Here is a 144179-nt window from a genome sequence, read left to right as displayed (position 1 = left end):
GCCCTGAATGTATCCTCAGTAAAACATACCTTGATAGAAATGTAACATATATATTAAAAATATCTTCTAAGAACAATAACTATTTGCAATAAATAACGTCTGTAAATCTTGTTGCTTAAGCACATACACCAAAATATTATCTGTCAAAGAAGTCCACAATACAAAGATTTACCTTTCCATGAAGCCAAATGGTAATTTTTAAATCCTTTTTAAGTGAAATATCCAATGTTAATCGTATAAAATCGAAATAATGGTTTCTTCAGATGCTGCAATTTGTATCTAAAATTTTGGTTTTAAAAAAATTAAGTAACAATTTGGTAATTCTGCAGGCAAACGTTGCTTGAAAATCAATTCAGAATCATTACAAAGTGTCCAGCCTTTTTCACATTTTAGATAAGCTGTGTAATGACCAGAAGTTATAGAAGGTCCATCATGAAAAACTTATTGCAACTGCAACAAAAGTTTTTCCTGATATTGATAATTGATTTCCTACAAACTTCTTTATTAAAGTGTCCATTTTTGTTCCATCAGCTCTACAACATTGTATCATTAAAATTAAATACTGTCCATATTTCTTTAAAAATAACGTTGATAACATTTCTGATTTACATTGAGAACATTCCATGTTGTGATTTGCATCTTTAACTAATTTACTAAAAGTCACTAATTTACTCTCTGGTAATGTTAAATATATGAACCTTTCAGAATCAACATTAGTGCTGCATGTGTTCAAACAATTTTCACAACAATGTTCCCATTTATAAGAGAGACCAAATACTTTTTCTATTTCTACCCCTTCATCTTCCAGTACCATAAGCATATACATTAAGAATTCCTGTGCATCTTGCTGGACATTTTCTGTAAACTGTATACATCCAGAACATACATCTAAAATATTTCTAACATCAGAAGCACTTTCTATTTTAGTTTTATCATTACTCAGCTTCTCATAAAGGAAACTCAGCAGAGAACAGAATCTTTTTTCATGATTTAGTAATATCTGCTCTTTCAAACTTTCAAGATAAAATACAACATTCAGCACTACATTAGCGTAGCAGTTGACACCAGAGCTATTTTCAAAATGACAACCAACAACCTCTTCAACATTGTCCTTTTTCTTTTTTCTTGCAATCACGTCAGTCTCTATTTGTTTACTCTTCTTTACATCCTCATTACAGATATTCTCAATTCTCCTTTTCCGACAAACAAAACGTTTTTCAAACACAGGATACTGACCTAAATGAGGAGCATAGCTTCTTCTTAATCTATTATACTCCTTTACACAGTTTGCATCAGCACTAACTTTTGACTCATCAAAGTCTATCATAAATAAACCAGATATTTTTTTCACGCGTGACAAAGCAACATATGCCATACCTTCTTTAAACACACTAGATCCAATGTTTACAAAAGAACTATCTACAGTTAATCCTTGAGATTTGTGAATAGTTACAGCATATGCTAGAGAAAACGGAAACTGCTTCCTACGTACATATAAGTCTTTCACAAGCAAAAAACGAACTGAACAACGACTAATGTCTTTAACCTCTTCAATCTGATCAAATTTTATTTTTAAAAATTCAATTCCATCTTTTTTCTGGTAATTAACAAAACCCACAACTTTACCCATAGCTCCATTCACTAAACCTTTTTCTACATCCAAATTACGTCTTAAAATTACTCAACAGTTCATACATACATAAAGATTATTTTCTAAACCAGCTGTTTTCGATATGTTTTTCTCTAGATTTAGTTGTCAATTTGCTTGTCAATATAATAGTTATTCCTTCATGCTGTATTTTATCCACAGCTTCCAGTTTTATAATCTCTTCATTTTCCAATTTCAAAAGTTCTTGATTGAATATAGAGCATTCATGCAGTGTTGGCATTAAGCAGATTACAGTATTTTTTCCTGCAATTTTCTTGTATATTTTCTCTGGAACTATTTGTTCTGTTGGAAACAAATTACATGGCAATCGACTCTGTAAAGCTTTTCTGCCATGTTCTGTGAGTAGTCCAATTCTGATATCTTTGAGAATACTTGCATAATCATCATCATTTGCTTGCCGAATATTGGTAATGAGTTCTTTGTACTCAAAGTATGTCCAAATATTCACATTATCTATACTTCCTAACGACTTTTTCGTGTCTTCATGTGTAAGAGTATGAAATACTGGTTTTCCTTTAACTGGAGTGAGCTGCAGTAGATCCCCAAAAACTATAACATGTTTTCCTCCAAATAACACGTCATAGTCTGTCTTTAGAATTTGCTGCGTTCTTAAATGCACAAAGGCAAGCATTAAGTTTGATACAATGCTTACCTCATCAATAATGAGAACTTTCATTTTCTTCAATACTCTTGAAACTTCAAAACATGCTTCTCCTGTTAGCTTGTGGTATTGTATTTTGTTCTCATGCTCTACTGGTAACATTAGCAAACGATGTAAGGTAATTCCTTTTATGTTATATGCTCCTAACCCAGTTGGAGCAGTAACAACACAAGACAAAGTTGAATCAGTTTTTTTCTGTAGGTAGCATCTAATTACTTTAATTAAGAAACTTTTTCCAGTTCCAGCTTGTCCACTCACATACATTCTGATTGGTTCAAATGATGTGCATGAGCACTCTTTATTTTCATTTAGTAATCCATGATCAATTTGTTTTTTGACTTCCTCATAAATTTGTTGTTGTTCATCATTCAGTTGTTGTTCCAAATTTGGTAAGTTTATTAAATCTTCCTGAGCTTGATTCATAGCTGTTTCCACTTCAGTCATGGCTATTGCAGCTTCATTTTCTACAATTGGTTGTCCTAGAGGATCTTGACTGAGCGTCCCAGAACTTTGACTGTCTTGAGAACTGTCTCTAGCTGCAATTGTTGCTTCTTGTTCAATTTCTTCATTTAACATTTGTACATAAGTTGTGAAAGTACTGCATTCTTTGCATGCATTAAAGGAATCTTCATAGCTCTGAAAATCTCCAAGTAATTCATCCTCTGAACGCCATGGTTTAAACAACTGTAAAAGTGCTAAGTAGTAAAATTCCTTCTTGTCAGTAGTGTCGCAACTCAGCTTTCTGTGATTAATCAAACTTCTTTTTGTTTGTTTCACCAAACATCCTTCCTCACCTATGACTTTATATTTTCCATTGTTGATGTCTTCTGTGGCATTCCATTTAAAAATGTAGTTCTGCAGCACTTCATAGAGACACATATTCTCAAGATGATGACTTCTGTTTGGGTAATATGTGTCCAACATGTTTGTTCTTAAAATGTCTGTACTTTCTGGTTCGTACTCTGCTAAATATTCAATTTCTCGAATAGATTTCAATACCCGATTTCACATTCCTGCAAGGCCTAAACTTACCCAAATTATTCTTCTGGATTTGGAGTACAGACTTGCAGATGATAACCTATCTGAGCATTCGTATGACCCAATTTCTCGATGCGATAACATCTTTAAACTGAAACTGTATAGCTTTTTACTGACAGTCTTCTCGTGAGAAATCTCTTCCCACATTTCTTTCAATTCCGTTTTCTCATATTTAGTGATGTAAGATGTGACATACCGAGCAACAGCAATAGAATTGTCAGCTACATACTGAATATCCATGTTAGCATTCCACATGGATAAAATGACTGGGTTGTAGTCATTTATATATTTTGACTCTTCTTTTCTTCTTAGGTTGTAGGTATTTTTAGGCGATTTTCTTGTAATAGTATGTCACACAGCTGACATAAAACTGTTTACTCTTCCTTTTGAAAGAACAGGTCGTGGAAATCCAAATCGACATTTTGTGTAGAATTTATCTTTACTCTTGTACTTTCGTCGACAGTATTTTCCACACCGATGACTTTGGAAACGTAAAACTTGCTCTTTGAAGTTTTTTTCTTCTGTGCTTTTAGGTATAGCACATGTTGCATATTCTTCAATGAAAGATAAAACTGCATCGTCAGAATCTGTTCCAAATTTTGGGGCATCCTTGATCCACAACAGCATATGAATATGAGGAGCACCTCTTGCTTGGTACTCTTTTCTCCAAAAGAAATCCACAACTTCTCCAAGAGGTGGATTTTTTTTATTTCAGATGAAGGACATCATAGCCTCAAACCTATGATTGAAATATCTGTAAACATTAACCGGATCCAATGAGCACAATTCTCCTGCTGTCTTGTATTGGATGTTTTCAATATTTGAATTTGCCTCTCAAAGAAAATCCAGTAAATCATCCCAAGCGTACTCAGCACAGCTTAGGGTAAGGAACCATGTAGGAGTTCCTAAATTCCGTAACATACATTTCAATTCTCCATGGCGTCGGTACCAATATTCATTAGTCCCACGCTGACAAGCCATCAGATTAATCAATTGAGATTCCAAATGATCATCTCGCTGTTGCACTTTGTTCAGAAAATCCTTTGCAGACACATTATGTAGATGTACTCCAGTTTTTAAAATGTGATTCACTGCATAAGATAGTGCAGACAAGTCACTTTCAAATAAAAGATGGAACAAATAAGGAATACTTTGACGCAATCTTGGATCTTCTGCATATAATTTTGTAGTCTGATACTCAGAAGCAGGAATCTGTACTGGACATTCATCATATCGTCCACCTTTTCCTGTAGGAAACAGCTGGGGAAAACAACGAGCTTCCAAGCTCTCCTCCCATACACTCACAGGAGTTCCTTTTGCTTTTTTCATCTGAAACAAATCAATAGTGTTTCCCATAACTTCTTTAGAATGAAGAGGATGTATGCTGAAATGTTCATAAATTTCTTCTTCTTCTGACTTATCCACTTTTTCAATTTGCCCAGTTGGTATTCCTGTGTCTGCTAGTAAAACTTCTTCATCTTCATCCATATAAATTGATTCATACCATTTATTCTTTCTTTTCAAATATAAATTTGCTCTTTGTACTTTTCGTGCATCTACCAGCTCCTGCCTAATTTTCTTATTCTTTGTAGGTACACCATTAACCAGAATAACTAATGGTTCAGTTTCCAAACTATCTTCATCAATTGTTTCAATATTTGATTTCAAATCTAATGGCAAATAGACAACTCCTCCTTTTAAACCTCTTTGTAAATCTGAAGGAGGTAATTTACCTGTTTTGGGCTCCATACGAACTATAGTCTGAAACGGATGGACACATTGAATGAGTATAGACTCATACGTATTTAAATCAGAAAGTTCTGCAGGAATATCAACCAATTCTAAATCATTATGTACAGCTATAGCTGGCATTTTATTTTCTTCTAACTTGTTATAATAGTATTTACAAATACGCTGACCTTCACCCAAATCAAAACAATTTTCCAGAAATAAATATGTAGCAAAATCCTTCCACTCATAATTATTTTCTTTTTCACTTTTTTTATACAGATCAACATTCCTTGTTTGAGTTTTATAATGGCTTCTCCGGCAACAAATACAAGTAATATTTGGTCTTTCAATAGAGATGATAGTAAATTTTGTCATTTGATCTTCAAATTTTTTACTAACAGTGGGTTCTACATTCTCTTCCACATTTTCTTCAATAACTGTCTCATTTCCTGCACTTTCTTGCTCTGGACCAAAGTAACAAACCTCAATATCCTCACAAACCTTCTTCACATCTGATACAGATCCACGGAACAGAGCACTATTCAACTCATTTAACTTTAGTGCTGGACTTTTAGCAAAATACAATCTTCTCACAAACATTCTCATTTCAGTATGATGAACTGCCAGCATCCTTAAATGGTGAAAAACACTTTGACAAACTTTCCTAGAAAGACAAGCCAGAGAATGTCCTTGCAAACCAATATTCTCTCTCACTCTGCATGGATCTTGTCTTTGAAGCACCTTAATCTTCTATTTAACACTTTTTTTTACTATATTCTCTTAGAAAGTCACGTAATTTATCAATAGACTCTTGTCGTACAGTACAAATACTACTACAATTCCAAGTGTACACTGGGGCTTTAGGACGTTTCCCCATAACCTCATCAGCTAACAATTCTTCCTCATTTCTTGGATTCATTTTCTCCTTTTCCATTACACAACCATCCTTAACTTCATAAGCTCGACCACTGGTGTCAACTGCATGCAGCAAACTATTACTTTGAAGATAACTCTCTTCATTAAAAAATGGTTCAGTACTTGAACTATGCTTCCATTCTCCTAAGAACACTTTACAAAAGTTATTTTTTGTGGAAGTTAGTCAGAAGATTGTATTAAGCAAAAAGTCCAGCAATAATTTTAAATGAGTTAAACAGTGCTCTTTTGCATGGGTCAGTATCAGATGTAATTTGTAATTTGTAATTTGTAAGTTTATTTATATAACGCGTGTATACCGACAGGTCTCTTAGCGCTTGACAGAAAAGAGGTTGCATTCAAGCCGGTGCGGACAGTCCTGGTGGTGAATGAGGTTAAAATGTGTCTTTAAATAGCAGAGTTTTTAGCAACTTCCGGAAAGGGAGCAGACCCGGTTCCTTTCGTAAGGTATCCGGCAGTTGGTTCCAAAGTCGTGGCAGAGTAACTGAGATAGCTCGTCCACCCTTGGTGACCAAGTTGCTCCGAGGGCAGACTAGCTGAAAGGCATCTGCGGAGCGAAGTACTCGCCCTGGCACATATTTAACTAGACGTTCCCTTATGTAGCTAGGGGCGTGACCATAAAGGGTTTTGTGAGCAATACACAGGCCTTTGAATTTTGCGCGCTGTCTGACAGGCAACCAGTGTAGCTTGCGCAGCAGGGGTGAAGCATGGGTCCTCCTAGGAAGGCTAAAAATCAGCCTAGCAGCGTCATTCTGTACAACCTGGAGTCGATTCGTGAGTTTCAGAGGGAGTCCTAGATAGAGCGCATTCCCATAGTCAAGGCGCGATAAGATAGTAGCCGAGACTATGGATTTCATAGAAGAAACTGATAAAAGGGGGACCAGCTTCCTCAGTTGTCTCAGGAGGCCGGTGCAGATGCCCACCACTGAGTAGACCTGGTGACTCAAAGAGAGTTCTGAATCGATCTTGATTCCCAGACTTTTCACGACTGGTGACGGGCATGGAGGGGCCCCGAGTTCTTTGGGCCAGAACAGGCCACTCCAGGAGTTGTTAATTGCTGGAATGACGAGAACCTCCATTTTGTCAGGGTTAATTTTCAAGGAATTAGCCGTCATCCAGTTAGTGGTAAATCTTAGAATGTTTTGAACTGTGTCTTGAGCATGGGCCGAGTTGTCGATCCTCAGGATAAGCTGAGTGTGATCTGCATAATTAAAAACTCGGCAATCCAGTTTGGACAGTGCAGTCACTAAGGGCTGCAAGTATATATTGAAAAGCAGAGGGGATAATGCAGAGCCCTGGGGCACGCCACAGGGGATATCACCCCTATTTGAAATATAATCGCCGAGTTGAACCCTTTGCGAGCGTCCAGATAAAAAGGACTTTAACCAATTGTAGACAGGACCCCTAAATCCCGAATCCGCCAGTCGAGTCAGTAGAATAGAGTGACTGACCGTGTTGAATGCTGCGGAGAGATCTAAGAGTACTAGGGCGCTCGGCTCTCTGTTATCAGCCTTTAATCTGAGATCGTCAAGAACGGATAACATAACTAGCTCCGTACTGTGGTGGGCTCTGAAGCCGGCCTGACGTGGATGGAGGAGCTCAGATTTTTCAAGAAAACCGGATAATACTTTCAAGACATGCTGCTCCATGACCTTAGCTAAGAAAGGGAGTTGCGAGATAGGCCTATAGTTTTTCAGCTCAGCCTTGTCAGCTCCTGGCTTTTTCAATAAGGGGATAACTCTAGCCTCCTTCAAATTGGATGGTAACTGGCCAGTGGCCAGGGAGTTATTGAGAAGTGTGAGGATCTGACAATCCAAGACTGGGAGAGCCATCTGGAAGATCCTAGGTGGACATGGATCGGCCGGTGAACCGGATTTGGTTTTGTTTATCAATGATGCCAGAGCTTCTGAGTCCAGAAGGGGAAAGTCTGTAAGGAATTGAGCTGGTGAAGTGAAAGGCAGCGCCAGTTCCTGGGTGCTCAGAGCGATAGGAGATCTGTCGATCTCACGAAGAATATCTATCACTTTCTGAAGAAAGAAAGTCTGCAAGGTATTGACGTCGAAAGGTATTAAAGTTGATTTGGCGTCAACCTTTTTGCTGAGTTCCTTTAAGATCTTGAAAGTTTCCTTCTGTTTATTAGGGGCATCTGTAATCCGAGCCTCATAGTATTCAGCTTTCCTAGAGGTGATAGATTTCTTATATAGGGCCAGAGCAGCTTTATAAAGGATCAGATTAGTGGCGTTATAGGCTTTCCTCCACTGTCTCTCCACTTTACGCAAGCTCTGTCTATTTACCCGCAAAGCTTCATTGAACCAGGGAGCCCCCTTACGTTTGGGCTTTGTTCTTTCCCTGCGTTCTGGAGCTAAATGGTCAATAGCTGATTGGAGGGTGTTACTAAGGGATTGGCTGGCTATGTCAATGTTGGTGTAGCCCCCCTCCGGCCTACATAAGGGTAGTCTCTGAAGGATGTCTGTGAGATTATCCATCTGAATCTTATGCCAGCTTCGCACTCTCCTCCATTCCGAAAGAGATTGGGTGGGGGAGCTATCCAGAGGGACCCAGTAGGAGATTAGGGAATAGTCCGACCAAGCACATGGGAGACTGCTTAGGAGCCTGTCTTGCAGGTTAGATGACCAAACCAGATCAAGGGTGTGCCCTTTGATGTGAGTGGGGCAGTTTACCAATTGCTGAAATCCTAAGTTCGACATTGTCATGTCAATTTGGTTAGCTTGTGGCTCTCGTGGGATTTTTTCCCAATGGAAATTAAAATCTCCTACGACCATAAGCTTTTGATAGCGTGTGCTAAGGTCCGATAGAGTTTCGCCAAAATAATCGCAGAAGCCAGGGGGACGATAAACTGTCAGAAATACGAAACAAGAAGAGTCAAAGGTAAACTTAACTCCTAAAATCTCAGAGTTGTCAGAGCTTTCTCATATTATCATGGTGTCATAAGACTAGATTTAAAAAGAGTCGCCCCCCCCCCCTCTTCTGTTATCTTGCCTATTGTGCCAAATGGCATAAAAATTCCCTGGCAGGGACGAAATAATATCGGGGGCTGATGCATTCCCCATCCAGGTTTCTGTCAGAGACAGAATATCAATATCCCCTTCCTGAAGGAGAGTAAAAATCTCTAGATGGTGTTTTTGCAGAGATCTTGTGTTCAGGACTGCCACTGTCAAACCCAGAGGGCTCCCTAGTCTGGGTGAAAGGTGAACTGAGGGCCCAACTAAAGGGTCAGAGGCTGTCCCAGGGTTAATTAGGAGGTTTTCGGCTTTCAATGTTGAGAAGATGGGGGGCTTTAGAGTATAATTGCTTGTGGCGAAAGACAGCAGTTCGTTTGCTGAGTACAGGATATTTGGGCCAGGATTTGTGGCCCCTGGTCCCGACAGGGCGCGGACGGGCACAGACGGGCTTGCCTTAGGCGTGCCTTCTGCGCGCCCGTGGCGCGCCCGCTGCACGCGTCCGCTGCACGCGTCCGCTGCACGCGTCCGCTGCGCGTCCGCTCCAGCGTCCCAATGAGGCAGTCCCCTTCTGCCCACCAACCAATCAGCTCTGCTGTGCAGCAGCTGACAACTCCCTCCCAGCACTAGACCGCGTTTCTTAAAGCGGAAGTGCAATTCAAGTTAGTTATTTGGGCAGAATGCCTACAGGAAGTGACTGACTTTGTGATTCAAACAGAGGATCAATTTAAAACATTTAAAACATTTAAAACAAGTACCGATTGCAATGCAGTTTTAGAGGTACACACACACGAACGACCGCCTGAGAGTCTTGGCGCGTCTCTCACTCTGTCCGCTGCGCGTCGGCTCCAGCGTCCTAATGAGGCAGTCCCCTTCCGCCCACCAACCAATCAGCTCTGCTGTGCAGCAGCTGACAATGTAAAAAAGGTTTGTGATGAAATAGAGTTTTGTTACTTTGGTCCTGAAGAAGAGAGTGGACAATGTGGGACATTGATAGAAGAAGGTGTTGAAGAAAATGTGGAAAATAGGAGTACAGTACAGAGACGTTTGAAGAACAAATTACAAAGTTTAAGGTAATTTTGTGTGAGATGCCAAATTATACTTGTATTTGTTGTCAACGAACTCACTTTAAAAATCAGACTAGGACTGTTGATCTGTATTTAAAAAGTAAAACAGAAAATAATGATAAGTGGAAGGAATTTGCAAATTATTTGTTGGTAGAGGATTGCTTTGATTTGGGTACTGATCAGCGTATTTGTAAATATTGTTATAACAAATTAGATGATAATAAAATGCCTGCTAGAGCTTTCCATAATAATCTAGAGTTGGTAACTATTCCTCCAGAACTGATAGATTTAAACACATATGAGTCTATTCTGATTCAATGTGTGCATCCATTTCAGACTATTGTTTGTATGGAGCCTAAAACAGGTAAATTGTCTCCTACAGATTTACAGGTGGATTAAAAGGTAGAGTTGTATATTTACCTCTAGATTTAAAGAAAAATATTGAAACTATTGGTGTAGAGAATGTAGAAAGTGAACCACTAGTTATTCTAGTTAATGGTGTTCCTACTAAGGGGCCGATTCCGATCCGGGTCGGAAGGGCTCCAGGCGCGATCCGGCCGGAAAAACTACGAGCAGTACGCGTGTTTTCCGGCCGACTCGTACAGCTGTACGAGCGAGCAAGTACGATGCGAGCTACGTGAGATTCACCGACCGAGTTGTTTCCGGGTCCGAACCGCTCTGTACATCTCGGTCAGAAGCTAACCGTGGCGTGCAATGGATGCAATTTACAACCGAGCCAGTAGAATGCACGCGTCGGACAGCCTGTGCAAGCTGCAGTGTCCGGCTCGCAAAAGCTCCCGGAGTCGGGCTTCGGGGGTCCACGTCGGACCCCCTGATACCCGCAACCCTACGACTCGGAGACAGGGGGAGACCTATGGGTCTCCCCAACACAGGCATGTACGGTGCAGATGGCACCGATGCGTACCCACTGTAGGGGGCGCACTTGTTCAAGACGTACCCATTCAGTCAATGGGAGCGCATGTACGCTTCGTACAACTGGCCCCCATTGACTTCTATGGGAGTCCGACCGAACCGAGTCCGACAGCATATGTGTGCATCGTACTCGCTCAGTCAGACTGTAGGGATCTGGCACGGTCGGAAAACACTCCGGAGTGCTTTCCGACCCGGATCGGAATCGGCCACTAAGAGTAAGACAATCTGGCAGGAATTAGTGGATGTTAGGAAAGTGCAAAAGGCAACATTGTATCTTAAAAAAAACAAGGAGTACTACAAAAATGTGTATGTGGAAGAAGAAAAAATTCTTTTAGGAGACGATAGTGAAACGTCAAGTGGTCAAATTGAGAGGGTGGACATGTCCAAAAGTGAAGAAATTTATGAACATTATAGTGTACATCTACTTCATTCAAAAGAAGTGATGGGGAATACTATTGAATTATTCCAAATGAAGAAAGCGAAAGGGACTCCCATGAGTGTTTGGGAAAAAGGTTTGGAAGCTCGTTTTCCGCAGCTGTTCCCAACTGGAAACGGTGGACGATATGACGAACGATCAGTACAGATTCCTGCATCAGAATATCAGACAACAAGGTTGTATGCAGAAGATGCAAGATTTCGACAATGTATCCCATATATATTTCATATTTTGTTTGAGAGTGACTTGTCTGGACTTTCATATGTAGTCAACCACATATTAAAAACAGGAGTACATCTTCAAAATGTTTCTGCAAAGGAATTTACGGATAAAGTACATCAGAGAGACGATCATTTAGAATCTCAACTGATTAATTTGATGGCATGTCAGCGCAGTACTAATGAATATTGTTATCGTCGTCATGGAGAACTTAAAAGCATGCTAAAGAACTTAGGAACTCCTGCGTGGTTTGTTACCCTAAGCTGTGCTGAATACGCTTAGGATGATTTACTTGAATTTCTTCAAGAGGCAAATTCAAATATTAAAAATATTGAACACATGACACCTGGAGAATTGTATTCTTTGGATCCTGTAAATGTATGCAGATATTTCAATCATAGATTTGAAGCTATAATGTCTTTTATTTGCAATAAAAATAATCCTCCTCTTGGACAAGTTATTGATTTCTTTTGGAGAAAGGAGTATCAAGCTAGAAGTGCTCCTCATATACATATTCTTTTATGGATCAAGGATGCACCCAAATTTGGAACTGATTCGGATGACACTGTTTTATCTTTGTTTGAAGATTTTGTCACATGTGCTACACCAAAAATATCAGAAGAAAACACCTTAAGGCAACAAGTGTTACGATTCCAAAGTCATCGATGTGGCAAATACTGTCGACGGAAAAACAAATCAAAGAAAAAGTTTTATACTAAATGTTGTTTTGGATTTCCACGTCCAGTAATATCCGAAGGAAGAGTAAATATTTTCATGTCAGCAGTGAGACATATCATCACTAGTAAATCACCCAAAAATACTTACGATTTGAAAAGAAGTGAAGAATCAAAGTATATCAATGATTATAATCCAGTTATTCTGTCAATGTGGAATGCTAATATGGATATCCAGTGTGTTGCAGATAATTTAATTGCTGTTGCTCGGTATGTAACATCATACATAACAACATCAGAAAAGACAGAGTTGAAAGATATGTGGGAAGAAATTTCTCACGAGAAGAGTCTTAGTAAGAAATTGTACAGTTTTAGTTTGAAGATGTTATCCCATCGAGAAATTGGAGCGTACGAATGCTCGGATCGGTTGTCTTCTTTATATTCAAAGTCAAGAGGGATCATTTGGGTGAGTCTAGGCCTTGCTGCAACTCGAAATCGAGTACTTAAATCTATATAAGAAATTGAATATTTAGCAGTAAATGAACCAGAAAGCACAGATATTGTGAAAACAAACATATTGGATACATACTATCCAAATAGAAGTCCTCATCTTGAAAACATATGTCTCTATGAAGTGCTGCAATATTACAGTTTTAAGAGAAATACTACAGAGAACATAAATGGAGAAAAATATGCAGTGATTGGTTCAGAAGGATGTTTGGTGAAACATAGTAAAGGAAATCTGATTAATCACAAGAAACTGAGTTGTGATACTCCTGACAAAAGAGAATGTGATACTCCTGACAAAAGAGAATTTTACTGTTTAGCACTTTTGCAACTCTTCAAGCCTTGGCGTACGTAACTGGAATTACTTGAAGATTTTCTGTGCTATGAAGATTTTTTCAATGCATGTAAAGATAGCATTAAATGCACAGTTTTTGCAAATTATCTCAAAATGTTGAATGAAGAAATTGATCAAGAAGCTACTATTGAAGCTGAGATTGCTAGAGACTGTTCTCAAGACAGTCAAAGTTCTGCTTCACTGAGTCAAGATCCACTAGGACAACAAGTTCTTGAAAATGAAGCAGCAATCGCTATGAGTGAAGAGGAAACAGGAATACATCAAGCTCAAGAAGATATTATGGACTTAGAAAACTTGGAAGAACAACTAAATATTGAACAGAAAGAAATATATCAGCAAGTTAGACAACAGATCGACCATGGTTTTCTTCATGAAAAGAAAGATTGCACATGCACATCATTTCAACCTATCCGAATGTATGTCAGTGGTCAAGTTGGTACAGGAAAAAGTTTCTTGATTAAAGTTTTGACCACTTATCTACGGAAAACAACTGACTCACATTTGTCTTGTGTTGTAACTGCTCCAACCGGGTTGGCAGCACACAACATTAAAGGAATTACATTACATCATTTACTAATGCTACCTGTAGAGCATGAAAATAAATTGGAATATCACAAGCTATTTGGAGAAGCTTTTTATGACGTTTCAAGAGTGCTAAAGAAAATGAAACTTCTGATTATTGATGGTCAAACTTAATGCTTGCCTTTGTGAATTTAAGAATGCAGCAAATTTTAAAAACAGAATACGATGTCTTATTTGGAGGAAAACATGTGATAGTTTTTGGTGATCTACTGCAACTTACTCCTGTAAAAGGGCAACCAGTATTTAAAACGCTTGTGCATGAAGACACCAGAGAGTCTTTGGGAAGTGTTGGAAACATTAACATTTGATCATATTTTGAATACAAAGAACTCATTAAAAATATGCGACAAGCAAGTGATGAAGATTATGGAACCATTCTTCAAGATATAAGAATTGGAATATTGACAGAACATGGCAAATAAGCTTTGCAAAGTCGGCTATTTACCAACTTGTTTCCAAATGAAAATATAGTTCCTGCAAAAATATACAAAAACATTTCAGAAAATAAATCTATAATCTGCCTAATGCCAACACTGTGAGAGTGTTGTACATTCAATGAAGAACTTTTAAAGCTGGAAAATGAACAAATAAGAAAAATGGAAGCCATTGATAAAATAGAGCATGAAGGAATTACTATTATTTTGATGGAAAAATTGAAAACAAAATTGGATTTTTTTGAAAAATCTATATCTGAACCTGCTGGTTTAGAAAAGAATGTATATGTATGTGTAAACTGTCGGGTTATTTTATGGCGTAATTTGGATGTGGACAAAGGTTTAGTAAATGGAGCAATGGGAAAAGTTGTTGATTTTGTTAATTAGCAAAAAAAAGAAGGAATTGAATGTTTGAAAATCAAATTTGATCAGATTGAAGAAGTAAAACAAATTGCTTGTTGTTCTGCTCGTTTTTTGCTTGTTAAAGATTTGTATGTTCGTAGAAAACAGTTTCCTCTTTCTTTGGCATATGCAGTGACTATTCATAAATCTCAAGGTTTAAGTGTAGACAGTGCTTTGGTAAACATTGGAAGTACCTATTTAAAGAGGGTATGGCATATGTTGTTTTGTCCCGAGTCAGAACTTTATCTGGATTGCATTTGATTGATTTTGATGAGAGAAAGATTAGTGAAGATGTAAATTGTGTAAGAGAGTATAATCGGTTAAGGAGACTGTATGCTCCCACTTTAGGTGAATATCCTGTATATGAAAAGCATGTAGTAGGTCGAAAAAGAAGGTATGAGAATATATGTAGGGAAGTTAAAGAGAAGAAAAAAATCAAGATAATGTTGAGATTCCAAGCAAAAAGAAAAAGGACACTATTGAAGAGATTGTCGAATATCAGTTAGAAAATAGTTCAGGTATCAACTGCTATGCTAATATAAGGATAACTGTTGTATTTTTTCTGTTCCTTGTTGCATTCTATATTTGAAAAATTGAGAACTGATAAAAGTTAAATCCAAAGTGTTTCTGATATTCAGAATATTCTGGATATATGTTCTGGTTCTACGCAATTTACACAGAATGTGCAACAAGATGCTCAGGTATTTCTAATGTATATGCTTGCAGTATTAGAAGATGAAGGAATACAAATTGAAAATCTATTTGGACTTCATTATAAATGGGAACATGAATGTGAAAACTGTAGGTTTACTTCTACCACTAACATAGATACTGAAAGATTCATATATCTAACAATACCAGGCTGCAAAACAGTTTCTTTCAACAATTTAGTTGAAGGCAAATCAAAACATGGAGTGTAGCCAATGCAAATCAGAAATTTTATCAACACTTATTTATACAAAAATTTGGACAATATATAATTTTAATGATACAACGTTGTACAGCTGATGAAAGAAAATTGAAAACTTTCATAATTTTTTTTGTAGCAAGTCAACTATCAATATCAGGAAGAACTTTTGTAGCAGTAGCAATTATTTTCCACGATGGTCCTTCTACACCATCTGGACATTACACTGTCTATTTAAAAAGTAATAAAGGATGGACATATTGTAATGATACTCATTTGGTTTTTAGATATCGTTTGGCGAACAAATTACCAAATTCATACCTAATATTTTTAAAGTCAAAGTTCTAAGAACATAATTCGGCCTATTGGGAATATGTTAAAATGTATTAATACGATTACTTTGGACAATTTCAGTATAAAGAATTTCAGGAATATCATTTGGCCTAGAGGAAAGATATTAATATGAATTAAGCACTTTTCTGGGATATTCGGACAACATATATTTTAAAGAACTTCATTTAGAGTATATGGAAATTATAAAGAATTGTTGATTGAATTATTGTTTTGGTTCTTTCATATTGTAGTAACAAAATTCTCTTACAAAGAAGCATTTTATATATATGTGATTTGTATTATATGCTATGTTATTGAGGATGTTATTTTTATGCAAGATGTAGAGATAGTTGACTATGTTGAAAATATTTTTGACACAGATTTGTTTTTTTTTAAAACAATCCTGTTGATTGTTTTTTTTTTGCCCGCTGTTATGTGATGAGTAACATTGAAATCACTATTTATAGTGAAATTCAATATATTCTGAGAACAGCAAAAAAGGCAAACAAAATAATGTATATTATGCTTAAATTATGTTGTGTTTATAAAATTATATTATATATTATAACTGTATTTTTTCTTCTCTTTCACAGATCCTAATTCTAAAGTTCAAAATAAAAAAAAAATGTAATTATAAAAAAACAACTGCAAAAAATGTTTAGAATATTTTGATATCTAGTACTGTAAAGGTAAGATTAAGTAATGCAGACACTATCCATGCACTACTACATTCAGCTGTGTACTATCTATAAAAACCTCTAACCAGCTACTTACTAAGGTACTACCCATGCAGTCTAGGAATCATCCTGTCTGTCCCATGCACTTCTCCAATCACACATCCAGGACTATCTATTTATCCTATCACACCACCAATACCTAAGCACTTATAAAATCACCAAGCAGTGTGTTTGCATCACTGTAATCTTTCCAATTACAAGTGATGTATTTATGGAATGTCCTAGACACTAAGAAAAGTATACATTCTACGCACTATGCATTCACATCTCTAACCACATACATACTATTGGAACAGTCTTGTAAATACTAAGGTACTACACATGCTCCATAGGAATCCTCCTGTCATTCCCATGCACTTCTCCAATCACCCATCCAGCACTATCTACTTAATCTATCACTTCGCCAATACCTAAGCACTTATAAATTCACCATGCACTCTGTTTGTACCACTGTAATCATTCAAGTTACTAGTCATGTACTTATGGAATGGCCTAGCCACTAACACAAGTACAGGTGCAATATTCTGTGCAGTATACATACAGAGCTGTAACCACATACATACTATTGATACACTCTTGCAAACACCCAGTTAGTACCCATGCAGCCTGGCAATCCACCTGTCAGTCCCATGCACTTCTCCAATCACCCATCCAGCACTATCTACTTATCCTGTCAATCCGCCAATATATAAGCACTAATAAATTCACCATGCACTCTGTTTACACCACTGTAATCATTCCAGTTACTACTCATGTGCTTATGGAATGACCGAGCCACTAACACAAGTACAGGTACAATATTCTGTGCAGTATACATACAAAGATGTAACCACATACATACTATTGATACACTCCTGCAAGCACCCAGTTAGTACCCATGCAGCCTGGCAATCCACCTGTCAGTCCCATGCACTTATCCAATCACCCATCCAGCACTATCTACTTATCCTATCACTCCGCCAATACCTAAGCACTTATAAATTCACCATGCACTCTGTTTACACCACTGTAATCATTCCAGTTACTACTCATGTACTTATGGAATGGCCTAGCCACTAACACAAGTACAGGTAAAATATTCTGTGCAGTATACATACAGACTTGTAACCACATACATACTATTGATACACTCTTGCAAACACCTAGTTAGTACCCATACAGGCTAGGAATCCTCCTGTCAGTCCCATGCACTACTCCAATCACCCATCCAGCACTATCTACTTATCCTATCACTTTCCTAATACCTAAGCACTTATAAATTCACTATGCACTCTGTTTGCACCACTGTAATCATTCCAGTTGCTACTCCTGTACTTATGGAATGGCCTAGCCACTAACACAAGTACAGGTACAATATTCTCTGCAGTATACATACAGAGCTGTAACCACATACATACTATTGATACACTCTTGCAAAAATCCAGTTAGTACCCATGCAGGCTAGGAATCCTCCTGTTAGTCCCATGCCCTTCTCCAATCACCCATCCAGCACTATCTACTTATCCTCTCACTCTGCCAATACCTAAGCACTTATAAATTAACCATGCACTCTGTTTGCACCACTGTAATCATTCCAGTTGCTACTCATGTACTTATGGAATGGCCGAGCCACTAACACAAGTACAGGTACAACATTCTTGCAGTATACATACAGAGCTGTAACCACATACATACCATTGATACACTCCTGCAAACACCCAGTTAGTACCCATGCAGGCTAGGAATCCTCCTGTCATTCCCATGCACTTCTCCAATCACCCATCCAGCACTATCTACTTATCCTACCATTTTGCCAATACCTAAGCAATTATAAATTCACCATGCACTCTGTTTGCACCACTGTAATCATTCTAGTTACTAGTCATGTACTTATGGAATGGCCTAGCTACTAACACAAGTACACCTACAATATTTTATGCACTATGCATGCAGACTTCTAACCACGTACATACTATTGATACACTATTGATACACTCTTGCAAACACCCACTTTCTACCCATGCAGCTTAGCAATCCACCTCCCATGCATTTTCTGAATCACCCATCCACCACTATGTTCTTATCCTACCACTCCGCCAACACCTAAGCACTTATGAATTCACCAAACACTACTAATGCATTCTTTCAGTCAATCATGCTCTACACATATATTCTACCAAACTTTCAACCATTACCATGCAATTATAGTTTTTTTTTTAACCAGATAAGGTAGTTCTAGTTTTCTTCTTTTTTTGTATTTTTTTTGTAGTTTTTGAACAATTTTGTACTTTTTTTTTGGTGTTTTTTAAAAATTGAACAAAAAAGGAACTAAGTAAAGAGTTAGCTTTTGGAATTAAACATCATTCCAAAACCAATAAAAACAAAAAGAAATTAGCATTTATGGTTCCGTTGTGCTGCACACACAGCATCCACTAACTGTTCGCCATAGCAGATGATGGTTTTGCACTTAGAGCAGTGCTGCTGAAGAAAAGCAAATTCTGGGCGAATGTCAATTGGAGGTGCAGATGTGGATGCTCCGGAGGTGCTAGCAATGCCTGGTGGTGGATTTTTTGCTGCACGTCTAATTTCTTCTCGTGCCAGATTCCGGGGTTGAATGGTGCTCAGATGTGTATACATACTCCCTGTTCCACAGGAATATTTCTTGTCACTGTCTCGCGACAGGACCCTGTCACACAGCATGCATGTGACTTTTCTTGCATTCACCTTCTTCTCTCCACCAAGAAAGGTGAAATATTTCCATACCATTGATTCAGACCTCTGCTTGGGTGAATCTTCCTCCAAGATATCTTCATCTGAAGAATGATGAGGAGCTTGTGAAGCAGATGCCATTGCTCCAATGCAATTTTTTAAAAACACCAAAAAAATTCCAAAACCAGCTTTGGAAGGAAACATATGTCTCTCATCAATTGCTCCAAGAATGATTAAAGTGGGGGGGGGGGGGGGGTCCTTCAACTGTTGCAATGGGAAACGTTAAGACCCAATCAATTCCTTTTTTTGAGGTCACATGGGAATCGCGCACCCTGCGATCATGTAGAATGCACCTGACGCAACTCCGCGAAAAGATATTTAAAAATAATATACGTTTATCAAAAGTAGAAATATATTATTTTTATGAATATCTTAGATAATCTCTTGCTCTAATATGTACATTAAAGACACATACATATCATTTTAGAATATAAAAACTTTTACGGGAGTCGTGCACCCAGCGTGCCCCGGCACGTATATGACATCACAAGGGGCCCACCACCGCGCAAATGTCATGTATCTTAATGCGCATGTGTCACGAATATGTGGGAGGAGTCACGCATCAGTCGCATACCTATCATGCATACCACGTGATATACGTATATGACATAACTGGAAGCCACACACCCGTCACAGACCGTACACGGATCCTTCGCGACTTTGCCAAAATGGCAGCTAGAACGTGTGCACCCGCCTTGTTAGGTGCGCTTTGGGTGCGCGACTCCCAAAAATGTTTTGAAAAAAAATGACATCATTTTAAAAAAAAGGATATTTTATAATTATATTAAAATAAAAAATTATACAATATAACACTTTTATAATTTTTTTTAAAACAAATTCAATTTCCAGAAAAGTATGTAATATTGTTTAATAAATATTATATTTACAAATAAACAGTTAAAAAACTCTAAAAATTCAGTAAAAAAACATAGGTAGAACGACTATTATACTTGAAAACTATCATTTAGAAAACCTTTGAAATTCACTGAAAAAACCATAGGTTTCAGGGACGTTATAGTTAGAAATTAGCATTTAAAAAACCTTTGAAATTCACTGAAAAAACCATAGGTTTCAGATACGCTATAGTTGGAAATTAGCATGTAAAAAACCTTAGAAATTCACAGGAAAAACCATAGGTCTCAGGGGCGTTATAGTTAGTTGGACATTAAACTCATACAAAACCATTGAAATTCCCCTGTTATAGTTAGTTCAGCTAACTATAACTTGCGCCCCCGCAATGCACTGCTGCTGACGTCACATATTACATCACTCATGACATGGTCAGTGACATCACTGATTACATCACTGATGACATCTAAAATGACATCACTGATGACACCTATGTTTTTTTCAGTGATTTCTAAGGTTTTTAAAATGCTCATTTCTAACTATAACGTATCTGAAACCTATGGTGTTTTCAGTGAATTTCGAAGGTTTTTTAAAAGCTAATTTCTAGCTATAACGTATCTGAAACCTATGGTTATTTTCAGTGAATTTCGAAGGTTTTTTAAATGCTAATTTCTAACTATAACGTATCTGAAACCTATGTTTTTTTTTACAGTGAATATATATATATGTATATATATATATTCACTTAAAAAACCATAGGTTTCACACATGTTATACTTAGGTGGACATTTCACTCGTAAAAAAACAATGAAATTCCGCCGTTATAGTTAGTTCAGATAACTATAACTCGCGCACCCGCAATCCAGTGCTCATGACGTCACATATTTCATCACTCATGACATGGTCAGTGGCATCACTGATGACATCACTGATGACATCATCCTTGTGAGTTATAGTTATCTGAACTAACTATAACGGTGGAATTTCATTGGTTTTTTACGAGTGAAATGTCCACCTAAGTATAACATGTGTGAAACCTATGATTTTTTAAATGGTAATTCCTAACTACAACGTGTGTGAAACCTATGGTTTTTTAAGTGAATTTGTACGGTTTTTTAAATGCGAATTTAAAAAAAAAAAAAAGTTTTTTTACCCTTTGGGGTCCTTTAGGGACCCCCTGACAAAGGCTAGGGGGTCAGGAACTCTCTACCCTGCCCCCTTTTCACGTTCGCCACCTCTCTTTTTCACTCTCGCACCCACAACAAACAAAATGGCGGCCGACACTTCCTGATTTTGACCGATTCGAACGTTAACTGACATGTAACGACCAATCAGAATTACGCTAGCGCACATTAGGGTGCGCGCACCATGCGCGCACGGTGCGCGGCTATAGATATTTATGTGCTTTAACTGCAATTGTCTCAGGAACTACTGAACAGATTGACTCCATATATGCAAAAGGCACTTCCCTGACCTGAGGACTACCTCTCTGCCAAATTTCAAGTAATTCTGTTCAGCTGTTCGGGCTGTACCTTCGACTAAAGGTCCTATGGGAAAATGCATGGGGAAAACGCGTTTTGGGACCCCCCTTTTTTCTCGGCCCCCGCTTGACGAATCACCCCGAGACTTTCAGGGTAGGAGCGCCCCATTAGTTTTGAAAATTTCGCGAGGATTCGTCAACCGGCGCCAAAGTTATTCAAAATAGAATTTTCAGATTTCCTATGGAAACACGGTCCTAACTATAACTATCTACTGGCGACCGCCAGTAGATAATGTATATATATGTATATATATTTATATATATGACTTGTTTTCCAATGAGATTCCGGATAATCAGGAAATCAAAAGTGGACACAGACCCGAAGTAGGTGCTTTATGAGATTTTTATTCTTCCAAATTCGTCGATACGTGTTTCAGCTCTGGCGAGCCTTGTTCACTCAATTTGGATACATTTTTTTGGTGAATTTAAAGTACCGTGCAAAATTATCTGACCCCACGTGATCGGTAATCATATAGACATAGACAACATACTACTAATGCATTTAGATTGAAAACTATATCAGATTTGATATTTTTTCCTCCTTAATTTTAAAATGGTTGTTCAATGGTTCTGGGTTCATTAGAAAACATCAGTATTAAAGAGTTTTTCAAAATGCCATTCGGTTGTAATAATTTGTCATTTTGTTTCGTATATGCATGGTATACACATAAATTGCTAATCGTAGATGCTATGTCACCATGGGGGAAGGTGCTAATATGTGCAAATAGCTAAAGTGCAAATAGTGAATATTCAGTTACAATATACTTGTTAAAATTCGAAACACAACAGGAGTACACATAAATGTGCAATGTTGCATCCAGAAACCATGTTCGAAATGTGGACTTCATTTGCCTTGGGCAACGCATTACAGCAATTGTCAATTGTTATATATTATATATATATATATATATATATATATATATATATATATATATATATATATATATCCAAACACAAAGCACCAGACTTCGGGTTATTTCGGCAAGGCAGCTCTGCACAGGTCCAGCATGCGCACTGAATTCATCAGCCAATATAATAGTCCTTACGCATTCCGAGCATCATACCCTCTTGATCACAGGTGTTTGGCCAAATGCGGAAGGCAGCATACCGCAACTCCTAAATAACAGTTCATATTTCCGCCCAACTGGGCATGTCTGCCAAGTGCATCCTGGTATCTGGAATTTTATACTTTCACCACTACGGCTGCCATTACCACAATGTAAAATTTCAAAATACCTCAGGAGGTTTCCGTGATGACTGATGGCTATGACAGAGCTGTATTTGTACCTTTACTTCAGAAACTGCAAAGTTCCATTTAGCAGTGTACAATGATACACTGGACACCACTCCATTTGAGAGGGGGCCTCTCCACGACCCTGGTCGGGCCGCAATTCAATTTCCGAACACAAAGCACCAGACTTCGGGAGGCACACCCCTTGTGTAATTTTTTATTTCAGCAAGGCAGCTCTGCACGGGTCTAGCATGCGCACAGAATTCATCAGCCAATATAATAGTCCTTACGCGTTTCGAGCGTCATACGCTCTTGATCACAGGTGTTTGGCCAAATGCAGAAGGCAGCATACCGCAACTCCTAAATAACAGTTCATATTTCCGCCCAACTGGGCATGTCTGCCAAGTGCATCCTGGTATCTGGAATTTTATACTTTCACCACTACGGCTGCCATTACCACAATGTAAAATTTCAAAATACCTCAGGAGGTTTCCGTGATGACTGATGGCTATGACAGAGCTGTATTTGTACCTTTACTTCAGAAACTGCAAAGTTCCATTTAGCAGTGTACAATGATACACTGGACACCACTCCATTTGAGGGGGGGCCTCTCCACGACCCTGGTCGGGCCGCAATTCAATTTCCGAACACAAAGCACCAGACTTCGGGAGGCACACCCCTTGTGTAATTTTTTATTTCAGCAAGGCAGCTCTGCACGGGTCTAGCATGCGCACAGAATTCATCAGCCAATATAATAGTCCTTACGCGTTTCGAGCGTCATACGCTCTTGATCACAGGTGTTTGGCCAAATGCAGAAGGCAGCATGCCGCAACTCCTAAATAACAGTTCATAAAGTCCGCCCACCAGGGCGTGTCTGCCAAGTGCATCCTGGTATCTGAAGTTTTATACTTTCACCACTACGGCTGCCATTACCACTTTGTAAAATTTCAAAATACCTCAGTAGGTTTCCGTGATGACTGCTGGCTAAGAAATTTTTAATGGGACTATGGCGGCCGCATTCACTAAAGGAACTGTAAATTTATTAACTCATTATACCAGCATGCACTATGCAGAGATACGCCCATTAGATGGAACTAAGGATGCTGGGTATAAGAGAAGCGGTATGCTACCTGTCTTCATTGCCAGCACCTGTGAACAAGGGTGCGAGGACGACTGAAACGCGCAAGGAACTGTTGGCGTGATCAATTCTGTGCACATGAAGGGTGGTTAGCAGGGCTGCCTTACAGAATAAAGAATGATACAACGTATGCAGGCTGTCCAAGTTGACTGCTTTTGTCTTTGGTATTAATTGCGGCCTACCCGGGTCATGGAGAGCCCTCCCACGGATGAGCGGGTCCGGGTGTAGTTCTTTTGATGGCGCAACATGGAACGTGCTGTCTTCTGTCACAGACATTACAAGTCTTGCAACAGCCCTCGTCTGTTACAGTAACCCATGGGGTAAGACATTTTTAATGGGGAATATAGAGGCCGCATTCACTAAAAGAACTGTAAATTTATGAACTCATTATACCAGCATGCACTATGCAGAGATAGACCCATTAGATGGAACTAAGGATGCTGGGTATCAGAGAAGTGGTATGCTGCCTGTCCTCATTGCCAACACCTGTGATCAAGGGTGCGAGGACGCCCAAAATGCATAAGGAACTGTTGGTGTGATGAATTCTGTGTGCATGAAGGCTGGTTAGAAGGGCTGCCTTACAGAATAAAGAATGACACAACGTATGCAGGCTCTCCAAGTTGGGTGCTTTTGTCTTTGATATGTATATATATATATATATATATATATATATATATATATTCACAGAAAAAACCATAGGTTTCACACACGTTATAGTTAGGAATTAGCATTTAAAAAACCTTGCAAATTCACTGAAAAAACCATAGGTTTCACACATGTTATAGTTAGCGGAAATTTTACTGATAAAAAACCAGTAAAATTCCCCCGTTATAGTTAGTGCAGGCAACTATAACTCACGCGACCGCAATCTTCTGCTGATGCTAATACTGTATTTAGACACTTATTTGCCCATGTCTTCTTCCATACCTTTTTAGCTATACATATATTACAAATATTTTTTTTTCATAAAGACACATATGTCATCAGCAGAAGATTGCGGTTGCGTGAGTTATAGTTGCCTGCACTAACTATAACGGGGGAATTTCACTGTTTTTTTATCAGTAAAATTTCCGCTAACTATAACATGTGTGAAACCTATGGTTTTTTCAGTGAATTTGCAAGGTTTTTTAAATGCTAATTCCTAACTATAACGTGTGTGAAACCTATGGTTTTTTCTGTGAATTTGTACGGTTTTTTAAATGCTAAGTTACTTTATGCCATTCGTGGCGTGCGCGCCCACTTAACGCAGTTCGTTCCGTGCGTGCACAGTAAGCACGCGGTGCTTACTGTGCTTACGGTGCTTATAAGCCATGCACAAATGGTGCGCTTCGGGCACCATTTGCACACGGGGTGGAGAGAGTGTGGATAATTTTTTCTTTGATTATTTTTGTTGAAAATATTGTGGTTTTTTACAGCTCTGATAAGCCCTGCACATTTGGTGGCCTAGGGCCACCAAAAGCACAGGGGGTGGGGAGAGTGTGGATAGTGTTTTTTTTAAAATATTTTTTACCGTACGCGTACGGTAAGCGTAATCGGCGAAATTAGCGAAAAAATAAAAATGGCTTTTTTGGCCTTGGGGGGTCTTGGGGGACTCCCTCATCATGGCTATGTGTGTGTGAGCTGTCAAAACAGCTCCTTTACATGTGTATTGGTTTTAATTAAACAACCTAACTCTCAGTGCGAGAGAGAAAATGGCGGCCGCCGCTTCCTGGTTTCGGCCGATTCGAATGTTTACTAAGATCTAAGAGCCAATCAGAATCGCGCTCGCGCACGCCACCGTACGCGTACGGTAAGCTTACGGTAAGCGTACCGTAAGCTGGCTCAGATATATATATTGATTTAAAGGCTATTTTCTCAGAATCTACTGAACAGATTTACACCAAACCTACAAAAGGCACTTCCTTGACCTAGGGACTACCTCTCTGCCAAATTTCTAGTAATTCTGTTCAGCCGTTCGGGCTGTAGCCCTGTCTAAAGGTCCTATGGAAAAATGCATGGGAAAAACGCGTTTTGGGACCCCCCTTTTATCTCAGCCCCCGCTTGACGAATCCCCCCGAGACGTTCAGGGTAGGAGCGGAGCGTAGCGCCCCACCTATTTTGAGAAATTCGCGAGGATTCGTCGACCGGCGCCAAAGTTATTCAAAATAGAATGTTGCGGATTTCCTATGGAAAAGGGGTCCTAACTATAACTACCTACTGGCGACCGCCAGTAGGTAATATATATATATATATATATATATATATACCAACAATTTTTCTCCCAGGTTGAAAGAAAAAGCAGGGTCGCACTCCAGCGAGTTGAATAATTCTTGATATTTTATTCAAAATTCATCCACAGGTTTCGAGATGCAAAAGAAAAACCAACGCGTTTCGTCAGCGTCCGCTGACTTGCTCACGGTTGGTCCAAGCCGCAAGGGTACCGCACCTTCAAACTGAGCGCCTTTAATCCGGAACCGTTGGACCCCTTTGGATAAATATATATATATATATATTATCTACTGGCGGTCGCCAGTAGATAGTTATAGTTACAACCTAGTTTCCATAGGAAATCTCAAAATTCTATTTTGAATAACTTTGGCGCCGGTTGACGAATCCTCGCGAAATTTTCAAAACTAATGGGGCGCTCCGTTCAGCTCCTACACTGAGAGTCTCGGGGTGATTCGTCAAGCGGGGGGTCCCAAAACGCGTTTTCCCCATGCATTTTTCCATAGGACCTTTAGACGCAGCTACAGCCCGAACAGCTGAACAGAATTACGTGAAATTTGGCAGAGAGGTAGCCATAAGGTCAAGGAAGTGCCTTTTGCAGGTCTGGTGTAAATCTGTTAAGTATTTCCTGAGAAAATAGCATTTAAAAGCATATCAATATCTATATGCGCGCAGGGTTGTTAGATGTCGGTAAACATTCGAATCGGTCGAAACCAGGAAGTGTCGGCCACCATTTTGTCTCTCGCAGTCTGAGGGGGTGAAAAAAAAGGTGGAGAACGTGAAAAGGGGGCAGAGTGGACAGTTACTGACCCCCTAGCCTTGATCAGGGGGTCACAGAAGGGCCCCCAAGGGTGAAAAAAACATTTATTCTTTTTTGTAAATTGCGAGGTGCGCGCACGTTGTGCGCACGGTGAAAAACCTGAAAAAAAAAAATAAATAAATACATAGTGCGCGCACGGTGAAAAACCTGAAAAAAAAAAAAAAATACATAACTTAGCATTTAAAAAACCGTACAAATTCACTGAAAAAACTATAGGTTTCACACACGTTATAGTTACAAATTAGCATTTAAAAAACCTTGCAAATTCACTTAAAAAACCATAGGTTTCACACATGTTATAGTTAGCTGGACATTTCACTCGTAAAAAACCAATGAAATTCCCCCGTTATAGTTAGTGCAGGCAACTATAACTCACGCGACCGCAATCCTCTGCTGATGACGTCAGATATTACATCACTGATGACATATGTGTCTTTATGAAAAATAAATATTTGTAATATATGTATAGCTAAAGATTAATGGAAGAAGACATGGGTAAATAAGTGTCTAAATACAGTGATGTAATATCTGACGTCATCAGCAGAGGATTGCGGTCGCGTGAGTTATAGTTGCCTGCACTAACTATACCGGGGGAATTTCATTGGTTTTTTACGAGTGAAATGTCCAGCTAACTATAACATGTGTGAAACCTATGGTTTTTTAAGTGAATATATATATATATATATATATATATATATATATATATATATATATATATATATATATGCACTCAAACACCTCTCAGCACCTCCTTTGTGGCGAACTGACAGAAACGGACCACCAGGACAAGTTAGTGGCAAATTATCTTCTTTTTATTTTCAAATCCTCATTTCATGACGCGTTTCGGGCATCAAGTGCCCTTGATCACATACAGAACTTATAGTACGTCGTCTTTATATATACATTGAATGGGAAAGAACACACCCCTATAGTACTAAACAGTGAAGAAACACTTTCTTGTTGCGGTTTATGTGCTCCAATGCTTACTTAGACATTCATGGAATTAGAAAACAGACTGTTGTATTTTAAATCACATATGTTGGTGATAACAACAATCATCATAGTGTGGATTATACATAAATAGTTAAAATGTATAAAACATACAAAGAAACATTACATTTTCAATAATAAATAAATATGTATAAATAATTAAAATATACACATTAATTCACCATGATGAAAGCATATTTTCAACAGTATTCTGTGCGAATGTCTGCCATTGGAAAAACCTATGACTGCCTAAATGCGTTTTATTTTCCAAACTGTATAGCATAGTGCTATTTTTCGCAGTACCTCTTTATGTTTCTGTAAAAGAAAGTGTCTTGTGCGAATTTAGTGCAAAATGTGCTCTTTAGATATAGGTTTACCAAATTCATAAAGTGCTTAATGCATAACATTCACAATTTTATGAATAAATAAATAACACATGATTGTGATAAAAATTTATATAAAATGTGGTTAAAAAGGCTACTATTTGGAGGTATTCCTATTGGGTGAACGAGAAGTGCTAGTGCTTAATAATTATAATATCAGATATCAAAAAGTACGAAAAAATATAAAAATGTCAGTGCGTTTATTCAAAGAGACTACCAACCATGAATAACATTAAGTATTGTTAGGGGTCCATTGGTTATTTACATCATTGTTTCTATAAATATACATTGCTACAAAGGCTGTTAAGAGATATGTATATTGAGTTCAGTTACAGAAACGTGTGTAAATCCTCTGTATTATTCAACCCATTGGGGAATTTACTATCGAGTTCTAAGATGATTTTAGTTTCGCATTGTCTTAACATCTTCTCTCGATTTCCTCCTCTACGTGGTGCTGGGATTGAATCAATTACAAAATAAGATAAACATTTTACATCGTTGTCATGTGCCTCCTTGAAGTGACGAGCAACCGGATAAGCCGGATCGTTATTGACGATTGCTCGTAAATGCTGCAATATTCTTACGTGCACCTGAAGCTTGGTGCTTCCCACGTACCTAAGCCCACAAGTGCACGTAAGAACGTAAACAGCAAATTCAGTACGACAGTTGTAACTACCCTTAATCTTTATCTCATTTTCTCTAAAGGGAGATTTGTACTGGGTTGTGTTCACTCCAAACTTGCATGCTCTGCATGATGTGCATTTAAAAAAGCCCTGTCTTGGTTTTAACCAAGATGCATTACTGGTCAATTCTGGGCTATTTTTAGACAACTTGGACCCCATAGATTGAGTTTTCCTAAAAGTGATTACTGGTTTGTTTGGCAGTCTTGAATTTAGGACATTATCAGTAAGAATAATGGGCCAATTTTTGTTCATGATCGATCTTATTTTCCTCTCTTGCCTGCTATATGCTATTATCAGTCTGGGTGTGTCATCGACTGTGTCTGCAGGAGCTGTATCATTCTCATCATTTTGTGGAAGCAATGATTCTCTTGTTCGACTATCAGCTTTGTTTACGGCTTCCACTAACGTTTTGTTATTGTAGCCTCTTTTTCTTAGTCGACTCAGAGTTTCTTCTCTACATTTGTCATAATTTTCTGGGGTACTGCAAATACGTTTGAGCCTCAACAGTTCCCCGTACGGAATACTGCTGATGAGGTGCTTGGGATGTGCACTGGTTGCGTGTAGAATTGTGTTACCAGCAGTTGGTTTTCTATAGGCAGTGGTGACAATTTGGCCTTCCTTGATGAACACATTCACATCTAAAAATTCCACTCTAGATTGACTTATGTGTGATGTGAAATGTAAGTTCATACAATTCGTATTGATCTTTTCAATAAATCTATTGACACTGTCAATGCTCCCATTCCATATTACAAACACATCGTCGATGTAACGCAACCAGTGATCAATGTTACTGTTAAAGGTCTCCAGATGCTGCTTCCTGAGGACCTGCTCCTCCCAATAGCCCACATGTAAACATGCGTAGCTAGGAGAGAAGCAGGCCCCCATGGCAACACCCTGTATCTGTTTGTAAACATCTTTACCAAACAAAAAATAATTGTTGTTCAAACACCAAGTAACAAAAGCTACTAACATTTTGTTATGTTGATAGTATTCACAGGCCCTCGACTCCAGAAAATGATTCAAAGCGATCAAACCATATATATATAAATATTACCTACTGGCAGTTGCCAGTAGGTAGTTATAGTTAGGACCGAGCTTGCATAGGAATGACATTTTTCGTTTTGCATATAACTTTGACGTCATTTGATTAATCTTCATTAAATTTTCCAAACTAATTCTTTATTGATATCAGCACCTATGTTGAAAGTTTGGGGGTGAATCGTCAAAGGGGGCCGAGAAAAAATATGTTTTCTCCATGCAATTTCTATAGGAAAGTTTAGAGAAGGCTACAGGTCGAACGCGTAAACGGAATTACCCCAAATTTGGCAGGGAGAAGGGTCTTGGTCTAGAAAGCACGCTTTTGTTTATTTGGTGTAAATCCATTCAGTAGTTTTGGAGAAATCTCGAAACTTACAGATATCGATATTTGGGAATTCTGCCATCTGATTGGCTGAGGCGTTACGAGCACAAGCTTGCTGCCTATTGGCTGCGAGCGGTGTGAGCGGTTGCAACTAGGAAGTGTTGGCAGCCATTTTGTGATTCTGTTGAAGTGAGTAAGGGGAAAAAAGGGAAAAAAGTAGAAAAGAGGAGGGTAGGAGTACTGTAACCTCTGTGGGGTGTTTAAGGTGTGCTATACAGGGGTGTGAAGCAAACTACTCATCCCTACTGGTCTGAAAGTGCTGGGCTATGGAAATTAAGTGAGGGACTCGGGGATTAAAGCGTGAGCCCAAACTGTGTGTCTTATGCTGTGAAGTTATGTGCTCTGGCTGCTGTGCCACATCTTTCCAAGTAGTTTTAGCATGTAGTTATACCCCACTCAGAGGAACTTTTGTTTCGAACATTGTAACTTGTGTGTGGTGCTTAGGGGGTGTTATACAGGGAGTGCAAAGGTAAATTTGCGCGTATCAAATCAATTAGGTATTTGTAAAGTGCAAACTACTCACTCGCATGAGTCTGATGGCACTGGGGGCGTAAGCTGAGCTGCTACCGGACTCTGGGATAAAGCTGCTAAACTACTGACCCCTACCGGTCTGAAAGTGCAGGGTACGGAAATTAAGTGAGGTATTGCCTAGAGTGTCATGCTGCTAAATTGAGCTGCTGCTGGACTCTGGGATGAAACCGTGAGCCCAAACTCTGTGTCCTATGCTGTGAAGTCATGTGCTCTGGGCGCTGTGCCACACCTGTCCAAGTAGTGTCAGCAATATTTTATACGTAGTAGGAGGAAGTTTTGTTCGGAACACGGCAACTTGTATATGGTGCTTAGGTGGTGTTCTACAGGGAGTGCGAAGGGAAATCAATATGGTATTTGTAAAGCACAAACTACTCACCCCTATGGGCCTGAAGGCCCTGGAGGCCGGCATGAAAATTATGTGAGCTTCAATTCAAAAAACTTTATTTCAATAAAATTTATATCATAAAAGCATTGGTGTACAGGCATATAAGGTGCAATATATCAGAAAGAGGGGCAAAACTTCTTGACGCCAAGGTACAGAATATAACAATTTACGGAATGTGTATTTAAAAATCAAGTTAAGATATATCATTAAAAAGTGGGAAATGTTACATTTCATAATAAAAAGACAATTTCGCTAAAACATTAGTGCAATGAAAACATATTAGAAAAGGATTCATTGTTGTGAGTGTAAACATTTAGCCCTAATATTCCAAGACCATCCGAAAATTTTTGCCACACCACAGACTAGCACTGGACTGGTATCAGAGCGTAATATTCTCAGTGCAACCCGATAGTGGGCGTGCCCAGCAATCGACATACAGGACCCAACCATCGACTTCTTGGTTTTTTGTAGGCTGGGCATTCAAACATGATGTGCACCGTATTTTCCACCAACCCTCTGCAGCTCGGGCAAGTGGGCGGGGTTTGATTGGGTGGCTTCCATTTGGTCATACGCTCGCGGGTTGGCAGTATGTTATGTGAGCTATTAAGTGAGGTATTGCCCAGAGTCACAATGCTGCTGAGCTGAGCTGCTTCCGGAGCAGGGGATTAAACCGTGAGCCCTGTGCTCTGAACTCATTTTTTCTGGGCGCTGCGGCACACCTGTCCAAGTAGTGTCAGCATGTGTGCTTACGTACTAGGAGGAACTTTTGTTTTAAACAGTGTGACGTCTATAGGGTGATTGGGGGGTGCTACGGAGGGAGTGTGAAGTTCAATTCTGCCGTTTCCAATCAATCCGGTATTTGTAAAGCGCAAACTACTCACTCGTACGGGTCTGCAGGCGGTGGGGGTCAGCGTGGAAATAAAGTGAGCTATTGCCCAGAGTCACATGGTGCTATCCTGAGCTGTCGCTAGAGTCGGTGATTAAAGCCAGAGTTCTCTGCCTCAAAGTCAGATGGTCTGGCCGCTGCGCCACAGCAGTGTGGAGAATACATTTTGGCAAGGGTCCGGGAGTTGCCGTTACCTGGCCCTAAAATAGCGGGCCTAAGTTGTCAGTTATAGGGTGGCTCTAAAAAGAGCCCTTGTGTTTATTAGTTGGAGCTACATATAAGTGCGGATGCACAGCTTCAGGTTATTCAGAAAAACTCAAGTGTACTCCATCACTTCTGTAGATATCAGCCATATCAAAACGTATGTTGTTGTTGTAGATCGACCCCATTTTATGGTCTCTGAGGTATGCAGACACAGCTTTGTTGACATTCTTCCTAGATTTTTCAATCTGAGGACAAAATTGGTTTGACCATTTCCACTTCTGTCTTTGGCATATATTAGAATATACAAAGACAGTTTGAGGCAAAAGCAACATCAATTGTCGAAAGGTGTCTTTCATTAGCATTTCCAAACCTACACCAGTCAATGTGCCTAGGTCGTTTCCACCACAGTGCACAATCATGAGGTCAGGGTTTTGGAGATGCAAACAGGTTTTAACCAAAGGCAACAATTGGTGCCACTTCAATCCTCTCTGTCCAAACCATTTAATGTCCACATTTTGTAAACCTAGGTCTAAGTCAATACATACCTCTTGCACCAGAAAACATAGCTATGTCCTACGATCCACAACAGGAATTTTGAAGGTATAGCTGGGAAGTATGGATAGATGTCTGTAGCTCATGCAGTTCGTTTGTAGAATAAGAGATATGTTTAAAGGTGGGGAACTACTTTTTTTTCTCATTCAAAACAATAACTGATTGGGAGATGAAAAGCATTGTTTTTTAAAAGTAGGGTGCACATTCGTTTTGTGGAAAAGCATCTTTGTGATTGGTTAAGAAAAAGCAGTTTAAACGTGGAGTACATATCATAGGATAAAATGTGGTCAACTCAACCACACCTGGAAGGCACTGTTCGAACTTAAAACAATCGTGAACTTTTAACCTGCACGTGCCGTTAAATGTTCGAGAAAATGTTGCAAAAAAATACCGTTAGGTTTGAAAAAATTGATGAACTTTTAACCTGCATGTGTTGTAGAATGTTCTAGAAAGTGTGTTGATAGAATACTTTGCACTTCTGACTTCTATGTGTCCTTGAATATTAAAAATACTTTTTATATGGAAAATTCAAAAATAACCAATAGAGAGAAGTTTTGCAATCTAAAAGTATCAAGGAACTATTCTAATTTGTTCTTTACATGTATTTATGTGTGTAGTAAAAAAATTACAGACACAACAGCACCAGGAAGAGGAACAAGCAGGGAGTGGGCGTCGAAGGGAGATGGGCACAATGGCACACATGCACAATTAAGTACAGCACAACTACAGACAAACCATGGACAAAATGAAACACACCAACAAGGAGCAGAAGTCACACAACCCACCAACATCACACAACTGAACAAGCTCAGAAGAGAAAACCACACTGCCTGAAAGGGAGAAGGGTGATCAAAACCTCACATGAAGGGACATCTCACACACAATGTAGCACACACACATAGGAAGCAGAGCACACCAACATCCAACACAATGTTGTCCAAACACAAACATTCGCACAATCGACACAGGACACAAATGCACTCGCCTGCGGCGGATAAACATCCAAAAGCATCAGTACGAAACAGGCACATGAGAACGCTTAAGTACATACCCACAGTCCGGCTAGGGTAGCAATTCACGTATAGCAGGCAGCCAGAGAGTCCTTGACACACACATTGGCATACAAATGAAGACACAACACATTTGGAGACAAATGAAAATATAGAAACCGTATAATAAAAGTGCGTGTCAGTACGGCCAAGAGTAGTGCCACGATATGCAGACAAATGCAGCAGCATGCCTGAATAAGGAACGTAGGAAAACGTCCATGTTCACCTTGGGGTAGTCCATCACCAACACATGTCAGTGTAAAGCAGCGTTGGTTGTCCGCCCCTCGGACATGAGTCGACGCCAATGCAGCCATGTCCACTGTCGTCTTGGGACATGTGATCAGATGCACAATGTGCAATGATGCGGTGGGACACGTGCAATGTGGAACATCGAGTCGTGGTTGAAGGTACCTTGTCACTCGTCCATGAACGCGAGTGCAGCTGCGTAAGCCACTATCTCTAATGAGTGATGGTTGGCCACAATATTTGACATGTCGTTGACGTAATCCATCAGCTGACCGGGACAGATGTGCTGACTCCAACCACTGTACCCAATGTGCACCAAAGCAGAATCGGGAAGTGGGTCAATTTGCTCACTGCATACTACGACACGTGCAATCTCCCAGGCACAGTTCCCAACATGCATGCCAAACATTAATGCATGCCACAAACGGGCATCACCATGACACTCCTGGTCGTGGGCCTACAGGGGGCACACACACTCGTCGTAATCCATGTCAGCTGCCCACACGTTGGAGAGGCACTCGTCCATGCACCACTCAGATAGGCACGCGCAACATTGCAATACAGGTTGAACGGTGATGACGTCCGCAATACGGAAGCTCAGCCGGTAAGTGATCCACAGCGGCAGTGCACCCAGGACATGCAGCAGATGTGCAAGGTATAGGTGGACGTGAATGGAGTCGACCATGTGTTTGGGATGCCCTGCTATGCGTCAGTGGCTCTGCTTGTAGCTGCACTGGCTTGCCGTGTGCCAGTCTTGTGGACGAAATGGCACAGCTTGGTGCAATGAGCCGGGTCTGTGTGCAATGGGTGCAGGGCAGGGTTGTGGTAAGAAAACGTGTGAAGGCCATTTCACTGATGCAAACTAAGACGAAGGACTTTTGAGAGTGGGATGTGCACTCGTTGTTCTCAAATCGGGCAGTGCGTAGTGTGGGAGACGGATGCATATATTATCGTATCTGTCAGGGGGGCTGGCCACTTGCAAGTTCCTTCTCGGAGCAGCAGATGTGTTAGCGCAAGATAGCTCAGACAAAGAACCTTTCATCCTTACAGTAACTTCTCCAGCTGCATTCATACAAGATGTGTACAAAGGCCAGTGGTGGGTGTTGTGGGATGAGATGCCCAGCACGTGGCACATGGGCGGGTTCACTATGTGTTACGTTGCTGCTCCTCCCTCCCACGAGTCCCCATACTTTTGTGTACTGCGCTGTTGTATCCCGTGCACTCCTACGGCACACCATTGTAATGCGTGTCCTGCGGCATTCCAATAACACTGTGACACTGCCATTTGGAGGTGTTGTATGCCACTTTACAACATCGACTGCTGCGGTCCTTGTGGTGGTCACACCAGAACACAGAGACACACTTAACGAACTTCTTGCACACAGACATGTGTGAGACACCCAGTTCCCTTTGCCGCTTGTGCATGCAGGAGGATGTGTGCGTAGCTACATCTCCAGGCTCACTGCCAACGCTGAGTTGACATGGTATTGTCTGCTGAAGACAGCACACTGTGATGTTGTAGGGCCCATGCCTATCGTGCAAACACGATGACCACACGGACGCACTTGCTCAGATGCTGGTTCGGGGGGCGTTGGCGGTCCTGGGGTTGTTGCCATGATTGTTATGGCCCTCATGGGTATCTGTGTATCATGCTCATTGACTCTATGGCACCTGTGGGTGTTCAGGTGTGGCTTCTGGCTATGTTCCCTTTCATGCTGCAAGTAGTCGTCCTGCTTAACACCTGCAGAAAGCAGGTGTAAAATCTCTGGTGCTAACGTGGCGTATTGCCGGAATTTGTTTCGCATCGCTGTTTTTGCCTTTCATTGTGAAAGTTGTTCTGTGGTTTTTTCGTGTACAGAAAAATAAATGAACTGGGCAGTGTATCCCATCAAGATCCAGCACCTGACCCACTATTCCCAATCAATATAAATACAATGAGATTTCTTCATTGATTTTGTGTGTACACTGTAAATGCACCCACTACAACAGTGCAATTCAATACAGGATTTTAGTATTTAGAATAAATCGCAAAGGTGAACCTCGTGTGTTTTTGCACGGGAACGCCTACTCTGCATCTCATTATCAGCACTTTAATGCAACTACAGTTGAGATAAATCTAACACACTTTTCAGAAGCTGGTGCAAACTGCAGACATCACCAGTATTCCCGCGATAACTGCCCCAAAATTTAACACCATGGTGGACTCCACCAAATAACAGTAATAAGAACGAGAAAGAGTCACACAACACTTAAGTAACAACCAAAAACGTTATTGATTTTTTTTTCCAAAGTTTATTTTTTTGTAAATGTATATATAAAGGATAAACTAAATTTAACAAAATGAACACGAAACAACAAGGCGGGCGACTCCTGTTGGGACCATGAAGTTCGACGGCACAGCCTGGAAAATAAAGCACAAAATAAGGACGTGTGTAATGCGCATATCAAAGGAGTGAGACACAGAGAAGGAAAGAAAAGCCAGAGAGAAAAAGAGAGGGAAGGAAAGAAAGGGAGTGAGAAAGGGAGAAGGGAGATTGAGAAAGAGAAGGAAATGAAGGAAGAGAGTGAGAGAGAGAGTGAAAGGGAAGTGAGAGAGAGAGAGAGAGAGAGATACTGCCGTCCCTGCGCATCCATGACCAAATAATTACCTGCTGCCACCAGAGTGTCTACCAGTGGGAAATCCACATGCCCATCAAAGCTCCAAGGCCCGGCAGATCTTACAGATGTCACAGATGTCACTGAGTCCTGAGTCATGAATGACGGGGACAACATCAGCTTCTCCGTGGCCCAGCAGATCACACACATGTCGCTGAGTCCTGAGTCATCAATGGCGGAGACCGCATCATCTTTTGGTGCCGCTAACCCTGTTAGTCAGTGCCATGTGGTGGTAGGCCGCTAACGGCCATACAACTTAGGGTGCGACTAACTCTGTGCAACTCAAGTCCATGCCAAGTGGTGGTAGGCCCCTGACGGCCATTTAGCTCAGGGTGCAGCTAACCCTCTGCGCAACTTTTCATGGGCTCTTTATGATTGAGACCCGTGGAGCGTCCGCCATCCAGTCACCACCGGCAATAAAGGATGTGACGTTGTCGATGCATTATATTTGCGTGGTCACATGGCCTGTGACGCTTTGCCAGATGGGTGTGGTGTGTGTGCAAACCTGCCCTCAGGGAGTGGCTGTGACATGTTGACAACTAGACCACTGACCTGCACACCAACAGCGAGTACTCCTGCGATAGGCAGCTATGTGGGGGTGTGAAAACGTGTTTTCTCAATGGATTTTCCATAGGAATCTTTAGACAAGGCTACAGTTGAAACTGCTGAATGGAATTACGCCAAATTTGGTAGGGAGAAAGGTCATGGTCCAGAAAGCGTGCTTTCTTGCATCGAGTGAAAATATAAAAGAAAGGTCCCGGGGGCAATTTAATATACCGGAGCTCTGTCGGTGTGAGATAACCCTATCATGCTCCCTCTTCCCAACATCAGCACTTTGCAGCTATTCCGTTAGAAGCCAGTCCGTCGGCTTGCAGCTCTCTACCTTTGCGAGCTAGTACGCTGCTCTGCCTGTACCTCTGCAAGCTACTACACTGCTGTTCCTTTGGGAGCGGACGGCTCGTAGTACTGCGTCTGTGAGTCGACCGGACGGGCCGCAGTTGTCCCTCTGCGAGCCTGGGTGCAAACTGTTCATAAGTCACACTACATAAGCATTGAAAAGCCATTTTGTGATTCAGTCCGTCAGCTGGCATCTGTCTGAGGAATTTCTGAAAACATACCGGAGTTCTTTCTGTCAGAGATACCCCTTTCACGCTGCCTCTCCCCACATCAGCAGGTAGCGCACGATCTTCCCACATTACCAACATACACCCAACAACCTTATTGGGCCCAGAATTGTCCCTGTGCGGTTGGACAAACAAGAATCTTAGTCATGTATATATAAAACATTTTATTTAAACAAAACAACAACAAATAAAACTGAAGGGAGTATGGTGCTGTGGCCGTTGTCAGTTGAGGTTACTGTCATTCAGGACTCAGGACACAGTTCCACATGTGGGATCGGCTTGTATTGAACAGGGTTAGTGGCACCACGTGTCGCGCCTTGTGTTGTACAGGGTTAGTGGCACCACATGTCGCCGACCTTGCATATGGAAATATGCCTGACTGATCAAAGGGAGTCTGGTGCTGTGGTCGCTGCCACAAAGTTGGGGTCACTGCCATTCAGGACTCAGGACACAGTTCCACATGTGGGATCGGCTTGGGTTGAACATGGTTAGTGGCACCACGTGTCGCGGCTTGAGTTGAACAGGGTTAGTGGCACCACGTGTCAAAAATTCGAATTGTGAGCTCTGTTGCCCGCAGTGTAGACTGTTATTGAGTGTTTGTTTGCACTTGAATATGAATTTGGTGATTGTACTAAAGCTATAACTGATATAAAAAAAGTTCTTGAAGAAAGGATACTAAAAGAATATTATGTAGGTTTTAAGCCTGTGATAGTTACTTGCCAAGTGGACTCTGTAATTAATGAATCAACATTTAATTTTAATTGTGAGCCCTACTGACCGCAGTGTGGACGTATCATGAAAAGATGAAATATTTATAGAATACACTGTCGAAGTGTATGAGCCTGTGATGCTGCTTGATGCGGACGGGCCACACTGTGAGCTATGTCTCTTGCCTACTGCGTCATCTGCAATCGCGACTGTATCTGAATTGTGAGCCCTGCTGACAGCAGTGTAGGCCAGAGGTAGCGGAGAGCAAGGGCCCACAGCCACATGCATAGATTGGTGGCCCCACCGGCCTGCGTAGTTTAGGTTCAGTGGCACCACGTGTCACCGGCCTTCCATATGCAAATACGCATCACTAATCGAAGGGAGTCTGGTGCTGTGATTGCTGCCACGAAGTTGGGGTCTCTGCCATTCAGGACTCAGGACACAGTTCCACATGTGAGATCGGCTTGTGTTGAACAGGGTTAGTGGCACCACATGTCGCGCCTTGTGTTGTACAGGGTTAGTGGCACCACGTGTCACCGGCCTTCCATATGCAAATACGTATCACTAATCGAAGGGAGTCTGGTGCTGTGATCGCTGCCACGAAGTTGGGGTCACTGCCATTCAGGACTCAGGACATAGTTCCACATGAGGGATCGTTTGGCTTGTGTTGAACAGGGTTAGTGGCACCACGTGTCGCCGGATTGTGTTGAACAGGGTTAGTGGCACCATGTGTTGCGGCTTGTGTTGAATTCTGCCTCAATAAGGCCACGTGGTGATGACTTGTGGTGCAGTGAGTTAGTATTACCTTTGGCACTGAGCGTGTACGTACCCTGCAATGATGCGTGGTCCGGGAGTGCCGCACTCGGACCAATGTCTTTTTTCTATTGAATTCTGCCTCAATAAGGCCACATGGCATTGACTTGTGGTGCACTGAGTTAGTGGCATCTGAAGCACTCAGCGTGTGTGCACCCTGCAATGATGTGTCGTCCGAGTGGGCTGCACTGGGAGAAATGTCTTTTCCCTACTCAATTCTGCCTTAAAAAGTCCACGTGGCGATGACTTGTGGTGCAATGAGTTAGTGGCACCTGAAGCACTCAGCGTGTGCACACCCTGCGATGATGTGTGGTCCGGGCGGGCCTCACTAGTAGCAATGTCTTTACATGCTTTGAAAGAATCTTCATAGTACCCAAAATCTCCAAGTAATTCCATTTCAGTCCTCCAAGGTTTGAAGAGTTGCAGAAGAGCTAAATAGAAATACTCTCTCTTAACTGGAGTATCAGAACTTAATTTCCTGTGATTAATCAAATTTCCTTCGCCATTCTTTAAGAAACATCCATTAGATCCAATTAAAACATATTTCCCTTTTTTCTGTAACATTTTTTCTAAAACTATAAGGTTGCAGTATTTCGTACGGACATATGTTTTCCAGGTATGGCCTTCTATTTGGATAGTATGCGAGGAACAGTAATTGAGTTATCTGCAACATATTGTATGTCCATATTTGCATTCCACATCTTCAAAATTACTGGATTGTAATCATTAATGTACTTCGATTCTTCTGTTCTTTTTATATTATAAGTATTTTTGGATGATTTTCGAGTGATAGTATGCCTCACTGCTGACATAAAACTGTTCACTCCTCCTTGCGATGACTTATGGTGCACTGAGTTAGTAGTACCTTTGGTGCTCAGCTTGTACGTACCCTGCGATGATGCGTGGTCTGGGGGGGCCACACTCGGTGCAAAGTCTTTTGTCTATTGAATTCTGCCTCAGTAAGGCCATGTGTCGATGACTTGTGGTGCACTGAGTTAGTGGTACCTTTGGCGCTCAGCGTGTGCGTACCCTGTCATGATGCGTGGTCTGAGAGGGCCACACTGGGAGCAATGTACTGGACTGCGTCATGTGCAATCGCTACTCCATGTGAATTGTGATGCCTGCTGTCCGCAGTGTAGATCGAAGGCAGTAGTCTGTACAGACATAAGTCTGCGTTGCTGTGCTGCCGGGTTTACAGGGGGCCTGTGTCGAGGAGACCCTTGGTCATGGTGGCAGCCTTGTGGCAGGGTGAGGCCCGCCGCTCTGGCACAGTCGTTGGTCTTCACAGTTCACAAGTGAACCACGCCCAGAGCCCCGGCCTATTTATTCACACTCCTACGCTGAAGTGGCGTACATCAGACCAGCCCACTCCGGTTACGCCTATGCTTACAGGAGGGGACGATACAACTACATGACTGAGATCATCCCTAGTGTTTGACGCAACATGGTTGGGTCCACTGTCCACATCACTACAAGCACCAGTAGTATTTGTGCACATGGAGAGGTGTGTGTTCTGCATACTGAGATGTGTCCAGCACATCGCCGCTACACTTTGCATTGTGTGCATTGTTATTCATGGGTGAAGTGCTTCCTTCACATATAGTTTGTTCACACCTGTCACAATATGCAGCTATTGTGTGGCTGAGGGGCCATGCCGTTTTCGTAAAGTTCGCTGTCTTGTTCTGCGCTGCCTTGGTGGTGAGGGGGTCCTGGGTGTGGTGGTGGGTGTTGTGGCATTATTGGGTGTCGGAGCTGCTTGATCAGTAGGTCTATGACATGTGTTGGTCTTCAGATGTGGCTATGGGCTGGGCTCCCTTTCATACTGTATTCAGTTGTTTAATATTTAAAAAACAAGAAGACATTAAATAATAAATAAAAAAATGCAAAAACAATTTTTAGGATATTAAAGTTACAAAATATAATTTTTTCCCAAATTACTGAGAAAAACATAGGTTTTATGAACATTATAATTAGGAATTATTATTTAAATAACCTTTGAAATTCACAAAGAAATAGGTCTCAGGAACATTAAAGTTAGAGCTTAGTATTTAATTTTTTTTTCAAATTTACTGAAAAAACGATTGCCACATTTCCCAACATTGAGCTATTATATGGCTAAGGGACCATGCCGTTTTTGGAGGGTTCGCTGTCCTGTTCTGCACTGCCTTGATGGTTGTAGGGAGAAGGGTTGTATGGGGTGGAGGTCCTGAGGGTTGTGGCAGTAGGTGTTGTGTCCTTCTTGGGTGTTGGAAAAAACTATAGGTTAAATGAACATTATTATTAGAAGTTAGCATTAAAAAAAATTGAAATTCACTGAAAAAAATAGTTTTCAGGCACGTTAGAGATAGAAATTAGCATTTAAAAAACCTTTGAAATTCAATGAAAAAACGATAGGTTTCAGGCACGTTATAGTTAGAAATTAGCATTTAAAAAACCTTTGAAATTCACAGAAAAAAACATAGGTTTCAGGCACGTTATAGTTAGAAATTAGCATTTAAAAAACCTTCGAAATTCACTGAAAAAACTATAGGTTTCAGGGACATTATAGTTACTTGGACATTTGACTTGTATAAAACCAGAGAAATTCATCCTTTATAGTTAGTTGAGCTAACTATAACTTGTGCGCCCGCAATGCACTGGTGATGACGTCACATATCACATCACTCATGACATGGTCAGTGACATCTCAAATGACATCACTGATGACATCACTGATGACATCATCCACGTGATAGTCTGACACACCTCCTCACACTCTAATATAACCTTTGATACACGTACTCTAAAATACAGACTACCATTTTCGAAACCATAGACACACCAATACCAGATACTAGATACCTATCTACTGGTTCTTATCTATAAATTGTGAGCTAGACATACACTCATAGAGTCACTCATACATGCTGTCACTCATCATTACATCAGTATAATATCCACTTTTACAACTATACATACATTCACACAGTGACACTGATCCATAGAGTTACTCACAAATCTACTCAGTCATGCTAAAAATCAATCACACACCCATGTACTCACCTATGCAGATATATACACACCACCTGACTTATTTATACACACACACCACCTCCCTTATTTATATAGATACTAACACATACTTACTCTCTTATACAATCACTAATACAAGTACACATCCATGTATGTAGACACTCTTGCAATCACTCTCTCTCATGTCTAGTCAATTATACACCCCAACACTCACATATACTGTCTAAAACATATATAGTTACTCACATATATACAACTGAGATATCAATTCACTAATCAACACACCTGTACACACAGTCAGCTACCCATACAGCCCTTCCAAGATCCACTTTTGAATCTATACAACCAGTAAATCAGCCATTCAGGCATGTATGCACAGAGTCAGACACCCCTCACCCAGCCACATAGACAGTCAGACACCCATACAGATACTCATACAATCAATCAATAACCCATATAGACACTGATGTAGCTACTCACCAACCCATGCACCTGCTTACACACCAACTGAGAGACTAATATAGACATTCACACAGTGTAGTCACTAACCCATGCATTCAGTAACATATGTTCAATCAGTGACTTATACAGTCAGTCATGCATCTACTAAATAATCCATTCAGGCACTTCTACATCCACTCATTCTTCAATAGACCTTGGCATAGATATACATGAAAAATATTTAAACTTTACAGAAACACACTTTCACAGGATGATGTCATCAGTGATGTCATCAGTGATGTCATTTGAGATGTCATCAGTGATGTCATGAGTGATGTCACTGACCATGTCATGAGTGATGTAATATGTGACGTCATCACCAGTGCATTGCGGGTGCGCTAGTTATAGTTAGCGGAACTAACTATAACGGGCGAATTTCTCTGGTTTTATATGAGTCAAATATCCAAGTAACTATAACGTCCCTGAAACCTATGGATTTTCAGTGAATATATATATATATATATGTATATATATATTTATATATATATGTCAAATATCCAAAATGACGTACGCTCTCAGGCTTCAAAACAACACTTCCAAGTGTAGATGCGACCAGGTTTATTTCACAACGCGTTTCAACTGCATCCGCAGCCTTGCTCACGTGAATACCGTGCAACCGTGCAGCAAAAACAAGCGAGCACCTATATACAACAGACACCACGTCATTGGCAACAAACATAGAGATAGGACATTATTCATAAAATTCGGCGGCCATGTTGTAGTTCTAAATTACCATCGCTTACTGTTATATAGGAAAGTTTTAAAGTCATTCTCATTTATATATCCCCATAATTCTGGTGCAAGCCAACTGAATAGCAAATCACATTGTATTGTAATATTCATAATCTAGGAATATTGGTGCTTACGAAAACGCTTTCGGATAGCGAGTTGTTAAAACAGTCTAAACATTGTCTTCAGTGCTATAGTAAATACAAATAACATTCATGAGTACGTACATAATCGTATAGAGCGTCTTAACTGTTCATAAGGTTCAGTAAGACCAAACATACCTTTGTCATTTAAAAGTGGTTAAATGTTCGACGCCAGCGAGTTCGACAACAGTGGCAGAAGAGGCAGAGGAAGGGGTCGCATGGGAAGCAACAAGACGCGCTCCAAAAGGGCATATTAATGGATCAGAATATGGTTAATAAGACTATCATTAATCTTTCTAAGAGACAACTAAGTGATGTGGAGAAATACTCGTAATGCTTAGGCTTATCATTCTGTCCCTCATCTAGATTCAACTATGTTGAAACTAGGATAGATCTTTTCAAATATGTGAGGAAATTGAAATTGAAAAAATGGCACATATTACGACGACAACGGTCCAGAGTAGAAATCAACACAGTAGAACAAGAAGAGCTAAGGAATGACCTTGCAATAGGGGATATAGATACACTCACTACCATGCTAGAGCTCCATAACGACACTGACAGTAACACCCGGGTGACAGAGGAATCAGAGATATTGGATGAAATGGGTATTATATACGACTCAGCAGCATCCACAGGCTTTAGACCACCCTCAACATTTCTACCCACTTTACCCCATGATGGGATAGACACTTTCCATGATAATGTCACTAAGGCCCTTATTGACCTAAGACATAAATCACACAACAAGAATAACATTAACAACAATTTGTCATACCGTCAAAGACAGATTTTAAGGTCATTAGCTGAGGACAAAGATATAGTCATCCGACCTGCAGACAAGGGCGGGAATATAGTCATCCAAGGTAGGGACCAATACATCGCTGAGGCCCAAAGGCAGTTAGGAGACACCATTTTTTACACGCAAATCACCAGAGACACATACAATGACAGTGTAATCACCATATGGGATAAACTCACCATCTGGAGAGATAAGGGTGTCCTCGAATGGGAGGAGTACTGCTATCTTAAAAGGGATTTCCCGAAGATACCGGTACTATACCTTCTACCCAAGGTCCATAAAGAACCTGTGACACCACCAGGACGTCTGATTGTGTCATCTATAGGCAGTGTGGCTGAAGACATATCTAAATATGTGGACCATTTCCTTAGGGAATACGTCATCAAACTCCCCAGTTATGTTAAAGACACTAAGGATTTCCTTAGCAAACTAGAAACAATCAAATGGAAGAGTGGTTTCCTCTTGATCATGTTAGATGTGCATTCTTTGTACATCATCATTGACCACCAACAAGGACTTGCCGCTTGCACACATTTCCTTAAACATAGACATATCAAATATTGGGAACACAACCATATGATCATAGAAATGACAGAATTCTGCCTTACCAACAATATTTTTATTTTTGATGGCACTATCTATAAACAGATGGTCGGAACCGCGATGGGTTCTTGTCTCACTTCAAGTTTTGCGAATTTGTTCATGGGCCTCTGGGAGGAAGAGATATTCTCTGGTAAGATCACCATCAAGAACCTGAGGAAGATAGAACTGTGGCTCAGGTATATTGATGACTTGTTCATTATATGGAAAGGCAGCTGTACAGAGGCCCAGGAACTTCTAGATGAACTGAACATGAATGATCGCAATATACACCTCACAGGTGACATCAGTGATAACAGGGTCGAATATCTGGATGTCAAAGTGGAGATCAGACAAAATCAAATACATACTTCCTTGTTTCGCAAGACTACTGCAGGAAACAGCATCCTGCATGCCCTCAGCAGTCATCCAGATACCCTTAAATGGAGTATTCCATATGGGGAACTGCTGAGGGCAAAAAGGAACTGCAGTAGTGCTGATGCATATGATAAAGAGAGTGCCGATATGATCGAAAGATTTAAGCTCAGAGGATATCCTACTTGGGTCCTTAAGAAAGCTATCAGTAGAGCAGAGGGTATTGATAGGAAAGACACTCTTAAGGAGAAAGTACCCAATACAGAAGAAACAGCAGATGTTGATACTAGGGTGATTATGATCTGCAATTCTGAATCAGACAGCATCAGGCGCATCCTGTTACGGAATTGGAACACACTTAAAAATTACAACAGTATAAGCCACACCCTCAAAGACAGACCTAACATCACCTACAGACGGGGCAGGAACCTGAGAGACATACTCGTACATAGCGACATTACACCAGTACAGGATAGAGGTATGCAAAACCTTAAATGATTTTTTCGTTGCGGACATTGTAAAGCGTGCTCTGCTAGCACTTTTCGTAAGGAATTTACACAAGTTTCAAGCTGTAGAGAAATCACCCAATTTCTAACCTGTAGCACTACTTTTGTGATATATGTGATAGAATGTCCATGTGGGTTATACTACATAGGGAGTACCACTCTTATGGCAAAAAAGAGAATGCTAGAACATAAATGTGCTATCACTAATAAAGACCCAAAATATCTGGTAGCACGACACTATCAGGAGAAACATTTTTCTAATTCATCTCTATTGAAATATTTTATTTTGGAACAGATCCGGATGGATCACAGAGGGGGAAACAGGACACTTAAACTTAGACAAAAAGAGTCCAAGTATATTGTGGATTTACAGACTAGGACTTTCAATACATCTCAAAAAGGAGTAGTTATAGTAGTTTCCCTACTGAGTTCCTCTAGTTTGTCTCGTCAATGATTTGCAGACTTCCTGAGTATGACATTTGACCCATTGTATGTTTTAATCTTGATGAGCTTTCGCCCCAGTAAAATAAGTGCATTAGAAACTGCTAGCTAATCTTAAACTTTTAATCTTGTTTATTTTGTTTCTTTTGCAGGAGAGAAGGAAGGTACCTATTCACTACACCGGTTGCCAAACCTTTTCTTCGACATCACTTTATTATCACTGAGACACTATTGGGCATTTTTATATGCAAACGGATGTCACTAGCACTAAGAATAGAGAACAACAGGATGGGATTGACCTCTTGTGTCTATTTGAAGACGTTATTTGTGGGTGAGATGACTGTTACCTCACTTTGTAGAATGAGACTTGAATTGTGGTAGATTATTGAGTGATTTGACATTCCAATTGAGCACTAAGCCAATATCGTCTTTTTCCAGCATGCCTAACTAGAGCACTTTTTTGCAAATCACATTATACTTACAGCATTTTTGTGGTGGTATTCGGGCTACTCTGCACCATACATGATTAGAGTAACTAATAAGAAAGAAGCAATATGCTATTTATTTATTTGCCTCTAACATGTTCTTAATTGCAGTGCTCCGATAGATATGCACTGTGCATTCTATAATATTCAGGCTCGAACATTTAACCACTTTTAAATGACAAAAGTATGTTTGGTCTTACTGAACCTTGTTCAAATGAACATATAAATATGAACTGTTAAGACGCTCTATACGATTATGTACGTACCCATGAATGTTATTTGTATTTACTATAGCACTGAAGACAATGTTTAGACTGTTTTAACAACTCGCTATCCGAAAGCGTTTTCGTAAGCACCAATATTCCTAGATTATGAATATTACAATACAATGTGATTTGCTATTCAGTTTGGCTTGCACCAGAATTTTGGGGATATATAAATGAGAATGACTTTAAAACTTTCCTATATATCAGCATGCGATGGTAATTTGGAACTACAACATGGCCGCCGAATTTTATGAATAATGTCCTATCTCTATGTTTGTTGCCAATGACGTGGTGTCTGTTGTATATAGGTGCTCGTTTGTTTTTGCTGCACGGTATTCACGTGAGCAAGGCTGTGGATGCAGTTGAAACGCGTTGTGAAATAAACCTGGTCGCATCTACACTTGGAAGTGTTGTTTTGAAGCCTGAGAGCTTATGTAATATTGGATATTTGACATTGGAGGCTGCCAGCATGCTCTGCTGGCTTGTACGCCACTTTCCACGGGTGCCAGCTGTCCAGAAGGGGCTCTGATGTGTGGAGATATATATATGTATATATACATATATATATATATATATATATCACTGAAAAAACCATAGGTTTCACACACGTTATAGTTAGGATTTAGCATTTAAAAAACCTTGCAAATTCAGTGAAAAAAACATAGGTTTCACACACGTTATAGTTCGCGGACATTTTAATCATAAAAAACCATTGAAATTCCCCCGTTATAGTTAGTTAAGCTAACTATAACTCGCGCACCCGCAATCCACTGCTGATGACGTAACATATTACATCACTCATGACATGGTCAGTGACATCACTCATGACATCACTGATGACATCTCAAATGACATCACTGATGACATCATCCTGTGAATGTGTGTTTAAATGAAAATTAAATATGTTTTATATATGTATATCTCAAGGTCGATGGAAAAATAAATGGGTATATAAGTGTCTAAAAGGATGATTTTTTTTTTTAAATTTGATTGTGTAACTGACTGATTAAGTGTATCTTAGTGAATACATGGCTTAATGAGTAATGTTTAAATATGTAATTTTCTGTATCAGTCTCTCACTTTGTGTATAAGTGTCTGCATGGGTTGGGGAGTAGCTATATGGGTGTTTATATTGGATTTTAGGTTGTTTTTTGAGTATCAGTCTGAGTGTCTGCATGGTTCAGTGGGGGGTTTAACGTAGTGCATAGGTGCATGAATGATTGTCTGTCTGGTTGTATGTTTTGAAGACAGCATGTGTGCATGACTGTATGGTTTGATGAGTGTGTGTATGGGTGTGTTAGTGAGTGAATGACTGTCTCAATAGTGTCTTTATGAGTTACTTAATATATTTTAAAGAAGTATATTTGACTATTGTTTTATATAAGTGAGTATATGTGAGAGTGAGAGATTGAAATAGTTCCTGTATAAATAAGTATGTGTTTTTATTAGTGATTATTTAAAAGAGTAAGTATGTTTAAGTTTCTGTAGAAGTACGTGTTGAGGTGTGTGTATAACTGAATATGCAAGTAAATGGATGTTTGATTCTTTATTAGCATGAGTGACTATGTGTGTGAGTAACTCTATGGATGAGTGGCAATGTGTAACAGGATGTATAGGTGTATGAGTACATATGATGAGTGAGTACATGTATGAGTGACTGTACAGGACTGTTGGTGAATGAGTGGATGTGTATGTGGATCTAAGAATTACTGAATAGGTTACTGTAACTGGTATTGGTATGTCCATTGTTTTGAAAATTGTAGTCTCTATATTTGAATGTGTGTATCAAAGGTTATATTAGGGTGAGAGGAGGTCTACCAATCTGTCACAAGGATGATGTCATCAGTGATGTCATTTGAGATGTCATCAGTGATGTCATGAGTGATGTCACTGACCATGTCATGAGTGATGTAATATGTTACGTCATCAGCAGTGGATTGCGGGTGCGCGAGTTATAGTTAGCTTAACTAACTATAACGGGGGAATTTCAATGGTTTTTTATGATTAAAATGTCCGCTAACTATAACGTGTGTGAAACCTATGGTTTTTTCACTGAATTTGCAAGGTTTTTTAAATGCTAAATCCTAACTATAACGTGTGTGAAACCTATGGTTTTTTCAGTGAATATATATATATATATATATATATATATATATATATATATATATATATATATATATATATATATGAAAAAGATTTTCTTTTATATATAAAAATGGAGTCGTGTACTAGGCGTGGTCCTGTGTTTTGTGCTCAAACCCATTTATATAATTACAAATATAAAAGATAGTGAAATTAATACTTTATGTATATCCTAAGGGTAATAATTTACAACTAGAGTAATAACAGGAATATGTAGTTATGCTAAAGGCAATTTGAATATGATTTTATGTATTTTGTGCATCGCAAAACCATTGCGCACACTACCGTGTCTTACTTCCGGGACTGCGCCTGCTTCAGCATGATTTCTAAAAGTGATATTTATGATAATGCACAATTTAGAATTGAATATTACTTTAATATTTTCATTTAATCTCCTTGTATCTTCTTGTTTGTTTCCAAGATGTGAGTGCTGAATCACGGTCCGGATGCAACCCTATGTTTTTTTAATTGTGATATTAATACATATATAAAGACAAAAATAAGCTTAAGTTCAAAGTTACAGTTTTGCTAAGATAGTAAAGAAACTTGTATATTAATAAGAAAACGTTATTAAAACTTTTTTTGATAATAATTTCAGGAGTCGCTGTACATCCACGTAGATCGAGTGTACTTCCAGATTTGCGTAGGGAACACAAATCAAAAGATTATTTCACAATAATATTATATATAGATATAGATTCATTAACTTTATTTTAAATGAAGAGGTTCAGTTATTTGTAAATCAAATATTATAAAATACAATCAAATATCGTTCAAATGTAAAATTAAAAGAAGTTGCTGAATTGCATTGGATACGCAGTGCCACCGCGTAGGGGTAGCGCACCCCATGTGACTAAAAAAGAAAGAGGTTTGGTTGGTTAAACAATCTGTCATCATTAACCTAGGCAGATCTCACCCTCCTTCTTCTACGTTAGGGTGTCGATGGCAACAGACAGACTCCTTCTTGAAGAATCTATTTTGCAGAAGGTTTGGTGTTTTTTTTGATTTTGGAAAGAAAATGTTAAATGGCAACTTCTGCTGATTTTCAAGAAGAGGAACAGAATCTTTTGGAGGAAGAAGAGGAGCCACCCAGAAAGAAGAAGGAAAGTGTGGTGTGGGAGTTCTTTTCTATTCCTGAGGGGCAGAAGAAGGTGAACGCCCAGATGGTCATTTGCAACATTTGCAAGAAGGTGCTTTCATGAGGATCCGATAAGAAATACTCAAGCGGAATATCTTCTATGTATAAGCACCTCAAGGCTATGCATGAGAACCAGCTTGCTCAGGCAGAACTCGCCAAGCTGCAGGAGAAGGAAGGTAGAGAAGATGCGTAGCCAGGAATATCACGGCAGGGGGAAGGGCTGCAGAACATTCCCCCCACACTGCCTGATTTTGCCAAGGCAGGACTTTTTTGCCCCAAATCTGCAACAGTTCTGAGTGTGGGGGAACAGGTTGTTTAAACCATGTTGGACACCATTAACAACCATCGTTGTTGATTTTTTTTTCCCCCAGTTAGGCACACTGTTTTGTCCTTGTGTCTTTGTTTAAATTTTTATATACACTTTTTTTAAACTACAAAAAAAACTACAAAAATTGAATAAAAATATGTAAAATAGTTAAAACAAAACGGTTCTTACGGAACCACTTATTGTTGTGTGAATGGATGAGTGCATAACTAGTCCCTGGGTGTGTAGTGAAGACAGGGTTTTATGTATACACATTGCTATGTTAGCATAAGCGTTTTAGAAGCTAAAGGCCATCTTGCCACTTTGCTGCTTTTGCACACGACACTACAGGTAGCTGTTATTACAAGTAAAACTGCTTGCTTACTTTTTCTTCACATGAGAACGGTCTGTTGTTCACATCCCTAGACATGCACCGCGACCTTAATCTGAACTTTGTGTGCAGAAGCTGTCAAGGTAAAATAATAATGTATGCTGTTGAATTCAGGTTGATCGGCCCACGCTCTAGACACAACACGCACACAGCTGCAAATATCTGAAACTCGGATGCCTTTAATATTGCATTTGCATGCATGATTCAGGCACTTGGAGAAAACCTTTCCAGACACGGAGAGCAGAGCTGATCCTTTGATGTGATTCACCTAAGCTGATCTTTGAGGTATGGGGTTCCCCATTCAAACCTAGAGACCTTCTATTAGTTTATAAAACTAGTTTACTAGCCAAAGGAGGGTGGTTCACAAAGTATTATAGGACTTGTTTTCCACTATCATTTTTAATATGATTTCCCCCTTCATTTTCTATGGTATTGTAACAATGCTGATGGTTTTGTTTTTAATCATTTGCCTGCTTATATTAGCCAAAGTACTGCATCTTAGAGCACGTAGTTAAAAAGAAACATTTTAAACTTTTCCGTGTCTCTGATTGCTCTTGTTGTGGACTGATATGGGAATAATAAAAAAAAGGTGTTTCTGATTCCCACCATTCCTGAGAGTACTCTAAGTCACTTGTTCTGGGTTGTCTAATCATTGGTAGCTTCCAGATGATAAGGAGAACGAATGAGAAACTGATGCTTGTCGGATAGGGGTTCTGGGTACTGAGGTGAGTTTTTTGGTACACCACAATTCACTGAGGTCCTGGTTTCCTCTGCATAGTTCTGTGCATGAGCAGAATCCCTGCAACATGGCGCACCTAACATTTTGGTCTTATGATTGAGACGCCTTAGTAGAGCTTATATTTGTCCACAACACCCTCTCTCTTGTTTCCGGTTGACGGGAGTGATGGTTTAAACCTACCTAAATAGTTAATATATAGGTTCTCTCAAGCTTGACAATTAAAAAGGTTTCATTTTAAATTCTACCCTTTTTTGTGCTACAGTTTAATATAGATTGTTTTTCCTCTCTGCGTCCTTATGGCTGAGGTTGTCAGCGCATAGTCGCGCACCTCTCCAGCGTCATTTGACGCAGTTCGGGGTGCCTGACGATGGGATGTCTATCATCTTTGTAGTGAGTGTAGATGCATCGTTTCCCTATGAGCTGTTTTACTCTTGGGTTACTTTGCCAGAGGTGAATGCGGATGATAAGACGTTTCACACATGCACTCCTACGGCGGTCCCAGCTAATTACACGCCGTATAGGATGCAGGAGATTCTCATTTCTGCTTGGCAGCATCGTATTTGGTTCAATGCGCCCTCCCCCACACCGTCACACTGGTTCGTTTGGGTCTCTTGTGCATTCCGGGGGCCACTTGGCCAGTCTTGGCCGGGTTTACACCACATCCACGTTATTTGTAAGCCCCGCTGGATGACGTACGTCAGCTCCATACCGCCTTGATTATGGTACATAGGGCTTTAGTGCAATACGTCTCTCCCAATGTCAAGGTGGGGGCACCTGGAGTTGCGGCGCAACCAGCTGGCCTGGCCGGGATTACTATTAGTCCCGTCATGGTTAATTCGGTAATGGGCAAGTACCCCCAGAACAAGGACGATATGCCTTATTGGCTTGCTGAGACATTTAACCAGCTGGAAGCAGTATTTCCAAATTCTACTCCTGTGGAAAAATACAGGATCCTTACCATTAGTTTGCAGAAAGACTTGGTCCCAGAGGTAAATGATTGTCAGAACTGGGGCAGCAGTCTACTCGAAGTGCTTCGGCACACCGTCTATGACTGTACTGCCCTCCGTGATCAAGCGTGTTTAGGATCAACATGGTCCTGAGGCGGCGGTCGAGTTAGGAATGAGGCTTGTCGGTGTGTTCGACGTAGTTGCTGGTCTCATCCTTGCTAACGTCAAGGGAGATGCGGTTAACTTTCAAGTGTCGAATGAACTACGCCTCGTCGCCGACGTCGATAAACCCCGACAGTTGCCGAAAATAATTGCAGAGGGTTATAAGAACATTCGCCGCAATAGTTTAGGGTTTAAGCCTTTTGCTAAAACAACAGCGCAACCGCAAACTCAGACGGTTACATCTACTAAAGACGACCATCCAGCTTTTCCTAAACAAAATTGGAAAACTAAGAAACAGGGGTCTCAGCCCGCATCACCAGTCAAAGTGACTACTGAATGCACATATAAATTGCGCTATTGCACTAGAATTTGGTCTCCTGATATATTTCAGGTTCCTGAACAACGTTATCCACCTTCTTCACAGGAAACATCGGTCTCACAGTCCGGTGGAGGAGAACGTGGCAAAGGTCGGGGTGCCCAACAAAGACGTGAGCATTCCCGCCCGGCCGACGGTAAAGGCAAGCAGGAAGAGTTGGCACGTCAGCGACCCCCATTTCAGAAAAAGAAAGTTGCTGCACTAACAGCGAGGTATGCCACAGATAGTAAGAATGCAGCTTCGGAACCTGACATGGGCACTAACGCTGCTAGACAGCGCAGCGGAGGTTACAATAGTGCGGTAAGCACTGCGTCCATATCTGAAGGCGACAGCAACTGACACATTTATTACTGTAGAAACTGCTGACACTAGAGTGGCTCCATCTGATAGACTATATGACATAGTACTTTTAATAGAAGGTGACATACAACGTACCATAAAAGGGATTTTTTGGGAAAAGCTGACCTCTACTTATGATATTCTGTTAGCGGAGGCGTACTGGCCCCCAGCTTTCGTTTTGGCAGCTCCCAGGGGGGAGGAAGTAATCCTCCCATCTTTCACGCACACTGTGCCGAAGGAGCAGGCTCAGAACTTTGCAGAAGAGTGGGCACAGGTGCTTGCTCTGGCATTGTACCGTACTCAGGTTGGGTGGGACAAATTGTCGCCAAGCCATGAGATTCCATTATGGTCTATGCCCTAGCCACAACCCCAATATCCCATGCGCCGCAAAGCTAAATCTCATGTCGCAGAAATCCTTGAACAGTTGGAATATCAAGGTGTAATTGAAACATGTGTGTCACCCATGAATAATCCTCTTTTCACTGTAACCAAACCTGATGGGTCATACTGCCTGGTTTTGGATTATCGGCATTTGAACTCTCATTGTCGGACCTGCACGGTCCAAAACACCCACAGTTCTGCCCTCGTTGATAGTCTTGTGAGAAAAAGGTTTAAGACCACACTTGACATCTCCAATGGCTTTTATAGCCATAACCTGTCATCTATTAGTAGTCAATGGACAGCCTTTACATCCGGCGGCAAACAGGAACAGTTTAAAAGATTAGCCATGGGCTACAGAAACAGTCCAGGTGTCTTTGCCGTACGTGTAGGCTCTCTGTTAGAGAGCATAGACCCTGATGCGTACTCGTATGTTGATGATATCTATCTCACAGACGAGGAACTATGGCCGCATCTGTGTCACGTTGACCACATCATTGTTATGTTTGTGGACTTCAGTTACAAATTTAACTTTGCAAAGTCACACATTGCAGAGTTTACAGTGTTGTTTTTGGGCTATGAACTCAACAACAAAGGTCTAGGTTTAGCACCTCACTTCCTGGAGAAGTGCGCATGTTTGCGTGTTCCAACAACTCTGAAAAAACTACAATTTTTACTGTTTTTAAAATTTCGGGTGTACTTACATTCCTGATTATGCCCAGCGTATCAAGCCGCTATATGCCTTGGTACAACCAACTTTTTCCAAATCAAGCTGGCTGCCAGAACATTCAGCTATCCTGCAATCTTTGCAGGCTGATCTTCTTGCTACTAAATGCTTACTGACGCGTGATAACCACACAAACCTTGTAATAAGAATTGTGCCTGGCGCAGTGGGTTTCACGTACTTAACGTTCAATGAGGGCGACACAGTCCCTATTGCTTACAAGTCACACCTGTACACTTCGGCTGAAATACACTTTTCCACTGTCGAAGAAGTTTTGACTGCAGTGCTGATGGCGATTCTGAAAGAGAGAGCGCTGTCGCAAGGGAAACGCATGTTGGTTGTTACACCATATCCTGCCCTAGAGGCAGTAACGAAAGCCAGTGTACCAAATTCTAAAGCTTTGCATCCGCGTTGGATACAATGGGCCACTTCTTTGACATCTCCGGATGTCACTTACATCTTTGATGCCTCATTGCAGACTCAGGAGTATTTGCAGTATGAATTTGTTCATCCAACTCCTCTGTCCTTGTGCCCGCTTGAGGATTACCATTGTATCATTTACACTGACGGTTCGGCACAACCGGCGACGGCTTGTAAGCATGCTTATTCAGTGGCCTGCGCAATAGTGGCTGGTACTTTCGTGAATGGTGAATTCAAATCTGATGTCGTGCACACGCAGACATTGGGTGATTGTACCGCTCAGTTGGCAGAGCTTCATGCTCTGGTGCTTGCACTGGAGTTTGCTGATCCTCGTGTGACTACTCTTATAGTGAGTGACTCTTTTTACTGTGTTCAGTCTTACAATGACAATTTATTCTTTTGATCTCAAAATGAGTATCATGATTCCAAAGGTAGCACAATCAAGCATAAAATGCTTTGGGTTCGAGTCGCAGAACTTAAACAACGTCTGCCGCTCGTGAATTTAATTCATACTCTTGGGCACCAGCGCGTAGGTGTCCATGCTGTTGGCAACAGTTTAGCTGATGAAGCAGCGAAAACAGCAGTGGCAACATATCTAGTAGCACAAGTTACAAGATCCAAAAGTAAGATTGATGATGACATCTTGGCAGTAATTGCTGCGACAGAGAAGGGTGATAATTACCCTCGGTGTTTCCCTTCTAAATACTCTTATCATTTAAGTCCTGATAAAGTTCCCTATGTGAAAATTAACGACGTTGGTGACAGATTGATTCCCAACGTGGACGGCAGACTTTCCTTGATAACAGCCGATCACGAAGGTATGGCTTCTGCCCATGCCGGCATTTCTGCGACTGTTACTATCTTATAACAACGTTACTGGTGGCGCGGATTGTATAAACAGACTTGTGCTTATGTCCTTAATTGTGACATTTGTCAGCAGATTAAACCTTCGACTGCTGCGCGTCCACCTCAAACACAATTGTACATATCTAATAAAACACTTGGGTGTGTTTATTTAGATCACTGCGGTCCTTTCTCCTCTGATACTGCGTATAAGTACATCTTAGTTGCAGTGGATTCGTGCACACATTTTCTATTGGTCTGGTCACAACAGAGTGCTGATGCTCGAACTGTCATCAGGGATTTGCATGTCTTTGTGGGAATATTTGCGTGTGGTACCCTCCATTCAGACCAGGGTCCAGCTTTCACCTCTAAGGCGTACAAGGATGCCATGAGATCTTTGGGGATCCAAGTCAAATTTTCATCTCCATACTGGCCTGAGGGCAACAGTGTTGTGGAGCGAATGAACCGTGACTTAAAGCAATCTCTGACACCTAGGGTTTTAGGTACTGGCAGGAACTGGTTGGCCCATTTGCATAGCGTTCAACATGCACTTAATATTCTCCCAAAAGGTCTCTGGGTGGGCAGACCGCTTACGAAATGCTCTTTGGCATAAAGATGTTTGTCCTGGACCTTGATGGTCTAGACATGGCGGCGTCGGCCGCAGCCTTTGACGTAGATGATCATTCTGCTGTATTACAGAATCTACAAGAGACCCAAGACAGTCTTGCAAAGGAACACTTGCCCTCCACAACTGATGCTGCACTTCAGATTCCGGTAGTTGGCTGGCTACCTCGAGTTGCTGACCTGGTCTGTGAGAAGGTGGAGAACAAGAAGGAGTTCGGCCCCTCTTATCGGGCTCCAGTTCCGGTGCTTGGCGTGCAGGGTACAAGAACAGTCATTTTACCTCCACTTCCTGGTCGCAAGGATAACAGGTACATCTCCATTGACAATGTCAAACTACAACGAGTGGCCGATTCTTCTTAGTATGACTCCAGCGGTCTCTTGGCCAGCAATGCTGAGAAATTCTGTTTTGGCTCCGGCAAATATCATCAGGCCTGACGTTGCCATCAAGATGCATACAGTTACAAATCCTTGATTGCCTCCACCGGCTGGTGGTCCAGTTGAAGATACTGAGTATACTCATCCCACAGATGTGTCGTTGCCTGGTTTACAATCAAGTGCAGTTGACCAGTCACGTTTTTCATTTGATACTAACTCTATAACTTTGAATGCCCCATTGAAAATTTCTATTTTTGCTGTTTGGTTTAAAAGACATTTTTTAATTCCCCCTTGGACTTACATTTGGCTGGTGCTCATATATATTTTTTTGTTTATGTCGATTGGATTTGTGGTTGCATTTTTTCGTCTAGTAAATGGACACTATCTCACCGAAAGATCTGCAATTAGATTAATTGATGGAACTTTGGCACCCCACTCCTTGTCACACATCATGAAGAGAGACCAGACTTTTGTTAATAGTACTGCCTGGCCTGTGTTAGATGGGATTGTATGGGATGCTGTGAAATTTCAAATTCATGGTCCCACAGAGGTGATTAATGTCCCCAATGTACTTCGTGTTTGTATGGGGGATGTTGGGAAACAAAACATATACTCTGATGATTGGGATGTCCAAGCCGTAGAGGCTCTTTTTTCTGATTTGAAATATTATGCTGCTTTTGATGCTGAAGATTTGTGTTTAGACACAGCAAATTATAGAGAATTGTTTTGCTACCAACACTATGGCAATCATTTCCTGCATAAAGCAAATACATTTAGAAATATTGTCAATTATACACAATGGGAACATTGTCCAGCACCAATTGAAGGCAGATCTAAAACTCTTTTATTTTAAAATGGCTGCTGAGTCAGCTTCCAAAGTTAGACTGACCCACACTAAATTGTTGTATTCAAAGTCCTTTATGGATGAATTAGCTATAGGGAGCTATGAGCTGTGGAAAGATACCATTGATCAGTTTGGGGTTCTAAAGCTTGGCAGGTACAAGGTACAGAAGCTCTGCATCGTGCGTGCCTTATCCCAAACCACATGTTATTTTTTAACTCTACCATTTTTCAGACCACCTGCTTTGGATTGGCTACTTCTAAAAAAATGAATTCCCCTACTATTCCTGATCTGGGCGCTTATCCGAAATGGGATAATCACACAGAGTTGTCCTTGATGAATTACAGTCATTCATTACTAATACATCCTTCAACATTTCCAACTTAGATCCTGAAGGATGGTTAATATGGCAGAAAAGTTCAGATTCCTGTCAACATCATTTTCTCAGTCTGTACCCCGGCTATACACAGGTTAGGGTGGACCCCCGATTTGAATCTTCCCATTCTGTTAGTACCTATTCTGTAGGAAAGTTATGTCAAACCTGGCTGTAACATTCCACCTTGGCATCTGTTAAACTTCATTTATCCAAATTGAATGACAAGGTAGATTTGAATGATTTTGTTAAAGGCCCTGTGGGTGGCTGGTCCAAAAGATGGGTGTATGCTGTTTACAACAAAGTTTGGAAATTATCTCAAATTGAAGCTGCTTCTAGATTAAGGGCTATTGATAAAGCTAATTTAGAGAAGGTGCTAGCTGTCGACGATAATAGCATTACAACAAACAAATGATGGACGGAATGCTGACACTGCAGACATTCTCCCCCAGTCAAGAGATCTGGGTTAAATCCATCGTTCTTTTGCCCACTACGCCACCCCAGTTCAGACATGGCCATATGCAAATCAGTCTTGACCCTGTGCCTCATGGGAACAGTCCAGCCGAACTGCCAAGCCATGTCTTCCCTGGACCGGAATCAAGCATCCTAGGACCGGTTTCTGGCTATCAGCCGTCGTCAGCCAGGATAGCTTGACTCCAGTGGCGTAGTGAGCACGGGTCCCACGTCTGGGAATACCCATCCCACTTAGGACGATAATAGCATTAAAACCCTTTCTTCCAGAATTTACACATTAGATACTATTGTTTTATCTATTGTGGATATTGTACAGGATGATATGTCTGTTTTATACAATGGTCAAAATCAATTGCGTTCTATAATGCAGTTCGCATGGACTTTACAAACGTTGAAGGCTGGGAAAGTTCCTTGGGACTACATGAATACATCATCTTTATTCCTGCCATTTAATCTGACTGACAAACAACAGTTCATGTCCATGAAGGATGCGACATACTCATTATTGCATATTGAAAAGTTGGAACCTTTACCATTTTCTGTGGCCGAATCGAACTCAGCTGTGTGGCTTATCCATGAATTGATCACTTTACCATTTCCATTGTTTAAGTTCAGTTCATGTATGAAACACTATGCCTTAGGCAGGTACGAACCATTGGGTATCGCTTTCCTGCATGAAGTTTGGTCACTTCCATTTACATACAGATGCATGAGAGAGGGTAAAGAGGTTTATTTAAAAGGAGAGGAATGCACTTCCACACCGGATCAATCAGTAGTCTGTAGAAACATCCAATTTCATAGAGCTTGCAACGTTCACGCACTGAATTTAGCTTGCATTCTGAAGGGTAATCCTGTGATTACACCCACTTTCACGTTATTAGCTAACGGTAGTTATTTGCTTTTAAATAATGAACCGTGCTGCGGGATGCTAGTGGGGATTCCGTACATTGTAACGGTCTCACAACGAGTAGTCTGTTGTAAGAATGTCCTTTTTCCACCCCCGCATGGGAGACTGGATGTATCCATCTGGCCTTCCATACCAACCTTGAAAGCAGAGTTCAATAAAAGGAGCAGAATAAGGGCTCTATTGTCTCAAAAAGAAGTCGCCCTGGCTTCCTCGCGTGAAACATTTGTCTTTCACATAGCAAACACCCGCACCGAGGTGCATGCACTTTTAAATACTGATCTCCCCCTTCATTCCGGTGCTCTGATTCATACTATATTCAACGCCTCGTCAACAACTGGCTTGGTGCATTTTTTTAAAGTTGTGGGCTCCGGCCTTGTGACCTTCCAAACAATATTTGGTGTGATACAGGCATTTTTTAATTCTATTTTTTCCAGCGTCCTCGGCGGGCTTCCGTTGATTCTCGCCTTGACTGCTGGTGTGCTCCTGTTGTTTTGCTTGCTCCGCAGTGGCTGCATGATCTGTATCACACAACAGCCTGCCCCAGCTACTTCAACTGCACAACTGGATGCTTGATTACTATGGAACATTACCACTGACCACTTTGAGCGTAGCCTATGGATTATCCTTCCGGTTCTCATACTTTACTTGCTTGCAACCTGTTTTCCATTGCCTAGATTGTCCATTCGAATGGGCTCTGGATTTGTGCCTGTCGAACACGGCGTCTCCTGCAACGGATTATGATCGACTAATGAGTCCCTTAGTGACTCATGAGTTGGACTGTTCTGGTATCAGGATTATGGCCTGTGGAGCGGCGCACGGAGTCCTAGGGAATTGGGATATATATGCGGCAGCATATGACTTCCTGGCGAGAAGTTATCTTGAAGAACACGCAAGTTGTCCTCTGATGGTGCTAGAGGCTCCGGTTATCAAAGAACATGTATGTTCATTTACTTTACTTGACTGGATGGCTGACTCTTTTACTGAACATTATAATGACTTCCGCTTGGAGGCAGTTGCAAATTATTGTGCCTACACATTGATGGATTAAATTGGCAGTTGTTCATCTTCCGCACGTTCTAATCCAGATTTTTATATTTTTCTTTTTTTATTCCAGATTGGGCTGTGTAACGCCCCTGAGAGATTTTTTAATTTTTTACTTTTTCACAACAAAGTTTCCGAACTGTCACTACCAATTATATGGATTGGCAATATATGAACTTGGTTCTGTCTCACTCGAACTTGAACTCTGCTTTCATACGTTGCTTCCCTATTCTGTTCGTGGGCCGATCAAGGGAGGATGTAGTGAAGACAGGGTTTTATGTACACACATTGCTATGTTAGCATAAGCATTTTAGAAGCTAAACGCCATCTTGCCACTTTGCTGCTTTTGCACACGACACTACAGGTAGCTGTTATTACAAGTAAAGCTGCTTGCTTGCTTTTTCTTCACATGAGAACGGTCTGTTGTTCATGTCCCTAGATGTGCACCGCGACCTTAGTCTGAACACTGTGTGCAGAAGCCGTCAAGGTCAAATAACAATGTATGCTGTTGAATTCGGGTTGATCGGCCCACGCTCTAGACACAACACGCACACAGCTGCAAATATCTGAAACTCGGATGCCTTTAATATTGCATTTGCATGCATGATTCAGGCACTTGGAGAAAACCTTTCCAGAGACAGAGAGCAGAGCTGATCCTGTGATGTGATTCACCTAAGCTGATCTTTGAGGTATGGGGTTCCCCATTCAAACCTAGAGACCTTCTATTAGTTTATAAAACTAGTTTACTAGCCAAGGGACGGTGGTTCACAAAGTATTATAGGACTTGTTTCCCACTATCATTTTTAATATCATTTCTCCCTTCATTTTCTATGGTATTGTGACAATGTTGATGGTTTTGTTTTTAATCATTTGCTTGCTTATATTAGCCAAAGTACTGCACCTTAGAGCACGTAGTTAAAAATAAACATTTTAAACTTTTCCGTGTCTCTGATTGCTCTTGTTGTGGACTGATATGGGAATAATAACGAAAAGGTGTTTCTGATTCCCACCATTCCTGAGAGTACTCTAAGTCACTTGTTCTGGGTTGTTTAATCATTGGTAGCTTTGAGATGATACGGAGAATGAATGAGACACTGATGCTAGTGGGATAGGGATTCTGGGTACTGAGGTGAGTTTTTTGGTACACCGCAGTTCACTGAGGTCCTGGTTTCCTGTGCATAGTTCTGTGCATGGGCAGAATCCCCGCAACAGGAGATTGGATGACTGTATGCGTAGTGCCTGAGTGAATGGTTGAGTGAAAGGGTGGTGCCTGAGTGATTGGATGAGTGAATGGATAGTGCCTGTGTGATTGGAGGAGTGCATGGGTATTGCCTGGGTGACTGGATGAGTGCAAGGGTTGTGGCTGGGAAATTGTATAAGTGCATGGGTAGTGCCTAACAGAATGGATAAGTGTATGCATAGTGCCTGGGTGATTGGATGAGTATGTGGGTAGTGCCTGAGTAACTGGATGAGTGCAACGGTAGTGCCTGTGTGACTGGATGAGTGCATGGGTAGTGCCTGGGTGATTGGATGAGTGCATGGTAGTGCCTGAGTGAATGGTTAAGTGCAAGGGTAGTGCCTGAGTGATTGGATAAGTACATGGGTAGTACCTGAGTGAATGGATGAGTTCAAGGGTAGTGCCTGGGCCATTGGATGAGTGCATGGGTAGTGCCTAAGAGAATGGATGAGTGCATGCATAGTGCCTGGGTGAATGGTTGAGGGCAAGAGTAGTACCTGAGTGATTGGATGAGTGCATAGGTAGGTCCTGTGTGATTGGATGAGTGCATGGATAGGGGCCTGGATAACTAGATGAGTGCAAGGGTAGTGCTTGGGTCTTTGGATAAGTGCATGGGTAGTGCTTGAGAGAATGCAGGAGTGTATACATAGTGTCTGAGTGAATGGTTGAGAGCAAGGATGATACTTGAGTGATTGGATGGGTGCGAAGGTAGTGCCTGAGTGATTAGATAAGTGTATGGGTAGTGCCTGGGTGACTGGATGAGTGCAAGGGTAGTGCCTCGGACATTGGATAAGTACATGGGTAGTGTCTGAGAAAATGGAAGAATAATGCATAGTGCCTGAGAGAATGGATGAGTGTATGCGTAGTGCCTGAGTGATTGGTTGAGTGCAAGGGTAGTACCTGGGTGATTAGATGAGGGCATGGGTAGTGTTTCGGTGATTGGATGAGTGCATGGGTCATGCCTGAGAGAATGGATGAGTGTATGCATAGTGTCTGAGTGAACGGTTGAGTGCAGGGGTAGTGCCTGAGTGTTTTGATGAGTGCATGGGTAGTGCCTTGGTGATTGGATAAGTGCATGGATAATGCCTGGGTGATTGGATGATTGTATGGGTAGTGCCTGAGTGAATGGATGAGTGCAAGGGTAGTGCCTGATAGAATGGAAGAGTGTATGCATAGTGCCTGAGAGAATGGATGAGTATATGCGTAATTCCTGAGTTGATGATTGAGTGCAAGGGTAGTGCCTGGGTGATTGGATGAGTGCATGGGTATTGTCTGGGTGATTGGATGAGTGCATGGGTAGTGCCCGAGTGAATGGATGACTGCAAGGGTAGTGCCTGGGTCATTGCATGAGAGCACAGGTACTGCCTGAGAGAATGGATGAGTGTATGCATAGTGCCTGAGTGAATGGTTGAGTACAAGGGTAGTGCCTGAGTGATTGGATGAGTACATGGGTAGTGCCTTGGTGATTAGTTGAGTGCATGGGTAGTGCCTGGGTGATTGGATGAGTGCATGGTAGTACCTGAGTTAATGGAGGAGTGCATAGGTAGTGCCAGAGTGATGGAATAAGTACATGGGTAGTGCCTGAGTAAATAGATGGCTGTATGGGTAGTGCCTGGGTCATTGCATGAGTGCATGGATAGTGCCTAAGAGAATGGATGAGTGTATGTGTAGTGCCTGAGTGATTGGATGCATGCATGTGTTATGCCTAGGTGATTGGATGAGTACATGGGTAGTTTCTGGGTGAATGGATGAGTGCGTGGGTAGGGCCTGGGTGAATGGATGATTGCAAGGGTAATGCCTGGGTCATTGAATAAGTGCATGGGTAGTACCTTAGAGAATGGATGATTATATATGTAGTGCTGAGAGTGAATGGTTGATTGCAAGGATAGTGCCTGAATGACTAGGTGAGTACATGGGTAGTGTCTGAGTGATTGGATGAGTGCATGGGTAGCGCCTGAGTGAATGGATGACTGCAAGGATAGTGCCTGGGTCATTGCATGAGTGCATGGATAGTGCCTGAGAGAATAGATGAGTGTATGTGGTGCCTGAGTGATTGGATGCATGCATGGGCCGTGCCTGGGTGATTGAATAAGTGCATGGGTAGTGTCTGGATGATTGGATGAGTGCATGGGTAGTGTCTGGGTGATTGGATGAGTGCATGTAACAGACAGAATAAAATGGGGTACCGTAGTTAGGAAGAAATAGTAGGCGGATTGTGTCATTAGTAAATGCACTTTATGTGTAGGTTTTTTACACATTGTATTTAGATAAATTGTAATAATGGTAATATGTACGAAAGTGTATACATTTGTTATATTGTAAGGTTTTTTTAACTGAACAATACATTTCTTTCATTCATTGGTGAGTGTATGGGTAGTGCCTGGTTGATTTGGATGAGTGCATGGGTAATGCATGAATAGATAGATAAGTGCAAGGATTAGTGTATAATGGTTTAGATGAGTGCAAAGGTACTCCTTGGGTGAATGTGTGAGTGCATGGATAGTGCTTGAGTCAATGAATGAGTGCACAGGTGCTGACTGGATAAATGATGAGTGCCAAGCTAGTCACTATGTGATGGATAAGTGTACAGGTAGTGTGTGGATGAATGAACGAGTACCTGGATTGTGCCATATACAGTCAATTCTACTGTTTAAAACTAGGCTTATTAGCTCTATGTTATATGTTAAAATACTTGCTCAAATGAGAAGATACATCAAACTTCAAAACTGTCAAATTTTCAAATATAATAAAAAGCACTTTCAATACACAACTGTCCTGGATAAGGAGGCGAAAGTAATACATACACTTTCTTGTACACAAATTTAGAGAGCATGTGATGTGAAACAGATATGCTCATATGTGTAGGCTTCTTTTGATGTATCATGTCACCACAAAGAGGCACAGATACACCCATTGACGGCTAGAGAAATATGGTGAGACTTACAACAGTGGCATCAGAAGAGTTGGTCTTTCATATTTGCCTAGGCCTAAGTTTGAGAGCTGTCAGTGAATAATGAAGCTGCAAGGGAAAAGTGAGGTTTAAAACATGATGGCAGATGGATTTGTGTTTATGCTACTTCATATGGAAAGGTACACTTAAAGTAGGCCGCATTACTTTATGTGTCTTCTATAAATGGAAAGTGTACTCTGTCAAGTTTGAATATCTGCGTGCTATCATTGCTGAGGTATGTGTCTACTTCTAGATGTATTATGACACGTGTTGTGCATCTGGTTACCCTAACTTAAAAACTATGTAGCTTATCATACAGCTGCATAAATCTTATCAGTTCTACTAGAGCATTCAGTCGCAGAAGCAGAGATCTGTTACCTATGTAAGCATCAGAGAAGTTCACGAATTGAGAGACATGCATAACATCTACAGAAGTGTTGGAGTTCACTGCGCAGATCAAGGGAACAGAGTGTTTCTCAACAATATAACATCGAAGCGTGGCTAGGTTTAAATCTTGCACAAAACCAATAATCTAATTGAAATACAGACAAGTATCTAAAAGGTGCTCCAGGGAACAGAAAGGAAACGGCCACCTACGTCCCAGTAATCCTCTGTTACTGCAGGTACACAGAGGATAGACACTAAACAGAATATCGTTCCCGAGCAAAAAACAAATAAGCATTCAAACATATAGCATTAAAGCATCAGTCCAATGAGATTTCAGTCCAGTATATAATCAGAAGGTAGAGTCGGTTCGGTGAGGGGTTTGATTAGAAAAGGAAGAATGGAGCTCAAACAAATCACACAAATAGTAAAATTTGGAAAGTAATTGCGGTGCTGCAAGATCAGGGGAAAACAAACCCTGGCTGAAAGAACTCCTGCGAAAGTGTGGGTGGGAGACCCCCACTGTGAAAATCGAAACAAGTTCTGCGCACACGTTACTCAGGATGTAAGTTAATGGTGTAATGACATCATTCGGTACAAACGTTAAGGTCAACACCAGCAAATGGCTTTCAAATGACATTTTATAATGCGTTTCTTCAATAGTTATGAAGGAGAAAACCAGCCGACACGTGTTTCGTCAAGCGGGTTCAGGGCTGGGAAAGACACAAGAGGAAGGATAAAGTATACAAACATTGTATCTAAAACAGGAGTGAAAGTGATGACGACGAAGAACACCCAATTAAAATGGAGACCCTAAAAGACTGGTGTAGAAAGTGCAATGATGCCTCGCTGTAATGGCATATCGCGCAAAGTGAAAAGGTGCAACACAATTATTAAGGAAGGCCATGTCATAACTGTGAAGCCGGTGCCTGGTCACATGTGACAAATCAAGAACAAGTACAATAAGTAGAAAACTAGGCAATCGATAAATCAAGACCGTAGCACAACAACACGCTGTCGAGGGTAAAATACATGGAGTGAACACAAATGTAACGGGGTCAGTTCAAAGAAAATCGTGAAGCTGTAGATCTATAAGTAGAATGATTTCAGGGAGTAAAGACATAATATAGTATTTCAAAATTTAAACATAGCTCCGAACAGGAGAACAAACCTAAATGGAATGTAAACATAACAGAAGTGACATCCTAATCTTAAAGTGAAAGGATATGACCGAATAAGTGTACTGAAAATCGGCGAAAGTGGTGCAATGAGCGTGTTGGTGGTGCAGCAAGAGTGATGATCAGCAATCAATAATACATCTTATTTAGCATTTAGCGAAAATCTCAGCAAGTACATGGGGGTGGGTGAGAGAAGACATTTAGTGCAGGTGCACGTAGGAAATGGAAAGATCAGACGTTCATAAAAGAAAAGCAACGTCGTCGGGCGCGTTAGGACGGAAAATAATAAAAACAAGGGAAATCTACCTGTAGAAGCATGATCAAGGCTGTAATGAGGTGATCAAAACTGGATAAGCGTGAGTCCAGTCGAGAAAGCGGGTACTTCGACAGTACGCGGTAATGCAACAACCCCAACAGGGAGGAATAGTCAGAGAACCAGGTTAGGTGTTCTTTACAAAGGAGCAAAATGAGGGGGTTCATTTCGCCATAGAAATTATGATTAGTGCTGCAGAAAGAAAAATTAGGGCACATTATGACTTCTCAAATCCTCTTCTATTTCATAAACAAATTCTGACATGCAGACTGAAACATGCACTTTGAATACCAGCAGCAGACTTCCCTGGTGAGCAGAAGCTTTACTACAGTGATCTAATGAGCAACTAGAGTGCTAACATTCAGAATTTATGGCAAATGTGTGACATATCTGAATATCTTCTTGATGGAATCAAAGTAAAAAACTGAAAGCATTTCCTACTGAGGAGACTGCAGTAAATGAGGAAATTAGGAAACTTCATAACAAATAAATCTCCCAAGATGGCCACCAGAGACAAAAGAGCCCAAATGCAGCACAAATATCACCCAGATGTAGCCCACATGTAGCCCAATGACAGAAGTGTGCAAAAAACATATTTTTTATGTATTTGCAGTTTTATATAGTGTAGACTTGTCAGGTATTGGAGTGCTTTACATGAGCATTGGTTACTTCACACAAGATCAAATTCATTTTTGGTTGTAGACATGGGGAGATGAAGTGATTTGACCAGAATCACAGAATGTTGGGCTGAAGCAGAAACTCCAACCTGGTTCCCCAGTTGCAAGTCTGCAGCTCTGGAAGTAACACCACATCCTCTCCCCTAAGTGCAACATTTAATCAAGTGGTCAACTGGATAAAAAAACATAAAGATTACAAATAATTTAAAAGTTCTTTGTCGCGATTTGAAAACTCAGAAAATATGTCCTCATTTTAATTTTTTAGAGCACTAACCATAATTTTGATGCAAATAAGACCCTCTCATATATGTAATTAATACTCTAGGTATTACAGTTTTGATTACATCAAGATGACGTCAGGCGTTCCACACTTTTGTAATGAATATAGAATGTTAGCAATCTAGTTGTTCATTGGGATACTGTTGAGAGGCAGAGGCCAGGGGCACGGACTCTGAAAATTGAAGGCAGGTAGGAGGGTGCAGAGGAAACAATTTGACCACACTGGGCAGGCAGGAAGGGCAGTGACACCACAACAGACTATGGAGGGCAGTGGAAAGGGGGGCAGGGGCAACAAACCAACAATACAGGACTGGCAAGAGAGGCTATGGCAATATAATAGACCATTGTGGGCAGAAGTAAGAGGCAGTGGTAGTACAACCATACATGCCAACAGACCCGTTTCAGCCAGGAAGCGTCCAATGTTTTTAAGCTCAAATGGGCTTTATTTGATCTGTCTCCTGTCTACAATCTCCTCTTTTTCAATGTAACTCAAAGGGGAAAATCAATACCCCAGTACTTTTTCAAAATCTCCCTCTTACCAAGTTCAAAATGTTTGCAAGTTTGGTACATTGGATCATGGTAGGCAGAAGGAATTGAGGTAGGGACATGGACTCGGATAACAGAGGACAGAAGGGACATGGAGAGGTGCACCAAAATGACCCTACAGGGCAGGCATCAGGGTTTGCAGCAGCACAATACACCACACAGGGCATGCGGGACGGGAGTGCAGCACAACAATCCATAGAAAGGGAGGGGACAGGACCATGCACATGCACAACAGAGAACAGAGGGGAAAGAGGCAATGGTAGCTAACTGACCATAATGGACAGACAGGAGAGAAAGCTGCAGCATAACAAACCATAAAGGGCAGGAGGGACGGATCAGGGGCATTACAATGGAACAGACAAGCCAGGAAGGAGGGAATAGGGGTCTGCACATGGAAACAGAGGGCTGGGGGCAAGGGGGCAGGACAGGAGCAGCAAGATGACTATGGAGATCAGGCAGGATGGGTACTAGAAACAAGACACACCATGGAGAGCAACAGTGAGACTATGATGGCATACACACAGACCATGGAGGGAAGGTGGGAGGGGGTCAGGGGCACCTAGCTGACCACACAGGGAAGGTGCGAGGGGCCATGGCAGCACAGAAGACCATTCATGGCAAGTGGGAGGGTTAGTGGCAGCACAATGGCTATGATGGGCAAGAAGGAGGGTGCAGGGGCATGCACAAAGGACCATGGAGGATAGAAGGGAGGGTCAGGACCTGGGCACAGACAAGAGAGTTCAGGGGAAGGGGTCTAACAACAGACCGCACGGGGCAGGCAGGAGGAGCAGTTGCAGCACAACATACCAGGGAGGGCAGAAGGGTGTGGCAGTAAAATGGACCATGGAGGACAGGAGGAAGGGGATAGGGGCAAGGCATGTGGACAGGCAGGGTGGAGGTGGCAGGGACAGGTTACAGTCATCTGACAATGCTAAGCAGGTGGAAGGGGAGTGGCAGCTCAACCGAACACTCAGAGTAGATGGGAGTGGCAGGTCCATGGAACATGGTTGGCAAAAAGGATGGAGCAGGGGCATGCACAAAGACATTGGAGGGCAGGGGGAAGGAGAATAGGGGCAGCAAGCTAAGCACAGAGGCTAAGCAGGAGATCAATGATGGGCCATAGAATTGGGCAATGGAGGGCAGGAGGAGTGGACTGGTACATCATGCTAAATGGAGGGCAGTGGCAGCACATCAGACCATGCATGGCAGGAGGGAGGAGGCTAGTCCATGGATTCAGACAACAGAGGATAGGGAGGAGGTGGATGGGGCAGCAAGCTAACTGTTCAGAGAAGGTAGGTATTAGGAACTTTATTGTTTTTAAAATGTGTATCTGTGCGAACTACTTAAAATATGAACAAGTATGCAGCATAATCTCACTTTTATTCAGGAAGAAGAGGACGTTTGTGACTGTGACTCCGGGCTCACTTGGCAGAAACACCCCCTGACCCTCCACCCCCATCACAAAATGTAATGCCTGTGAAAAGCTTAGGTGGACGCAGTGTTATATAGAACATAGTCCTGAGAGCACGATTGAAAATGAAAACTAGATATAGTATATGGTATAAACTATGCACCAAAAAGTGTGATATAAGATGAACCGGGCATGAAATATAATATGCAATACATTGTGCGCAATGACAGATTCATTGGAGGGTGCGAGATAGCACAGGCACTAGAGCGTGCTATGCGAACTGCGCCTTGGAGTGTAATATGCACAGGGCAGTGTTGTGTAACCTCACTAGTCTCTAAAGTTGTAATATAAAATATGTGCTGGGGAGTGTAACGTTGCATATGCACTGTGACAAAGATATGGATCCCAGATTGTAATATGTATGGCATAGCGCTGTGCGTTATAACATAGGCATCGAGGAAGGCACGTTAGATGGGGCAATATAACCCGTGCGAAGGCAAGTGTGGCATGACATATTCACGGGGTGGTTATAAGTACACATGGGCTAGAGAGTGTCATAGCATACGCACTAGCTGGTGGAATACAACACAGAGGTGTGTGGCACTCGGCGGGCACTGGTGGGTGTAATTTAGCATTGGGCTCAGCCAGGCGCATGCTGTGACTCTCAAGTGAGGTTTGTCTCCTTTCCAGAGAGTAAAATAAAAAGTATTACACATCCGGTGGTGGGTGTGTGTTTTTTTAACCGTGAGGGGGGTTTCTTGCATAGTTTGGTCGAATTTTTGTTGAATCCCCTTTGAATGGCTTGGTGTGCATGTGTATTAAATGTGCCCGTCAATAGCTACCCATGTTTGTATAAATAAACAACAAGGGTGTCTACTTGGAGATTACCCACTGACAGGGGCGCCGGGATTAGGCACGGTAGGGCATCAGACACGTCAGAGCTTCACTAGCAGTGTAAATACATTTCGCGTGGATTCATTGCATGCATAGTCGCCTTATAATGAATATCACGCAAATCGTCATGGTGATAGGTACATACGGGATGGAGTCCCCGGACCCATAAATTAGAAAAAGAAGGGGGGCCACACAGCCCTCCTTCTTAAAAAAATAAAAAAAATAAAAGACCGGCATTGCACCGGAGGCCACACCCCCTCCTTGCAGCACTCTGCAAACGCACCCCCTGGCAAATTGTAAGTTGGGGAATTAAATTAAATTAATTCCCCTTCAATACTGAGGGTGCCTGAGGGCCAACTAGCCCAACAGGTATCTCCAGTATGCGCCAGGGAGCTGCGTTGCAGACAGGTGTTCTGAGGCCACGCACCTTTTTACACCTCTATGCAACGCAGCTCTGTGGCGCTTACTGGAGGTATCTAGTGGGCTAGTTTGACCCTAGGGACCCTTAGGATTCAAGGGGACTTAATCTCTCAACTTAGAACAGCCACAGGGCGCGTTTACACAGTGGTGAAGGGAGGGGATGGGGCCTGAGGTGACGTGTGCAAACACGCCCTGTGGCGCGTTTTAAGTTGGGGAAATAATTCCCTTTCAATCCTGAGGGACCCTGGGGGCCAACTAGCCCACCAGGTGCTTCCAGTAAGCGCCACTGCACTGCGTTACAGAGAGGTGGTGCAGGCCGTGCCCCTTTTTACACCTCTGTGCAATGGCGCTTACTGGATGTATCTAGTGGGCTATTTTGCCCCTAGGGACCCTCAGGATTCAAGGGGACTTAATCTCCCAACTTAAAATGGCCACAGGGCGTGTTTACACAGTGGGGAAGGGAGGGGACGGGGCCTGAGGTGACGTGTGCAAACACGCCCTATGGCTCGTTTTAAGTTGCGGTAATAATTCCCCTTCAATCCTGAGGGCCCCTAGGGTCCAACTAGACCACTAGGTACCTCCAGTAAGCGCCACTGAGCTGCGTTGCAGAGAGGTGGTCCAGGCTTTGCCACTTTTTACACCTCTCAGCAACGCACCTCTGTGGCGCTTACTGGAGGTACCTAGTGGTCTAGTTGGACCCTAGGGGCCCTCAGGATTCAAGGGGACTTAATCTCCCAACTTAAAACGGCCACAGGGCGTGTTTACACAGTGGGGAAGGGAGGGGACGGGGCCTGAGGTGATGTGTGCAAAGACGCCCTGTGGCGTGTTTTAAGAGGTAGTTTTAATCCCCTGTCCTATTATATACTAGGGGCTTACAGAGGAGGTCATGCTAATCACAGGGGGTCCCCAACGCATAGTGTTCCCTAGTGTATGTAGGTGTTTTCGCTGTATTCTGAGTGTCTTTTAACATAGCACTGGCTCTAGGACTGGTTAGTCAGACTCAGTTACCACCAGTATCCGTCTGAAAAAGTTGAGGGTACAGGATGATTTTGCAACAGGGCTTCTTTCTGCTCTTCTGTTTGTTCTTTCTGCACGTTATCCTTCTTCCTGCACTTTTCTTCGTCTTTGAGGACTTCTGTTGCTTCTTTCGGCATTTCTTTTTTTTCTTTCTGTGCGTTTTTACTTCTGTCTTCACATGTCCTATCTCTGTAGGCATAGTTAGAAATTAGCATTTAAAAAACCTTTGAAATTCACTGAAAAAAACCATAGGTTTCAGGCATGTTATAGTTAGGAATTAGCATTTAAAAAAACCTTAGAAATTCACTGAAAAAACCATAGGTTTCAGGGCTGTTATAGTTAGCTGGACATTTCACTTGTACAAAACCATTGAAAGTCCTCCGTTATAGTTAGTTCTACTAACTATAACTCGCGCGCCCGCAATCCACTGCTGATGATGTCACATATTACATCATTCATGACATGGTCAGTGAGATCACTCATGACATCACTGATGACATCATCCAGTGAATGTGGTTTGGTTTGTTATTTAAATATGTATTATATATATATAGCAATGTGCATTGAAGAATGAGTGGATATATAAATATAAAACTCTGGATGGAGGATTTAGTAGCAGTGTGATTGACTGTTTACTTGACTAATTTATAGTGTCTCACTAAATATATTGGATAGTGACTAAACTGTGTGAATATCTGCATCACTTTGTCAGTTGTTGTGTAAACTGCTGCACCAGTTGGTTAATAGCTACGTGAAAGTCTATATTACTTATTGATTAGTTAACTGAGTATTTGTATGGGAGACTGAATGTGTGTGTGGTTCAGTGGGGGGGTGTGACTGCCCAAAGGTGTGTGAATAGTTGATTCAGTAGGTTTATGAGGTTAAGACTACATGTTATAAGAGTTGTTTGGGTGAGTGAATATCTTTATGGGTGTGTTGATGAGCAAATATATCTCTCAATGGCACATGTCCAACAAACTAGAAAAATAAAAGGCAGTGTATGTGACAGTTGTTGTATATAAATAAGTATTCATAAGACTCAGTGATTGTATGAGTGACTGTATCAATAACTGTATTCTTGTAATAGTGATTTTATAACACACTAAGTATGAGTTACTATCTATATGAATAAATGAAGTGGTGTTTGTATAAGTGTGCAGCTGACTAAATGTAAGTATGATCCATTGTTTGCATAAGTGAGTAGGATGACTGCATAAGTGAATAGGATGTGTGCTGGTGTGTACTGTCTATATAGGTGTATAAGTATATTTGATAGTGTTCTATTGATCATTGACAGCATGTATGAGTGAATCTATAGGTAAGTGATTAGATGTGTGTGTAGATCTAGGAATCACTGAGTGGGTTTTTAGAAAATTGTATTGGTGTGTCAATGGATTCAAATATGGTACTCTGTATTTTACAGTGAGTAATGAAAGGTTATACTAGAGTGTGATGAGGTGTATCTGATTGTCACGTGGATAATGTCACCAGTGATGTCATCAGTGATGTCATTTGAGATGTCACCAGTGATGTCATCACTGATGTCACTGACCATGTCATGAATGATGTAATATGTGACATCATCAGCAGTGGATTGCGGGCGCGGAAGTTATAGTTAGCAGAACTAACTATAACGGAGGAATTTCAATGGTTTTGTACGACGGAAATGTCCTGCAAACTATAACAGCCCTGAAACCTATGGTTTTTTCAGTGAATTTCTAAGGTTTTTTAAATGCTAATTCCTAACTATAACATGTCGGAAACCTATGTTTTTTTCTGTTGAATTTCAAAGGTTTTTTAAATGATAATTTTTCAATATAATAATAGTTATACGTAATATTTTATACTGATTTTCTACAGTTTTTTAACTGTTTATTTTTAAATATTTTTTTGTTTTAAATTACATTATATATTTTTAATATAAATGGAAATAAAATGTTTTTTAAAATATTGAAACTGAAATATTGTTTTTTTTTGTTGAATGTATAAGTGCAGAACTATACGTGTGTTGGTTAGTTAGGGGACTGCATGCATAGTGGATAGGCTTTTGAAGCAGTCCATGTGCTAAGGCCTGGCTCACTGCATGAGTACTTGGGTACTGACTGAATGATTAGAGTACTGCAAGGAGAGTGCCTGGTGAATTTATAAGTGTTTGGGTTTTGGCGCAGTGAATGGATTAGTACATGGTGCTGAATGGGTCACTACAGGAGTGCAAGGGGAGTGACAGGGTGTTTGCTGGAAGCATATGTATTCTGAATGGGGAATTGAAGGTGTGAAAGACAAGTGTGTAGGTAGTTAGAGGACTGCATGCATAGTGGATAGGCGTTTGAAGCAGTCCATGTGCTAAGGCCTGGCTCACTGCATGAAGTCTTCGGTACTGACTGAATGATTAGAGTACAGCAAGGAAAGTGACTAGGGGAATTTATAAGTGGTTGGGTTTTGGCGCAGTAAATGGATTAGTACATGGTGCTGAATGGGTCACTACAGGAGTGCAAGGGGAGTGACAGGGTGTTTGCTGGAGTGTATAGATACTGACTGGGGAATTGAAGGTGTGAAAGACAAGTGTGTAGGTGGTTAGAGGACTGCATGCATAGTGGATAGGGGTTTGTAGCAGTCCATGTGCTAAGGCCTGGCTCAGTGCAGAAATACTTGGGTACTGACTGAATGATTAGAGTACTGCAAGGAGAGTGCCTGGGTGAATTTATAAGTGTTTGGGTTTTGGCGCAGTGAATAGATTAGTACATGGTGCTGAATGGGTCACTAGAGGAGTGCAAGGGGAGTGACAGGGTGTTTGCTGGAAGTGTATGGATACTGACTGGGGAATTGAAGGTGTGAAAGACAAGTGTGTAGGTGGTTAGAGGACTGCATGCTTAGTGGATAGGGGTTGGAAGCAGTCCATGTGCTAAGGCCTGGCTCACTGCATGGGTACTTGAGTACTGACGGAATTATTAGAGTACTGCAAGTAGCGTGCCTGGGTGAATTTATAAGTGTTTGGGTTTTGGCGCAGTGAATGGATTAGTGCATGGTGCTAAATGGGTCACTACAGGAGTGCAAGGGGTGTGACAGGGTGTTTGCTGGAAGTGTATAGATACTGACTGGGGAATTGAAGGTGTGAAAGACAAGTGTGTAGGTGGTTAGAGGACTGCATGCATAGTGGATAGGGGTTTGAAGCAGTCCATGTGCTAAGGCCTGGCTCACTGCATGAGTACTTGAGTACTGACGGAATGATTAGAGTACTGCAAGGAGAGTGCCTGGGTGAATTTTTAAGTGTTTGGGATTTGGCGCAGTGAATGGATTAGTACATGGTGCTGAATGGGTAACTAGAGGAGTGCAAGGAGAGTGGCACAGTGTTTTCTGGAAGTGTATGGATACTGCCTGGGGAATTGAAGGTGTGAAAGACAAGTTTGTAGATGGTTAGAGGACTGCATGCATAGTGCATAGGCGTTTGAAGCGGGACATTTGCGAATGCCTGGCTTAGTGCATGAGTACTTGAGTACTGACTGAATGATTAGAGTGCAAGGGGAGTGACAGGGTGTTTGCTGGAAGTTTATGGATACTGACTGGAGAATTGAAGGTGTGAAAGATAAGTGTGTAGGTGGTTAGAGGACTGCATGCATAGTGGATAGGTGTTTGAAGCAGTCCATGTGCTAAGGCCTGGCTCAGTGCATGAGTACTTGTGTACTGACTGAATGATTAGAGTACTGCAAGGAGAGTGCCTGGTTCAATTTATAAGTGTTTGGGATTTGGCGCAGTGAATGGATTAGTACATGGTGCTAAATGGGTCACTACAGGAGTGCAAGCGGAGTGACAGGGTGTTTGCTGGAAGTGTATGGAAACTGACTGGAGAATTGAAGGTGTGAAAGACAAGTCTGTAGGTGGTTAGAAGACTGCATGCATAGTGGATAGGGGTTTGAAGCAGTCCATGTGCTAAGGCCTGGGTCACTGTATGAGTACTTGCGAACTGACTGAATGATTAGAGTACTGCAGGGAGAATGTCTGGGTGAATTTATAAGTGTTTGGGTTTTGGTGCAGTGAATGGATTAGTACATGGCGCTGAATGGGTCACTGCAGGAGTGCAAGGAGAGTGACAGGGTTTTTGCTAGAAGTGTATGGATACAGACTGGGGAATTGAAGGTGTGAAAGACAAGTGTGCAGGTGGTTACAGGACTGCATGCCTAGTGGATAGGGGTTTGAAGCAGTCCATGTGCTAAGGCCTGGCTCGCTGCATGAGTACTTGGGTACTGACTGAATGATTAGAGTACTGCAAGGAGAGTGCCTGGGTGAATTTATAAGTGGTTGGGTTTTGGCGGAGTAAATGGATTAGTACATGGTGCTGAATGGGTCACTGGAGGAGTGCAAAGGGAGTGACAGGGTGTTTGCTGGATTGTATGTATACTGACTTGAGAATTGAAGGTGTGAAAGACAAGTGTGTAGGTGGTTAGAGGGCTGCATGCATAGTGGATAGGCATGTGAAGCAGTCCATGTGCTAAGGCCTGGCTCACTGCATGAGTACTTGGGTACTGACTGAATGATTAGAGTATTGCAAGGAGAGTGCCTGGGTGAATTTATAAGTGGTTGGGTTTTGGCGGAGTAAATGGATTAGTACATGGTGCTGAATGGGTCACTGGAGGAGTGCAAAGGGAGTGACAGGGTGTTTGCTGGATTGTATGGATTCTGACTGGGGATTTGAAGGTGTAAAAGACAAGTGTGTAGGTGCTTAGAGGACTGCATGCATAGTGTATAGGTGTTTGAAGTCGTCCATGTGCTAATGCCTTGCTCAGTGCATGAGTACTTGTGTACTGACTGAATGATTAGAGTACTGCAAGGAGAGTGCCTGGGTGAATTTATAAGTGTTTGGGTTTTGGCGCAGTGAATGGATTAGTAGATGGTGCTGAATGGGTCACTAAAGGAGTGCAAGGGGCGTGACAGGGTGTTTGCTGGAAGTGTATGAATACTGACTGGGGAATTGAACGTGTGAAAGACGAGTGTGTAGGTGGTTAGAGGACTGCATGCATAGTGGATAGGCGTTTGAAGCAGTCCATGTGCAAAGGCCTGGCTCAGTGCATGAGTACTTGAGTTCTGACTGAATGATTAGAGTGCTGCAAGGAGAGTGCCTAGGTGAATTTATAAGTGTTTGGGTTTTGGCGCAGTGAATGGATTAGTACATGGTGCTGAATGGGTCACTACAGGAGTGCAAGGGGAGTGACAGGGTGTTTGCTGGAAGTGTATGGATACTGACTGGAGAATTGAAGGTGTGAAAGACAAGTGTGTAGGTGGTTAGAAGACTGCATGCATAGTGGATAGGGGTTTGAAGCAGTCCATGTGCTAAGGCCTGGCTCATTGCATGGGTACTTCAGTACTGACGGAATGATTAGAGTACTGCAAGTAGAGTGCCTGGGTGAATTTATAAGTGTTTGGGTTTTGGCGCAGTGAATGGATTAGTACATGGTGCTAAATGGGTCACTACAGGAGTGCAAGGGGTGTGACAGGGTGTTTGCTGGAAGTGTATAGATACTGACTGGGGAATTGAAGGTGTGAAAGACAAGTGTGCAGGTGGTTAGAGGACTGCATGCATAGTGGATAGGGGTTTGAAGCAGTCCATGTGCTAAGGCCTGGCTCACTGCATGAGTACTTGAGTACTGACGGAATGATTAGAGTACTGCAAGGAGAGTGCCTGGGTGAATTTTTAAGTGTTTGGGATTTGGCGCAGTGAATGGATTAGTACATGGTGCTGAATGGGTAACTAGAGGAGTGCAAGGAGAGTGGCACAGTGTTTTCTGGAAGTCTATGGATACTGACTGGGGAATTGAAGGTGTGAAAGACAAGTTTGTAGATGGTTAGAGGACTGCATGCATAGTGCATAGGCGTTTGAAGCGGGACATTTGCGAATGCCTGGCTCAGTGAATAAGTACTTGAGTACTGACTGAATGATTAGAGTGCAAGGGGAGTGGCAGGGTGTTTGCTGGAAGTTTATGGATACTGACTGGAGAATTGAAGGTGTGAAAGATAAGTGTGTAGGTGGTTAGAGGACTGCATGCATAGTGGATAGGTGTTTGAAGCAGTCCATGTGCTAAGGCCTGGCTCAGTGCATGAGTACTTGGGTACTGACTGAATGATTAGAGTACTGCAAGGAGAGTGCCTGGTTGAATTTATAAGTGTTTGGGATTTGGCGCAGTGAATGGATTAGTACATGGTGCTAAATGGGTCACTACAGGAGTGCAAGCGGAGTGACAGGGTGTTTGCTGGAAGTGTAAGGAAACTGACTGGAGAATTGAGGGTGTGAAAGACAAGTCTGTAGGTGGTTAGAAGACTGCATGCATAGTGGATAGGGGTTTGAAGCAGTCCATGTGCTAAGGCCTGGGTCACTGTATGAGTACTTGCGTACTGACTGAATGATTAGAGTACTGAAGGGAGAATGTCTGGGTGTATTTATAAGTGTTTGGGTTTTGGTGCAGTAAATGGATTAGTACATGGTGCTGAATGGGTCACTGGAGGAGTGCAAATGGAGTGACAGGGTGTTTGCTGGATTGTATGTATACTGACTTGAGAATTGAAGGTGTGAAAGACAAGTGTGTAGGTGGTTAGGGGACTGCATGCATAGTGGATAGGCGTGTGAAGCAGTCCATGTGCTAAGGCCTGGCTCACTGCATGAGTACTTGGGTACTAACTGAATGATTAGAGTATTGCAAGGAGAGTGCCTGGGTGAATGTATATGTGTTTGGGTGTTGGCATAGTAAATGGATTAGTACATAGTGCTGCATTGATCAGTAGAGAAGTGCAAGGGGAGTGACAGGGTGTTTGCTGGAAGTGTATGAATACTGACTGGGGAATTGAACGTGTGAAAGACGAGTGTGTAGGTGGTTAGAGGACTGCATGCATAGTGGATAGGCGTTTGAAGCAGTCCATGTGCTAAGGCCTGGCTCAGTGCATGAGTACTTGAGTACTGACTGAATGATTAGAGTGCTGCAAGGAGAGTGCCTGGGTGAATTTATAAGTGTTTGGGTTTTGGCGCAGTGAATGGATTAGTACATGGTGCTGAATGGGTCACTACAGGAGTGCAAGGGGAGTGACAGGGTGTTTGCTGGAAGTGTATGGATACTGACTGGAGAATTGAAGGTGTGAAAGACAAGTGTGTAGGTGGTTAGAAGACTGCATGCATAGTGGATAGGGGTTTAAAGCAGTCCATGTGCTAAGGCCTGGGTCACTGGATGAGTACTTGGGTACTGACTGAATGATTATAGTACTGCAAGGAGAGTGCCTGGGTGAATTTATAAGTGTTTGGGTTTTGCGCAGTGAATGGATTAGTACATGGTGCTGAATGGGTCACTAGAGGAGTGCAATGGGAGTGACAGGGTGTTTGCTGGAAGTGTATGGATACTGACTGGTTAATTGAAGGTTTGAAAGAAAAGTGTGTTCGTGGTTAGAGGACTGCATGCATAGTGGATAGGCGTTTGAAGTAGTCCATGTGCTAAGGCTTGGCTCAGTGCATGAGTACTTGCGTACTGACTGAATGATTAGAGTACTGCAAGGAGAGTGCCTGGGTGAATTTATAAGTGTTTGGGTTTTGGCGCAGTGAATGGATTAGTACATGGTTCCGTATTTGCTGCTATGCTCATTTCTATGCTGCTTTGCACATACTTTTAACCTTCTGCGCAGACTCGCACTTTAAAATAATTGAAATTGGATGTTTTCACAGACTTTTAAGTTCTTTCTTACCGCATTGTGTATGGTGCCTCTGGGGATAGTTGGGGCAGTCCAGTTCCGGGATTCCCGTGGTGCTGCCGACAGCCGCTATTTTGGTAAATGGCGCTTTAGTTCTCGGGCACACGGGCTTACTTAAACGCAGGCTGGACAGACGTGCATTGCCTCAGGGCTTCCATATTTGCTGCTACGCTCATTTCTCTGCTGCTCTGCTTATTTGCACATCCTTTTAACCTTCTCCGCATACCCACACGTTAAAATAATTGAAATTGAATGCTTTTACAGACTTTTAAGTTCTTTCTTACCGCATTGTGTATGGTGCCTGCTGGGGATAGTTGGGGCAGTCCACTTCCAGGATTCCCGTGGTGCCGCCGACAGCCGCCATTTTGGTAATTAGCGTTCTAGTTCTCGGGCACACGGGCTTACTTAAACGCAGACTGGATGGATGTGCAGTGCCTTAGGGGTTCCGTATTTGCTGCTACGCTCATTTCTCTGCTGCTTTGCTGCTTTGCACATACTTTTAACCTTCTCTGCATACCCGCACTTTAAAATAATTGAAATTGGATGTTTTTACAGACTTTTAAGTTCCTTCTTACCGCATTGTGTATGGTGCCTGCTGGGGATAGTTGGGGCAGTCCACTTCCGGGATTCCCGTGGTGCCACGAGAGCCGCCATTTTGGTAATTGACACTCTAGTTCTCGGGCACACAGGCTTTTTTATATGCATGCTACACAGATGCGCAGTGGGCGCGCCGCAGGCGTGCCAAAGGCGCACCTAAGGCAAGCCCGTCTGCGCCCGTCAGCGTCCCGAAAGCAGCCAGCGCCAGGTATGCTGCCCCATTCTATTTTGCTTCTTGAGGTTCCACTGTTCTACAGTCGTAATAAACTGCTGCTGCTCAGGCCTAGCCCCTGTAAATCAAATCCTAGATGGGATGTGTGCCGTCATCAGACGACAGTTTGTCAGGAGTGTCAGTTCCACCTTGGCCCTGACCTGGGGGGGTTGAAGAAATTGAATGAGCTCCCGTCTATTGTCAAAGTGCATCCTATCATCAGAGCAGGGCTGATAAACAGTCGCTCGCTGGTGAAACATCACCAGGACATATTTGATCTTATCCTGCACCAGCATCTTGACTTTCTGTTCATCACAGAAACCTGGCTGAATGGATCCTCCAATCCAACTGTTCAGATGGCCATCCCAGTAGGATTTAAAATTTCCCGGACTGACTGCCTTAGTGGTAGAGGGGGTGGTGTTGCCATTGTTCATAGGGATCTTTGGGAGATTACTCAGGGAAAAAACATAGTACTGGGGAGGGTGAATTTTTGGATTTCACCATTGTTTTCTTGGCTCATTCCACGTGAGGAGGGACGCTAATCTATAGGCCCCCTGGCTCCGCTGGGCCCTTTCTTAGTGGTCTAGAAGATGTTATTGTCTCTCGCGCCTTGCGCTTTTTGCAATATCTCTTTTTGGGAGATCTCAATATCCACCTGAACCAGACAGAATTGGGGAATACCTGTGATCTATTGGATTCCTTGAATTTGGCCCAGCTCATTCAATGGGTCAGCTTACCCACCCATAGTGGAGGCCATATTTTAGACCCCATTTTCTCTAACTTCCCTATCGCAATTGAAGATCCGCTTCCAGTCCTTTGGTCAGACCATTGCTTTTCTTGCTTTACGTGGGCTGTGGGAGAAAGGGCCGCCGACCATCAGTCCAGCTCTAGCCCTGCTACCGCCAAAATTGATCCGGTAGCCTTTAGCCTCATCTTAGAAGATTCTTGGTCCGATCTCTCCACTGACTTGAAAGGGCCTCTGGCCAACTTTACTGATTGGATCGGGCAGGCAGTTGACAGTCTCTCACTACCTTCATGCCGTCTCCGTCATAGGAACTCTCCCTCGAAACCTTGGTTCTCAGCTGATTTGAAAACACTTAAACAACATTGTAAAAAGCTGGAACGCAGCTGGCGTATGGACTATTGTCCAGGGGCTAAGAAGACTCTCAGAGAAGCCCAGAAAGTTTACTACATGGCCATTAGTAAGGCCAAAGGCTTATACTATGCTGAACGGATTGAGTCCGCCAGCACCAATTCTAGGGAAATATTTTCTATTGTTCAGAGTTTCATGACCCCTAAGGCTATGACTACTAAACTCCCTGTTTCAGTTGCCTGGTGCGAAAAGCTGTCCAAATTTTTTATTGATAAGATTCGGGCAATCCAGGCAACGTTCGCCAGCCAGAGTTCGCATTTGGCTACGGCACCAGCTCCCGCCTCTATGCTGACAGCCTTCTCCTCCGTTGATTTGTCAGAGTCCCTTAAAATATTGAAATCTATGAAATACGGGTCACCATCGGACCCGTGTGTGACTAGGCTTCTGGCTTCCATCGCCAAATCGGTCAATCTTGAGGTCAATACACTCGTCAATCTTTCCCTCAAAGAGGCAGTTGTCCTGTTGGTGTGGAAACAGGCGAAGATCCTTCTGCTTCTAAAAAAACCATCGCTTGATCCTGGGGACCCAGGGAATTATCGCCCCATTTCTCTGCTCCCCTGTGTGGTGAAAATTTGTGAGAAGGCAGTTAACAAACACCTTATGGATTTTGTTGAGGGGGCCAGTCTACTTCACCCAGCACAATCTGGTTTTAGAGCTGCCTACAGTACTGAGTCCGCATTGGTCGAGGTCTCAGACTGTTTGGACTCGGGTGGAAGTGCAGCTCTCATAATGCTGGATTTGTCGGTGGCGTTCGATACTGTTCCCCATGCACTGCTTTTGGCTCGGCTGGCGGACATAGGCATCTCTGGGCTAGCTTGGAAGTGGCTGGAATCCTTTCTTGAGGGGCGTTCGCAACAGGTCTGGCTCCCGCCTTTCTCGTCTCCTCTCCAATCTGTGACCACTGGAGTTCCGCAGGGGTCTTCTTTGAGCCCCCTGCTCTTTAACATATATGTCACTCCTCTGGTCCAATTAGCGGAAGAGCAGGGTGCCAAGATCGTTGCTTACGCCGATGACACCCAACTTCTGTTCACCTGGGGTAAATCGGAATTTTCTACCGCGAGGGTGAAGGAGTGTTTGACAGCTGTTTTCCAGTGGCTCTGTGCCGCCCAACTTAAATGTAATGAGGAAAAGACCGAAATCCTTCTTTACAGCAAATTTCCCCCCCGGTTCAGGGAATCTCTCTGGCCATCCGACTATCCTATGCCATCTTCTTCGGAACTACCAGTCAAAAATCTGGCGTCTGGTTTGACGAGCAGTTGTCCTTCTCGACTCAGATTTAAAAATTGGCGGGGAGCCTCTTTGGAATATTAAAGTCTCTCAAGAAATTCCTTCCATTACTACCTAGGACAGCGAAGGAAACAGTGGCCCGGGCACTGATCCTTTCTCGGGTAGACTATGCCAATGGGCTGTATCTGGGCCTTCCTGACTATATTCTTAAAAAATTGCAGTTGGTCCAAAATGCAGCGGCCATGCTGGTGCTCAACATTCCTACTAGAAAGAGTGTCAAGCATCATCTGCGTATGCTGCACTGGCTTCCAGTTAGGAAACGTGTTGAGTTTAAGGCCCTGGTTATAGCGTATCGTGCTTTGTATGCTGGAGGACCAATATACCTTAGAAAGTGCTTTTCTTTCTACATGCCTACCAGACACTTGAGATCGTCATCTCAGCTCCTTGCGCAAATTCCTCGTGTGCGCCATCAAAGAATGGGGGGCAGATCTCTGGCCGTTAGAGCAGCCACGGCTTGGAATTCCTTTGCTTTTTCTTTGCCCTGTATCCAAGAGCTGGGGTAATTCAAGAAACAGATCAAAACCTTTCTGTTTTAATTCTCTTCTTAATTGGTACTTCATAGGCTCGCGCCGGGACACTCCCAGGAGCAACTGCGCGTTATAAAAACCCAATAACATAACATAACATAACATGGTGCTAAATGGGTCACTACAGGAGTGCAAGGGGAGTGATTGGGTATTTGCTGGAGTGTATAGATACTGACTAGGGAATTGAAGGTGTGAAAGACAAGTGTGTAGGTGGTTAGAGGACCACATGCATAGTGGATAGGGGTTTGAAGCAGTCCATGTGCTAAGGCCTGGGTCACTGCATGAGTACTGGATAATGACTGAATGATTAGAGTAGTGCAAGGAGAGTGCCTGAGTGAATTTATAAGTGGTTGGGTTTTCGCACAGTGAATGGATTAGTACATGATGCTGAATGGGTCACTAGATGAGTGCAAGGGGAGTGACAGGGTGTTTGCTGGAAGTGTATGGATACTGACTGGGGAATTGAAGGTGTGAAAGACAGGTGTGCAGGTGGTTACAGGACTGCATGCATAGTGAATAGGGGTTTGAAGCAGTCCATGTGCTAAGGCCTGACTCGCTGCATGAGTAATTGGATACTGACTGAATGATTAGAGTACTGCAAGGAGATTGCCTGGGTGAATTTATAAGTGGCTGGGTTTTGGCGGAGTAAATGGAATAGTACCTGGTGCTGAATGGGTCACTGGAGGAGTGCAAGGGGAGTGAAAGGGTGTTTGCTGGAGTGTATGTATACTGACTTGAGAATTGAAGGTGTGAAAGACAAGTGTGTAGGTGGTTAGAGAACTGCATGCATAGTGGATAGGCGTATGAAGCAGTCCATGTGCTAAGGCCTGGCTCACTTCATGAGTATTTGGGTACTGACTGAATGATTAGAGTACTGCAAGGAGAGTGCCTGGGTGAATTTATAAGTGTTTGGGTTTTGGCGCAGTGAAGGGATTAGTACATGGTGCTGAATTGATCAGTAGAGGAGTGAAAGGGGAGTGACAGGGTGTTTGCTGGAAGTGTATCGATACTGACAAGGGAATTGAAGGTGTGAAAGACAAGTGTGTAGGTGGTTAGAGGACTGCATGCATAGTGGATAGGCATTTGAAGCAGTCTATGTGCTAAGGCCTGGTTCAGTGCATGAGTGCTTGGGTACTGACTGAATGAATAGAGTACTGCAAGGAGAGTGCCTGGGTGAATTTATAAGTGTTTGGGTTTTGGCGCAGAGAATGGATTAGTACATGGTGCTGAATGGGTCACTAGAGGAGTGCAAGGAGAGTGACAGGGTGTTTGTTGGAAGTGTATGGATACTGCCTGGGGAATGGAAGGTGTGAAAGACAAGTGTGTAGGTGGTTAGAGGACTGCATGCATAGTGGATAGGCATTTGAAGCAGTCCATGTGCTAAGGCCTGGCTCAGTGCATGAGTACTTGGGTACTGACTGAATGATTAGAGTACTGCAAGGAGAGTGCCTGGGTGAAATTATAAGTTGTTGGCTTTTGGCGCAGTGAATGGATTAGTCGATGGTGCTGAATGGGTCACTAGAGGAGTGCAAGGGGAGTGACAGGGTGTTTGCTGGAAGTGTATGGATACAGACTGGGGAACTGAAGGTGTGAATGACAAGTGTGTATGTGTGTTAGAGCACTGCATGCATAGTGGATAGGCGTTTGAAGCTGTCCATGTGCTAAGGCCTGGCTCACTGCATGAGTACTTGGGTACTGATTGAATGATTAGAGTACTGCAAGGAGAGTGCCTGTGTGAATTTATAAGTGTTTGGGTTTTGGCGCAGTGAATGGATTAGTACATGGTGCTGAATGGGTCACTGGAGGAGTGCAAGGGGAGTGACAGGGTGTTTGCTGGAGTGTATCGATACTGACTGGGGAATTGAAGGGTTGAAAGACAAGTGTGTAGGTGGTTAGAGGACTGCATGCATAGTGGATAGGGGTTTGAAGCAGTCCATGTGCTAAGGCCTGGGTCACTGGATGAGTACTTGGGTACTGACTGAATGATTAGAGTATTGCAAGGAGAGTGCCTGGGTGAATTTATAAGTTGTGAGAAGTGAGCCTGGCATATGCTGGTCACTAGTTATAGTGGCCACCTTGCACCAGTCCAATTCGATTCTTAAGGTGATAGGTTTAAAAGACAACCTTTAAAGAAAGCTATCCTAGTGGTAGTCCTAGAGAGCAGCCTTCAGGCTTAGTCTTGAGGGAGTGTTAAGATTATTGTTTTACCATAGATAACCTCTTGAATGACCAAATGAAAGAGTAGTCCACACAGGTATATATATAAAATATATGTATTTATTCTAAACAGAATCCCACAAGTCTCTTTATGAGGCTAGAGGTAAAGTTACAACTCAAACAAGCATTTATAGATACAATAAATAGCACTGGAATCACAGGGCCCCGGGGGGGACCAAACCATATATTAAAAAAGTGGTATAAGAACCACGACAATTCTACAGACAATGCCTGGGGCATTTAGGCCCCTTGGGAATCCACCCCAGGTTATGAGGAAGGGGACCCACGAGAGGCTCGTGCAGTGGAAATAGCTGCTATCGGGATCTCTATTAAAGACTATGGAGCATGTCGCGGTTTGATTTAAACAGATTAAAGACACTTCTGGCAGGAGTTCTAAGTTAAAAACTTAGAGTTAAGCTTTTGAGGAGCCCACTACCACGGGAGTACCGAGGTACCACTGTTACCTGCCCCAGGGAAGCCGGGTGCATAGGTCGTTTTCGATGTCGGGTCGCGGGCTGATTTTCAATGGGAAAAGGTACAAAACTGCTGCTAGCCAAAAGCGTTGATGATGCCGTGAAGAATGAAGTTGTAGATCTTGTAGAGAAGAACCTGAAAGCAGAGGGGACAGAGCCTGCGTCACGGCACAGTGACCAGGGAGCTCAAGGAAAAGAGCCCTTCAATGTCGGGTGCTTCAAGTGGAAAAGGTGTAGCTTGGATCTGCAGCCACAGGCTCAGGGAGGCTTCAAGGAAGGCCAGCTTCTGGAGGGCAACTGTACCACAAAGGATAAGGGTCGCTACGGTGTTAGTGTCCAGATTGGATCCACCAAGCCTTGGCAACCGCAACCCATGCAAGATGAACAAATCAGCTACTGGTTCAGACCCACAAGGTCTGAGAGAGGTCTCCTTCAAGGAGACTGTAGAGCAGGCCTGGAGCAACCAGGGGAACGCTTAAAAGTAAGGATTGTCCTCTGCCAGGGCCCACAAGTCGAGAGACAAGGGACCGCGGAAGTCAGCAATTTGGAGTGCGTAAAAGGGTGCCCACGGGCCACCGGAGTGAGCTAGGGCACTGATCTGTGGCACAGTTGCTGCTGAGAGGTTGGCTCAATATTGGGCCAAAGCACAATTTCCCCACTGGCCAGGGTTGTGTGCTACGCAAGAGGTGGCTGGTGTCCTGGGGTATTGGGGATCTCAGCACCCACATGGTCCATGGTGCTCAGACTTGCTGGGCATGCTCACTGGCCTCTGGGATGCTAGGAAACCCACCTCAAGGTTGAGAGGAGTCGTCGATGTCCGAAGGAGCTGTGAATTTCCAACCGGATCACTTGCAGTGTTTGAGGTGCCTGCCAAGCAGGGGGGTAACTCCTTTACCCCAAGGGAGATTTCTTCAGTCAACTGGGCAGCAGCTCATTGAAGGTCAAGTCTGTGAAGTCCAAGATTAATCTGGTTCTCTGGGGACACGTTATTCACCTTTATCCACAAGATTAGGGGAGTGTCCAGATCAGTGTCCACCAATGGGAGTTGAGGCGGGAAAGGGTGGCTACACCCTCTCCCCTTTGTGTGTTTCCCGCCTGGGCGAGGGGCAGGATGCCCCTGAACTGGTTCCAGGCGGTGTATGCAGAATGTAGGCGCTGTAGCATCCTATGGTGCACCCACCCAGTTCCAATCCACATAGCCTGTCTGGGAAGGTGCTGGCACCTCCCTGCAACAGGATCCCTATTGTCCAGCTGCCGAGGCTGGGGTTTTGCCCAGCAACAGGCAGCCAGAATCGTGTGGGTGGCGAGTAGCATCCATTTTGTGATATGTGTGCACTTTTAAATTGGTGTCTCAATTCTGTCGCTTTTCCCATATCGCCCCTCTAGCAGGGGGGAATCATGCCCTCATGCCCATGACTGGACTGGGGGTATGATTCATACATGTTTGACACCAAACACGATATAGTTCTGTGTAGCCATTCTCAAGTTATCACGCTATCGCGATATACTTATAATGCGGTTAAGAGTATATGGTATGGCTACACTACAAACAACCCAGCAATGGTTTTACGAGGGTTGCAGAGGGGCCCTACTCAGGTAGGGGTCCCCCCTCACACATATCCCAGCACCCTGCCTTGTAGGATTAGCAAGGCCTGCTTGAGGGGTGACCATTGAGACTACATGTGTTGTACATAGGTGGGATACAGGGTACCTGTATCCCTGTAAGGGGGTGCAAGCACCACCTTACCCAGACTACAGTAGTGGTCTGGTGGTGTCATTTGGTATGGCTGTCCCAGGGTGGCACAATAAGTGCTGCAGCCCTGGTAGGCCTCTGAGTGACCCATGCCCTGGGTACCTAGGGTACCATCTACAAGGGCTGACAGGGTATCCTCAGTATCCAATTGGGTTGTACCTAGGGTACTCACATCAGTTTTAGGAAGAAGCAGATAGGCTGGGGTCCTGGATAGCAGGATCCCAGCCAGACTAGTCAAAAATCATCCAAATACCAGGCAAAAAGTTGGGGGCAACTATATAGTCAGATTCCACCTTCCTACATAACCCCCCCCAAACGAAAGGAGATAAGGCTAACCATGTCCAGATAAGTCTTTATTTCCTGAGTGGCCATATAAGGAAGAACCTGCACTAGCATGGTTGCTCCCTGTCTCATGGTCCACTTGGGAAATCCTACCCCAAGGGGTTTTAGAGTTTCTCCAAAGTCTGGGGAAGTTACCTGTATTGGGTTTTGGTACAGAAGCAGGCTGGTGGGGTGTCTGAGTCTGGAAGTGAGGCCCTATTTGGGGTGGTCTCAACCTCCTCAGGTCACTGGTCACCATGAAAGCCTTTCTGTCCATGACTGTGTCATATCTGGCCCTAAGGGTCAACCTCTGGCTGCCTACAGCTGGGGGTTGGGTCCCTCTGGTTGGAATAGTGGAGGGCACTGGAAGGTTTGGGGCAACTATACTCCAGGTTTCCCTGTGCCCAACAAAGTCCATCTGGGGGGTACCTGTACCTAGGGGTAAAGGGGATCCCTCCGTTTGTGGAGGAATGGTCACCTGGCTAGAACTACTCTGCTGGGTGTCCCTAATCTGCTGATGAGGGGGTTCCTCTGGACAGGGGCCCATTAAGGGTCCACTGACCTCCCTGATCTCTGTAGCCCTGGGCTGACTGAGGCAGGGTAGAGAGGGGCAGGATACCTGCTCCAGACTGGGTACCACCTTGGAAGGATCCCCTGCCATCAGAGCTGTAGCCAGGACAGGCCTGACCACTTCTGGGGCAGTTACTTCACAAGGGGCAGGATCAGTTCCCTTAGGAAGCTGACCCTTACCTTTAGTCTGGTGGGGGGAGGACTGTTCCTCACCCCCTATGCTCTCTGTCTGCGTAGAGTGATCCATAGTTTCAGGCTTCCCTCTCTTTAATTCTTCCTGGGGTGGAGGTGAGGCCCTCAGGGTCCCATCCACTCTCTCAGGGATGCCTAACATTCTTAAATGGGCATTGTGGTCTACCTCAGCCCAGGCTGAGATTTCCAGGTCATTCCCCATTAGACAATCTACAGGCAAGGATGGGGACACTGCCACTCTCTTTGGGCCAGTGACCCTTCCCCAGCTGAGATTTACCACTGCCATGGGATGATCGGTCCTAACTCCATCAATATTGGTCACCTGGTAGCTAAACTCAGGTAAAAGCTGTTCTAGGGGCACTAGTCTCTTTGTCACCATGGTGACACTAGCCCCTGTGTCCCTGTAGGCCACAGCCTTCTGACCATTGATCATGGGCTCTTGTCTGTACCTGCCCAAGATATTGGGACTCATGGTAAAGTTGGCAAACCCCATGCCACCATCACAGACTAGAGTTGCTTGTGTAGGGGACCCGGTTAGGCCAGAGTCTACCTGATTTCCCCAAGAAAGCCCAACTAAATTTTTGGGTGCACTCCCACCACCTGGGGGCTTACTACTAGTAGTAACAGGAGGTGTTGGAGCTGCAATAGGAGGAACATTTTCTTTATTGCCATTCTTTGGACAACTGGAGTCAGTTTTCCAGTGGCCAGGTTGCTTACACACATGGCAATATGGTTTCTTATTGGAAGAGGAAGGATTATGGGACCCACCCCCAGAACTGGATTTTTGGGGCCCTTCAGAGGACTTTTCTGTTTTATCATCCCCACCTTTCTCTTTGGGCTTTGTGGAATCTTTCTTCTGGTCACCACCTTCGTTCTTGGGCCTAATCCTGGTTCTGACCCATTTGTCTGCCTTCTTAACCAATTCTTGGGGAGATGTCAGATCAGAGTCCACCAGGTACTGGTGTAAGAGTTGGTTTTGACAATTATTAAGAATCTGCTCCCTCATGATGAAATTGTACCATCCTTGCTAATCATTTACTTTACTGCCAGTTAACCAACCTTCCAGTGCCTTGGTAGCATAATCCACAAAGTCTACCCCATCTTGATTCTGTGCTTTCTGGGTGTCTCTGAACTTTAGTCTATACTGATCAGTGGTTAAGCCAAACCCATCTATCAAAGCATCTCTCAAGATATAATAATCATCTGCATCCTCTTCTCTGACAGAGAGGAGCTTGTCTCTACCTGTGTCTGCAAAGGAGAGCCATAAGATTGCTGCCCACTGCTCTACTGGGACCCTCTGAACTTTACAGGCCCTCTCAAGTGCAGTGATCCATTTGTGGATATCATCCCCTGACTGATAGGGGGGCACAATCTTATGTAGGTTCCTATTGTCAGGAGCTTTCTCTCTAACTCTAGGGGTATTACTGCCACCAGGGGTCTCTAGACCCCACTTTCTTGAAGCTTTCTGAAGCTCCAGGGATTCCCTGTCCAATGCTAACTGTTCTCTCCTGAGATGTAGCTTAGCCTGCTCAAACTGGATCAGTCTGCATTTCCTCTCTTGGGAGGATTCTCTTCTCTGAGCAGAGGCAGAGGTCCCTTTGGATCTCTCAGAATGGTTGGACCCCTCTGAGGGGGATCTGTTCCTTCTGTTTGGATCCACCATTCTCCCTTTAGGGATGGAGAGAGTGCCTATTGGGCCATCACCTCCATGTTGTGAATGGTTTTGTTCATCCAGGTCAAGTTCATCTTCCTCTTTCTGGTCCTCATCAGAGTCGACCCCAGGGGTGTCCTCTTCTGGGGGATGCCCACCCAACCTGTCTACCCCATCAGACACTAAAGTCTGCTTAAAGTCTGCTATGAGCAGGATTTCCCTGAGATGTTGAGTATTGGCACCTTTGTTTGTCTTAAGTTGCCTAGTGGTGCACATCTCCCTACGCTCAGCAAAGGAGAGATGATCATATTTGTCGACTGGAACCCTATGGGGTCCTTCCAGAGCCTTATGGGCACCTGAACTTAAAGACATTTCTAGTGTAGTGGTACTGGTGTATCTACCTACACTAGGTGTGGCCTACTGAACCCTTTCTTGAGTTGTAGTCAAGGTGTGCTAAACCCTCTACACACAACTCCTAAGTTCAGTAGAACTTATTATATTCTAAGCTTGAATTTATATGGACCTTTAGAACCAAGTGGCTTTCACTTTAGAAATTCAATTTGTTATCTGGTACAACAATGGCAAGCTTGCATCCAACCGCTGCACACCAATGTGAGAAGTTGGCCTGGCATATGCTGGTCAATAGTTATAGTGGCCACCTTACACCAGTCCAATTCGACTCTTAAGGTGATAGGTTTAAAAGACAACCTTTAAAGAAAGCTATCCTAGTGGTAGCTGCGGAGAGCACCCTTCAGGCTAAGTCTTGAAGGAGTGTTAAGCTTATTGTTTTACCATAGATAACCTCTAGAATGACCAAATGAAAGAGTAGTCCACACAGGTATATATATAAAATATATGTATTTATTCTAAACAGAATCCCACAAGTCTCTTTATGAGGCTAGAGGTAAAGTTACAATTCAAACAAGCATTTATATATACAATAAATAGCACTGGAATCACAGGGCCCCAGGGGGGGACCAAACCATATATTAATCTGTTTAAATCAAACCGCGACATTCTCCATAGGCTTTAATTGAGATCCCGATAGCAGCTATTTCCACTGCACGTGCCTCCCGTGGGTCCCCTTCCTTATAACCTGGGGTGAATTCTCAAGGGGCCAGCGATCCTAAATGCCCTAGGCATTGTCTATAGAATTGTTGTGGTTCTTATACCACTTTTTTAATATATGGTTTGGTCCCCCCCTGGGGCCCTGTGATTCCAGTGCTATTTATTGTATCTATAAATGCTTGTTTGAATTGTAACTTTACCTCTAGCCTCATAAAGAGACTTGTGGGATTCTGTTTAGAATAAATACATACATTTTATATATACAGCTGTGTGGACTACTCTTTCATTTGGTCATTCAAGAGGTTAACTATGTTAAAACAATAAGCTTAACACTCCTTCAAGACTTAGCCTGAAGGCTGCTCTCCATAGCTACCACTAGGATAGCTTTCTTTAAAGGTTGTCTTTTAAACATATCAACTTAAGAGTCGAATTGGACTGGTGCAAGGTGGCCACAATAACTAGTGACCAGCATATGCCAGGCCAAGTTCTCACATAAGTGTTTGGGTTTTCGCGCAGTGAATGGATTAGTACATGGTGCTGAATGGGTCACTAGAGGAGTGCAAGGGGAGTGACAGGGTGTTTGCTGGAAGTGTATGGATACTGACTGCGGAATTGAAGGTGCGAAAGACAAGTGTGTAGGTGGTTGCAGGACTGCATGCAAAGTGGATAGGGGTTTGAAGCAGTCCATGTGCTAAGGCCTGGCTCACTGCATGAGTACTTGGGTACTGACTGAATGATTAGAGTACTGCAAGGAGAGTGCCTGGGTGAATGTATATGTGGTTGGGTTTTCGCGCAGTGAATGGATTAGTACATGGTGCTGAATGGGTCACTGGGTGAGTGCAAAGGGGAGTGACAGGGTGTTTGCTGGAGTGTATAGATACTGACTGGGGAATTGAAGGGGCGAAAGAAAAGTGTGTAGGTGGTTAGAGGACTGCATGCATAGTGGATAGGGGTTTGAAGCAGTCCATGTGCTAAGGCCTGGGTCACTGGATGAGTACTTGGGTACTGACTGAATGATTAGAGTATTACAAGGAGAGTGCCTGGGTGAGTTTATAAGTGTTTGGGTTTTCGCGCAGTGAATGGATTAGTACATGGTATTGAATGGGTCAATAGGGGAGTGACAGGGTGTTTGCTGGAAGTGTATGGATACTGACTGGGGAATTGAAGGTGTGAAAGACAAGTGTATAGGTGGTTACAGGACTGCATGCATAGTGGATAGGTGCTTGAATCAGTCCATGTGCTAAGGCCTGGCTCAACTTTTAAAATACAATAATATTCCTTAAAAATCACTACTGTAACCAAAACGCTTTTGCTTAACTGTTTACAGCTCATGTCCCGGGACTGAATCTAGGATCCATTCCTGTGGTTAGAAAAGTAATCTACAAAGTAGCTAATTGCATTTAACCAGAAATTCCCATTAAGCTCAATGTTGTATTGTTCTTGAAATTGTGTTGCCTATTGCAACAAACTGTAACTATGGCATTCAAAAAGTCTATTGCCTATTTGAAAAGTATTTATCTAAAGTAAATCATCCTGAGAAAGTACATTTTCATACCTTGTTGGTTCTAAAATAAAATAACTATATCTCTTGATACAAAACAATTGGCCTAGAGTTCAGTTCTTGAGTGTGTGAGACCATCTGCTGACTGAGTGTGTACAACAAATGCTTTACACTGTCCTCTGATACTGCCTTACTGCTCAACCAAGCTGCTACTTTAGAGAGTAAGGTTATATCTAACTTTAACCTCTGCCAAACCTCTGGGGACTGGGTACTCTATACACACTCTCCCTTACTTTGGTCCAGTATATATAGATCCACTTTCCTACACCATCCCCTCCCTTCACCACTGTGTAAACGTGCCCTTTGTCTGTTTTAATTTGGGAGATTAAGTCCCCTTGAATCCTGAGTGTCCCTAGGGTCCAAGTAGCCCACTAGGTACCTCCAGTAAGCGCCACAGAGCTGCGTTGCAGAGAGGTGTAAAAAGGGGCACGGCCTGGGGCACCTCTCTAAAACACAGCGCAGTGACGCTTACTGGAAGCACCTGGTGGGCTAGTTGCCCCCTGGGGCTCTCAGGATTGAAGGGGAATTATTTCCCCAACTTAAAACGCGCCACAGGGCGTGTTTTCACATGTCACCTCAGGCCCCATCCCCTCCCTTCACCACTGTGTAAACGCGCCCTGTTTCGGTTCTAATTTGGTAGATTAAGTCCCCTTGAATCCTCAGGGTCCCTAGGGTCCAAGTAGCCCACTAGGTACCTCCAGTAAGCACCATAGAGCTGCGTTGCAGAGAGGTGTAAAAAGGGGTATGGTCTCTGAACACCTGTCTGCAACGCAGCTCTGTGGCGCATACTGGAGGTACCTGGTGGGCTAGTTGGCTCTCAGGGACCCTCAGTATTGAAAGAGAATTAATTCCCCAACTTACAACTCGCCACGGGGCGTGTTTGCACAATGGTGAAGGAAGGGGGCGTGGCCTGAGGTGACATGTCTGCAAACACGCCCTATGGCGCGTTTTCAAGTTGGAGAATTAATTCCTCCTCAATCCTGAGGGTGGTTCCTGGGGGCCAACTAGCCCACCAGGTACCTCCAGTATGCACTAGAGAGCTGTGTTGCAGAGAGGTGTTCAGAGGCCATGCCCCTTTTGACAATACTCTGTAACGCAGCTCCGTGGCACTTGCTGAAGGTACCTGGTGGGCTAGTTGGCCCCCAGGGACCTCAGGATTGAAGAAGTAATAATTCCTCAACTTAAAACACGCCACAGGGCGTGTTTGCACACATGCCCCTCCCTTCACCACTGTGCAAACGAGCCCAGTGGCGTGTTTTAAGTTGGGGGATTAACTCCCCTTGAATCCTGAGGGTCCCCAGGGCGCAACTAGCCCACCAGCTACCTGCATTAAGCGCCACAGAGCTGCGTTGCAGAGAGATGTAAAAAGGGACGTGGCCTCAGAACACCTCTCTGCAATGCAGCCCCCTGGCGCATACTGGAGGTTCCTGGTGGGCTAGTAGTTGGCCCACAGGGACCCCCAGTATTCAAGGGGAATTCATTCCCCATCTGCAAATGCGCCAGGGGGCGCGTTTGCAGAGTGGTGCAAGGAGGGGGCGTGGCCTCCAGTGCCATGCTGGTCTTTTTTTTAAAATTATTTTTAAGAAGGGGGCTGTGTGGCCCCCCTTCCTTACCTTTTTTACCGGCCCTGGGGACCCCATCCCCCAGGGCCTTACCCCCTTTTTTTTGTTAATATCAAATATGGGAAGGGGCCGCGTGGCCCCCCTCCCGAGGCCCTAATTGCCCCAGGGACCCCATCCCCCGGGGCATGGCCTCTTTTTTGTTAATTTTTGGAGGGGGGCTGCGTGGCCCCCCTCCTCTGGCCATTTATGGCCCCAGGGACCCCATCCCCCGGGGCCGGCCTTTCTCTTTAAAAAAAAATACATTATTTATGTATAATTTGGTAGAGGGGCCACGTGGCCCCCCTCTCGGGCCACTTCTGGCCCCAGGGACCCCATCCTCCGGGGCCTGGCCATTGTTTTTTTTTTAATTTGGAGGGGGGCCGCGTGGCCCCCCTCCTCAGGCCTATTATGGCCCTGGACACCCTATCCCCGGGGCCATCATTGGCTCCAGGGGGCTGTGCGGCCCCCTCCCACTTAATTTAAAGCCCCGGGGGGTGGTGGTCCCCGGGGCTTGGGGGTTCGTAACGGACCCCCTAAGTTATAGTGCCCTGGGGAGGTGGCGGTCCCCGGGGTGTGTGGTTGGAGCTCAAGCCCCCCAACACAGGTTTATTTTTAAAAAAAGCCCCGGGGGTGGCAGTCCCCGGGGCTGCAGGGGTGCAGTGAGCCCCCGCATATATTCTCATAAAGCCCCAGGGGGTGGCAGTCCCTGGGGCTTTGGGGGGGCCTTTGAGCCCCCCCACCCATGTATATTAAAGCCCCGGGGGGTGGCGGTCCCCAGGGCTGGGGGGGCTGAGAGCCCCCCATAATTCAGAAAAGCCCCTGGGGGTGGTGGTCCCCGGGGCTGGGGGGCCCCTCTGGGCCCCCTTACAATATGCATATTGCCCCTGGGACTTGGCCCCCCCAAGGGCTAATAAAAGATGAGGCACGGGAGCCCGCGCTTCGTTTTTTTTTCGCAGCAGGATGCACGAATCCTAAGCACATCCAGCGATGGGGCCCCCTTAGGAGGCCTAGGGCGTCAGAGTGTTTCTACCCTGCCCCCTTTGCATTTTTCTCACGTTTCTTTCACTGCTTTCTTGTGCCTCAGTTCTACCGAGGCACAAGATGAATGCCAACACTTCCTGGTTTGAAGTGTTGACAGCCAATTAGCATAAAACTCGTGCTCGGGAGGATCCGCGGCCCTGGATATATATGTGTTTTTACTTTTCAATTTCTCAGGAACTATTGAACGGAATTACACCATTTAACCAAAAGGGACAAGTGTGAACCAAGGGCTACCTCTTTGCCAAATTTGGTGTAATTCCGTTCAGCAGTTCGGGCTGTAGCTGCGATTAAAGGTTCCTATGGAAAATTGCATGGAGAAAACACGTTTTGGGATCCCCCTTTTTTCTCGGCCCCCGCTTGACGAATCACCCCGAGACTTTCAGCATAGGAGTGGACCGGAGCGCCCCACCAGTTTTGAAAATTTCACGAAGATTTGTCAAAAGATTTTGCGCCAAAGTTATTCCAAATAGAATGTTGCGGATTTCCTACAGATAATAGGTCCTAACTATAACTACCTACTGGCGGCTGCCAGTAGGTAATAAGGTAATATATATATATATATATATGTTAAACCAAAGATGCCCACAGCAACGGAAGCGCACTCAGCTTCAGAAGCATCTGATTTATTAAAGAGGAAAACAAGCTGCAGCACTTCTGTGACATTTTGCAACAACGCGTTTCGAGGCTTCTGCCTCTTAATCTTGGAGTCTCAGCATGCTCTCCGCAGATGACTCTCACACCCTGCTCATTTAAATATCCTCAGTGGGATTAATTAGTGACGTAGTGCCGTGAATGCAGTCTGGGACTTGTAGTCAGAATGAGAGTCCTTTTACACCCTCCAGTGGGCTCTGCTTCGTGCACGAAATTAAATCCCTTGTTATCCTGTAGTAGGCCATAGTGCTGAGCGAGTTTGATTTCTCCGCTTCTGAAGTGCTGTAACACGAGTTCTGGCAAAGTTCCACCTCGCAGCCTCCTTGTAGTTTAAGGATGGTGCAGCTTCCCACGGCAGGGCTGCCGTGTAAATATGTTAAACCAAAGATGCCCACAGCAACGGAAGCGCACTCAACTTCAGAAGCATCTGATTTATTAAAGAGGAAAACAAGCTGCAGCCATTTCTGTGACATTTTGCTCCGACGCGTTTCGAGGCTTCTGCCTCTTAATCTTGGAGTCTCAGCATGCTCTCCGCAGATGACTCTCACACCCTGCTCATTTAAATATCCTCAGTGGGATTAATTAGTGACGTAGTGCCGTGAATGCAGTCTGGGACTTGTAGTCAGAATGAGAGTCCTTTTACACCCTCCAGTGGGCTCTGCTTCGTGCATGAAATTAAATCCCTTGTTATCCTGTAGTAGGCCATAGTGCTGAGCGAGTTTCATTTCTCTGCTTCTGAAGTGCTGTAACACGAGTTCTGGCAAAGTTCCACCTCGCAGCCTCCTTGTAGTTTAAGGATGGTGCAGCTTCCCACGGCAGGGCTGCCGTGTAAATATGTTAAACCAAAGATGCCCACAGCAACGGAAGCGCACTCAACTTCAGAAGCATCTGATTTATTAAAGAGGAAAACAAGCTGCAGCATTTCTGTGACATTTTGCAACGACGCGTTTCGAGGCTTCTGCCTCTTAATCTTGGAGTCTCAGCATGCTCTCCGCAGATGACTCTCACACCCTGCTCATTTAAATATCCTCAGTGGGATTAATTAGTGACGTAGTGCCGTGAATGCAGTCTGGGACTTGTAGTCAGAATGAGAGTCCTTTTACACCCTCCAGTGGGCTCTGCTTCGTGCATGAAATTAAATCCCTTGTTATCCTGTAGTAGGCCATAGTGCCGTGGGAAGCTGCACCATCCTTAAACTACAAGGAGGCCGCGAGGTGGAACTTTGCCAGAACTCGTGTTACAGCACTTCAGAAGCGGAGAAATCAAACTCGCTCAGCACTATGGCCTACTACAGGATAACAAGGGATTTAATTTCATGCACGAAGCAGAGCCCACTGGAGGGTGTAAAAGGACTCTCATTCTGACTACAAGTCCCAGACTGCATTCACGGCACTACGTCACTAATTAATCCCACTGAGGATATTTAAATGAGCAGGGTGTGAGAGTCATCTACGGAGAGCATGCTGAGACTCCAAGATTAAGAGGCAGAAGCCTCGAAACGCGTCGGAGCAAAATGTCACAGAAATGCTGCAGCTTGTTTTCCTCTTTAATAAATCAGATGCTTCTGAAGTTGAGTGCGCTTCCGTTGCTGTGGGCGTCTTTGGTTTGACATATTTACACGGCAGCCCTGCCGTGGGAAGCTGCACCATCCTTAAACTACAAGGAGGCTGCGAGGTGGAACTTTGCCAGAACTCGTGTTACAGCACTTCAGAAGCGGAGAAATCAAACTCGCTCAGCACTATGGCCTACTACAGGATAACAAGGGATTTAATTTCATGCACGAAGCAGAGCCCACTGGAGGGTGTAAAAGGACTCTCATTCTGACTCCAAGTCCCAGACTGCATTCACGGCACTACGTCACTAATTAATCCCACTGAGGATATTTAAATGAGCAGGGTGTGAGAGTCATCTGCGGAGAGCATGCTGAGACTCCAAGATTAAGAGGCAGAAGCCTCGAAACGCAAAATGTCACAGAAATGCTGCAGCTTGTTTCCCTCTTTAATAAATCAGATGCTTCTGAAGTTGAGTGCGCTTCCGTTGCTGTGGGCATCTTTGGTTTAACATATATATATATATATATATATATATATATATATATATATATATATATATATATATATATATATATATATATATATATATATATATATATATATATATATATATAGCCACTGCTCCTCCAAGTAAGAGAGATTCCTTGCACTCACGGGAGAGGAGACCTTTAATCTTTACTGTATGACGTCTTTCAATTCAGAGATGCATTTCGGTATTACCTGCCTTTATCAATCTGGCCATGTTGATTGCATTAATTAAGCAAATTACTCCTTCACTGACAAGGAAGAAATACTCTTCGTTCGTCATCAGCAACCCAGTTTGTCACAATAAACGTAATGCAATCAAATGTTGAGCATTTGAATGTTAAAATAGTGTAGAATTGTGTAATATTTTAATTAGCATAAGCAACAGCCATTTTGACTGTGGTGTCCATTTTGTTTGTAGCTGCCAGTGCACCTGGTCTTAGATGTTCTCTGTTTACTGTTTACTGCTGCCATAAGCATTTCTGCTCCCCCTCCCTATTTGCTGACCAAGTGGTTATCCATCTGCCCTTGTTTGCTGATAGCTACTTCTAAACTTGTTCTTTCCATTTCTGTCCACATGCTTATATTGCAAAAAACCAGTATATAAGATCGATGGTTTGTGAGTTCAGGGTACTACCTCCTGCAGCACTTGAGAGTGTTGTGTGGACGTGGTCCCACTCATGAGTAAATAATAAACTTGTTATTTTATTTCAACTCCAGTGCCGATCTCTATTTTGCTGGTCTTTGGACCCATGGACAAGAGGGTGACCCTCCACCATTGTACTCACTTTTGGGTACATTTCCACAATAGGGCTGAGTAATCAAAATGGGTAAGTTTTCATACCTGCATAATGTTCTCCTTTACGTGTTTTAAAGATGGTAAAAGAAAGTTCAGTCCAACTCTCCTGTTCATTGAATGTAGGGCAGGCAGGAGGAGCAGTAGCAGCACAACAGAGCATTGATGGCAGAAGGGAGTGACAGCAAAATAGACCACGAAGGGCAGGAGGGAGGGGATAGAGGCAGGGTGGAGGGGCCGGCACTGCGGGGAACCTTCTGATCATGCTTAGCAGATGGGAGAGGCAGTGGCTGCTCAATAGCTCGGTCAGAGTAGATAGATGGGGCAGTGGCAGGTCCATGGAACATGGTGGGCAAAAAGGAGGAAAAGGGGCATGCAGACATTTGGAGGGCAGAGAGAAGGATGGTAGGCACTGCAAACTACTCAAAGAGGCATATCAGGCGGGCAATGGTGGAGCATAGAATTGGGCAAAGGAGGGCAGGAGGATTGGGCGGAGACATCAAGCTAAATGAGTGGTCGCGGCAGCACAGTGCACTATGTAGGGCAATAGGGAGGGGACTGGTGCATTGACTCAGACAGCAGAGGGTAGGGAGTAGGTGGAAGGGGCAGCAAGCTAACTGTTCAGGGCTGGCGGGAAGGGCAGTAGTAGAACAACCACACAGGGCTGTAGTGAGGGAGGAGGGGTATGGACCTCACAATGTATGGCAAGGAGGAGGGGACAGGAGCAGCAAGCTTGGGTGGAGGCAGCACAATGCCAGACCAGGCCCTGCATCCAATTCCCCCCCTGTGCATTGCGATGGGCATCTTACTTAACTTAAAAGAAAACCTAGAAATTTAGCTGTTAGATTTATTTTAAGTAACTATAAATTATTGCCTCAGGTAACTATAACTCATTCCCTTGGCTAACCCAAAGTTAACCCATAACTCGCATAATAGGAAACTAATGGGCAGAATTGCTATAAATATTACAGAGAGTTTTCCTTACCTCAGTAAGTCCGTGTCGTGCAACAGAGAGTAGTCCGTCTGCACAAGATCAGCATGCTACATCCGTGCAATCTTGAAATGGCTAAGCATATATTCATGCGAATGCCCTTGTAGAAAACGGACGATACTATACAATCTACTTGACCAGCGCCATCTCAGTATGAAGTGTGGTACACATACTCCTAGGTGTAATTGATGTTCAATATATATTGGTATTCGAGATAATACAAAAGCTGTCCCTGCTGTCTGATTATAAACGCATACCACTAAGTGATAATAGTCAATTTTTATGATTCTGACATCTTACATCACTATCGCAAATATATGATTCACTAGTACCCATAGGCATAAGTAGAGAGTTGGAGGAATATATCCATGCCATCTTAAAATGGCTACTTGTACATTTGCGCAAGTACCCTGTAAGAAAGTGAACCATTAAATACAATCGAATCAGACGGTGCCATCTTAGTATCGTGTATAATGCACATATTCCTAGGTAGAAGTAACGTTCAAAGCATATTTAAATAGAACATAATACATGAATTCACCATCCTGTCTTATTATACACACATCCACTATGGTATAAACCTCATATTCATGCACGTGCCCCAGTTGAAAATGGATTATTCAGTGCAATCTACTTGGACAGCGCCATCTTAATATGGAGTCTAATACTCATACTCCTGTGTGTAAGTAATGGTCAATACATATATGTACTCCCAATAATGAACTAACTGACCATCCCTTCTTGCTGTAAGCATATACCAATTGAGGGCTAAAATCCATGTATGTGATTCTGAGTCTTGCATTTCTATTCCTAATAAGTTATTTCCTAGTACTAATCAACATAAGTAGAGAGCTCAAGTGAAGCTCCAAACTTTGCCAATGGTATACACACCTAGTCTAATCGAGCAATATTTTGAAATACACCTGACAATTTCTGAAAATTCAATCCGGGTGTGTTGAGTAAGCACTGATATATAATTACCTATATTTCATATATGCTGGTAATCTATCCTCATCATGTTGTATGTTGTTCTTAACCATTGCACTCATAAGTCTATGGCTAATAATGCATTGTAATGATATTATGATAAATGTAAATATGAGCTTCCAAGTTAATTGTGCCCAAAGTGTTACCGAAAGTTCATTCTAAATAATACATCAGGATTACAACGTATGTTTCCCAAAAACTGCATATATTCTATGCTCAGCTATTAATCATAATGTCATATGACATTCGAAATTCCAACGTCAGTAAGTAATTTCAAAATCTAGTGGTGCTTAGCAGAAAAGTACCCTCTTTGGTACTATATATTTATGGACAAGAAGAGCGAGGTGGAGAGGAAGATTATCAGTAAAGATAAAAGATAGTAAGTCAAAGTGGATGTTAGTCACTTTTTAAAATTTATATCAGTTGAGGGTGAATCATGTACCTAAAAAATATTGGAGTTCATGGTCAAAATTTAGACCAATTTTCCCCGCATGCAACTTCATTATCCACTGTGCCTCCCATTGTTGCAGCCTTATATCATGGTTACCCTCAGAACATCCTTTTGTTTAGATTCAATCCCATGTAACCTAAAGCTCAGGTGTATGTCCTGAGACACACAATCTTTGGAATGTGTTGCAATGGGATACCTGTTTTCACCTTGCTTTAATTCTCTGAAATGTTCTGATATATGACCCTTTAGGGACCTAATAGTGCTTCCTATATATCTTGTCACATTTGCAAATCAGAACACATACAACAAATTTGGTAGTGTAATCAAAATGCGTATGTATTACAGATTTCCATGTGTTATTATAAGAGAAATCGACAACACCATTAGTAGCTAGTCTACACATATTATAGTGCACACGCTTATATGAACCTATTGCTTTTTTTTGTGTAGCCATGTTTCACTAATCTGTTGTTTAGGGTAACTGGAATTGATGATGTTGCATATAGTATTACCCCTACGGTATAAAATCCCAGGGGAATTATTCAGAAATGGTCCTAATGTCTGGTCTATCATAGGCAAAGACTAATTTCTCCTAAGCGTAGTAATAACTGGTAATCAGCCTTACTGGTGCCTTACTGTCTCTATTTTTCTGTTTACATCCTTCAGGGTATCGATTTGTTTTAATAAACAGGGCTTCCTACTTGATTTGAAGATCATATCTTTATCTTAACATCTTACTAGTAGTCTTTCTCCTAAATGTTTGATATTTTGTACGAATCCTTGTCATTGCTGCAATTCAGTCTTGCTCTCAGCATTTCGCCTTATGGTACTGAACTGACTCGACATGTAGGATGTGAGCTGTTAGCATGGAGCAAGGAATTGCAGGATGTAGATTTTCTATACATTTTACTTTTAATCTTATCTCCACAAATATAATGATGCAAGTCTAAGAACACAACCCTTTCTAGACTGTGTTTTATTATAAAGGACATGATGTAAGCATTGGCATTCATAAAAGACAAAAACTCCATCAGTTCTGCTTGGCTGCCCGTCCAAATCATCACACAGTCATCTATGTAACGACCCCAAAAATATATGTGTCCATTCCATTTGGCACCTGATGGGCCCCAAATATGCACCACCTCGAAGCATCCCATAAAAAGGTTGGCAAAAGACGGTGCAAATCTGGAACCCATTGCAGTCCCGCACCTTTGTTTCTGACACTCATCATTAAATAGAAATACGTTATTTCCAAGTATTAACTGAGATATAATGATAAACATCTCTGAATGACCCGTATACTCTATTGGTATATGATAAAGAAAATGTCTCAGAGCTGTAATAACATGTTGGTGTAGTATATTTGTATATAACAATACAACATCCATGGTAACCAAAGGCATATTGCTGTCCCATGTCACATCATTGAGGATATTAAGTAGATGTTTGGTGTCCCTGATGTGTGATGGGAGATTGGACACAAAGGGGCATAAAAGGATATCTACAAATTCAGACAGTCTCTCAGTTGGGCCCTCAATACCCAAAATGATCGGTCTTCCAGGTGGGGAAAGCAGGTTCTTATGTATTTTAGGCAGTGTATTTATACATGGGAATCTTGGATGGTATTTCAATAAGTAGAGATACTCTTCTTCTTCAAGTAATCCAACGTTTTAGGTTAGTGTTAATCAGGTTATAAATCACTGGTATGGGGTTCCATTCCAATTTCAAAAGCATGTGACATCATTAAGTTGTCCATAAATCTCTTTGTCATATTCAGTTTTATACATTACCACTAGGTTACCTGCCTTGTCTGCTTCCCTGATAATCAGATTGTGATCCGATCACAATTCTTTCAATGCCTCATGTTCCTGAAAAGTGAGGGTATTATGGTCATACCTAGTCTGTTTTAAGCTGTCTTATTGACCCTACCATCAATTTATTTTATGGCTGTCTTGTGCAATAGGTCAATGTTATTCCCACCTGACAGTTGGGGAGTCAATTGAGATTTACGTTTAAGACCACTGTTTTCAGTTAAATCAGCACACAATTCCATATCTTGAAATACATTGTGGATAGTTATTGGATCTTCTTCACATCAGTGATGGAAAGTAACATAATCATATCAGAAACATCCTGTGTCAACATACTACCAACCACATTCTCTTGAGCATTCATTCTAGTTGTCTTAGGGTTAGTTACAAAACACTTTTTTTTACTTAAGTTGTCTGAAAAATGTACAGATGGCAACTTTGGTATCAATAGTATAGTGATTAGTAGTAGGACCGAAACTCATACCTTTTCTGAGCAAAGGGACCATCAGGCACATGCATCAACCACAAAACCGGTCGCAAACGGGCAGATTCTCAGAATCTGCCCCTTTGCGATCGGTATTTTTGCATTTGGGATGCATCATCCCAAATGCAAAAATCGCAATTTAAGGAATCTCAAAATAGCGATTCCTTAAATAGCGATTGCATTTAAGGAATCCCTAATTGAGATTCCTGAAATGCAATGCATTAAAGTTTAAAAAATAGCGATTTCGCTACTAGCGGGAGCAAATTACCATGAAGCTGGACTTCATGGTAATTTTCTAAAACTTAGAAAATTGCACTTATTTGCATTTTTGTAAGTATCATGTTGCGCACACACATGCCCTTAGAGCATGTGTGTATGCAACATGTGTGCAGAGTTCAAATACATGGGTGCAATAGGGTGTCATTTTGACACCCTTGCACCCTAGAAATTGCGGGAGCAATTTGCGAGTACCTACTGGTACTCGCAAATTGCTCCCGCAATCTCCAATACATTCCTATGGGCCTGGAGGCCCATAGGAATGAATGGGAAGCCATTCATTAATTGTGACTCGCAATTTGTGAGTCGCAATTAATGAATGTTAAGGAATCGCTATTTTAAAAGTGATTCCTACATGCATAGGCTTTTGCGAGTCCTTAATTGCGAGTCCTTAATATTCGCAATTAAGGACTCCCAAAAGCTTTTCTTGATGCATGTGCCTGCATGTCTTTTGTCAACATTTTGGAACATCTTAATCATTGAAAGACCAATATATCCATTAAGGTGCTAAGGGCATCTTTTAATATTGAAAGAATGATATGAAAAGTTTATTAGGAAAAAGGTCCCCGCAGGATCTCCAGTTCTCTGCAAACAAATGCTTGCATCTCCCAGTTTCACTAGTCATAATCAATCCCTAGTGATTGATCAACAGCGCCAGGATACCCTTTGGGTGACAGCTGCGCTTAACAAGAAATAAATACATACATACATACAACAGGGATTGTGCCACACATATTTCTTCAACTCCAGCGATTGATGCTAATCTAGACCATGTCCATCTGGTACACTATACTGTATGAATCTCTGTGACAGGGCATGAAGGTTCTGTCAATAAATCTCCACATAGTGGGGTAGAGGTGATAAGACTCACCCACAAATCCCGAAGTGGGGAATGGTGTGTGTAGTGGAGCCAGTGGTGTGCAAACTGGGCTTGTGCAATTAACTAATACTAAATAACTAAAAAATAAATAAAATAAAAATAGCCACGGTGACCCCCTGGGTGTTGTAGCTTACTCCTGGCGATCCTAGGCAGTCAACCAGCCCACGCCAGCTTTACGATTAGATTGTTTGGTTTTACTAAAATGCCTCATTTAAAGGAATGGAAATGTTCTGGAATAAGCATAACAGTTTGGTAAGAATAACCATTTTCATGAGGGCAATTCTGCCCACCATTGTCAGCAGCACCCAATTCCAGATGTCCACTTGTTTAGAAATGGTCTCTTGGGAACCCTTTCCCATTCGCAAATGGATTATCACCAACTTTCAACTGGCAGTAAATTGCAAATGTTTTGCAGCAGAATTTTTTATTCCAAAATATTCGTACATTCTATTCCAATTCAGTATTAGAAGGGGGAGCCCTCAACACACCCATTCCTAATACCAAATCACAAAACCCAAATTGAGACTTGGTAGTATTAAATTGCTATTTGGGGTTTGTACATCTAAAAAAGCATTTTTGCATTGCAAATGGCCCGATTCTGCTAATCAGGCCATTTGCGACCTTGATAATGCTTTGTACATGTAGCCCCATATTCTTTATAGTATTCTGCTGGGAACCCATCGCATTCAGAAGCAGACCCATTTTTCATAGATTTATTTGCACCCCTAATTCCTGCAGTGTGACAGTGTTTTTATTCATAAATATCTGTGTAATATTCAGTGAAAACACTCAGGATATCTACATGAATATGAATCTCGCTCGCAGCGGTAGGACTTTGGTGTTTTGAACTGGGCATTGTGGAAGTGTAGGGACTGCGGGGACCAGCAGCCTACGAACAGCCTCTGCTGTGTCCTCTTCCCGGATCCCGTCCCCTGCCTGCAGCCTCATTACCGCTCGCGGCCCCCGCTTCGCGGGAGCTGCTCGCAGCGGTAGGACTTTGGTTTTTTGAACTGGGCATTGTGGAAGTGTAGGGACTGGGAGGAGCAGCAGCCTACGAACAGCCTCAGCTGTGTCCTCTTCCCGGATCCTGCCCCCTGCCTGCAGCCTCATTACCGCTCGCAGCCCCCGCTTCGCGGGCGCCGCTTGCAGCGGTAGGACTTTGGTGTTTTGAACTGGGCATTGTGGAAGTGTAGGGACTGCGAGGACCAGCAGCCTACAAACAGCCTCAGCTGTGTCCTCTTCCCGGATCCCACCCCCTGCCTGCAGCCTCATTACCGCTTCGGCCCCCGCCTCGCGGGAGCCGCTCGCAGCGGTAGAACTTTGTGTTTTGAACTGGGCATTGTGGAAGTGTAGGGACTGCGAGGACCAGCAGCCTACGAACAGCCTCAGCTGTGTCCTCTTCCCGGATCCCGCCCCCTGCCTGCAGCCTCATTACCGCTCGCGGCCCCCGCTTCGCGGAAACTGCTCGCAGCGGTAGGACTTTGGTGTTTTGAACTGGGCATTGTGGAAGTGTAGGGACTGCGAGGACCAGCAGCCTATGAACAGCCTCAGCTGTGTCCTCTTCCCGGATCCCGCCCCCTGCCTCCTATAGGTATATAGGCGTTTCCCATTCCCGCTTTGCGGAACGCACGCTGGCGCGCGGCGGGCGAAGCCCGGGCCAAGGGCGGGCCTGTTGTAGCCCGTTAGAGACCGTGGGAGGCCGGACAGGGTCCCCCCTCTAACCTCTTAAGATACAGGACTTGATTATAAACTGTACGTATGTTACATCTTTTTTATTCGTACAGATTATATCCTCACCTGTAATAGCTATTATTTTGGGCTCAGACTTCCCTTTGACGCTGGCAATATGACAACACGAGGAAGTAGAAGTAAAACAGCGGCAGGGGAGGTCCAGCTTATAGGCCCTTTAGATAATTTCATCATCAGGGCAAATTCCTTCATAGATCAAAGTATCTCCCTTATGGAACGCAGATTGTCCCAAGATCTAGCTCTAGCAAAAAGATCTTCTATGGGACACCTAGCTACCGCGAAAACACCTGAGCGGGCTAGGGAGTCCGGACTGATTGAAGTTCGCGCCGATACCCATAGCCTACCAAATGTTGTGGACTTATCGGCCTCACAACTGCTATCCGATTCTGAACTAAGTTCTGAATTGGAAAAGACCCCAGAACTAGTCTTACCAATCATACCAGAGGAAAGTAGACAGTTGAGAGGAAGGAGGGAGGGTGCAGTCCGGAAAAAAAGGGGAAAACCGAAAATACCTAAGGTTAACAAGATACGGGAGTTACCCAAAAATCAAAGGGAGAAGGTAGATCAAATTGTAGAAAGAGGGAAAAAAAACAGGTACATTGCCCTCCCAAACCCAATCCTGCATGAGACCCTTGCACCTATTAGAGCAGAGATACCGGCCGATCTACCAGGGGGAAGCAAGATAAAAGAGGTCGATAGCCAACTTCTGACAAAATTGGCTGAGCTATTTAACCTCTACTTCTTTCCAGTAGAAGCCAGATTACTGCAAATCGAAAAACAGTTAACTGAATTGACGGTCCTCTCAAAAAATCCACCAAATGGGGACCCAAAGACTGGGGGAAATAAACCGACCACTAACAAATTAACAGGGCAACAAGTTAAAAAAAAAACATCATCTGCAGGGTCAATACCAAAACCGAATCCACCTATAGTAACCAACCCCATTGATTAGGCCGGAACATATTATTCCGAAAACAGGGGAGCCGTTGATGGCAGATTTGCAGTTAATTTGCCTCCTGAGGCCAGTCCTTTTGTGGTTGTGATGACTGGTGTACCGGAGGTGGTAAATCCGGTAGCAGAACCAAACTGGTCATTAAAAAATAAGGTCCAACATTGGCTGAATATAAACCGTCCTTTACCACCTATGTGGTCGAGTAAGATTCTAATGGTACACAGGGCTCCCTGGGTGGGGCACGGAAAGAAATCTATTCAGGGAGACTGCGTCCTGATTAATTTCGATGATCCATGCACAGTTGACCATATTTGCTCATGGGGATCTCCCGGGATGAACGAAGGCATAGGAACAAAAAGTCTCTCCTTCTTCTATCCTTCCAGGAGTCGTACTGGCCCAGTTCACGAGGGGAACTGGCATATAGTGGGCCCCCGATACCTGGGTGGTGAATGGGAGGAGTGGGGAGGAAATCCTGCCAGGAACCAAGTAAGAGAAGTAGCTCACACGGAGAGGCGTCCCGACTGCGAACAGATACAGCGGCCTGGAAATGGTTGACTGACCATCACTGACCAAGGTGCCCTCGGTGGTAAATGGGGAGGAATTAGATCCTTCTTCCCTACTGGGTGGCACTTTGGCAGGAAACAGAGAGGAAATAGACCTCTCTCCCCTACTGGGCGACACCTTGGTGCGATGTGGGGAGGAAATAGACCCTGGGTCCCTAGCGGGTGGTACTGTAACAAAAAACTCCCAAGCACTAAATGTCATCTTCTGGAACATTGCGGGTTTCCGTCCTAAGGTCGAAGACGGCACTGCCCTGAGTTTCCTGGAGATGCACAAAGTAATTTGCCTTCAGGAGACATGGTCTACGACTGAACTCCACCTTCTAGGATACAAAACTTATTTTTCCCCAGCCCTAGCAGGCATCATGGGCAGGCCCAAAGGGGGACTGACTATTTTTATAGCCAACACAATAAAAGGAATGAAAACTTTCGTAGAGCAGCTGGATGTAGATTTTCAGCTTCTCTGTCTTTCCTTTAGCAATAAAGAGACTATCCTATTGCTCAACTTCTATAATAACCTAGCGGAAGGGCAGGTTATAAATGTTTTGTCGACCGTTCCAGATAAACTCTCCCAGCAGACAAAGGATTATGGAGAAATGGGCCATGCAAGTATTGTATGGGGGGGGAATTCAACCTGCATCCTTGCCCACAGAGTAATAACATCTGCGGGCTGGTGGATGAACATGATGGTCCTATCGTCTGTTTCAATCACTCCAGGCTAGGTTCGTACATGAACGAAGTCCTGTCAGCATTGGATCTTATGATAGTAAATAAACTGGAACCAACTCTAGACCGGTTCCAACCAACATACCTGGGGAGGGGGTACGAAACAACAGTTGACTATGTTTTAATATCAAACATCCTGGCAAGCAGAGTCAGACATTTTGATGTACTAGTCAATGCACTAAGTGACCACTCGGCCCTCCGCTTAGAACTCCATTTAAACCTTACACACTCTTCTCCACAGACTATAGCTAGCGCTCTAAGCCAGAACACCCTACATCTAGACAGAATAAATGGTTACTCTATAAGATGGGAGAAGCTAGACCCCGGACAAACCACCGAAAAGGTAATTAGAGCAGCCTTTCCATACATTATTAGTTGCCTAGACTTAGAAGCTACAGAGGAGGAAGTTCTAAGTAACTTTGCGGTAATTCTTGGAAAAATAAGTGAAACACTGACAGCAAAGTCTAAAAGAGATCAACCTAGGAAGGTAGGATGGTTTAATCATAGCTGTACGGCAGCAAATAACAAATTAAGATCAGCACTAAATAAATCCAACAGAGACCGACAGGAAATTAGCATGCTCAGAAAGGAGTATACCATTGCACGGAAGAAGAGAAAGGGCGAACTAAAACAAGCACTCTGGGACCAACTCCATAAAAGCTCCCTAGAGAAAAACAGCGAGGCCTTCTGGAGAGTGGTAAAATCTCCATTCCTGGTTGATGATGCAAACCTCCCAAAAATAGAAGTAGCAATTGAGGAATCAGCTTGGGTGGCCCATTTCTCGAAAATATTTCAGAAAGGCCCAGCACAAATGGGGACTGAGGTATCTCACACTAGCAGCCCCCCTTCGGTCTCATATCCTATCCCGTTAGAATTCGATATTCCGGAAGTGCTTCGTGCGTTAAAAGCGAGTAAGAACGGGAAGGCTCCGGGACCTGATGGGGTGCCTACGGACCTATTTAAGTATAATACAGATCTCTGGGCCCCAATATTGACCAGGGTGTTCATGGCTGTAACAGAGAAGGGCCTGCTGGAGTCCTGGACTAGATCCATCATGGTGCCTATATTTAAAAAAGGAAATCGGCAAGAGGTATCCTGCTATCGCCCAATCTCACTGCTGGATTCGCTCGGCAAGGTTGTGGGTAGAGTGGTGCTCGAGCATCTCCAGCGGTGGGCGGAGGATGGTGGGGTCCTCTCCGATCTCCAATTCGGATTCCGGGAGGACTTTGGCACAATAGAACAGGCCCTGAATCTATCAATGATGGTGAGCAAATACGTACACGCAAAACGGGGCAAGCTATACATGGTCTATGTAGACCTGTCCGCTGCCTTTGATTGCGTTTCCCATGTTAAGCTCTGGTCAATTTTGTCACAATTAGGAGTTGACGCCCCCCTCGTAGATTTTTTGAGGGACCTATATTCCAAAGCATCTGCGAGGGTACGATTCGGTGTAAAAGGCGAATTGTCTGCGTCGTTTGGAGTAGAGCGTGGGGTTCGCCAAGGTTGTGTCCTGGCCCCCTTTCTCTTCTCACTGTATACAAATGGTCTGGAGGTGGAGATGTTGAGGGGGGCCAGGATCTTCTGCAGGTAAAAAAATGTCCAATCCCTGCTCTGCTCTACGCGGACGATGCCGTGATACTGGCTCGTACCCCACGCGAACTACAGAAGGCTTTGGATAGGTATGCAGACTTTATGGGGAGCCTTGATTTACATATAAACATAAAAAAGACATATGTAATGGCAGCAGGTACAGGGAAAAAACGGGTCAAAGATATATTTCTCAGTAAACAAAAACTTGAAGTTACGGCCCATTATCCCTATTTAGGCATCATGATAGACGACAAGTTGAATTGGAAAGCCGCAGTTGAGGCACGAAAACATTCTTTTATGAGAGCCATTGCTGCACTTATAAGTTTCTCCCAAAGGCTGGGTAAAAGGTCCCCGGTAGAACTGTTAAAAATCTATAGTCCTAAATGCCAGGCAATAGCCCTGTACGGGGCGGGAGTATGGGGGCACGCTGACACACGTGCCCTGCAGTTGGCAGAAAACACGTTTTTAAGGTTCCTTTTAGCGGCACCCAAACGCATCTCCACATTAGCATGTCGCATGGAACTGGGGATCCCGTATTTAGGGGACTTGGAAAAAATTCAACCACTTCTTCTTTGGCGACGAATATGGATCTCTGAAAAGAACCTATTAACTAAACAAATCTTGACAGACTGTATGTTACTAGATTACTCAGTGAAAATTAGTTGGCTCCTCTATGTGCGAAACTTTCTAACTGACTTAGGGTTAGAGTCTTACTATACATTACCTGAGACAATCTGTGAGATCTCAAGGAAGGATCTGAAAGCAAGGGCATTGAGCCATTTAGAAATTTTAAGGCTCACGAAAGAAGCAATGAAAGCTTCTGCCCAACACGTAATTGCGGTCCAGACCACCCTGCTAATTCAGCCTTACCTGACACTTGATCTCAAAGTTTTTGAGAGACTTCTTTTGACGAGATTCAGGTTGAATCTTTTCCACCGATTAGTCGCTTTTCCTGTAAGAACCAGTTGGGACCCAATCCTTTCGCCATGCCCCTGCGATGAAATATCAGAACAGACGACTATACACACTGTCCTGTTCTGTAAGTTCTCTCATGGTCATCGCAAACTCTGGTTATTACCTCTGTTGAAATTCTGGAGCTTTATGAGTTGTCGCCCGGCTATGTTACGACTCCAGTTTCTAGATTCTGAATGTATCTGCTATCATGTCGTCAATTTTTTAAAATGTATTTTTAAACATAGAACAAATTTGTGAAAAGCCTTTTATTCGTGAATTGGATGACTTTCATTTCTTCTACGTATAGACAGTGACGACAAATGCTAGTATGGAATTGCTCTTTTTTTCTGTTAATTACAATAACTCTGTAATATTGTGAGAATATGTTTTTAACTGATATGTTGCTTTTATGGTTTTTCTAGTTTGTAAAACCGAATAAAGAAAGAAAGTAAGTAAGAATATGAATCTTATGTCCAGCATAAGACCCTATCTAAACTACATTTGGGACTGCCCATGATGGATGGATCAGTCCATCCAGGGTGTGGCTTGGCCACACCTCTTTTGCCTACCTCTTAGCTGCTGCATGCTTACCTAGAAATTTGCCTTCTCTTTCTGCTGTATCCCGGAAGTCTAGTTGTTTGAGATTATACGTGGCCAAAAGGGCTGGATCATGACTGTCATGATAGTGCCATTCCAATTACACTATCTCAGTATCTAATTATTGAGGCATCCCACAGTGTCTCAAGGATTCCATGCTCCTTCGAAATTGACTTGCCATTACGACTGCCTTAAAAGCCTCCCACAAAGGGACATATGTTGCCACCAAGTCCTGGTTAACTTCAAAATAGGATTTAATAGCCGTGAATTTGCACCATAGATACTGGGTCTAATAGCTTGGCAGGCCTCAGTCACCATGTGTTATGACAAGCCAATCACCTGAACTCCAGCTTATTCCTACTTTGATGCAGACTGTTTCTCAGTCACTCTGGGAACTGACAGATCGTCAATGCTAGTAAAGACTATTGTCAGTCTGCAAGCCCCCAAGGGGAAAGGGGATGGGATGAGAGACAAGAGAAGAGACTGGAAACAAGCTGGCTGCTCTGGAAACTGGGTCAAGCTGCCTGTCAGTGTCTCGGACTGGTGTGGTTAATCGGGAATTTGGGTCTGGATATATGTAGGTACTAGAAAATAATTTAACCTAAGGACATTTTAGACTCTGTTGGACTGATTCCTACCTAGGTGCATGAAAAAACACGTATTCATTTGGAGGTGTCAATCATATTCATGGATGTGCACAATAGATATTATCATCAAGGAGTGTTTCCTACATTAGTAACATTCTGTAGACAAAAAGTTGAACATATGCAGTTAGAAGTCTTATCTGATTCATTTAGTGATTTCTTGCACATTATCAGGTAAACAAACATTCACAATCCCTGAAAGTATTTCTCTTTTGATCTTGCAAAGGAAGAAATCATCTAAAAGAAATGAACAATATGTAAAAAGGAGAAACACTGAGGGATACTACTCAGTAATGATGGGAAAGTTCGCCTCTGCTCAATTAAATGGAAAGCTCAATTGGCAATTATTGCAAACAACCTGTTTTGTCAGACAAAGTTCACTTTTCCAATGTATTCAGTTCTTGTTTACAAAATGTACGATTATTGTCAGCGTAAACAATAGCCAAAGTTCACACTTCCACTGCATTCAGTTTGTCTTATAATATTTACGTTTATTTTCACCATTAAACATTAGCCCGTATTTTCTGCAGTATCAGTTTCTGCCACCGGAATGTCTATGGGCTGCTAAAATACGAACTTTCCTCTTGTTGCCATAAATCTGCCGTGCAACCAGATTTGCTTTTCTTCTTAAAGCGTGCTTAGAAAAAATGAGCTTACCAGCATATCTGCAATTGCATGTGTTTTACCGCCTCGATCGCTGCATTGCTAGGTAATGTTCCTCAGTTGTTTGTTCTTTTTGTTCTACAGGAATTATGACATGGACGCCGGAGCTGAAACAGGAAGGACAGGAGGGCCAGAGGCTTGCTCATGGCAACTGATGAGGACCAGGAGGAGGAGAGTGACCCTCTCCCTGACCTGCTCTCACAGAACCCTGATGATGGGTCAGTTGATGGAATTGCTTTAGCAAGCAGCCTCACTGATCATCAGCAAACTGAATGCAGACAAGTTATTGATGGCCACTGTGAGTCCCCAGCACAGCTGAGGCGAGTGGACCCCACGAGTGACAAGGAACAGCAAAACCCGGGTACCGTGCACCCCTGTCAAGTGCAACCCCTTCACGATGTTCTACTAACTTGTGCATTGGACCATTTGTGGCCCAAGCCTCCAGCCGGTTTTGCAGTGAAAATCAGAGGCCTACCCCATCCCAAGTGACCATAGGCTCCTGTGAAGCATTTCCTCAAGAGGAGTCTTTGCGATCCCTTGCCCATTGGCATGTGGGTCTCCCGAAGACTTTCTTATCAAATCAAAGGGCTCCCCTGATTGCTCCAGGCCTGCCCTCACTCACCCTTGCTCGGCGAGTCCCTCAGACCTTGCTGGTCTGCAACGCTGACCTCCTTTGATTTCCACAAGACTTGCTGTTGCCAAGGCTTGTTGGCTCCAATCCGGTTGCCGACATATCAGTAAACTGCAGACGTCGTGGGACACTCTGAATGCAGCTGCTGGTCATTGTTGATCCTTCCTGGACTTCATGAGCGAAGAGTCAAAACACCCTTGATCACCTGAAATCACCCGACTTCCGTGGGCAACCAGCTTCCTGGCCCCCGGTCACTGGCAAGTAACTGTGAACACTGTCCCTTCAATTTCCAGGTCATCTGCATCTCAAATCCACCCTTGGATTCCACCGGACACTTCCCAAGTCTTCACAAGCAGCAAATCTTCTTTGGTCTCCATAGAAAACAGCGACGCGACCCGACACCAAAAGACACCTATGCACCCGGCTTCCCTGGGTGAGGTAACTCGTGCACTCTGGTGCCCTAGTGTGTGTAGGCCCTCAAATTACTTACCTTGTAAGTGACTTGCTTGTAGACTTCCTCTAAGTACCCTAAAACTTTAAAAATCAAACTGCGACTTGCTCCATTGTAATCAATAGGGAACTCGCGGCTGTGTTCTCACACTGCATGCGTCTTCCGTGGGTCTGTTACTTACCTGCTTTCACTGCAGTAGTGAAGCCCCAGCGATTCTACAGTCCCCAGGCCTTGTCATTCTGCAAGTCGACCTTCCTAAACCTCTTTTTTAGCATATGGTCTGGTATGCCCCTAGGGCCCCAGCCATATTTGTGCTTAACTTATTGTGAAACGTTGATATTTGAATGTGTTCCCGGCTTCTAATCTCATAAAGAGATTAGTAGAGTGTGTCTAGTAATAAGTACATATATATTTGATATATATACCTGTGTAATGTCCTTTCATTTGGTAATTCAAGAGATTATAATGTAAAACAAGCTGCTTTACATTCCTCAGAGACTTAGCCTGAAGGCTGCTCTCCCCAGCTACCACTAGGATAGATTTCTTTAAAAGGTTGTCTTAAACCTATCTACCATAAGAGTCGAATTGGACTGGTGCAAGGTGGCCACTATAACTAGTGACTACCATATGCCAGGCAAACTTCTCACAGTTACCTTCCCGGCGAGCTCGGCTAGCGAATGCTATACATGTGCACAGATCAACAAAATACATTGCATCAGTCTGATGAAGGTGAAGCAGTTCGGGGATTGTGCTCTCTCACACGTAAATATTGCAACAGGGGTTCCCAAACGTCTTTAGGTCTGGATGTGGTCGGGAGTTCCTCAGCATATAACGTCAAGGTGTCACGGCAATATACCATATCCTTCAACCATAGTTCGACTTTCGGGTTGAACTTGTTGTCCCATACCATGGCCACTCTCCTTTTGGAGAGCAGTAGCGCTATTTTCACAAGACTACTTATCTTACCCTTTATAAATGGTATCAAATGTAACAGGCATACTTGTGGGGTGCAGCTAAGCTGTACACTAGTCATTTCTTGTAAATTGTCAATGACCCTTTCCCAATACTCCCTCACCTTTTTGCATTCCCATGCCAGGTGCCAGAAGTCTGCACCTGCCTGCCGGCACCATTTACAGGTATTGTTATCTCTTAAGCCATATTTGAATAACCTGTGTGGTGTGTGATACGTTTGGTGCGGATACCCAAAATGTATGATGCGTAGGTTTCCATTAGGTGTGAATGTCTTTGTTAGTTGTCCACAATTCTCCCAGTCTTGGTGCGTTAGTTGCGGATCTAACTTCAAGTTCCACTGTTCCATGGCCCTATTGTGTGATAGCAGTGTCTCGTCTCTTGCAGCCCTATATAATTTAGTTATCATTTTATGTCTCGAGGGGCTAATAAGTAGGGCATGTAAAGAGCACAATGTGGGGGGTTCAGACGGGAATGTGGGGTAATGCGCTTGCAGTATTTTTTTTAATCTGTGTATTATCAAAATAAACAGTGGGGTTTGATTGTGCACGTAGCTAAGATCTTCTGTCATTAAAAAGGTGCCGTTTGGAAAAACATCCTGCATTTTGTCAAGCCCTACAGATGTCAATATATGCAATGCCACCCACTCATGTGTGACTGAGGTGGCTGCGTGGTGTGACAGGGGTAGAAGCGGGGAGTAGAGAAGCAGTTTCGTCGCTCTCTGACCTAGAGCTTGCCAGCCGGCAATCGTGGAATCAACTGAGTTAATTTCTGTCTTGGGCGTACCCCTTTGAGTGTTAGTCAGCATGGAACTTAGAGGTATAGGGTGCGCATCTCCGTCTTCTACCTCTACGTGCGGAATAAAATCATGTGTATTGTACCAGTAATATGCATATTGAGCTTGAGCGCACAGGTAGTATAAGTACATGTCCGGCACATTGAACCCACCCGATTTTATAATCCAACGTGAGTGTCGTTAAGTTTAACTGGGCCTGTTTGCCACCCCAAATCAACCTGACAAGTAGTGAACAAACCGTTTTAAAAAAGGCAGTAGTTAGCTATATCAGGATATTGCTAAAATAATATAAGAACTTGGGTAGTACAACCATTTTTATCAGTGCCATGCGATCCTCTAAAAATAGTGGTAGTCGTACCCACCTATCCACTTGCTGTTCTAGAAGAGTGCAAGCTGTGCCATAGTTCTCACGGATGACTATCTCCGGATCACGGTGAACCCACAACCCAAGGTACTTCACTGGCTCCAGCGACCACACCAATGGGAATTCAAGCTCGTATGGTGAGATGACTGTTGTAAGCGGTACCACAACTAACTTGGACCAATTTATGGTAAGTCCAGAAAACCACCAAAATCTTATGTATTCCCGTAATATGGGGTCCAGAAAAACACGCGGTTCACGTATAAATCGCAGCATGTCATCAGTGTATAAGGATATACACACTGGACGGTGAGCAAAGCTCAGTGCTGCTGCTTTATGGCGCTGCCTGATGACACAAGCCAGTGGTTCCAGCGTGATCGCAAACAATAGCGGTGACAGCGGGCAACCCTGTCTAGTTCCCCTTTTTATCTGTATAGGGTCTGTTGTGACACCCTCCACTCGTACCCTTGCTACGGGGTGGGTATACAGTATTTGTATCCAGTTAATAAACATGAGAGGAAACCTCATATGCCGGAGGATATGAAATAGGTACCCCCACTCAATGGAATCAAAGACTTTGGCCGCATCAAGCGTCACAGCTGCCGCCTTTAACTTTGGATCCAGTATGTGATACATGGCAAAATGGGTGCGCAAATTGTGTGAGGTAGAGCGCTCGGGAATGAATCCAGATTGATCCAGGAGGACCAGTTTGGGCATTAGTGGCTGCAACCTAATCGCTAATATCTTAGCAAGTATCTTTGTGTCTATATTTATTAACGAAAGCGGACGATACGAATTACAACTAGTGGCTGGTTTATCTTTTTTAAGTAATGTAATTATAAGCGCCTCCCTTAGAGTCGGTGGTAAAGTTCCCACATCGTAAGCCTCGGCATAGACCTCTAGTAAATAGGGCGATATCTCCTCAGCATATTTTTTACAGAATTCGCCAGTTAGGCCATCAGGGCCCGGGGCTTTTTTGTTGGGAAGGGCTTTTATGGCCATCCGTCTATCTTCCACAGATATCGTATGGCTTAAATAATCACAATGGCTCTCTGATAGCCACACCATGGCAATGTCCGACAAGTATTCGTTCATTTCCTCCATAGTAGTCCCAGTCTGTGACTCGTACATGGCCGCATAGGATGTTCTGAATTGTGAGACTATATCCCGTGTGGTGTAGTAGTCCACACCGGAAGCGTCAGTTATTTTTGTGATTGTGTTACTGTCTTCTCTTTTCTTTATTTTCAAAGCTAAAGTGTGGCCCGGGCGTCCCTCCTCTCCATATGTGCGTGCGACATTTCTCCGCGATCGGTAGCGAATCTCTTTATCCACTAGTTTGTTATATTCTAAGAGTGCCTCCTTAATTTTTGAAAACAGAGGAATGCTGGGTGAGGTCTCGTATTGTCTTTTGAGACGGGACAAGGTGGACTCCACCTTAAATATCTGCCCTCTGATGTCCTTCAATTTCCCCGCCATTGTGCTAATACACAGGCCTTGGGTCGTGGCTCTGAAAGCCTCCCAGAGGGTTCAAGCGCTATCTACCGAGCCCTTATTATGTGCGAAATACCGGGTGATGGCCTCACGAATAGTGTGCGTGTATAATGGGTCTAGTAGTGCCTCAGAGTGGAAACGCCAACTGAATTGTTGACTCACGACCCGTGGTATACGCAGTGTAAGTTTCACTGGATTGTGGTCCGAGAGCGTTCTAGGTAAACATGCAACTTCCAACACCCAGGGCGTTGTGTAGTCGCTCATTAACCAGTAATCTAAACGGGACCAACTGCCATGCGCTGTGGAGATGTGCATGCCCTCTAGCTTGTCTGAGTTGTGAAGATGCTATACATCTATTAGGCAGAACTCCGACATCCCATCAGTGATAACTTTGGCCGCTTTCGGCGACTGCCCCCTTGCTAGGGTCCAAGTGCATATTTAAGTCCCCTCCCCAGATTATCATCGCATCTGGTAAACTGCGCAGTGTGGTTAAAATCTCTTCATAAAACTTCAAGTTAGGGCCATAGACATTCACCAGGGTTACTAATTCCCCAGCTACTTTACCGTGCGTTATGGCGTATCGACCTGCAGTATCTGTGTACTCTTTGATCATGATGAAAGAAAGATTTTTTTTAACAAGTGTGAGTACCCCCATGGCATACGACGAATACAAAGAGGCCAATCTATAACTTGTCCAGTGTGTTCCTATGCTCCCTTCATTGGAACGTGTGAGATGCGTTTCTTGTATAAATGTGATTTTTATCTCATGATGATCCAAGTATGCCATCACTTGACGTATTTTTTTTAGGTGAGTTTAGCCCCCGCACATTCCAGGTCAGGCATGCAACTTTTTCACTTTCTGTGTATGACATATCTAATACACTGACACCACATATAATACCATAATTGTTTGTGCACTTGTGTTTATCATGTAATACCAAGCTTGAGCGAGTAGAGGCCACATTAAACAACCGACGAACCCCCCCACCCCCACACCACCCACTTCAGCAACCCCAACCTGATAAAGCCATCCCGAACTTCCCAAAACAGCCTCCGAAGGTACAATGTGTCAAGAAAACATTTGTGGGGAACACCCATCAGGGAGCGCTGGGGCACTAATCTCCTCCCCGATTGAACAGGAGGTGGACGGAGGGCAGTATGAACACCGTTCCTACCCAGTCACCCACAGTAACAAACAACAATTACATCAAAGCGGTTACAGTAATGAAATCAGATCTTATCTGCATAGGTGGCATTCAGGTCCGCAGGACAGAGCGCCTCCATCGGTGGTGTAAAGTCTATATCTCCGGTGTGCAGGTCAGGAGTATAAAGCAATCTCAGGCAACTTGTCCCAGATAGGCTTAGTCCAATTGTAATTCCAAATCTTGATGCGCGGATCCATCCACACCATCGGTGGGCGGCCCAGAGGCCTCACGACTCTTTCGCTTGAGTGTCTTTGCGTAATCCAATGCCGACTTTGGGGTGGTGAAAATCTTCGATTTGCCATCGACATCTATGCGAAGCCTCGCAGGATACAGCATTGCATAGGGAATGTTATCGGCAATGAGAAGTTTTTTGGCCATTTGAAAATCCTTTCTTGCTGCCTGCACTGTGCTGTAAAATCCAGGTAAAAAGCCAAAGAATTCCCATTGTGAGCTATGTTAACTTTCTCCCTGGCCATCCGTAGAATGGTGTCCCGGTCTCTATAATTCAGCAGCTGCGCAATGATGGAGCGCGGAGGTTCACCAGGTGGGGGACGAGCAGCCAAGGTGCGGTGTGCGCGTTCCACTATCAGCATTCGTGATAGATTTTCCGCCCCGAAAATCGTCTGTAGCAGAGATAACACGTATGTCTCAAGACAGCCAGTGTTTGTGGACTCTGGCAGTCCAGCGATGCGAATGTTGTTGCGCCGGGATCGAGCCTCCAAATCCTCGTTCTTGGCTTGTATCACGGCCAGCACTTTTTCTATGGCGTGGATTTTCTCCGCTGTTTGTTGTAGGCCATCCTCGGTGTCAGATATGCGGGTTTCCGCTTCTCCCAGCCGCACCGCGTGTTTGTCCAGCTTCGTGGACATATGATCCATTCTGAGGTTGAGAGTATCTAGCTTGCCGTCGATAGAATGTAAACTGTTCTGCACAGCGAGAAGTGTCTTTCAATGGCAGCTAGGGTGTCCGCAGGAGCGTCAGCTTCTGAGTCCGAGGCAGCTTGTTGCTGTGATTTGCTGGACTTACGTGGTTCGATGGTCAGGCGAGGCTGATTCCGTTTGGACTTCCACATCTTCAAACCTGTCTGCTGCGATTCTCCGAGCGGCGGGGAGAGACTGCGCCATGAGCGGCAGACCAAGTGTAATTAGTACGGGAATGAGGCAGCTACCGGCCCACCGCAGTATCAGCGTTCGGGTGGTGTGGCCGTCACAGCGCACAGAGAAGACAGTATTGGCAGTTCCAAGTGCCCCTATGTGGGCTCAGTCTCCGATGGGAGCAGGCAGCGACAATAGCGGCCACGCCTGATGCAGACGCGGTCACACAGACCAAGAGTCACTTTTTAGTTCACTGGTATGTATCCCAATGCAGTCGTGCACTCCGAAGAGGCCGCAGGTGCAGCGAAGGGGAAATTTTCTGCTCCTTACACAGGTGGGACAAGGCCCTGAGTGCTGATCTTTACACTGCCTCCTATGACCACCAGACAGAGTCTGCATTGGTCTTCCAGTTTGCGCTCCGTGCTCCGTGCACCTGGCGCCCTTAGCCGCCTGCCGGCATAGACAGTTCAGATCAGGGAATCCACCGAGCCAGTTTACCTTCCCCACATGGGTCGTAGCAGCGCAAGTGCCACTCAGTAGTTATAATTCAGGCGCCCACCATGTGACAGATCCTCTGCCGGGTCGTGTGATGCCCAGGAGCGCAGCCGGCATCGCAGTCTTCTACGGCAGCACCTATGAGGGGGTCCTCTACTCTGGCATGCACGCCCCTCAGCTCACTCCAGTATCGCCGCTCCGTGGCTACACAAGCAATCGGGGGTCCTCCGGCCCGAGACTCGCCCATCCCGGCGCGGCAGGTTTTTCACTCACCGGGGGCATGTGGGCTGATCTCCACTGGGAGCCAGAAGGATACACTGCTGGCCACCGACGCAGGGCACGCCGGTCATCTGTAGTTCCGGGCTCAGGGCACCAGACTCACAGCGGTGCCATCTTAAGACCCTGGCCTCGTTGCAGATTTTCGTTTCTTTGCCCCCTATTGCAGGCAGCCGCCACTGCCAGACGCAGATCCTCGAACACCAGGTACACTCTGCAGTCGATCCGTGAGGATTGTGGGCGAAATACAAGGCAGGAACAGCAGGATCTTTATTGACTATTGTCTCCGTCCGGCAGAGCTGCGCTTTTATGCCGCCATCTCGCCAAGCGCCCTCTAGCGCCCCCCGCATTGTGCCTGTGTATTTTACAAGTAGGGGTTGTGGTGGTTGAAGACTTGAGGGTTCACTTGAAGTGTGAACTGTTAGGAGGGTGTCACCATAGGTATTTCTGGCTGCCATTGTGTACATATTTGTAAATTAATGAGTTGTATTGAGTAGTGTGTGAAATAAAGTGTTTTTTATTTTCATAATCAAAAGAATTGACTGCACAATGATTTATTTGGTGTCATTTGTTATACACACTTGGGTACTAGTCCACACCATGTCCCCTGAGTAGTCGTTTGACTGCTCTGCTTAGCTAGCCTGAGAGTGTCAAGTGTTACAATGGGGTCCTTAGCCCCCAGTAGATGGGAGGTTGCTGACCTATTGCCTGTGAATGACCCACATCTTTGCAACTAATAGCCCTAGTTCTTACGGCATCCCTTTTAGTTTTAGTGCAATCATAGGAACATAGGATTCTTATTGGTGCATTGAAAATTAACTATTGGCTTTCAATTAGTGTATCCGGGGGACATATTTCAAAATCACAAGAGTAAAAAAAGTAAATCATAGGAATTAAAAGCAGGAACGAGCAATATTATATATTGGCCCACCAGCTCTGACACTGAAATCCATTTATTTTAAAGTGGATACATTCATGTGGTCAGTAATATAAAATTATTGTGTAAGCAAGTCCAATAGCTAAAAAGGGCTGGCCTATTTCCCCATGCTGTATGCTCTGGTGGGAAGAAGTAAAATGTTAATGATAGCTGATAAAATCAAAAGAAGAAGAGGGGTGACACAATTCCTCTGTTTATATATGTAAGTATTTTTTTATTTATAAATTATTTTAATTACATGATGATAGAAAAATAGTTGCAGCTGTCTATTGGGCAGACCTAAAAACACAAACCACAAGTCAGTGTTGGTCAGGAATAAATGTGATTTCGTCATTTTCACTAAGCATATATCGCTGGAGAGCCAGAATTACCATTTTAACAAAATCTCATATGCAGGCTCTGACATAGCAAGTTACTAATTCCACAACCAAAGGAATACATGTGAGTTGCTCCTCAAGATCTATAATGGATACTAACCCATTTGATAAAGCATGACCATTGAGTTCATATAAATACACTTAACTAAATCACCCTTGATAGGATAAATGGCAAGCAAAACTGTCTAAAAAAACATACCTGTAAAATAGTGGTAATAAAGAAGCTTGATAATAAGTGAAATATTTCTTCTGAACTCTTCCAAAGTAAACCACTTTGTTTTTCATTAATTTCTTAAATAATAATTAAACAGCAAAAAAAAGGTAAAGAAACGCATCTAATTTGGTTACTATCACAATGTGAAACTGGATTCCAAACCTACGGCACAATTTATGAAAATTGTGCAAACCATTGTCCAGACAGCTGTTGAAAGAGGTATCATCAATGAAAAGGTTAAAAAATATCTAATATAACCTAATCCCAAAAGTCCATCTTTGTTTATGGTGCCAAAAATACACAAAAACCCTATTGAACCACCATGCCGACCAATTGTCACTACATGTGGTAGCTTACATGAACCGGTAGGAAAATTCTTGGACCGGTATTTACAACCCAGCGTCAACTCCATGAGATCTTTCATCAAAGATACTACTGACTTCCTTTTCAAACTCAATCATACCATCATTACAGAAGACGAAGAGATTATTCTGTGTACAGTGGATGTTAACTCATTATGCACATCTATCCCTCATCAACTAGGATTGGAAGCCATTGAACAAGCTCTATTACACACTGATTATCCACACAACTTGCAAATCTTTCTAATGGAGCTCATGCAATTCACCTTGCTACACAGTTATTTTAAATACAATGATGAATGGTTTCAACAACTCACAGGTACTTCCATGGGAAACTGTGCCGCACCGGCGTATGCGAATATCTTTATGAATCGTTTCGAAGAAGACAACATTCTGACAGTACAACCATGGACAAGTCATTTGAAATTATATCTTAGATTCATAGATGACATCTTCATCCTATGGAAGGGTCCTGCCAATTCACTTCAAAACCAACTGGATAAACTCAACCAAATAGATCAGCGCATACAGTTTACCTTCAACATCCATCCACATTCCGATACATTTCTGGATGTGAAAATTGCAAAAAAAACAACAGGATTTGAAACAGATCTACACAGAAAAGTCACGGATAGAAACAACACCCTTCATTATCAGAGCTTTCATCCACTACCCCTCAAACAACATCTTCCATACTCACAAATGCTTAGAGTTAAAAGGATAGTCTCTAACCCAATTAACGCTACCGACCAACTCAACACCCTTGCACAATGATTCAGGTCTCGCGGATATCCAGACCAGGTACTGCAACAAGTGAAAGAGCGCTCAGCATCTAAAAGTAGAAATAAACTCCTTAGTATTCAAACCAAACCCACTTAAAACCAACTCACGGTTGTTTCAAAATACTCCACCATGAGTGCTTCTTACAAGCGCATCATCAAGAAACATTGGCAATTACTTAAATTGGAACAGGATTTCAATCACATCTTCGATCAAGAACCAATTTTCGCCTACACCAGAAATAGAAATATTGGTGAAATTTTAAAGCACACAGAACAACCATCCACATTCTCCACATTCAAGGGCACCATACCATGTCTGAACTGCAATAACTGCAACAGCATCATTAGAGGCGAATATGTCACACATCCCATGAAAGGACACAAAATCAGAATCAAACTAACCGCGACATGTGACACCACCAATGTCATCTATATGCTTAAATGCCCTTGTGGGAAAATTTACATAGGGCAAACTGAGAGAAAAATAAAAATCAGATTGAATGAACATAAATCCAATATCAGAACCAAGCAAATGAAATCCACAGTGACTCAACATATTTTGGAAGCTGGACATAACATCAGCCAGCTAAAATTCTGCATCCTTGAACTAATTACCAAGAAAGAAGGGAGAGACAATCACAACTTCCTACTACAGCGTGAAAACTATTGGATTTATCTCTTACATTCTATGAAACCGTTTGGTATGAATGACCGTATGGAATATTTATGTTACCTTTAATATTCTATCTTTTGCGCCACTGAATCCATGTTTTTTTCTTCATATGTCAAAGGTCATCTACCCATTGTGTGTTGCAATGTATTACGCTCATTGTATTACTTTTTATTATCTCCTTGACATCGCTTTGCTATGTCCATAATGTCTCTGTTCTTACGTGCTATTAACCCAGTACAATAGTGTGATATATATTATTTTCAACCCTATATGTATCCCCCTACTTTACGTTTCCACTTCCTGTAACCAACATACCTCACTTAACTAATCTCTTTGCAGCCCGTCAACTATTTCCATTCCACATCACATTAGATTGACTTTAAACGCGTCCGTTTCATTTTAGAGTCCGTTTTTTATGTTCATCACCTTCACGTTCATTTGCGTTAAAGCTCTACTGAGCACACAAACCCCGTTACCCGAAACATCGCGAGAACACTCTCCACGTACGGTAGACACTGTCGGTGTTTTGATCCAACATACACTCGGTAAGCGTTAGCACATTTACATTGCTCCGTATATATTCTTTTACCACGGCGGTGATTCAGCAACCTATTAGTCTACATGTTTAAAACTGCATGGTATTTCACCATCTTTACACGCACCCTTACGTTTCGTAAATCCTCCGTAGAATCACTCACTCCAATTTGACTCACGCCATATCTTTTTGATCCAGACTTGGTGACACTTATTAACAACCACTTATCACTCGTTTTCTTAAAAACAAATCAAACAAACTAAACCGCGTTGTCAAGTATGCTTATCACATCGCGCCGTTTATTTTATTTTATCTGTTTTTTCTCGTTTAGGCACTCTCAATAGGTGCTGGTAACATTCACTATATCGTGCTATTTTTCCTTATATGTTGCATTTCGTTTTATTCTTTGTTTATCACAGCAGTTGCATTTTCAGTTTTCCTTTTAACACACTTCACAATATCTGGGTGAGAAGAAGTCCCCGTGTATTACATTATATTCACCATCAATACTATTAACTTTCAGAATATCCCCTGACGAAGGCATGACCGCCGAAATGCATTGGGAGTGTATGTTAATATAACTACTCAGAGAAATATGTTTTCCACAATGAATTTTGGAAAATGAAGTCTTCAACCCTTGTGAAATGAAAAAGCATCAATAAAGCTTTCATAAAAAAAACTCAAGAACTGTTTCATACAACATTGAATTACAACAGAGAAACCTCTTAGAGGACCTAGTACTCAGTGCCTGGGGGACATACCCCATGTCTTTGGGGATGCAACTATACTATCACAATGTCCCAACCTAACAATATCTGCACATACCCTCTCCTTCACTTTAAATTATAATGGATTATTTGCTTGAAGATAATTACGAATAGATTGCAATTAAGGGTGGGTGTAACATGCATAATTTGCTGTAGGTCAATAATGTGAAATTACGGCAAAGTCATGCAAGATTATGTAGAATTATGTGAAGAACATAACCCAGGATTTTTTGCTATTTTCCAAAATGGATCTAAGGTTGCAGTTTGTTCCTGAGTTTCTCTGATAGGATTTTCGTGCCAAATTGCTCATAGTTACATGTATGGGTATAATGGGGTAATTGTAAGTAATCTTGCAGCAAAAGAGTGACACAAAATTACCAAAATTTCTCTGATGATTCAAGTGTAATTAAAATTTCACCTATACCTAATTGTAATCTTTGCTGATCTACTGGCTACCCCTGTTACCGTCTGTGAATCTAGATACAGAACGGAAGAATTACAAACGGTACTCAATAGTTAGGCGGAAGAATTAGGCCACTTAAACAATTATTGTCTCAGCCCTTGTACTCACCAGCAAAGTTTATCCTTTGAGTTGTATGTGGCTATTCAAAAACATGTTCTACTCTGATCCTGTACATAGGATGTCAAATTTAAAAAGTAGGATCTTGGCACCAGTATTTTTCACTTATGCTTTCTTGCTGACCTTCAGTCTTTCTATCTGGCCTTATTTTTCTTAATGCTTCTCTTTTACATGTACCTAGCTATGTTGTGCCAGTTTTTGTGACACCAAAAATGTCCTGAACAAGGATACAATTGATACAAACAAACTTGTACCTTAATTACTGTCAAATTTGAATCAAATTAGGAGTTGCTATGTGTCAGATTAATTTCAATAATGACATCAAATTATTTTATTTGTATTTATGTCTAAAGCAGTTATCCATGTGAAAAGATGATTCCAATGTTATCTTTGTGATTTACTGACATGATTGTATATTTCAATCTGTTTAGAGGATAATCATAAATGTTGAACATAAATGTGTATAATTGTGAAGAAAGACTGTGATTGAAAAACATCTTTTTCTCTTAATGTTCCAAGTTATTTTATTTTTTCTATTTGCCCTGAGGCTTGTATCTTTGTATTTCTTAGCCTTGAAAAAGCAACTAAGTGCCACGAAACACGTGTCAACTGAAGTTACATATTCTGATGGACTATGAAATTCTCCTAAAATGACTTCACAAAACAAAAATATTAAACATACTTTGGAGTTCATAATATGTGGAACTTTGCCTGTATGTAAGCTATGAACCCTGTGTACTTAATGGACTAAGACAATTTTGGGAATAGATATTGGGCATACTGCATATATGTTGTATTACGTTTATATAGGGCAATAATATGTTAAGTCAAATTGTTGGTGCTGAAACCTTGACTTCTCAATTTGAAAATTAAGTCAGAGGTTGTGTTTTGTGGATCTCCTTGAACAGCCATAAAAATGAACAGCACATATGCTCCAATGATTTTCAGTGGTCTAACTTCATATTGAATATGCCATCTGCAGCTTCAAGAGGTAGCTTAATATATTACAGCCCCTCAACACACCTGATGCTAAGCTTGTACAAGAGACTTAGGACCTTAATTAGAGTTTGTTAGATGGGATACAGCATCATAATTGTGGTGGATGTCCTGTGCATTATAGCCTATGGGACTTGCAATATGGAAGACAGTATAATTGTCATGTTTTGACAGAGTATCACCTCTGCCAAACTCTAAAGGCCATCTGAACTGCTGTGTATCCCAGGAGTATGTGAGATAATATAAAGATTCACCTAACATGCAAACAAGACCATTACCAATACCGATATGCCACCCTTATTGTGTTGCAATACTGTGGCGTCAGGAATCAGGGAGTTCTGCTTGGATCTTGACAAATGGTTTCTGGCTGCATCAAGTTCAAAGTGAGACTCTCAAGTGGAAGTTTGCACTCTTTATGTATATCTTTTCAACACAGGATGTGAAGGCCGACTAAGGCAATGTTGAAGATATCAAAATGGCAGTGTCTCCTGCAATGTACCATCGGTTTGCAACATTCTAGCAATGGACAACTATTGGTGCTCTTTATCCCATATCTCATAGTCATGTAAGAACCTGAGCCAGAGCTAATCAGACTCATCACATGATGAAATGTTCACATGATAACACTATCAGATACTCTGAGCTGGTCACTGGGCTCAGTCCATAATGGCAGGGAGCAAGCAGGTCATGCCCACTCTATTGAATAAGAAAGCTGAGCTTTAACCCAAACGTGCATCAAAAAGGAGACATCTATACAATGATGTAGACATATGCAGATATTTGCATACCTCTGTATTTATGCCATCAATGTGGCACCTCAAACTGAAATAGTGATCTCTTCCAAGAACGGGCATGCATCAACCACTCAGAGATGAGATATAGATATTACAGTTACAGGAATACTAGTCACAGAAACATATCTCCCCACCTAGACGAAATAGCAGGCTACAATTCCCAGCACGTAAATTCTACTAGTCAGAGAGCCAAACAAAAGATAGTGGGAAGTCAACTGAATGCACACATGCTTGTTGAAGCAACTCTGTCCAAACTAAAATAGCAGAGCTGATGAGATGACACAAGACTACAGAAAATATGCCAGAAACATCAAATAAAGAAAGAAAACAATCTCCTGGAGGAAAATAGTCGAGGCATTCGTGGTGTCAGAAAAGTATCGATGGTGCTGATAAACATCAGGCAAGAACTGATTATGGGCCCTATTATGAGTTTGGGGATCCGTGGACTTCCATACCCATAGTGGCGGTCCGACTCCTGTGAGCTTAGTGGTCAGACTGCTTTATTACTAGTTGTGTGGATTGGCTTTGCGAAGACCGCTACCATACCGCTGACACAATCAGCGAACTCATACAGCAGCGGCTGCCGAATGGGCCTATGAGGATGTGGGAGGCTTGGACTGCCAGTGAAACTGCCAGCCCAATTATGAGTTGCCTTATAGCCCGCATGACTGTGGCAGTCCAACCATCACATCTAAGGCAGTGGAAAGGGTGGGATATAAGGTCGAATCTCACCTCTACTCACCTCTACTGGTCTTCTACCATCATGGAACCCATTGGACATGTCCTACCGCTGCTCTACCTGCTCGACCATGTTCAAAACCCGCTGCATCGCAGACGAAATCGGCGATAAGTAATACTAATCCCTGTTGCCATAGACTCCTGCTTAAAACGATACACTGCCATAGACCAGGCAAGTGAGTTGCGGTCCCTAAGTACTTTACATGCATACATGGACCCTGTTTCAGATTGTTTAAAAAAAGTATCAAGAATACATCAGTAGGATGCCTTCCTAGGCCAAAACAATGGTGCTACACAGGCACACTGTACACAAATGGACATGTGTTTTCAAATTATATACAGTGATTTTGAAGTGTGCATTATTTTGTGTTCCACAGCAGCACGTCCTCAACAATATCACACATATGAATGTCTGTCACACATCTTGTGCCCTTTCTCAATTGTCTCCCATATTACTACTGATCTTAGCTAGTCATGCAGCTTGCCATTTATCAAGTGTTGGTAAAGTGAGATTGAAGTGACTACATCTACCATGAGGCCTTGTGACTGGAACTCTAACCAAGATGCTAGACCCCTTTTGCCCCTTCTCAATTGTCTGCCATGTTACGACTGATCTTCACTAGTTATGCAGCTTACCATTCCTTAAGTGTTTGGAACGTGACATTGAAGTGACTACAACTACCATGATGCCTTGTTACTGCAACTCTAATCAAGATGTTAGAATCTTTTTGCCCCTTCTCACTTGTCTGCCATGTGACAAATGATCTTCACTAGTAAGACAGCTTGCCATTTCTCAAGTGTTTGAAAAGTGACATTGGAAAGCTACCATTACTACCAGGAGGTCTTGTCAATGAAACTCTAACCAAGATGCTAGGCTCCTTTTGTCCCTTCTCACTTGTCTGCCATGTAACCACTGATCTTCACGAGTCATGCAGCTTACCATTCCTCAAGTGTGGGAAAGTGACATTTAAGTGACTACAACTACCATGAGGCCTTGTGACTGGAACTCTAACCAAGCTGCAAGACTCTTTTTGCCCCTTTTCACTTACCTACCATGTAACTACTGATCTTCACTAGTCATGCAGCTTACCATTCCTCAAGTGTTGGGAAAGTGACATTGAAGTCACTACAACTACCATGAGGCCTTGTGACTGGAACTCTAACCAGGCTACTAGACTCCATTTGCCCCTTCTCACTTGTCTGCCATGTTACTACTAATCTTCACACATCATGCAGCTTACCATTTGTCAAGTGCTGCTAATGTGAGATTGAAAAGCTATCATTACTACAATGACGCCCTGTAACTGCAGTTCCAACACAGATCCTATAAAGCAAAGTCCTGGGCACACGTTTATAGAGTAAAGACAATGGTTGATAAGCAGTTGGAGAGTTGCCATGTAAAGTCCACTCACTTAGACCAAGTTTCCTATTTAATCTTAATCGCAAAAGGACACAAGCAGCCAACACGTGTTTCAACACAAAAGGGAAGTATCCTGTGACTTCTTCTGGGCTGTGTGAGGATGTCTTTGGGGAATCGCTCTGCCGGTGATAATTCCGACCCGGCTGCTCTGGTTTAACGGGAATGAATATGGAAAATTCCTAAGGTATTAACAGGGAAGCTCCAAAATGACGGAGATCCCAATAGAAAGTGCCAGTGTACCTGTTGATGGGCGGGTTCGCAGTTTCAACTGGACCTAAAGTGTCAAGTAAATTCCTTGGGGTAGTAATAGGGAAGCTCCGAAATGGCAGCGATCCCGATAGTATGTGCCTGTGTACCTGTCAATGGGAGGGTCCGCCGATTCAACTGGATCTTGAGCGACAGCGCTGTGTGGAGTGCATGCACTGTTTCACCTCTGTTCCGGATCCTATAACGAATGTGACACACTCACTGTTTTGATGTCAAAGAACCATCTGTATGGATGTGTCATTAAAGTGAAACACACCTTCCCTGCTACAAATCTGTTTTGGACTCTTGGGGCACCATTGAAACCCTCTCTGCAGGATAGATATGCCTCTATCAGGGGAACCCTGAAAGACTGGGGCCCTGTGGCACAGTACATATTGCACATGTCGGACAAAATCCATGTGCACTGGACCTGGGAACTGAAGTATATCTGGGACAACCAATAGCATAACCAAGTGCTATGCATGTGTAGGAATTGGATAAGTGCAACTTATGAAAGCAAACACAGCACTAACATTATGTGGCAGACATTTAGATGAGTAGCTGTTAGGTACACACTACAAAATAGACACATGTCCATGCAGAACACCACAAAGGTATTACAAGTTGACATCCTCCATGTGTGGATACACAAATATCTAACTTCAACACATCAGCCACATATCCAACCTACATCATAGAGAGACGTGCAACCTAAATGATATTGACAGTGGCCAGGCTGAGCTGAAACCCTGACCACATAACATGTGACCCAATGCAATGTCTGCCCCATTTGGATTTCAACCCACATAGGCATACATCCAACATTTCCCCTTGTCCTGTCTCACTCTAGCACTGGCTCCAAGGTCCCATCATACTAACCACTTCAACTGGATCAGCAATCAGGGATCAAACAAACGCAACTGCACTCACACATCACTAACTATAGAATAATATCAAATAAATAGGAAAGTAATGGCAGGACTAATGACTTCCAAACTGTGGAAGCTTTTAATGAATGGATTTAGAGCAATTCAAAAATGAAACAAAGTCCAATGACCAGTCCATTCATTGGCCATGTGTCACAGCGCAATGTTATGCCACCAAACTTTCCCTTACTGACACTGCCAGATAACCTCCTCACAAAGGGGCATTCTTTGGGCATAACAGGCACTTCAAAGATGGCACTTGGGAAGATGGGGCAGAGGTTTAGGGAGGAGTGGGTTTGTCCTTAGGAGGGTTTTATGTAGATGTCCGTCCTGTAATGGTATTGAATCGCTTGTCCAATCACAAAAGAACTCTACTGGATGTGTGGAGGAGGGAACAAGAGGCATGGGGTTCTAGGAGCAGCAGCCTCCAATACTAAATATTCATCACAAAAGAGCTGCTCCTAGTGTGATAACCCAAATGAGTTACAAGAACGTCGTAAGTGTGGGCATTTCACAAAAAGATACGGACTGGTCTCACACACCACCTGGTGTCATGCTTCATCATTGACCAGTCCTCGCCCTCCAAAACCTTCGTTTGATGGAGGGCGGGCATACACTTGACGACAAGGATGCACTTCTAAGTGATTGAGTGGGGGCCCGTGACTATGTGAGTGAGGTTAAAAAAATTTCAGGCTTCACTATTGGAAGCAGTTCTAAGACGGTGAAGTGTGACTTTTGCCACACTCCCGCAGTGGTTACACATTATCAATTTTGGTAAGAACGGAGCCCTTTATTCTTCTTTTCTAGGTTCTGATGAATGCCACGGACCCTTCGGGGCCATCCAGGCAGAAACATGTCGACCATCCACTAGACCATTCACTAGACGGTTGGGAACAATAACCGTCCCAATCACCATCACACCTGTTTTTAATATCATATAGTTTTCATTTCACATTAAAGAATTGCTACTGATTACTATAATGATTTTTAACCTCACTCACATAGTCACGGGCCCCCACTCAATCACTTAGAAGTACATCCTTGTCGTCAAGTGTATGCCCGCCCTCCATCAAACGAAGGTTTTAGAGGGCGAGGACTGGTCAATGATGAAGCATGACACCAGGTGGTGTGTGAGACCAGTCCGTATCTTTTTGTGAAATGCCCACACTTACGACGCTCTTGTAACTCGTTTGAGTTATCACACTAGGAGCAGCTCTTTTGTGATGAATATTTAGTATTGGAGGCTGCTGCTCCTAGAACCCCATGCCTCTTGTTCCCTCCTCCACACATCCAGTGGAGTTCTTTTGTGATTGGATTATGTACAGCTGATGGCTGTGGGAACAAATCAAGGGGTACTCTCCCTATAATAAGGGATTTGTTCTATTATACAGCTTTCTGTTAATAGAATAATCACACCAGACAAATTGTGTGTCTGGTCTCGGGCACCAAGGTCCGAGTCTAAGATCTGACTAAAGGCCACGTCTACAACCACCCTAGTTTCAAGATGGACACCGAACTCTCATTTGGGGATGAAGTCCTAGCAGAGATTTTGAACACACCATCTCTACTAGCGGAAACCATTGTCACGCAAACAGTACAAAACTCAGACGAGTGGGAAGCGTTATCCACAAAGAAAAAAGAGCAAATACGAACAGCTCTTCATGGGGCATTTATGACAGAATATCTCCGGAAAAATACAGCCCCGAGAGGATTGATTGTCACTAATGAGCCTAGACTCTTCCTTAATAACAAAGAGTTCAGAATCAACTGGTCCAGCATCGCTTGGAAGTGTACAAAAGACTGGCTCATCCTTATTATTAACACCGCGAGACAACTGGCCGATGCTCTCCTAGTCGAAATCCAGCAGAGCGAGAGTAGGCTAAAAACTACAGTACAACTATCAACCTTCAAGAAAAAGTTGGACGAGATTAATAAAGACCACTCAGAATACAAGGAATACTTGACTCAATCGAAACTGACGAAATTAAAGAAAGATGTACTGAAGTTCAGTAAGGAAACAGTCTATCCATACATAACGGATGAACATTACGATAAGCCAACCCCCCAACCAACAGGGAGAAAACAAAGTTTCAGACCAACTCCCCAGAACTGGACGTTCAGTTCAGGAGATGAAAGAAGTGATTCCAGCAGCGATGAAGGCTCAGGACCACCTTTCGGAAGACAACCCCATTACCAACCTCTGATGCAAATTCAACAACCGCAACACCCTCCCTTTGGTTACTGGCAACAACCTTATTTTCAACCAGGGTTTGGTTATCCTCCTGGCCCCCCTTCTTTTTTATTCCAGGGCAGGGGCAGGGGGAGAGGCCGACAAAAAAGAAGAAATGCAAGGGTCCAATGGGAAGACCAACAACAACAACCACAAGGGATGACAACCAGGAGCAGAGGGAGAACGGAGATGCCCTCAACCAGCAGGGATTAACAAATATTGTCAACATCAGCACACACACCCTCACAACTGAAGAAAAGTCCGTCCTTGAGAAAGGTCTGGGCTTTGTTCCCACACCGCGAAATGACCCCTTTAGCCTAAATATGGAACTGGCCCAATTCTTTCGCAAACTCAAACTCCGCGACTTCTTTGGCGACACAACTGAAACCATTGAAGACGGCAGGAAATCAACAGAGCTACGTAAAAAATCAACCTTCCAACCCCCTATGCAGAATATCTCATGTGAAGTACTTGCATTCGAACACGCTGTACTCAGAGACATTGAGAACATAGATTACCAAAACATCAAAGGGTTTGATAACCTGACGGGGAGAGAACGTACGGCCCTACAAACACTCAAAAATAACCACAACATCGTTATAAAACCAGCGGATAAAGGGGGCGCCACAGTCCTCTTGGATCGCATGATGTACCAGGAAGAGTGTCTACGACTACTAGCAGATACCAACAGTTATGCCATACACCTAACAGATCCCACTAAACAAATCATGATTAAAATAAAGAACATAGTGGAAGAAGCTCTCAGCAACGATTGGGTTACGAGACAAGAAGCTGATTTCTTGACCAATATTGAACCTAGGATGCCAAGATTCTACATCCTCCCAAAAATCCACAAGAACCGGATGCCCCCCCCCCAGGGAGACCCATCGTATCAGGGATTGGGTCTGTGCTGGAACCTCTATCACAATTTTGTGATTGGTTCCTGAGGCCAATTGTGAAGGAGGCCCCGTCCTACCTAAGGGACACTAAAGATGTCCTCCGCCTCCTAAGAGATCTGGAGATAGATCCCGTTAGTGATTGGCTTATAACTATGGACATCGAAGCCTTGTATACGAGTATACCCCAACAACGAACACTGGAAGTCGTAGAGAACATCATTCTACGCAGGCAATGGGATTTCATCACCCCCCAACACTTTGTTATGGAATGCGCTGAACTGGCCCTCACAAAAAAAAATTTCAGTATGAACAGACCATCTACCATCAAATAACAGGTACTTCGATGGGGAGCACTTTTGCCCCTAGTATAGCCTGTCTGTACGTCCAACAATTTGAGGATGATTTTATCAACAATCCGGTGAACCCGTTTCTTAGTCATCTCAAGATTTGGAAACGGTATATAGACGATGTACTGATTGTGTGGAATGGAACAGAGGAAGATGCAACCGCTTTCGTACATTGGGTGAACTCTCAAGACAGACACCTCAAGTTCACACATTCCATCCACAAGGACCACGCTATCTTTCTGAACTTGGACATCACACTCACTGGTAGAGGGTTTTCAACCAAGGTCCATAATAAACCTACAGATAAGAATAGCTTGCTTTTATATGAAAGTTACCACCCAAAAGCCCTCAGACAGAACCTTCCGGTGGGTCAGTTTCTACGGATAAGAAGAAATTGTTCTGAGAAAGAGACCTACAAAGAACAAGCGAAACATCTCGAGAACAAACTCATCGCACGTAACTACCCTAGAAAGATGGTGAAGAGGGCCAATAAAAGAGCAAGCAATAACCCCAGAGAAGCCCTATTGGAAGATACCGAGCAAGTAAAAACGAATAGACAAGTATGTGTCACTACATTCACACCAGCATCGAACTCTATTCAAAAAATCATCAGAAAGAGATGGCATATTCTGAACAGCGCAGGGAAACAATGGGAAGCCCCCCTTTTTGCATTTAAACGCAACAGAAACCTAAGGGACGAACTGGTACATGCCCAGATGACCACAATGGAGGACACTGAACAACCTAGACTCTGGGACCAACCACGTGTAGTGGGTCATTTCGCCTGTGGTATGTGCAACTCATGTAACCTCACCAAGAACACCAAAGAGGTAGACATAGGCACTGGAAAACCCTGGAAACTCAAAACATTCAGTAACTGCAACACGGAGAATGTTGTATATCTTCTAACTTGTCCCTGCATGCTCCAATATGTAGGTATGACGACTAGGAAGATAAGAACTCGTATCAACGAACATCGAAGTATGATCAGGTGCAAAAAAACCAATACTAAATTGACTCGCCATTTCTCCGAAGCAAACCACAAAGAAACAGACCTCAGTTGGACTATACTTGAGGTCATGAGAAAAGAGAAGTCTGACCTCACAAAAAACCTTCATTTTAGAGAGCAACGATGGGTCTACCGCCTCCATACCCATGAGAAGGGTCTCAATGATGATATCCCCTGGCTACAGCTGACACGATAGATGGATCGATGAACTTGGAATACACCATCCCTCAACCACGATATATACGTGTTTTCACACAGACTCACGTTATATCATGGTCTGGGCCCATACACCATACTACAGTCCCTCCTTCCACACCTAATACGTTAGGATCTCGTATTGTGTACCTGGTTTGAGCATCAATATATGTGGGACACACACACTCTGACTTAACTTAATGATGACTGATCGTTTATTCCGAAACTATTGATATGCCATTCAAAGGGCTTTTTCACCACAGCGCTTTGTGGTTGTTGAATGTTTCTCTTAGTATGGGAGTGTTCCTTTGATGCCATAGAATGCTCATTGCACAGGGGATCGTTCCGGTTTTTGATCATACAAGCATCCAGGGACTGAAGGGATTTGCCTTCCTCTAATAACTCTCCATAACTTGTATGCATCGCTCATTCTTATGGTGTAGAGTCTCCATTTCACTCGCTCCAGCATGAGACCAACACAATCTCTGTCTCTTTATTAACAAACCACACACCCAGCACAGAGCTACCTCAACTCCGAGCCCATCATCCGGATGATCGCGCCACTACCGCACGAGCACTAACTACACGTGCGTTTCCTTGCCAACGACATAGCCACGGTTCCATCGTATTCGTTATTCAACCACACCCCCCGCCATAGTCCTACCAATCAGAGCGGGTTTAAGAATCTCGTACACCGTTCATCCAATAACAGTAACCCTCCTCACTCCCCATTCCCCAGCGCACTATTGTTTGAACAAGCCTCACGGTACCGCCCATTGGCTATCATAACTCAGCCCTCTCTTAACGAATAAAGCTCGTTTCTTCGAGACTTCACACGCCTCTAACCGACATCTTTGCTCCAGGCAGTAGCAGCCCGGGACACCGGGAATCGCTCACGTGCTGTCAATTCTCACAAGTTGTTCCATCTACCTCAATTAAGCACCCGGAAGTAACCTTTAAATACTCTGCCCGCTCCCTGCCATTTTCACCTTCGGGAGGACCGGGAGCGGACGTATAGGTTTCGGGATGCAGTGACCACAAGTTACAGTAATAGTGTGTTTGAAGTGAATAGCGATGGAGTGTGTAAGTTAGTATGAGTATGTGAAAAGATGTAACAATGTTCACTAACCTTATGAGACTGGTTAAGATAACGATGTAGCTCGTTTTGTGATATTCTTTTCCAACAAAACGCTTTTACCAAGGAACTGTTCTTTCATGTTTTCTCTTACAGAGGAAACACGACTGTGGTTTCTCCCCCGCCCCTTCCCCCATGGGACAAGTTGTCCAAATTACTAGGGTAAGCCTGGTAGCAGCATCGTCTGCCACCATATTTCCGCACTAGTGTACACAAATAGAGTGCCACCAAGTCACGTACACACTTCTGTCACGCACGACAACCAATGCATGCATTGTTTTTTCCTTTTTTTCCCTTACAGGTACAAATGACCCAGAGAGTTACATTATTGTTTTCCATAATCTCTATTTCAGGCTTCACTATTGGAAGCAGTTCTAAGACGTTGAAGTGTGACTTTTGCCACACTCCCGCAGTGGTTACACATTACCAATTTTGGTAAGAACGGAGCCCTTTATTCTTCTTTTCTAGGTCCTGATGAATGCCACGGACCCTTCGGGGCCATCCGGGCAGAAACATGTCGACCATCCACTAGACCATTCACTAGACGGTTGGGAACAATAACCGTCCCAATCACCGTCACACCTGTTTTTAATATCATATAGTTTTCATTTCACATTAAAGAATTGCTACTGATTACTATATTGATTTTTAACCTCACTCACATAGTCACGGGCCCCCACTCAATCACTTAGAAGTGCATTCTTGTCGTCAAGTGTATGTCCGCCCTCCATCAAACGAAGGTTTTGGAGGGCGAGGACTGGTCAATGATGAAGCATGACACCAGGTGGTGTGTGAGACCAGTCCGTATCTTTTTGTGAAATGCCCACACTTACGACGTTCTTGTAACTCGTTTGGGTTATCACACTAGGAGCAGCTCTTTTGTGATGAATATTTAGTATTGGAGGCTGCTGCCCCTAGAACCCCATGCCTCTTGTTCCCTCCTCCACACATCCAGTGGAGTTCCTTTGTGATTGGATTATGTACAGCTGATGGCTGTGGGAACAAATCAAGGGGTACTCTCCCTATAATAAGGGATTTGTTCTATTATACAGCTTTCTGTTAATAGAATAATCACACCAGACAAATTGTGTGTCTGGTCTCGGGCACCAAGGTCCGAGTCTAAGATCTGACTAAAGGCCACGTCTACAACCACCCTAGTTTCAAGATGGACACCGAACTCTCATTTGGGGATGAAGTCCTAGCAGAGATTTTGAACACACCATCTCTACTAGCGGAAACCATTGTCACGCAAACAGTACAAAACTCAGACGAGTGGGAAGCGTTATCCAAAAAGAAAAAAGAGCAAATACGAACAGCTCTTCATGGGGCATTTATGACAGAATATCTCCGGAACAATACAGCCCCGAGAGGATTGATTGTCACTAATGAGCCTAGACTCTTCCTTAATAACAAAGAGTTCAGAATCAACTGGTCCAGCATCGCTTGGAAGTGTACAAAAGACTGGCTCATCCTTATTATTAACACCGCGAGACAACTGGCCGATGCTCTCCTAGTCGAAATCCAGCAGAGCGAGAGTAGGCTAAAAATTATAGTACAACTATCAACCTTCAAGAAAAAGTTGGACGAGTTTAATAAAGACCACTCAGAATACAAGGAATACTTGACTCAATCGAAACTGTCGAAATTAAAGAAAGATGTACTGAAGTTCAGTAAGGAAACAGTCTATCCATACATAACGGATGAACATTACGATAAGCCAACCCCTCAACAAACAGGGAGAAAACAACGTTTCAGACCAACTCCCCAGAACTGGACGTTCAGTTCAGGAGATGAAAGAAGTGATTCCAGCAGCGATGAAGGCTCAGGACCACCTTTCGGAAGACAACCCCATTACCAACCTCTGATGCAAATTCAACAACCGCAACACCCTCCCTTTGGTTACTGGCAACAACCTTATTTTCAACCAGGGTTTCGTTATCCTCCCGGCTCCCCTTCTTTTTTATTCCTGGGCAGGGGCAGGGGGAGAGGCCGACAAAAAAGAAGAAATGCAAGGGTCCAATGGGAAGACCAACCACAACAACCACAAGGGATGACAACCAGGAGCAGAGGGAGAACGGAGATGCCCTCAACCAGCAGGGATTAACAAATATTGTCAACATCAGCACACACACCCTCACAACTGAAGAAAAGTCCGTCCTTGAGAAAGGTCTGGGCTTTGTTCCCACACCGCGAAATGACCCCTTTAGCCTAAATATGGAACTGGCCCAATTCTTTCGCAAACTCAAACTCCGCGACTTCTTTGGCGACACAACTGAAACCATTGAAGACGGCAGGAAATCAACAGGGCTACGTAAAAAATCAACCTTCCAACCCCCTATGCAGAATATCTCATGTGAAGTACTTGCATTCGAACACGCTGTACTCAGAGACATTGAGAACATAGATTACCAAAACATCAAAGGGTTTGATAACCTGACGGGGAGAGAACGTACGGCCCTACAAACACTCAAAAATAACCACAACATCGTTATAAAACCAGCGGATAAAGGGGGCGCCACAGTCCTCTTGGATCGCACGATGTACCAGGAAGAGTGTCTACGACTACTAGCAGATACCAACAGTTATGCCATACACCTAACAGATCCCACTAAACAAATCATGATTAAAATAAAGAACATAGTGGAAGAAGCACTCAGCAACGATTGGGTTACGAGACAAGAAGCTGATTTCTTGACCAATATTGAACCTAGGATGCCAAGATTCTACATCCTCCCAAAAATCCACAAGAACCGGATGCCCCCCCCAGGGAGACCCATCGTATCAGGGATTGGGTCTGTGCTGGAACCTCTATCACAATTTTGTGATTGGTTCCTGAGGCCAATTGTGAAGGAGGCCCCGTCCTACCTAAGGGACACTAAAGATGTCCTCCGCCTCCTAAGAGATCTGGAGATAGATCCCGTTAGTGATTGGCTTATAACTATGGACATCGAAGCCTTGTATACGAGTATACCCCAACAACGAACACTGGAAGTCGTAGAGAACATCATTCTACGCAGGCAATGGGATTTCATCACCCCCCAACACTTTGTTATGGAATGCGCTGAACTGGCCCTCACAAAAAAAAAATTCAGTATGAACAGACCATCTACCATCAAATAACAGGTACTTCGATGGGGAGCACTTTTGCCCCTAGTATAGCCTGTCTGTACGTCCAACAATTTGAGGATGATTTTATCAACAATCCGGTGAACCCGTTTCTTAGTCATCTCAAGATTTGGAAACGGTATATAGACGATGTACTGATTGTGTGGAATGGAACAGAGGAAGATGCAACCGCTTTCGTACATTGGGTGAACTCTCAAGACAGACACCTCAAGTTCACACATTCCATCCACAAGGACCACACTATCTTTCTGGACTTGGACATCACACTCACTGGTAGAGGGTTTTCAACCAAGGTCCATAATAAACCTACAGATAAGAATAGCTTGCTTTTATATGAAAGTTACCACCCAAAAGCCCTCAGACAGAACCTTCCGGTGGGTCAGTTTCTACGGATAAGAAGAAATTGTTCTGAGAAAGAGACCTACAAAGAACAAGCGAAACATCTCGAGAACAAACTCATCGCACGTAACTACCCTAGAAAGATGGTGAAGATGGCCAATAAAAGAGCAAGCAATAACCCCAGAGAAGCCCTATTGGAAGATACCGAGCAAGTAAAAACGAATAGACAAGTATGTGTCACTACATTCACACCAGCATCGAACTCTATTCAAAAAATCATCAGAAAGAGATGGCATATTCTGAACAGCGCAGGGAAACAATGGGAAGCCCCCCTTTTTGCATTTAAACGCAACAGAAACCTAAGGGACGAACTGGTACATGCCCAGATGACCACAATGGAGGACACTGAACAACCTAGACTCTGGGACCAACCACGTGTAGTGGGTCATTTCGCCTGTGGTATGTGCAACTCATGTAACCTCACCAAGAACACCAAAGAGGTAGACATAGGCACTGGAAAACCCTGGAAACTCAAAACATTCAGTAACTGCAACACGGAGAATGTTGTATATCTTCTAACTTGTCCCTGCATGCTCCAATATGTAGGTATGACGACTAGGAAGATAAGAACTCGTATCAACGAACATCGAAGTACGATCAGGTGCAAAAAAACCAATACTAAATTGACTCGCCATTTCTCCGAAGCAAACAACAAAGAAACAGACCTCAGTTGGACTATACTTGAGGTCATGAGAAAAGAGAAGTCTGACCTCACAAAAAACCTTCATTTTAGAGAGCAACGATGGGTCTACCGCCTCCGTACCCATGAGAAGGGTCTCAATGATGATATCCCCTGGCTACAGCTGACACGATAGATGGATCGATGAACTTGGAATACACCATCCCTCAACCACGATATATACGTGTTTTCACACAGACTCACGTTATATCATGGTCTGGGCCCATACACCATACTACAGTCCCTCCTTCCACACCTAATACGTTAGGATCTCGTATTGTGTACCTGGTTTGAGCATCAATATATGTGGGACACACACACTCTGACTTAACTTAATGATGACTGATCGTTTATTCCGAAACTATTGATATGCCATTCAAAGGGTTTTTTCACCACAGCGCTTTGTGGTTGTTGAATGTTTCTCTTAGTATGGGAGTGTTCCTTTGATGCCATAGAATGCTCATTGCACAGGGGATCGTTCCGGTTTTTGATCATACAAGCATCCAGGGACTGAAGGGATTTGCCTTCCTCTAATAACTCTCCATAACTTGTATGCATCGCTCATTCTTATGGTGTAGAGTCTCCATTTCACTCGCTCCAGCATGAGACCAACACAATCTCTGTCTCTTTATTAACAAACCACACACCCAGCACAGAGCTACCTCAACTCCGAGCCCATCATCCGGATGATCGCGCCACTACCGCACGAGCACTAACTACACGTGCGTTTCCTTGCCAACGACATAGCCACAGTTCCATCGTATTCGTTATTCAACCACACCCCCCGCCATAGTCCTACCAATCAGAGCGGGTTTAAGAATCTCGTACACCGTTCATCCAATAACAGTAACCCTCCTCACTCCCCATTCCCCAGCGCACTATTGTTTGCACAAGCCTCACGGTACCGCCCATTGGCTATCATAACTCAGCCCTCTCTTAACGAATAAAGCTCGTTTCTTCGAGACTTCACACGCCTCTAACCGACATCTTTGCTCCAGGCAGTAGCAGCCCGGGACACCGGGAATCGCTCACGTGCTGTCAATTCTCACAAGTTGTTCCATCTACCTCAATTAAGCACCCGGAAGTAACCTTTAAATACTCCGCCCGCTCCCTGCCATTTTCACCTTCGGGAGGACCGGGAGCGGACGTATAGGTTTCGGGATGCAGTGACCACAAGTTACAGTAAGAGTGTGTTTGAAGTGAATAGCAATGGAGTGTGTAAGTTAGTATGAGTATGTGAAAAGATGTAACAATGTTCACTAACCTTATGAGACTGGTTAAGATAACGATGTAGCTCGTTTTGTGATATTCTTTTCCAACAAAACGCTTTTACCAAGGAACTGTTCTTTCATGTTTTCTCTTACAGAGGAAACACAACTGTGGTTTCTCCCGCGCCCCTTCCCCCATGGGACAAGTTGTCCAAATTACTAGGGTAAGCCTGGTAGCAGCATCGTCTGCCACCATATTTCCGCACTAGTGTACACAAATAGAGTGCCACCAAGTCACGTACACACTTCTGTCACGCACGACAACCAATGCATGCATTGTTTTTTCCTTTTTTTCCCTTACAGGTACAAATGACCCAGCGAGTTACATTATTGTTTTCCATAATCTCTATTTCAGGCTTCACTATTGGAAGCAGTTCTAAGACGGTCAAGTGTGACTTTTGCCACACTCCCGCAGTGGTTACACATTACCAATTTTGGTAAGAACGGAGCCCTTTATTCTTCTTTTCTAGGTCCTGATGAATGCCATGGACCCTTCGGGGCCATCCAGGCAGAAACATGTCGACCATCCACTAGACCATTCACTAGACGGTTGGGAACAATAACCGT

This window comes from Triturus cristatus, chromosome 5_1 (genome assembly GCF_964204655.1).
Source record: "Triturus cristatus chromosome 5_1, aTriCri1.1, whole genome shotgun sequence".
In the NCBI taxonomy this organism is placed as follows: Eukaryota; Metazoa; Chordata; class Amphibia; order Caudata; family Salamandridae; genus Triturus; species Triturus cristatus.
Note: the sequence above shows the minus strand (reverse complement) of the source record.